We start from the raw sequence: 136,920 nt of genomic DNA, 5'->3' as shown, positions 1-136,920 counted from the left end.
CACCGCGTCCTCATGGTATAGCTATTAATTAGAACATACTGCACCCTTCTCGTTCAATGAAAAGTCAGTTTTACACCTCTACTTATAGGTTAGACAATACTTGGTCATGTTTCATGAAGATATAAGCCCAAGGCGTGGCCGAGGGCTTAAATCTTCATAAAACATGACCAAGTATTGTCTGACCAATTTAGAACATATTCACACTTTCGAGTGACCCTTTCTCATTGTAATACTAGTATTCAAATCTGAATAAGAGTTCACTTTTTATAATTAACTCAATGGATGGAATGAAATAGCTCGGACATAGTTTGCGAGGACCGGATGGATAAATTGTTTTTCTTCTGCTTAACATAAAACTTGATTATAATGCTTATATATCTTGAGATTCTCTATTTTAAAAAACCAACACAATGGTATATAAATCCCCTTTTTGGTTTATTTTTATAGATATAAAACTTTCTGTATAAATATTTAAATTCAGACCATTCAACATTAAATGCTAACTTTTTATTGATAAATTTACATGTATTTGTGTTTATCCAAGAAAAAAAATCTTGGCTTTTATATCAGCAGTCTGGCATTTTTTTTTTTTTAAAAGAAAAATATATGTGCATTGTTAGAAAATGCATGAAAATTTGCAAAATTCAAAATGTTTTGTTTTAATATTTGCTCTTTCATCTTTATTTAGTAGGCTCTTTTCCAATGGAAAATGCTCAGGGGATTGCCCACTCCGTTAGTACAGTTATTAAGAGTTTTTATAATTAACTGACAATGAAAAGTCATTCATGTATAGCATTTCATAGTGCATGGAAAACCATGTACTATACAACTTAGAGGGAGGAAATAACTTTTCATTGGACGAGAAGGGGTGAGTATGTTCTAATTTTGCTTAGTACATGGTTTTCCAGGCACTATAAAATGCTATACATGAATGACTTTTCAATGAAGTTTTAAGGCATAGCAGGAACTAGATATATAAAAGTTATATGAAGTCTACGTTTCAGAAAATTAAAAACTAACCTGGATTTTGATGTCCAGTTTTTTTTCCAGTCTGCAGAAGATAGCAAAATAAACAAACACCCGAGTTTCATGTGATACGGTCCACTCAGTTATACAGTTTAAATCACCTATTTTCTGTAGATGTCTATTGTCCAACTATTGTCCATTTAAATCAAAATTGGGATGTAAACACGCCCATAATTTTCAATTCCTTATGATGAACCTTTACACAGGATTACCAGTGTCGATTTTATGGTCTCTTATATTTCAGATGTCCCTGCCGTAACTATTTCAAAGTCAGCTTACACAGTTAAACCGGGTGGTTCTGTTACTTTAAACTGCATTGTATCATCTACTACAAATATAGAAAAAGTTTATTGGCAGAGAACAGTTGACAACCAAGTCACTGTGATACAGACCAATACCGTAAAATATACTGGGAGTACACCTTCTATTCCATCTCTGACCATAAATAATGCTAGTTTAAGAGATGCTGGAAAGTATCAGTGTTTTGCTAAAAATGAGGCTGGAACTGAACAAAGTGGATTTACAACAGTCACTGTTGGTAGTAAGTATTATAATACTAGTACATGTTAAAACCTGTACAAAATCCCAACATGTACACGACATATACATATAAGATGACAAGAATTTGACAAGTGGTAGATGTACTCAGTAATAAAGGCAAGTTATTTTAATAAATTATTTTATGCAAACGACGAAAACCATTAATTCATTCTTTATGATTATTTTCATAATCCTTTGGGGAACCCCTGCATTTCGCTCTTTTGACTGGATGCCCATTGGTTAGTTTCTTCCCTTTGTATCTTATTACACTTTCTTGCTTATCTACAGATCGATAGTTTTGTAAACAAGATTTTTATTTTGGGATTTTATAAACTTTCCCACCCTCCTTCCCCTTTCAACACCTTAAGCTTTTTATTAAGATATTGGTTAGATGTGCATATATTTTTTTGGTCGATTACAAATGTATTTTGGTAATAACACCAGTTTATCAAGTTTGTTGGCTGCCATCTTCATTTTTGTATGCTTATGTAGCATGTGTTACATTTATCATTTTATATCTTTATATGGCTTAGTTGACCCCTTCCTAGGCCAAGCTATTGTATTCTGTATTATTTTATTATCGTTTTATGTTTTGCATTCATTATTATCAGAGACATATAATACATTATATGTTTCTGTTATTATCTTGTTGGAAAATGTATATGTATATATTATATATTATTTATTTTTGTATAAGAAACATTTTTACTCTGAATAAGTAAAAATATTGCAATTCAACTTCTTGTTTCTCTTTTCATTTATGCATTGCCCAAATGGTCCAATAAATGTTAAATACATGAGATACTCGCCGATTCATTCAAGTGAAAGGTAAACCTCTTGATGTTTGTTTGGGTTGAAGGAGGATTTTTAGCATAAATGAACGTTTTGTGATAATAAGAACACATCAAGTTAATGCATGAACGTTTTGTGATAATTAGTACACATCAAGTTAATGCATGCACGTTTTGTGAATTATTAGTACACATCAAGTTAATGCATGAACGTTTTGTGATAATTAGGACACATCAAGTGATTGCATGAACGTTTTGTGATAACTAGTAAACATCAAGTTAATGCATGAACGTTTTGTTCTGGTAATCGGTTTACATTTTCTAAATGCATTGACGTTTTGTGATATATCCCACGCAATATAGACACAGTTCAAATTTCATTTATAAATGTATTGCTACAGTGCAACCAATTTTAGAAAACGATATCAAATCTTATATGCGTATACCAATCTTCAAGAAAACAATAATAAGACCAGTCTACTTTCGTTAACACTGGCCTACCAGTATACATTTGATCGTCTTTTATAATTCAGATGTCCCTGAGGTAACTATTTTGAAGTCAGCTTACACAGTTAAACCGGGAGGTTCTGTAACTTTAAACTGCATAGTATCATCCAGTTCAAACATAGAAATAGTTTATTGGAAGAGAACAGTCAACAATGAATTCAGTGTGATACAAACCAATACCGTCAAATATAGTGGAAGTACACCTTCTTTTCCATCTCTGACCATTAATAATGCTGGTTTAAGAGATGCTGGACAGTATCAGTGTTTTGCTGAAAATGTTGCTGGGACTGGACACAGTGCATATACAATCGTCACTATTGATAGTAAGTATTACAATATAAGAGTGGACTAGTAGTAGATATATGCGATCGTCTAATAACTTGGTGATTTAATCTTTGATTTGCTTTTATTGTACTTATATCTCGGTATACATTACTATAGAAGTTAATGTTATACTCAATACATTCACGTTTTGTGATAATCGGTTCACATTTTTAGTTTAAACATATTTATTTAGAGTGGATTGGGAAACAAGTTTTGCAACTTATATTAATCCCTTTCCACTTTGCGGGTGCGAGTGCTGCCTTGTAGCGGCATTAGCCTACTCTTTTTCGAAATGTACAAGGGTGTCTTTAACGTGCAAGAGATATGTCTCTCTCTTAACACGGGTCAGCCATTTATCGTCCCCTTCCGACGGACTATCATCGTTTCCTTAAGACCATACTCGCTAATGGTGTCAAGGGAGAGCCGAAAATTGAGTTCCTGAAATTTTCATCCCAAACGGGAATCAAACCAGGAACCTTTGTGATAGTAGTCCGATGCACTAACCACTACACCACGGCTCTCATTTTACTTAATGCATCTACGTTTTGTGATAATCGGTTCACATTTTTAGTTTAAACATATTTATTTAGAGTGGATTGGGAAACAAGTTTTGCAACTTATATTAATCCCTTTCCACTTTGCGGGTGCGAGTGCTGCCTTGTAGCGGCATTAGCCTACTCTTTTTCGAAATGTACAAGGGTGTCTTTAACGTGCAAGAGATATGTCTCTCTCTTAACACGGGTCAGCCATTTATCGTCCCCTTCCGACGGACTATCATCGTTTCCTTAAGACCATACTCGCTAATGGTGTCAAGGGAGAGCCGAAAATTGAGTTCCTGAAATTTTCATCCCAAACGGGAATCAAACCAGGAACCTTTGTGATAGTAGTCCGATGCACTAACCACTACACCACGGCTCTCATTTTACTTAATGCATCTACGTTTTGTGATAATTCTTTCACATTTACTGTATGCGTGTTCGTATTGTCATAGTCAGTTTATATATAGCCAGTAATAAATGTTTTATGATAATCGGTTCACATTTATTCCGTAATGAATGGATGTTTTGTAACAATCAGTACACATTTATTGAATGCACAGGTGATGTGATAATTGGAACACATTTACTAAATATATGTGCGTTTAAGTGATGATCGGTTCATATTTACTAGACATATAATGAAAATAAGTACACATCTAAATAAACTCATCATAGATACCAGGACTTAATTTTGTATATATACGCCAGACACGCGTTTCGTCTTCAAAAGACTCATCTCATCAGTGACGCTCGAATCCCACAAAGTTAAAAATGCCAAATAAAGTACGAAGTTGAAGAGCGTTGAGGACCAAAATTCCTAAAGGTTCTGCCAAATACAGCTAAGGTAATATATGTCTGAGGTAGAAAAGCCTTAGCATTTCAATAAATAAATAAGGCTTAAAGCTTTTTGTAAAAAATGGTACAAATGTACTTTATGCATAGTGTTTTGTTCTTGTGATCGGCTGACATTTTCCGCTTGCGTAATACAGGGAGTTTTTGTTAAAATCGGCACACATTTACTTTATGTATTGATATTTTACGAAAATAAGCAGCGGTAAACATAAATGATACCTAATTCGTAAGCATTTATATTTGATAATCGGTTTATATTTATTTAAGTCATGTGTGTTTAAGTAATAACCGGTTCACATTTCTAAATGCATTGACATTTTGGGATAGCCCATGCATTATGGATACGGTTTAAAAAAACAATTATGCATTGCAGTAGGGCAATCATTTTAGTACGTGATATTAAATGTTAGATACCAACCGTCAAGACCATTTTTAAAGATCAGCCATTCATGGGCATTGAGTTGCCTATGTATATTTATTTTATTGTCTCTTATAAATTAAATTTTAGGTGTACCTACAGTGACTGTTTTGAAGTCAGATTACACAGTAAAAGCAGCAAGTTCTGTAACTTTAAACTGCATTGTGTCATCCAGTACAAATATAAGTAACGTCTTTTGGAAGAGAACAAATGACAATGACGTCACTCTGATACAGACCAATACATTCAAATATAGTGGGAGTTCACCTTTGATTCCATCTCTGACCATCAATAACGCTGGTTTAAGAGATGATGGAAAGTATCAGTGTTTTGCTGAAAATGAGGCAGGGACTGGACAAAGTGCATTTACAACCCTCACTGTTGATAGTAAGTATTACAAATACAAACCGTTAAGTGATATGACCACTAAGTGTTTTAATTTGATTTCAAATTAATTTGAGTTTAACTTCCAGTATTGGAAATATGAGGATATATCACTACTTATTTGGTATTCAGGAGCATGCAGCTCCTACTTAAAATTTAGAATGGAAATGGGGCATGTGTCAAAGAGACAACAACCCGACCAAATAAAAAACCAACAGCAGAAGGTCACCAACAGGTCTTCAATGTAGCGAGAAATTCCCGCACCCGGAGGCGTCCTTCAGCTGGCCCCTAAACAAATATATACTAGTTCAGTGATAATGAACGCCATACTAATTTCCAAATAGTACACAAGAAACTAAAATTAAAATAATACAAGACTAACAAAGGCCAGAGGCTCCTGACTTGGGACAGGCGCAAAAATGCGGCGGGGTTAAACATTAAAGGTTGGTGAGTTCTCAACCCTCCACCTATACCTCTAACTAATGTTGAAAAGTAAACGCATAACAATACGCACATCAAAATTCAGTTCAGGAGAAGTCCGAGACTGATGTCAGAAGATGTAACCAAAGACTTTTTAAAACACCACCATTGTCTAAGCAGAAAGTTGATGAACAATGGATTTGTCAAAGAACCTGTTATTTTACTAGAAATGAAAGTTCATCGGAGGGTACCATGATCTTGTTGATAAATATAAAACTTCACAAATAATACACGATGGTCTTCAAGTATAGATTCTGAGTACTGACGTTGTTTATCATCTTCATAACGTGTTATACTATTCCTTTATATGTCTATATTAATATTAGTTTTACTGTTTGTATGTTTTTATTGATATTCGTTTGACGTGGCATGGTACTTGTATAACCCACACTGTGTTAGTGTTCTATGATAATTCTCGTTTTCTTGTCTTTCATTTTTTGTCTTTTCATGATACATACATGACGTGGCTTTGTACTAAAACACATCCCGTCATTGTATCATTGTATTATGGTAAATTTGAGAATTTTTGTCTCTAATTTTTGCTAATCTGCTTGATCTATATTCAGTTTTGTGCTTATTTGTTACATATTTGTTTGTTTTTATAGTGCTTCAATTAGGTTATTGTAACCTAATGTTGACTGCTGTACACTATCTTTTTTACATTTTTTCCTATTATGTCTGTTTGTTTTGTTCACACATCGTTATCAATATAATGGAATTTGATGTGACTGTCTTACAATTGAAAGGTTTAGCTAGCTTTAAAACCAGGTTTAATCCATCATTTTCTACATAAGAAAATGCCTGTACTAAGTCAGGAATATGACAGTTGTTATATATTCATTTCATATGTTTGATCCTTTGATTAAGCCAATTGATTAGGAACTTTCCTTTTGATATGTCCATTTTTTTTGGGTGATTAAACCTTCCACGTAACAACATTGTTAGTGGTAGTGTAAACATTTAATAAATGCATTGGTGTTTTGTGATAATCGGTTTACCTCCACCAAATGCATGTTTGAATTGAAGATAATCGGTTAACATTTATCAATGCCTGTGCGTTATTTGCAATTGTTGATCAAATCAGCTTTTGCATGTTCATTTTTTGAATAATCGTAGTTAACATGAATATTTTGTTTGATAATCCATAAACATTCACTTATTAATTGGCTTTTCATGATTATCATTACACATTTACTTAATGTATGAGCTTTTTGCGATAATTTTACAAGTGTACAGAATACGTTGACATTTAGTGATAATTGCTACACAGTTATTGTTGGCATGATCGATGTTTGATAATGAGTTTCGATCTACTTTTACTGGAGTTTGTCATAATCGATGTTTGATAATGAGTTTCGATCTACTTTTACTGGAGTTTGTCATAATCGATGTTTGATAATGAGTTTCGATCTACTTTTATTGGAGTTTGTCATAATCGATTCACATCTACTTAATGCATTGGTGTTCGTGATAATCGGTTCACATCTATTTAATGTATTGGTATTTGCCATAACCGATTAACATCTACTTAGTGCATTGGTGTTTGTGTTAATCGGTTCACATCTACGTAATGCATTTGGTGTTGGTGATAATCGGTTCACATCTACTCAATGCATTGGTGTTTGTGTTAATCGAATCACACCAAATCTACTTAATGCATTGGTGTTGGTGATAATCGGTTCAGATCTACTTAATTTATTGGTGTTGGTGATAATCGGTTCAGATCTACTTAATGCATTGGTGTTTGTGTTAATCTGTTCACATCTACGTAATGCATTTGGTGTTGGTGATAATCGGTTCACATCTACTTAATTTATTGGTGTTTGTCATAATCGATTCACTTCTACTCAATGCATTGGTGTTTGTGTTAATCGGTTCACGTCTACTTAATTTATAGGTGTTTGTCATAATCGATTCACTTCTACTTAATACATTGGTGTTTGTGGTAATCGGTTCACATCTACTTAATGCATTGGTGTTTGTGTTAATCGGTTCACATCTACTTAATTTATTGGCGTTTGTGTTAATCGGTTTACATCTACTTTATGCATTGGTGTTTGTGTTAATCGGTTCACATCTACTTAATTTTTTGGTGTTTGTCATAATCGATTCACTACTACTTAATGCATTGGTGTTTGTGTTAATCGGTTCACGTCTACTTAATGCATTGGACGTTTTGTTATTATCGTTACACATAAATATGTGGTCTATAGAAGTAGTTGCAAAGTGGCATAGTGTTGAACTTATAGGTAAACGTAATAAGGTCGGTTTTAGGGTGGTATGGTCAACAGGTCAATCATAATTTTAGGTGACGAGTACTTATCACGAGGTAAACTGAACTTGCCGTATGTTTTCATTGTGCATTATGCATCTGTTTTGGCGTACCTATAGAATGAATCGGTGTATGGTGCAATTTATATGATATGATTAATTCATCTTTATGCCCTTAAAATGAAACTATCGTCTTAATTGGTTACAAGATCTGATAACTTAAGAAAACAAAATGTGTAAGAAATGAAATACCTGACATATTCAGAAATCAAAATAGTAGCCCGGCATGTGTTCAATGTACAAAGTAGACGGAATTTTAAAGAATGCAATGTATTTTTTTTCTTTTATTTCAGAACCATGTGGCTTACTAAAAGATGGTTGGAAAAATTTCCATGGTCATTACTATATTTTTATAACAACTGTTAAAACATGGAAAGATGCCGAGGTATTATATATGTCAACAATTTATATAAAAAAAATCAACAACAAAAAACAACACTCACTCGCCAAAAAGGTTCACATTGTGGCTCGCGGCTGATATTTTATGATATCAATGTGTAGAAATCCCGATAATCTATACTTATCTGATTGTCCGCATATTGATATAGAAAATATCAACTGCGAGTCAGAATATGATTAACCTTTTTTGTCGAGTGAGTGCATCGATCGAGATCAAAAAGGTTAAATATTGTGTCAGGCAGCTGATATTTTACATTATTAAAATGCAGATATCTAGATAATCCATTTATCGGTTGAATTTGTGCATTTTGTATGATAAAAACAAGTGTTTTTTTGTTTCAACAGTAAACCGTAAGATGATTTGATAAGTTTAGGTCAAACTTATCAACGAATAAGTTTGGGTTAAACTTATCAACGTCGGTTAATATAATTATTAGGACGTCGATGATGTGCCCGGGTCAAAGTTATTCTGTAATAGATTACATTAGGAATAGATTACCTTAGTTGTGTTTGCCAAAACGTTTAAGAATTTTTGGCCCTTAATGTTAATTAACATCGTACTTTTTAACATGTTTTGTTTTATGCGTCACTGATGAGTCTTTTGTAGACGAAACACGCGTTTCGCGCAAATATAAAATATCAATCCTGGTATCTTTGATGAATTTATTATAAAGGCTGGGTCAATGTATTTATGTGATATGCAATTTTGCTTAATGTTCTCACCCTTCTCACCTCTGTGCGATTTAGTATTTGGTATAAAGTAAAATTGAGAATGGAAACGGGGAATGTGTCAAAGAGACAACAACCCGACCATAAAGAAAGCAACAGCAGAAAGTCACCAACAGGTCTTGAATGCAGCGAGAAATTCCCGCACCCGAAAGCGTCTTTCAGCTGGCCCCTAAACAAATTTCACTAGTTCAGTGATAATGAACGCCATACTAAACTCCAAATTGTACACAAGAAACTACTTGTTTAAGTACTGTCTTATCTTTTTGCTGAATTAGATCTTTTGTGTTGACTTTTAGATGTTGTTTTTTTTTATTTTAGGGTTGTTGGGTTACCTTCTCATGGACGTATATACTCCATATATTTTTTTCATATTTGAGGGTCTAAATGGGGTCGGCTTCATTGTGGTATTCTTTAGATTTTAGGACCATTTTCCCCTATTCTTTATTTGTTTGGACCATTATTGTCTATTCTTTATATTTCAACACCCCATTTTTCTCTATTAATCATAATTTTGTCTATCATAATTCCCCCCTTTATTCTGGACTTGTTTCCTTAATATTCTCTGTTCTGTTCCCCTCACCTAGACCCTCATATATATATATATATATATATATATTGTATGTTGATGGTCAAAGTGATTTCTAAGATCTTTAATTGATTATACTAGTAATCAGCAGAGATGAGTGGTTGACAAACAAAAGAATTTTTTTTTTTTTTTTAGTTGATGCACATGCAGTTGATATCGATAATGTTAAAAGGGCAATGACATGTAATAATGAATACACATAATAAGTATACTAACAAAATTATAAATATATACTAGTAATCAGCAAACAAAAAATGTAAAATCACAAAAATACTGAGCTTCGAGGAAAATTCAAAACGGAAGTTCCCTAACATAAGGCAAAATCAAAAGCTCCAAAGAATCAAAATGAATCTTACAAAACAATCTGCTCACCTCAACTTTAAATGCATATTGGGTTGTCACTATTCAAAAACCATCAAATATCATCCAATCTTGTATGTATCTCTTATCCTAGTTTGTATTATTCCTCGTAACAACATTAATTTCAAATATAGATACAATCGAAACATCATACGTATTCCTTTTTCTTTGTCATCACTTTATTTCTCTTCTTTACGTTTATTTAACTATTTTGTTTCCCAAACATATGTAGTTGAATTCTAATCAGGCATGTATTTATAAACTTTTAAACTCTACGTGTCCAGATAAAATGAAGTGAACGTCGCATAATTAGATATTTTAGATTATTGTCTATTCTTTATATTTCAACACCCTATTTTTCTCTATTAATCATAATTTTGTCTATCATATAATTCCCCCCTTTATTCTGGACTTGTTTCCTTAATATTCTCTGTTCTGTTAACCTCACCCAGACCCTCATATATATATATGTATGTTGATGGTCAAAGTGATTTCTAGGATCTTTAATTGATTATACTGTGGATACATTATTATTCGTTGGATACCAATTTTCGTGGATTTCGTGGGAACAGACGAACCACGAAATTAAATGTTCAACGAATGCCAAATTTTCTATAGGCTCGTATGCAGATTTCTCCAAAACCACGAAATTAAATATCCACAAATATAGGTTTTCCTCAATCCACGAAAATTGGTATCTACGAAAATAAATGAATCCTCAGTAATCAGCAAACAAAAAATGTAAAATCACAAAAATACTGAGCTTCGAGGAAAATTCAAAACGGAAATTCCCTAACAAAATGGCAAAATCAAAAGCTCCAAAGAATCAAAATGAATCTTACAAAACAATCTGCTTACCTCAACTTTCAATGCCTATTGGGTTGTCACTATTCAAAAACCATCAAATATCATCCAATCTTGTATGTATCTCTTATCCTAGTTTCTATTATTCCTCGTAACAACATAAATTACAAATATAGATACAATCGAAACTTTTTATGTATTCCTTTGTCTTTGTCATCACGCCATTTCTCTTCTTTACGTATATTTAACTATTTTGTTTGTAACTCATTTAATTTTTAATCATGCATGTATTGATAAACTTTTCAACTCTCCGTGTCCAGCCAAAATGAAGTGAACGTCGCATTATTAGATATTGATAACTCTGTAATAAACAAACTTTATATTCTACCAATGAAGGAAGATTGCAGGTATTTTGGTGCAAGATTAGCAGAGGTTCAAACACGTGAAGAAGGACAATGGTTGAAAAATCAAGCCCGTCAAAAAGGTGGAGGTATGTTAAATTCATTAGACGTAATCTATAAAGATTTCCTTTAGAAATTGATTGTGTCTTGTGATAGTCAAGAATAAGCCACAACACTTTTGTATGAAATGGATTCTGCCCCACTACACCACTAGATTGATTGATTGATTGTTGGTTGCTTAATGTCCCCACCACTAGATTAAAATTATCGTTTCTTCAATTGAACCACTCTTTAAATGCCTTAAACAAAAACCAACGTCAAGCAACATTGAATAGGGAGACGTCTCAGTTACAATTTAGGTAAAAAAAAATACTTTTATGTTAACATATGCTTATTAGTCCTTTTGTTGCCACATATTTTAGATACCCAGTATCTTTCAGGATGTCTCCAATTTTTCATTGAGATCTCTCCTTTTGACTTTCAACACTTATTCAATTCCACAAAAATACATGCTATGTGACCACGCTTCGTACAACGGGATTTATATGTCAGATTTGTCATCGAAGAAATTAAGGATTTCGCTACATAAAAATATTTGTCATTACATATTTTGTTATTTTTTTTCTTGACATCGGGTTGCAGAAAAGGAGAAATAAAAATCAATTAATCGAAAGTCTATTTTGATGATGTATATTTTTAAACAGATTGCTGGTTAGGTGCATCAGATGAGGTAAAAGAAGGACAGTGGCTTTGGACATCGGGCAACCCTTTAAAACAATACACAAACTGGGCACCAAAAAAGCCTGATAATAGGTATGGCCAGGACTGCCTCCAGATGCTAGCTTCAGAAAATTACCTTTGGGATGATGAGACGTGTAGGAATAAGATAAATTACATCTGTGAGAAAAGGTAATGTATAGTAACATCCTACTGTGCATGCTGGTGTAAACAAAATCATTGTATATAGATCAAAATAACGATAATAAATCCCTCTGGCTTGATGTGGGAGCCTAGGGCTGATACCACGGTCAATATGGAAAAAATGCTACATGTATGTGATAATCTATAGCCTAGTACTCAATCAACATAAAGTCATAGGCCGATGAAAAAATAAGTCAATCCTTATAATAAATAAAAGAATTGCCGGTGGTCTAGACGAATGTCATTTGGTTTTGTTTTTTTGTGTGTTTTCTGTCTATAAACATGTCAATTGCGATAATGCATAGACTTAACGAGAATTATGAAAACGGAAGTTTGTTTATTTCGTTTTTGAATGATGTTTTACCTTAAAATTAAGAATGAAAACTGGTAATTTGCCAAAGAGACTTCAATCCGACCAACCCCCCCCAAAAAAAAATAAATAACAACATATTAAAGCCACAGTCAAATAAGATCGACACAACCCACAATAAACAAAGTAATACACCAATAAATTATAAGCAGTTATTTATCTGCTTTAATATGGATGTTAAGACTAATACTGAAAAGCTGCACTAAATTATTCATTCACAAAAACATCATACGATTCGAGTTCTAGTGTTTTAAACAATAAAGCACAAGCACCTGTCCCAGACCTTCTTTTTTTTACTTTATACATTTACATTTGTATAAAAAGAAATTCTCATGCAAATACTTGTGCAATAAAGTATTATTCTTGCAACTCATTAGTATAAAATCTCAAAAAAAGATTGCCGTTATGACCTGGCATAATACAACACGAATATGCAGACAGCAAAAATATTTTATTTATGTTAATAAGTATATTCAGTGAGCAATTGATATAAATAATTAAGGTAAAATTAATAGATGTCGGGATAATTATACCAAATTGTTACTCCTCAGTCGTTGAAGTTACACCTCTCGTTTACCAACTAATTAATAATGATGTTTTGAGGATCTTTGTGAAAGAGTTATGTACATGTGAAATTAACAAAACAAAAAAAAAACATTTGTTGCATGTATACAAGGTGAACGGCGGTTATTTTATTTACAATACCATTCAGTTTAATGTTTTGGTTGTTTTATCTTCCAGTTCCTGTTAGTAGTGACAGAGACCTATATACAGTGATATTCGATGTCGTGTGAAATAAGATGTGATGTTTAAACATTTCTGTTTCTGGAAGTTAAAAAAAGACAATGGACTGAACTATTACTTTTTTTTTATTGTATATACTTATTAAGCTCCTTTTAAATTTTGCATAGATTTGAATAAATTTAATCAAAGATAGAGTTAAAAGATATCTTTTGCTTTTCGTTTTTGTTGAGCCTTCGACTTTTGTCGCAGGAAGCTCGACATAGGAGTAGTAATCCGGCAGCGGCGGCGGCTACGGTGGTGTTAGATAACTTCTTAAAAGGTTTATATTCTAGAAGGTGGATGCTTCATACGTTGTATATGAAAGCTTTATGTTACAAAGTTTCCGTCCGTCATTCCTCAAATTTCTACATTAGAAAATGCCTGTACATTTTTTTTGTACCTAGACAGGAATATGACGGTTGTTATCCATTCGTGTGATATGTGAACTTTTGAATTTGCCTTTTGATTTAGGACTTTTTGTTTTAAATTTCCAACGGAATTCGGTATTTTTGTTAATTAACATTTTGACTCTTTATTGACCTTTCATATGACTTTTACCAAATAGCTTCAATTGTTGAAGATAAAGGTGAGTGACTTGACTCTTTCGAACTCCTTGTTTTTTAAACCTAACAAAATTTCGTTCTAAAGTTGAATTTGTATCGCAATAAAATAATACTATTGTCATTTATTGGAAAACGATTGTATTTAACAATTTCTAAATGATGTTCACATTTGGTATGTTGGTGTCGTAGTTGTTTTAATATTATCAAAGATAGATATAGATTATATATCAAATAGCAATAATGTTCAGCGAAGTTAGATCTACAAATAAGCCAACATGACCAAAGTGGTCAATTGAACCCTTAAGGAGTAAATTTTCAACAAATTCCAAAAAAAGTTGTATGATTTTGTAAATTTTTACAAAATATTTTCCACTGTAACTTCTGGGCCAAGTTCATTATAGATAGAGATAATTGTAAGCAGCAAGATTGTTTAGTAAAGTTAGATCTACAAACACATCACCAACACCAAAACACGATTTTGTCATGAATCCATCTGTGTTCTTTGTTTAATATGCGCAACCAAGGTGAGCGACACAGGCTCCTTAGAGCCTTTAGTTTAACGATGCCCGAAATTATTTATTCATTTTCAAAGAAAAACATTTACCTTTGAAATCAACATTAACAAGTTTTAGCTTTCTGAAAAGCTATGGACTGCTTCGCTCTACATTAATTTAGGGCTATATGTGTTCATGTGGTTTTTAAATTAGTATTGGACATGTGGTGCTTTTAGATATTGAATGATGTAGAATGGATGTGCATTAAGTGTGTGCGTTATATGTGTATACCAATGCTTTTAAAATTTAAATTTATTGTTGAAATTAAAAACATTTATAAATTTAGACACGACTCTTCAGCTGTGCCTTTCTGGAGGTGTGTCTATATTGTCAGAAGTATAAAATACAGATTATGCATTTTTGTAAACATTGTATAGGAACATTGATTAGCAAAGCAAATCGTGCAAATTGCAAAGAAACAAAGCAATTAAACACATCTTGATATTTCAATATTGAATTTATCTGTGAAATGTATGCATAATAAAACGAACATGAATTAATGACACTTGATCGGAACTGCAATACACATAATTAATTTTTCCGCATTTATGTCTTATCCTGGACGAGAAAAGTCTGTAATTCTTTATCTCATTTAAACCAATAGCTGTTCATTATAATGCAACTAATCATAATCTATACGTGATAAGTAATTTATTCAAGATGGCGTGTATTTCGACTGAAACTAATAGCTCTGCACCGTGATGCGAAGCAATAAAGGCAACAGTAGTATACCGCTGTTCGAAAGATATAAATTGATTGAGAGAAAACAAATCCGAGTTACAAACTAAATAAACTCAACATAGATACCAGGATTGAAAGTTATGTTTACACCAGACGTACAGTTCGTCTATAAAAATCTCATCAGTGACGCGCGAATACAAAAATATTAAAAAGGCCAAATAAAACCGAAGGTAACACATCAACTATAAGAGGAACATAACACACTTGTGTGACATTAAGAAAACAATCATCTTATATTATCCGATACTCTTAGCCAGGAAAGTTCGAACCATATTGAACAAAAAGAATGATGTAAAGGTCATCAGTCATTCATGGTTAATTTGACCTGATAAAAGTTTAGTTTTATGAATCAATACTTCAAATTCATAGTTTATACTATTGTGAACTGTTACTGTAAATCCCAGTTATTAGTTTATAGCTCATACACCGAGCTGTTGCTAACACTCGTCGTCGTCGTAAACTTTCAATGATAGTGAATCTTTTCCTTTGCAAATACAGGGCCTAATGTAACCAACCTTTCTCCGAGTGTCCCTAAGATAATCAAATAATAAATCAAAGCTTTGATCCATCGTAACCGCTGTTACTTTGGCCTCTTACAATCACAACAAGTTGTATGACTAGCTTCTGCCTGCTGCATATGTGAAACTTGTATGTAGGAATAAAAGACTTGATAATGTGTGTTTTTTTTTACAGAATAAATACAGGTATAATACGGATTTTAAAGGCGTAATTTTTACGAAAATGAAGAAATACAACGTAATTTATTTGCTGTATATTTATCAAATTTAAAAAATAGCACAATTTATGTTTTCAAACAAAATTGGCACACATACTCTTCTTACGTAATCAAACCAAATGGTTTTGTTTAAAGATAGCGGGTCCATGAACTCGTTTTCAAGTTAGATAAGTTTGAACGATAAAACTGAGTCTTTTTCCGATAAGTCATAGGTTTGATGTCGTAAAAATAGCAATTTATGTTAGCAACGTCATAATCTCCGCCTTTTCCGGCATTTGATGTCTTATCCTGGACGAGCTAAGTCTGTAGTTCTTTATCTCATTTAAACCAATAGCTGTTCCTGTATCTCAGCCTCATTATTAAATGCAACCAACCAAAATCTATAAGTGATAAGTAATTTATTCAAGATGGCGTGTATTTCGACTGAAATTAATAGCTCCGCACCGTGATGGGAAGCAATAAAGGCAACAGTAGTATACCGCTGTTCGAAAGTTATAAATCGATTGAGAGAAAACAAATCCGGGTGACAAACTCATCATAGATACCAAGATTGAAAGTAATGTTTATGCCAGACGTACAATTCGTCTATGAAAATCTCATCAGAGACGCGCGAATTTTTTTTTATTAAAAAGGAACCCCCCCCCCCCCGAATATAACACATCACACTCGTGTGACATTAAGAAAACAATCATCTTATATTATCCAATACATGTACTTTTAAACAGGTAAAGTTCGAACCATATTGAAAATTAAAAAAAAGTTGTTGTTCACGATACAGCTCTATTTTGACGGTACCATCTTTTTTAAAATATAATCTAAAGCGCCATAAGTCTTATATTTGGACCCTAGTTAATCATCGTTTTGTCAAATATAAGTATCACAACATGTATTTTGTATTTATCTTGTTAGCGACATTCAAGCTGATACTTCATAAAACATTGACCAAATAAAGGCATTGGAAATTTTTGAATTTTACTTATGTAAAGGTCATCAGTCATTCATGGTTAATTTTACCTAATAAAAGTTTTGTTATATACATCAATACTTCAAATTCAAATATATAATATGGTGAACTATTACTGTAAATCCCAGTTATTATTTTATAGCTCATCCACCGAGCTGTTGCTAGCACTCGTCGTCGGCGTAAACTTTTAATGATAGTAAATCTTTTCCTTTGCAAATACAGGGCCTAATGTAACCAACCTTTCTCCGAGTGTCCCTAAGATAATCAAATAATAAATCAGAGCTTTGATCCATCGTAACCGCTGTTACTTTGGCCTCTTACAATCACAAGTTGTACGACTAGCTTCTGCCTGCTGCATATGTGAAACTTGTATGTAGGAATAAAAGACTTGATAATGTGCGGTATTTTTACAGTATAAATACAGGTATAATACGGATTTTAAAGGCGTAAATTTTATGAAAATGAGGAAACTACTCCCTTATATATTCTTAAAAGTCAACAAAAAAGGTCAGATCAGATGATCTAAGGTTTAAAGACATTTAGACAAAATTGTTGAAATCATTACTTTCGTACACAATTTAAATTTTAAGAACAAATCAAGTCAAAGCTTAAATCGTCTCCCTTTATTCAAATGGAAATTGCTACTGAATTCGAATGTAGAGAAAAGAAGGTAAGGAACGTTCTTTTTTTTTAATATCAATCGAAGAATCCAGGTGTGGAAGGATTAAAGGTAAATGTCAATGGCGTATATGAAAATATTCAGAGTTGAAGCGCTAGCCTAAGTTAATAATTGCATACACATAAGGCCATGTTTGAAGCTACTTGCAAGTAAGTTTATTTAACATACCCTGCCGTTTATATTGATTTAATAATTAATAGCAGATATGCGATATGAAATTCAGTGCAAATCAATGGTCTTTAAGGGCATACGATACAGTTTTGATCCCATATCTAGATTTTGCTGACAATTTGCATATAAGCTATTTTTTGCCTGTTGAAATCAAATATGTAATAAAAAATAAATCTTCCTGTACTACTTTTTGAGTAAAATGAGATCCAAATTTTATACATTTTACTCAAAATTCGGATTTGTGGAGGTATTTTTCCTTTCAACAGAAATACATAACTGTTTTGTTTTAAAAGATAAACACAAGTTGTTTTTTGTTAAATTATTTGTAAATTTTGTTTTATATGAATGATTTTTAAACTTGTGCAATTTCAAATAACTCATATTTATCAAATGTTAAAGAATGAAGAAATACAACGTAATGTATTTGCTGTATATTTATCAAATTTAAAAAATAGCACAATTTATGATTTCAAACAAAATTGGCACACATACTCTTCTTACGTTATCAAACCAAATGGTTTTTTTTAAAGATAGCGGGTCCATGAAATCGTTTTCAAGTTAGATAAGTTTGAATGATAAAAATCAATCGAAAACTGAGTCTTTTCCCGATAAGTCATAGGTTTGATGTCGCGAAAATAACAATTTATGTTAGCAACGTCATAACCTCGCTGTAACTGTATCGTGTGTCTAAGAAATTCAAATCCACAAGTTTACCCACACTTTAGTTAATAACAGTCCAGTCATTCTGCAGAACTTTACTTTTACATTGGATGTGTTGATGTATGTAGTAACTATTTATTGTTAATCAATTGGGAAACACTTTATTGTATTTTTTTAATAAAGAAAACAAAAACATGTTATGTATATATTCAAATTTGAAACAATGAATATGATATAAAGGAGCAATGACATTCCTTAAATATTTGCATGTCACACGTTGTTTGTAATCATTTTGTGTAACGAGATTTTACAAAGGATTTATTAAAATGGTAATTTAATTCAACCTTTTAATATTCAAATAATGTGTGGCGACTATAGTATATAGTATTTCTTCCTATTTAGATATTTCTTGACATATATGTGTCTGAAGGATCCACAAGCAATCCGAATTGGAAATAAAATATGTTTTATATTTTTTATGTTGCATTTTTTTATTGATAATTTGTGTAATAGGACGTATCCACTTATATGTAGCATGTTGTTTCATAAGCAGTCCTGTACCTCGATATCATGCAGTTATGCTTTACTTTTTAATAACGAATTGTAACGTTTTTATACATACATCAGTTGGTTTTATTATAACTTGAACACACCCGAGAAATGGCGGGCATTTATAGAGCGAATACAAACTGGTGTAAGATATGTTTTTGTAAAAAGATATCAAAAGTCAGGACATTTTTTTTAGCCCTCCCCTTTTTTCAAAGACTGATTTTTGTTTTGTTTTTTGTTTTCCTGTATACTATCAACATATTTATGATACTAAAATTACGAGGTCCAATTTATCAGCCGTCATCACGTAAAAACGACGAATCACAGAATTCAACTTTATATATAACTGATATAGTACAAAAGTGTAGATTAAAAATTACACCCCTCCAGGCCCTTTTGTTTTCCACGTAATTAATATTGCCAACAATTAAGAAGTTCCGGGTCGAGTCCGATACCGATGCCAATAGTATATTCACCTGTTACCTATTACCTTATCTGTACGTTCCGCATCTGACAGGCGCAACCCCAAACGATGTATTCAGGATTAATATGCTATATACACGGGTCATAATCACAGGGTTGACACTATTGAATTGTCAAATTGTTGCTTATTGTAGTATTTTAATCAGTAAATCTTTCTAAGATAACAATACGAATACTTAAAATTTCTACTAAAAATAAGGCGCACAGGTACAGTTTTCAATTTGTTAGTGGGCATGACGTAAAACAGCAAATCAAAGAATTCAACTTTATTTAAAACTAATATAGGACAAATTAATGCTGTTGATTAAAAAAATACTCCATTCCAGGACCTTTTGTTTTCCAAATAACTAATATTACCAATAATTGATAAGTTCCAATTCGACGGGTTCAAACAGAAAGATTTGAAAGCGGAGAAAAACTGTAATTGGCATGACTTTATCAGATGACTACTCAAATAAGGCTTGCGCATAGTTATATACTTCAATTCAGTCACCGACCCGTGATATCACGGGTGTGTTCTAGTAAATACTATAATTACTATACTTAGGTAGCACTGTAGTAAACATACAGTATCAAATTAAAAAAAAATCCCAAACTGAATGATGAATCAGGTGTAGAAAAATATGAAACTATTTTACATAAAAGGTGAATATGAATTTTTGAGAATTTGTTTGAAATATTGTATTCACTGTATGATCAATGTATCTGAACAGTGTGATTGGACAAAAAATATAGCATTATGAACAAAAATTTACCAAGCTAAGTGATGAATCAGGTGTAGAAAAATATGAAATAATTTTACATACAGGTGAAAATGAATTTTGGAGATTTTTTTAAAATATTGTATTCGCTGCATGATCTTAACAATGTGATTTGAAAATAAACCATCAGCAGTATCTAATGAACAAAATTTCCCAAATTGAGGGATTCATCAGGTGTAGTAAAATATGAAATAATTTAACATACAGGTGAAAATGATTTTTCGAGATTTTTTTAAAATATTGTATTCGCCTCCTGAAAAAGACCTAAACGCACTAGTGGCCGTAGATTTTTTTAAAGATATGAAATAAAGTAATTGGTCATGATACATCATTCATTTCTGAATAGTATAGTGAAAGTACTTCAAGTAGCTGTTTATGTAGATTTTTTGGCAATCTTAGAAAGTGGTGAAAATTCTAAAAAGGCTATCACTATCCCTTATGGGCCAGCAATTACTACCGTGCCCCCTAAACGGTCACTTATATATAATATGGAGACTCTCTTTATAATATAGCAGGGACTACTTGTAGTAACCTATTGCAATTGATAGTAAATAGCAAACACACTTTATTTATAGTATATGTATGATAAACGATCTAAAAGCTCTAGTTGAAGTAATTTCATGCCTAAATGCAATAAATGATCACAATTAAATACCACCTTTTTAATTTTTGATAATTTTAAAACAAAAAAAAAACAAAAAAAAGGGGGGGGGCACCATAACCAGAGAGAAAATTTATCATATCTCTCTCAATAATATTTTTCATTGAAAATTCAAACAATTGTGTCAGAAATGCACATATATACAGGCAAAAAGTTGTATTGACGGTTAACAAACATTATACAGAGAAAAAAAGACAGAATTTTACTTATCTACCAATGTTCTAATGATAAAAGAAAAAGAAAAAATCTGTGACATGATTTGAATTAAATAGCTTTTCATAAAACTGGAACATATTGATAGGGGATTACTTAAGGAATTAAAAAAGGCCAAAAGTATATAGAGGTCAATGAGCTTGTTTTCGAGATAAAAGCCATTGAAATTTTGGCGGGGAAAATGTTCTCTCTTGATTTTTCTTAGCTTTATCATTGACAAGTTTAGGTTCTTAAAAACTGTTAAAAATAAATAAGATTTTATAAGACTTTTACAAATGGCTTAAAATTATACATGCAAAAGATTCATAAAAAGAAAAATGGGGGTCAATAGGTAAAGACGTTTAATGTATTCAAATAGATAAAACCAGTAGATTCCGAAAATCTGACAAAGATTCCTAAACTATCGAATAGACCTCTGAAGTTCACTGAAGGTCATACCACCGATAAAAAAAAAAAATATATAATTATGAATAGATATGAATAGATAGTTTACTCGTGCAATTTAATTTTTCAAAGTTTATATTATAGATTAAAAACATATTTAAACATCGTTTGTATTTATGTAAGAATGATGTTTAGTGGATCTACTTTTCACATTCAATGTTGACATTCTTTTCCTTAAAATATCTCAAAACGCAATGCATGTGTTATCTATCTCTAGCTAAGGGTTTAAACTGAAGTTCACATGAATACGGATCCAATGAGGTCCAATTATTCACTTTAAAGTAAATAATACATTATCAATGTTTCTTTGCTAAATTTTACAAAATTGAACCATTCTGACTGCTTAAAGTGAATTGTTGTCTCACTATTTCACTATGTTTAGTAATTGAACAAAACAAATCATATCTTTGATTACAATTGCTCGTGGCTAGTGCCCCTTTAAAAAAATTCTTTTCGTTATTTTCGTAGTGAAAATATTCTAAAGCAAGGTCTGTCATCTTTCTTTAATTCATAATTTGTCGAATTAAATATCATTTGACAGTAAATTCCACAAAAATATAAAATATATAGTTTAATCTTACTACCACTTTTAGTCGAAAAAAGACGCCACTATTCTCATTATATCTAATATATTATTTTGTACATGCAGGTTAGAAATGGCTGACAGTAAATACTGTACGAGCTGTCAGCGTAGTGATGAAAACATAAAAGCCGTATCCTGGTGCAGTGATTGCAGTGAACATGTATGTAAGTCATGTGCCATAGTTCATGAAAAAATGTCTCCGCCTCACAAAGTAGTACCAATGGAAGAGATACAACAACTCAGTTCCTCGTTTCTTAAATTGTCCACAAACTGTAAGAATCATCCCGATCAAAAGTTTGTACTATACTGCTGTCAACATGATGAGGTTATCTGTGCTTCATGTGTACCGGTGTCACATCAAAATTGCAAGTCCATAATTTCGCTCGAAAAAGCCGCTATAGGAGTGAAAGATAGCACCGCTATTTCTGATCTACAGAGAAGAATAGACAACATTAGTCAAGTTACAGAGAACATACTGAGTCAAACTGAGATGAGACTCGAAGATTTATCAGAATGTCGAAATAAAATCAAACAAAGAGTATCAAAAATCAAACAGAAAGTTATTGCTCATTTAGATAAGTTAGAAGCAGATATACTTGAAGACATTGATAATAAGTATACAAACTGTTCCGATACGGTGTCCCGTAGTAAAGATAACATCAAGTCCTGCGCCATCTCGCTGTCAATATGGAAGAACGATTTGAAATCTTTGAAGCAGCATACATCTGAAATCCATATATTCCAGACAGTAAAATCTTTGGATTCAAAAACCCACCAAAAAGAATTAGAAATCAGAAAAATTCAAACAACTTCTGTTCCTATACTAGCATATCATCCTTCTGAGTTAGAGTCGAATATAAAAAAAATATTACAGGACTTGGGTACAATAAAGATAGACACTGTCTTAGTACCAATGCCTATGCTAGACATCTTTCAGCAAGGTCAGTTTTCTGTCAGTGACGAAAGAAAATTATCGTTGACACATTCCTTCCAGACCACAACATTAGGTAATGAAGTGAATATTTATAGAGGTTGCTTTATTCCTGGTAACAGGTTACTCCTTTGTCAGGACGGGGGTAGACAACTTTATGTTTGCCAACTTAATGGATCTGAAGTCGAAATAGTTAATTTGGATTATACACCAGAACGCATTACCTTGTATGACAACAACCATGCTGTAGTATCTTCAGGTTGGGATGGTATTCAGATCATTGACCTGAAAACATTAAAGCCTGGAGGGATAATTAGAATTGAAGGAAATTGCGATGGAATTACCACCGTAAAGGATAAGATCTTGTTACAAAATAAACCTAACACTTTAACCATAGTAGATATCAAAGGTAAAGTTCAGAATACAATAATAACAAAATTCAATCCTTGGGAAATATTTGCCGACAAAGATGGTGATGTGTATTGTACAGACTTTGATAGTGATAAAGTTTACGTTGTTACATTGGATGGACAAGAACGTGAGATATACAACAGCCCTGACTTGAAAAATCCTATTGGTGTGGCTATAGATGACCGTGGTGATGTGTATGTAGCTGGTGGTGGATCAAACACCATACATAAGATATCTAGGGACGGACAAAAACACGAAGTTGTCCTGAAAGCAGACGATGGTATCAATGGACCGACTGGTTTATGTTACAATTGTGAAACGAGAGAACTGCTAGTTATAAACAACAATTATTCATCTATCAACATTTATAAAACGTAATGAGTCAAACTACTGTCAGTCTTGATGCTTAACAAGTAGTTTAAACAATGTTTAGTATGTCAGTTCATGTAACATTTGTTGTTAAGATAAGAATTACACGGTATATGTATTTCTTTTTTAGTGTCACTATACACTGACCAATTTTAACACTGTAAATGAAATTGTGGTTGGTTGTAATTATTATAAATAAAACGTGTGATGGGAATATAGCTTAGGGACGGTAATCTTATTTCAACCAAAGTATGCAGATTGCAAAAATCTTTCCGAATAAATATTTAAAAAAAGAATATAATGGTGACCTTCTTCTGTTGTCTGTTATGTCTGTCATATGGTCGGGTTGTTGTCTCTTTGACACATTCCCTATTTCCATTTCTTAATTTTATAACATAAAACAAGAACAAGATTGAATAAAAATTAAATGAAATTTGGTTTTATTACAATGAGACAACTGTTTATCAAAAGCTTAATGACATAGATATTAGTTATATTGGACACCATATATCCTTCATTCTAAAACAATTTGTATGTAACAATTTTTTTCATTGGCTAAAAGTTGCCGTCAAATCCACAGTTGACCAGTCGTAACCAGGCCTGGGGTCATTACATTGCAATGTAATGCATTACATTACAATAACTTTGTGATTCTTCGATTACAATTACAATTACAATTACATTTTCTCACATATAATGCATTACATTACAATTACTTTGCCTGTGTAATGCATTACATTACACATTACTTTTTCAATATAAAAACAAAAAACATTTCAAAAACAGATTTTTATAAGAAATTATTACTGGGGTACATATATATATACAGTGTTATAGACAAAGACTTCAAATACTGGTTAATTTCACTATGTTTAGTAATTCGGTGGTGAAAAATAAATAAATTATCATATAATTTTGTTTTTATCATTGATCACTTAATCATTAAGACATCATTAAGGGATTTCAAAGAGATATAATAAATGTGTCATTAAAGGATTATCTTGTTAAATGCCTAAGGGCTTTGTGAAGACAAACATAAGTTGAGAAGATATGATTGCAATAAAAACATTTTGATATTAATTAGGTGAAATAACAACACAGACATGACCCAAACCCCAGTTTGCTGTAAAAATGTTGATTAACATATTCAATCTTTCATTGAAATACATGTAAGGTGTGTATAGAATACAAAAGTTTCATCTTCATATTTTGCCATCCATCTATATAGTTTTGTTTAATATTTTTTTTAGAAGATTTTTTCATAGACCATCAAACACCAAAATATTCCCAATACCTTTTTATACAAATTAATATCAGAAACCAAGATTAAGATTTGATGATTTTAACAATTTTATATTTCTTACGGTCTTAACATGTGTGTTAACGTTTGGTGCAATTTATTTAATACAGTAATTAACTGTGACAATACTATAATTCCATTCTTTCTTTTGTTTTTGTTAATATTTTATTTCTATTTTACAATATTCTTCAATTTCTTGTATTTTACAAATTTGTAATGAAAAGTAATGTACAGTAATGGAGGCATTACATTGATTTTTAACTAAAGTAATCATTACATTACATGTCATTGTAATGCAGAAAATGTTCATTACAAATTACTTTGCATTACATAAAAAAATGTAATATTACAATGCATTACAATTACAAATTACCATTACCCCAGGCCTGGTCGTAACTAAGGAGGAACAACCATTTTGAAATGATTGAATCAACAAATAGTCGATTACTACTATATAATAAAAAATAAAACAACAACTACCTCGAATTCACCGTTTTAAAGAAATTTTATCCGAATTTGAAGCGTACAGGTAACGTAATATCCTCCACTTTGTAAGTTTTCATTTGTATGACGTCACGTTTACCCATGACGTCTTTGCGCCAAAATCGTTTTATCGTATTATTTCTTTTTGAAATGCATTAAAATCGAAATAACAGTACTGTAGTTGAAGAGTTGCCATCGTCTCCGTTTTACTGTCTGCTCTACGCGTCGCCAGTTAAACTGCATTTGCGACCGTCAAATCTACAATTGACGCAGGCAACTCTTCAACTACAGTACTGTTATTCCTTAAATAATGAGCTAAACATATACCGTATAATAAGATCCGTGATAAACATAAGTTATTAAAATTTCATCAAATGTTTCACGGAAATTGCCTAATTATCTTTCTGTGTTAGTTCCAAATCAGAGACTAGATCTACACGACCACAGGACTAAGGGGTCTTCAAATTTACAAACTGTATTATGCAGAACAAGCTATTATCAAAAGTCATTTCTACTAGCCGTAGTAAACCTTTGGAACAATATTCCTGACGACATCCGTCTAAAGCCATCAGAATCGGGTTTTAAGACTTATCTCTCTCAAAATATTAATAAAATACCATTGTATTTTCACTTCGGCTGCAGAAGAGAACAGATATGCTTAGCAAGACTAAGGCTCCAGAGTAGTCTTCTAAGGGACCATCTATTTAAAAAAAATATAATCGAGAACGCACTGTGTTCCTGTGGTCGAGTAGAAGCTACCTCTCATTATTTCTTCAAATGTCCAAAATATAATGAAATTCGAAGGGATACTATCGGGACGATCTCTTGTTCTAATCTTAAGATTATCTTATATGAGGATAGTCTAAAAGCTGACGAGGACAATATGCAAATATTTCATAAAGTATCTGAATACATAATTAAAACAAAACGTTTTGAAAGTTAATCTAGTATATGTATATATATTATATTTTTATACTTTTTTTTTTTTTTTTTTTTTTTTTTATTTTTTTTTTTAAATATGATGTAAAATCGAGTGGATTGCCCTGTGTAATTGATTATGGTCGGATGTGTGTGTTGGTTCCAGTGACTGTCTAGAAAATTAAATAAGAGTTGACTGTTTCTTGTTGCTTTTTTTCCCCCTTACTTTTTTTTCCTTTAATTTATTTGTTGTATTTTTTTATTTTTTTGACGTGTGTGTGTGTGTGTGGGGGTTTATTTATTCAATGTATCATATGCTACCATAAAATGAATATACAGTTGGCACGTAATATTGTATGTTAAATAGATGGTTTTTTTTTTTAGGGAGACGGATTTATAAAAGTTTTTCCAAACTTGTTTCCGAATCCCATATTTGAACTTTATGTAACATTGTAATATTTGTCTTGACATTTTTCATTAATAAATACTGTTTAAACAAAGATCTTAATGGCACTGACAAAAAGATTTTGAATTAATTCAAACAGAAAACGACCATCCTCAACGCACTTTGCAAAACAATAAAAGAAATTCAAATATTGGAGATGAAAGAAAATTTTTTGTTCGTTACTTGGTGTCCATTGTCTGATTTATCTTTGATACTCCCTACCTTTTTAACGTACTGCTACCTTGATTGATACATCTGCAAAATTTGCAAGTAGATGATCTGCATTTAAACTTGGTCAATATTAGAAATAATTTAGTGAACCTGTGTTTTTAGAATTTTTAAAACTTTATATATGAGCCGTTGGCCAATATAACATATTATCCCATTTTGATTTGATCGGTAAAATGGAACACAATTTCCATCCAAACTTGCAAGAAAAGAATAGTTTTGGACGGTACATAAGTGAAAATATGCGTTATCGATAACTTGAAAAGCAAAAATAAAAATGAAAACAAACGAAAACATGCTTTATGAGATATTGTCAGATGGTTATTTTGAAAGTCTTTAAATATTTACCCTCTTTTTCACAGGAGATATAATTCAGGGGAGAGTCTTTTTCAGATTGCAGATGTCATGCTTATATTTAATGCGTTTCCCTCGGTTTTAGTTTGTTTCCCCGATTTTGTTTTTTGTCCATGGATTTATGAGTTTTGAACAACAGCGGTATACTACTGTTGCCTTTATTAATGCTCAACCCATATTGAATCCTTTCTCTACTCTTCAAGTATTGGTGGCCAGTTAACGATGGAAAGATGAAAATTCTTTGAAAACACATAGTTGTTCTATCATTATTGCAAATGTGACGGAATTTTATGCGACTGACATCAAAGTGAGAGGTTAAGCTAGCTATAAAACCAGGTTAAATACACCATTTTCTATAAAAGAATATTCCAGAACCAAGTAAAGAATTTGACAGTTGTTTTTCATTCGTTTGATGTGTAGCTCTAAATCCAGGTTTATCAACCATTGTCTACATAAGAAATTGCTTGTACCGAGTCAAGATTATGATAGTTGATTTTCGTTCGTTAGGTGTGTTTGAGCTTTAAATTTGCCATATGTTTAGGGACTCTCTGTTTTGAATTTTGATCGGAGTTGGGTATTTTTGTAAATTCACTTTTTGATATGAGCGCTGTTGAGGTACAATAAAGTTGAGAATGGAAATGGGGAATGTGTCAAAGAGACAACGACACGACCAAAGAGCAGATAACAGCCGAATGCCATCAATGTGTGTTCAATGCATCGAGAAAATCCCGCACAAGGAAGCGTGCTTCAGCTGGCCCCTTAACAAAAATGTATACTAGTTCAGTGATAATGAACGCCATAATTAACTCTGAAATATAAACTAGTATATAATAAAAAAATAAATAATTAAAAATCATATAAAATTAACAAAGGCCAGAGACTCCTGACTTGGGACAGGCGCAAAAATGCGGCTGGGTTAAACATAATTTTTTGTCTAAACCTCTAGCATATACATATTAAGCACAATGTTTCCCGTTAGGGAATAATATTATAATATAGTAAAATATATCAGAAGAACATAACCCGTATCATGCCAACAACTGGTTTTCGAATAAATGTGTTTCCGATGCAAAGACCCTATAAGTACTAAGAAATTTGTAATATTCCAGCATAAAATGTTTACCATAGGGTTTATCTCTCCTTATACATGTTATGTTTATTTTAAGTTATAAAATTTAAACGCATGAAACAAATATTTTGGTACTTGTTTCAACAGTTCAAATAATGCAATTTAACACTTTTTTTGTATTTTTAATAAACAGTATTTACAGAACGACACATTAATTGAAAATTTGTCTCGATATTTGCAGATTTAATTATATAAAGAAAAAGACCAATTATGTACTGATAGTTATTATCTATATTTATTTCACCTCATTGTGTAATGGTTTTAATAGTTTTTGTATTTTTGTCTTTCATTTTTTTTTAATGTGCTTTGTCGATATGATTAGGTTTTTTTGTTTCGTTGATGCATTCCATGTTATTGTTCTATGAATATATTTTGATTCTTGTTTTTTATGTCTGCTAATGTTCTTTGTATAAATGCCTTAGTGTGTTTCTTTGATACATTTAATCTGGCTCTGTGCTTAATCATCCCTTCACTATAATAGTGTACTACTATTTACCTTTGAATTCTTGTCGTTTAAATTTTCTAATTGGCTTTGTCTGTAAGCTTTGTTATGCTTCTTTTTACATGTTTGTTTGTTTTGATAATGATAAAGATTAAAACACAGTTTTGACTGATGTAACCCTATTTTTGATTCGTTTTAACCTATTTTTTCTGTTTGTATTGTTCACACATCGTTTTTAACATAAGGAAATTTGATGCGACTGTCATACAAGTGAGAGGTATAGCTAGCTATTATACCAGGTTTAATTCATCATTTTCTAGATTAGAAAAATGCCTGTTTTAAGTCAGGAATATGAAAGTTGTAATGCATTCGTTTGATGTATTGGGCTTTTGATTTGGTCTTTGATTAGATATTTCCTTTTTGATATTTCCTCGTAGTTAATTATTTTTTTAGATTTTAATTTTTATTATCCATTGTGCTTGTTTACAGTTTATCTACCTGAAATCATCAAAAATAGTTTATTGAACACACGGTAGATGATGTATATAAATTTAATAAGATAAAAAAAAAAGAAGAAAGAAAGATAGAAGATAACTTTACAATTATGACTTCTGTCACTGTTCAGTTTGAATCAATAAAGTATAATATAAGATGTGTCATTGACATAAAAGTATAGTTTTTTCCGTTACTGAAGTAATTATTTTTCAGTTCTTAACTTAATGTGTGATTCATTAACCTTGAATAGACATGTGAAATGAAGATTTATAAATTACTTAAGACGAAGTACTACAAAAGAGCAGGGCGTTTGGTAGAAATGAATCTATATACCTTTGTGTTCGTGGGAGTCATAGTACAAGGTAGGGAAAACAAAACTTTAAAACTGTAAAATTTTATTAATTGTCTAAGTTTTTATTTCATCTATATCGTTTGTTGATCTTTTCTATATGTCAACTGAATAATTTTTTTTAAGCAACAGCCAATTTGACCATTAATTAAAAGGTAATTAGGAACAATTCAGCTAATTTACAAATCATTTGAACAAAGGATAGGTTTTCATGTTAAAGCAAATATTGAAGATTTTACCAATAATGTGGTAATTTTTATAAATTTCCTATTTTCAAAACTTTAAATTTTTCAAAAACTGAGGATTTTCTTATCCCAGGCATAAATTACATTAGCCGTATTTGGCACAATATTTTGAATTTGGGATCTCAATGGTCTTCAACTTTGTAATTGTTTGGCTTAATAAATATTTTGATATGAGCGTCACTGATGAGTCGTATGTAGACGAAACGCGCGTTAGCGTACTAAATTATAATCCTGGTACCTTTGATAACTAATTACCAAAGATTTTATTCCTACAAACGATAAAAAAAAATGTCCGTTAAATCTTTGGTGTATATAAAATGTCAAGCAGCAGAAGAGAAACTCGAAACCAGACGAATTAATATATATTTCATAATATTCATGTTATTATTTCCTGAATTTATTTGGGATTTCCCGATTAAAGGATATTAAAATGCAAGAGCCAATACCATTTATAAAAATTATCGAATCATATCGGCATCTGTACCTTAACATGTCAATGAAATTTGTTATTATTTTATACAACAAAACCTTAAATATTAGTAACTTATATACTTATATACGTATATAAGTCCATTTTTACCTAAATCAACTAACATTATATTGTCCATTTTGTGATGGAACAATGATAATTTACATTTTTGATACTTTATCGATTCATAGTTTGATGTATTTAAAGAAGACAACATAAAAAAGGAACGCCTTCTTTCTAAATTGCTTTTTATTTTTTCATTTATATACTTTAAAGTTCTCTTATTTTCTTTTAAATGAACTGCAACTCAATCAAACAACCGGTTTTTTTCAATAGATGGACGTACACGTTCGGTAATCACAAACTTATATATTTAAGACAGCAAATATATAAAAGAATCCGACTATTTTACGTTACTTTCCAAATTTAACCTAAGTTTTGTTTCCGTGGATTGAGTCTCATAGTTATTAATGAATTATTTGTTATAATTTTTATTGCAAATTAATTCAATCGTGTCCAAGATTTAAAAAAAAAATATAGAAATGTTTCTACACTTGGACCTAAGTAGACAACGAAACTAAGGTAAAAGACCGGAATCTTATTTGAGTTTTTTTTATGTCATCATAATTCACTATTTTCCTATTTTAAACGTATGACATATTTTGTTCAGTATTAACTGAGTCATAATTTCATCTTTAGAAACGATATATGTAATCATTGGACATCTGTTTACCCTTTGTTAATTTAGGTTTATATGTGTAATTTTAATGTTATTGATATGTTTTCAATATTTCGGTACACAGCTAGGGAACGAATGAAAAATAGAAAGTATCATTCAAGATTTTAAAGAAATGATTAACATAAACAGTTGCATTTCGCAAACTTTTAACAAAGTGGTAAAGTCACAAGCAGACCATGATACTGGAATTTGCTTATTGACCACATATATTGTTAAAATGCTTCTCTATACGTAAAAATGTTTAACAATAGACAACCGGCATTCATATGATGTCTTTTTGCATACTTATTCCTTTATTCGCTCTAATCAGGCTTTGTTTGGGAGCATGAGGGACTCTCACGTTCTGCTATGTAGATGCTTTTTCTCTGACCAAGTACTTAAAAGTTCGTTGACTAAGTTGAACGCATCCGTCACATCAAACTTGAAACAAAGGATATCGCAGACAAAATCAACATGATTAAGTCTGCCTCATATATTAACCTACCTTCAGAAAAAAGGAACGAGTGTCGCTTGTGAAATTTACGAACCATTTCTATCGTAAAAATGCAATTTCTATGTAGCGCTAGCATATATGTATTACTATAATTCCGTGCTTGACTTACTTTGTTTATTTAAAATCGGAACTCGTCTCAAAATAAACTCATCATAGATACTTTGATTAAAATTTTCCATTTGTGCTAGACCTTTAATCTACAAAAAGACTCAGCAGTGACTCTCAAATAAAAAAAAATGTTTATAAGGCCAAATAAAGTACGAAGTTGTAGTTGAAGTAGCTTTTTGAACCAAAGTTTTCCAGTAGTTGAATTGATTTTACCCCTTTCATAAGTCTTAGACACGTCATGATGACCACGTACGTTTATGTTTCAGTCGAAACAAGTTTCTTGAAATTTTATTGTTATCCAAATTATTAAAAAAATGCATACATATACATTTACACTAAACTAAGTTGTGCATTTTTTTTTATTTGTACATGTATTTATATTCATTACACATCTATGAAGTATAATCGACAAATATGTAATTCAGTGGTTTCTGAATGCAACCTTATTAACTTTCGAGTTTGTTGCCGAAATTTATCGGATCGTGTTATTGATAAACAATAACAACAGAGCACGTGGAAAGCGCCACATATAATTGTGTGTCAGCCATCTATACATTGTGAACATGAATACTATGCGGTTTGGGATTTTCTCATTGTTGAAGGCCGTATGGGGGAACTAAAGTTGTTAACATGGTTAATGTCTGGGTCATGTTGTCTCTTGCGGAGTTCGGTGCTTTTTGTGACTTTACTCTTTCATTGTATGCATATCTTAAATTTCTTCCTTTTTTGGTTATAAAATAAGACCAAAGTGTTTATGTAAAGTATATGTGACCACAATTTGACATCACAGTGTACGTATATTTAGCGAACTGTGTGTTCATTCAGCGTAAATTGAGTAATAATTAGGTGTTTTTTCGTGAATGACACAGATAACCATTGGACATCTGTTGACATCTGTTGCACAATTTATGTTTAAAATGATTAAATGAAGAGAAAAAAGAAGCATACGTAACTGAATAAAGCTGTTGCCTTTTAAATCAGCAGGGACAGTAAATTACAAAAGAGGGGAAATAACTGATAATAAACATGTGTTGATCGATGAAATCAATAAAATGTAAAAAGTTATCTAAATAGTAATTTAAAAACATGCACGTAGTGTCATTAATAGCTATTTAGATCTGAGCGTCACTAATGAGTCTTATCAAGACGAAACAAGCGCCTGGCGTATTAAATTATAATCCTGATACATTTGATAACTATTTACAAGTAAATTGCTGTTCAATTCAGGACTCAGTAGTTAATCGATGTTCAAATCCTTTGGGGAAATTAATTTGTTGTTTCTATACTATAAACGCCTAAAATACGCGTTTTTACTCCAAGGGCTACAAAACATTACAATAGAAATAATAAGTATTCACGTGCGTACCTTCAGTATGTTCGTGTAAAATTGTTATGTACATGTTGAAACGGAAAATATACCTAGTTTGTACATTTAGGAATTCATTATAAGAAAAAAAAATACACGAGCAAATACAAGATAGGCTAGACTCAAAACAATCTTCGTGATTCTGATGATAAATGGTATGAAATAAGATAAGTTATATAATTCAAATGATAAAAGTTAAACAATAATAAGCCTGGAATATTCTGAAATTTTGAATAATCCATACTTGTAAAATATGCACTTTAAATCCGAACGTTACAATATTCTCCCCCCAAAAAACGTGTTCATTAGTGTATCATTAGTTTGTTCCTAACAAAACATTGGTGTGAATAATCAACTTTCAATGCCTTGAACATTAAAAAAAGTACTACTTGACATTGACATGAAAGCTTGTTGTTATTGTGAAAATATATATAAAAAGGTATTTGTGTAATCACGTTCTCAAGGATAAACGTTGAATGACCTTTAAATTATTTTAATATTTTTCAAACAATATAACACAATACACAATACATAAACTTAATCTACTCAGTAACAGATCATCTGAGATTGTTGATTAAATATAAGATTGTCTTTCTTTTCATTAATATTTTATATCGACAAAAGGATAATTAAGTAAAATTCATCTCATGCCTAATTTATTTAAGGCAATAATCAGTTGTTACATGAACTTTTGGTAACCTTTACTGTTACTTTTAATCAACGTATGGAGATTTATCATTCGTAATTTTTTAATCTGTTGGAGGGAAAAAAATATAAGTTATTAAATAATTAGTATTTGAATTTAACTTTAACCAATGATTGGGAAAATTGAGACTTAATAGTTCTTTCATTTTATTATTTTAGCTCTTTTAAATTATTTCATGCCTCGTTATTTTTAATCATGTACAAGTTATAAATAATGGTCTGTAAAACGTATGTATAAGTTCAGTGAGCACAACAAATGTTTCGTGATAAACTTCCAAGTGTGCTCGTGGCTAATAAATATTTCGAGGTATCAAAATATAAAGGAACTATAAAACCGACTTTAATTTTAATTTAAAGACTTTTCTCATATTTATTTATTTTTTAAAGTTTTAATTAGAATTGGAGTATAATTAAAAATAAAACATTTTTATGAAAATCAAAAAAATTATCAGGAGATTCTCACAGAACTGATAAATGATTTCCCATCGCTCAAAATGAAAGCTTGCGTGTAAAACATGCGGTGCAGTTTGAATTTACGAATTAAATCTCATATGTTTTTTAAACAATTTAAAATTGATCTATTCAATTAGATAAATTGCTCTTCCTGCGTAAACATCAATCTGATTTTGACATTATTTAATTTCAAGCCTAATTTAGCTCCTAAAACCTCTCAATGGGAGGTCACTAATCCTGTTAAAGAGAAGAAATTCGGAGCAAAAAATATTTACTATCTGATCAATGTTTTCATGTCTTAATAATAGTTGCAATATCTGTATCGATTTTTAAAAGTTTTTGCAAGTTCATTTGATACAGTTTACTGTTGAAATGCAAGATTATAAAAGTGTATCGAAGGAATGAAAGAAGTGAAAATAATTCATATAATAAGACATTTTTTTATAAAATTATTTTAATCTTTCACTTTCATTTTTTATAGGTTTATAATTTACTTATTATATGTATACCGTTATTAATGTAACATTATCAAATTACAGTTTTGACATTTCTATAAGTTTAAATTGCAGTTGATATTAAGGAACATTTTGTTTTATGATTAATCACATAATTTAAAAACAGTTAGTTCATTATTTCATATTATTTAAAATAGGTGTTAATTTTCTATGACACTTTTAGACTAGAATTTATTCAATGCAATGATGTTATAAGGTGAAATAGAAAAAATTCATACATTGACAAATGAAAGATATTAGAAATAATAAGAGGTTGAAGTACATGACGTTATAAATGTGAAGTGAAAGTATAATATCATAGTTTTTGTTCATTTTTCAAAATTATCCATTAAAAAGAAGGTTTTAGAAACTGTCTGAAGAATAAAAGCACTTGAAAAACGATTTATAATGGGTTTTAAATAGGAAAATATTATATAGGATTGATAAGACAACAATGAACTAACTAAATGAACTATTTCGATTCTAATAAGGCAAAATAAATATTATAAAAAAAATGACATGAAGATAAATGTGCCATGTTTGTTTCATCTTCTTTTTTTTAAGACCTCTATAAAAAAGGAGTGATCCTGATAATACTAAAACCAAACATTTGAAATCTGGTATTTACTTTTTATTTTTATTTATTGTCAACCCCACAGTTGACATGTCTTAACTAAGAAGTGAGCTTGAATGTTGGCCTCCTGAAATACATATATTTCAAGTTCGGTGGAATGGATACGTTCATCAAAGTCACCAATCTATAAATTGTTTGGTGAGAGAATATTGATATAGGAAGATGTGGTGTGAGTGCCAATGAGACAACTCTCCATCCAAGTAACAATTTAAAAAGTAAACCATTATAGGTTAAAATACGGCCATCAACACGGAGTCTTGGCTCACACCGAACAACAAGCTATAAAGGGCCCCAAAATTACTAGTGTAAAACCATTCAAACGGGAAAACCAACGGTCTAATCTATATAAACAAAACGAGAAACACGTATATATTACATAAACAAACGACAACTACTGTACATCAGATTCCTGACTAAGGACATGTGCAAACATTTGCAGCGGGATTAAACGTTTTAATGGATCCAAACCTTCTCCCTTTTTCTGAAACAATAGCATAGCATCACAACATAGAAAAACACACGATAAAATATCAATTGGCAGACTTAACTCAATCAAAAAACGTATGATTGTCTATATAGTTGAACGTAAAGTTAAAAGCTAATGTTAAATTTTTTCATTCGCGAATGTTTATTAAAAAACACGTATTCTATTTCAAAGGTTATCAATAAGTTGTCAACAAAGAAATTAAGGATCTTGATTATTTCAGTTTCAGAGATTTTTTTTAATAAGATTGATTGTTTTCACAAATTTGTTTTTAGCCCTTCCCGAGACATGATGAAAAATATATAGGGTTTTCCTCTGTATAACGGATTGATAAAATTATTAATAAAATATGAACTGAAGTCAAAACAAAATTGAAAACACCTTAGCACGGTAACAAACCGAAACATGATGTTGACAGCATATGATTCAGATAGGAAAACAAACCTTAAACTTGATACAGATTGGCAGGTTGAACACTGGGTCGATGACGTTGCTGGTGTAATGTTCGTCCCGTATTGAATCAACAACTCAGTGAATCACACCAATTAAATGGTAGGATGAGTCAAAACTCAATTTTTCTATCTCAGACATAAATAAAGGCAACAGTAGTATACCGCTGCACATAAGTCATAAATCGATTGTGAAAAACAAATCCAGGTTACAAACTAAAATTGTGGGAAACACATCAACTATAGAAGTGAAACACAACAGAAACACTTACGCGCAAAAAAAACCCGACAATGCAACATAGATAGGAAGGAACAATAAGATAACAACTGCCACATTCCCGACTTCATACAGGACATTTTAATAAAAACATGATGGATTGAACCTGGTTTTGTGACTAGCCAAACCTCGTGCTTTATTGCAATGTTAAATATACCACTAATAATAATATAATAGTACATTTCGACATGTTAACCAAGAATAACAACGAATACCTAAAATCAATTTAGGACATTACATAAAATCAGATTAACAGAACTAAGAACTGTGTGTCACACATGTATCAATGCCACAAAAAGTGACTTCACGTGTAAATTTCTAAAACTTGGATATGAATCAAGATTAGGTTTGTAATAATTTTGCTTGGTGTATATGGTAAAAGCGTAAGTCGTATTTGGCACAACATTTAGGATTTTTTTGTTTTCCATTTTGGATTTTTTGGTTTCCAACGCTTTTTAACTTCATAAATATTTAGTTTTTTACCTGTTTTGAGTCGACCGTCACTTGTAAGTCTAATGATGAAGTAAAACACGAACATGGCGAACTATACAGTCAACAAATATCTCTGTTGAAAGTTTCGTGAAATGCTTGTAGAAACTATGGTTTCAATTTCGTATATAAATAGATATAGGAAGATGTGGTGTGAGTGCCAATGAGACAACTCTCCATCCAAATAACAATTTAAAAATTAAACCATTATAGGTTAAAGTACGGCCTTCAACACGGAGCCTTGGCTCACACCGAACAACAAGCTTAAATAAAGTTTACTATGGAATATTTTGATTTTTTCGGGTTCCTAATTCAGATTGGACAACAAAATCAAAATATATAAATTATGCTATAGTACTAGTAACTAAAAAGTAAAATAACAAAAATACCAAACTCCGATGACACTCTCTATCCAAGTCACAGTTGGTAGAAATAAACCATACATGTGTTTACATTGTCTTATCGGGGCCTTTTATAGCTGACTATATGCGATATGGGCTTTGCTCATTGTTGAAGGCCGTACGGTGACCTATGATTGTTAATGTTTGTGTCATTTTGGTCTTTTGTGGATAGTTGTCTCATTGGCAATCATACCACATCTTTTTTTTATATGTACACCCGACCTAGGGAGTCTATAAGTCACCTTAATATTAAAGTTCATATTCGGTTAATTATTAGTATTTGCTTTGATGAGAGAAATGAGATTTAGTTAATACATGTATTTCGATTTAGATTACGAAAAAAAAGGTTTTTGCTCAATTATGTTTTTTTCAAACTTTATGGTTAGACGTGATTTGAATAATAACACGTCAAATCAACATGCCAAGAAGTAATGTAAATAATGTATAATCATTATTTCAATATTTATATGAAAAATAAACTTTAGGACACTTTTTACTTCATAGTATAATAAGAGTTTGTTATCGTATAAACTGACATGTTAGTATTTTTTTTGTTTTTGTGGAAGGCGTTCATTATAAACGTTATGGATTCCGCAAAACAAATTAGTTTCAATTTTTCGATTAATTTGTTGAATACATTCATTTTATCTCTACGTCAAACACTAAGAGTGGCTCTTTGTATAACTCCAGATAAGGATAAAGTAAGGAGGAATATTACAAATTATATTTTTAGATGCCACATTTCCTTTTCTTAATTGTGGTCTAGATGTGGGAATTTAAGACCATGCTAAGTGAATATTCCTAAGTGGAAATACGCGATCATATCCGTAAAATAACCACATAAAAGAGGATGTTTATTACTAGTAAGGCATATGCATATGGCAAAATTTTAATATCTTAAAAGTTATAAAACTGAGAAATTAAAACAAACATCATTTTGGATTATAAATTGCTTATTTAAGTTATACAAACATCAATCCCCATGGTATGTGATATTAAAAAGTGAAACTCTTCAAAAATTATAATTATGGTTTACCTAAAATTTATTAAATAAAAATAATTAAATTGAGAAATGGAAATGGGAAATGTGTCAAAGAGACAACAACCCGACCATAGAACAGACAATTGCAGAAGGTCACCAACAGTATGTACAACCAAGAATGTAAATAGCTGATGATATGAATTTTGATATTTTTGTCATTTTTAACATCTGGTCTTAGATCGCCTTACTAATATCAATTCTGTCAGTTCTTATTTTATGGCATGATGTATATTTTTTTATTATTAAATTTCATTTTATTAAAATTTAGTTTGTGATTCCCCTTTTCTCTGCATATTTACATTTCATTATTCAACACGATTTCTAAATGAATCTCTTTGAGATATTATCCCTAAGTTGCTCCAGAGACGTGTACTTACTCCGCGATCTTCAAGTTTATCATTATTAGACGTTCTTTGTCCTGAATCTTGCACCCGTAATGCAGTTAAAGATAGTTCTGGTAAATTCATCTAAATACTGCTCGAAATACTATGATAGTGTTTACAAATTATTTTCTAAAACATTGGAATGATAGCATTAACCGAAGTCAATTTCTATTTGTTAACGACCCCGGGGAGAAAATTTCAAGGACTGAATTTTCGGCACTCCCTTGACACCATTTGCGTGTATGGTCTTGAGGAAACAATGTTAGTCCGTCGGAAGCGGATTTTAAATGGCTGCACCGTGTTAAGAGAGAGCAATATCTCTTTGCACGCAAAAGACACCATTATAGATTTCGAAAAACAGCAGATTAATGTCGCTACAAGTCAGCACTCGCACAAATTTTTCTTGATGTTAGACTTTTTTTTTTTTGATTTTCATTTCAAAATTATAAACCTTTAAGCCTTAATACGGAACCAATAGAGTTAACCTCCGTTATTGTTTAAAAGATGGTTTTCTTCGAAACAACTGAATCAATTACATTAAAAATTATCTTGATTGTAATGATGTCTAGAAAATCTGACAATTTTTTTCTCGAAAATGTCAATATTCGTTTGCTCTCTATTTTTCAAGCACAGTATCAGACGACTATTTATAGTAGATACTGCCTTTGAAAGGCGAGTTTTCCTTTATTACTTTTTTGCGCTTTTTATGAACGATCACATATCTTTTTTTCAAATTCAGTTTTTGGATAATATAGCGATATTTCAACCGACTCGCATGCTTGAACATTTTGTTAAAATGCAAGTAATTGTCAAGTATCTTAAACAAATATGAGATAGAAAAAATGTCAGAAGAGCGTTTGATACATGCGCTTTATTGCCTTTTAACTGTTTGAATATTATCTTGAAAACAACAAAACATATAAATACCAAAAAATGAACATTTCATATAAAAGACGCTCAAGAATGATAAATGTATCCATAATTTACCTGTATTTGATTGGTAGTAACTGTTATACATGTATTGGAATTGAACAATTATTGGTTCATTATAATTGACAAAGACGGTACCAAATGTATTATTTTTTTCAGCCTTTTCAGTAATCAATTAAATGTTTTAGCAATTTTAATGAGACTCAATGACTTGGTCATCTATCGCTTCTTTCTCCTTCAGGATAATGACCGAAATTTGGTTCCTATTAGTTTAAAGATTTAATTGAAGAGAATATGATAATAAAAAAACTATATATAATTTATGTAAAGTGGGGGAGTGTGACATTTAGTAATTTAGCTTGGTCCTTCACAAAAACCAATACGGTGTGGGTCACATATGGTTTCTTACAGGAAAGTTAGAAATGTCGAATAATAATTAACAACAATTAGTTAGCGAGCTTACATACACTTTAAACAACTTTACACCATCAAACTAAAGATAAAGGATACTACAGATACAGTTAAGTCGGCTTCATATCTTGACTTACATCTAGAAATTGACAATGAGGGTCGGTTGAAAACAAAACTTTACGACAAAAGAGATGATTTCAGCTTTCAAATTGTGAACTTTCGATTTTTAAGTTACAACATTCCAGCAGCACATGCATACGGGGTATACATCTCCCAATTGATACGACATTTCCGTGCTTGCATTTCCTATCATGATTTTCTTGATAAAAGGTTACTGCTCACAAGGAAGCTATTAAACCAAGATTTCCAAATGGTGAAGTTGAAATCATCCCTTCGTAAATTTTACGGACGCCATCACGAGTTGGTTGACCCTTATGGAATTACCGTTTCACAAATGATATTGGATATGTTCCTTACGTCGTAACTACAATCCACTTCCCTTTCATGAATGTGACCTACCAAATTAGACTATTTACTGGATTTGTAATCACATAAGCAACACGCCGGGTGCCACATGTGGAGCAGGATCTGCTTACCTTTCCGGAGCACCTGGGATCACCCCTAGTTTTTGGTGGGGTTCGTGTTGTTTGTTCTTTAGTTTTCTATGTTGTGTCATGTATACTATTTTTTTCTGTTTGTCTTTTTCATTCTTAGCCATGGCTTTGTCAGTTTGTTTTAAATTTATGAGTTTGACTGTCCCTTTGGTATCTTTCGTCCCGCTTTTAAAGCAGGAGTGAGTAATTTGACTTTTTCAAACCCGTTCTAGAAAGTAGCGAAGATGTAGTCCGCATTCATTGTGTATGTTTAAAAAATGAGGATATATAAAGCATTTGTTAACAGCCTCAGAGTTAACAGCAAATGTTACAAATTATAATTTTAAATCATTCAGGAATGTTTAATGTTCAAACAATATTTTTCCATCTTCAAATAAAAAAGAATGTACCTAATACCGTGAACACACTTGAAAGAAATTGTATAATCAAAGTAACATATAGTTTTAAAAGTATGATACTAAACTAGCACTGAAAGACACACAATTCAAAATGTTACATCCGGGTTATTTTTAAGTGTGATTAAAGACGCTTTAACGAAGTGAGAACATAATTCATACGCGTTGAATTTACACAAGAACGCTTGACATGACCAGAGACATATAATTGTATTATATGTCTCTGACATGACTATATCTTGCAAATTATCTACCGATATCATTGATAGTTTTTGTCTTAAACAGTAATATTTTTAAATAATAATAACAAATTTTAAAATAGTTTCATATTTTGCCTGATGATAACGATACATGTTTAAATCGATCTGTGTAAAAGGAACTTTTTCTTTCTTGGACGTCTATTTTAATGTATAATAATTAGCCTTCCGTATTTTCTGATCTTCAGCGGGCAACAGTTATTTTTATGCCCCAATTTCGGTAGCAGAAGGGCATTATGTTTTCTGGTCTGTGCGTCCGTGCGTCTGTTCGTCCGTTCGTTCGTCTGTCCTGCATCAGGTTAAGAGTTTTTGGTCGAGGTAGTTTTTTTATGAAGTTGAAGTCCAATGAATCTGAAACTTAGTATACATGTTCCTTATGATAATATGATCTTTCTAATCTTAATGCTAAATTAGAGTTCTGACCCCAATTTTACGGTCCGCTGAAATAGGAAATGATAGTGCGAGTGGGGCATCTGTGTACTGGGTACACATTCTTGTTGTTGCAATTTTTAATAGCGAAAGAGACAGAGTTATCAAGTTACAACAAAAAAGAAAAACCATAAAAAAGCACAACAAAACAACAAAAAGAAACAAAGAAAAGAAATAAAAACCATCAGTAAATGTAAGAGCAAAAAGAAATTAATGAATAGGAAAATCAGGAAAATATAGTATAGTAAAATTGCACCTAAGACAAAGTCTTATAGTGTTATTATCTAAAATCACTACATTGTAAAACAAAATCAAATACTTTAAATATCAATATAATAAGTCAGGGTGTAAAAGCAATATTTTTCCAAATTATGTCTTTAAATTGCACTTAAAAACACCAATAAGATGAGCTAAAAATTTGTCTTTCGACATAAAATTTTACCCTGGTGCATTTCTTCAAAGTACACACGTAGAAATAATTAACAAAGGGCGTTCAGTCAGTTTTACAAAGGAATCTCTCTCTTTGAAATAAGTGAATTTCTTTGACATATGATATTAAGTTTAAACACATTGATATTTGAGTCTCCAAACACCAGTACTATGATATCATTCTGTTATATTTTATACCTAATAGCGAAATATTCAAATAGTATAATTTCACAAATTAAAAATCAGCGCCCTCGACGATGATTTTGAAACAAGAACATAATTTTGAGAATTACCATGCTCAAAACCAGAATTAAGGTGTGTGTTAGATTAGCGAGAAGTCTTAGGAGGGCCTTTTGGGAATCGCAGAACACCACGCCTTGGTCTAAACAGTCCCCAGATTATTAACGTAAAAGATAATTGAGACACGATTAACATCATGTCTGATTATTTATGGATGAAGTATTTTCTAAAGAATTTTTACATGTTATATTCATTCATATTACATTTTATGTAAAAACAAAAAGACTAAGGGGATGTAGTATGATTGTCAAAGAGGCAAGCCAACAATCATTAAATGGAAAATTTGAAACAATTCAATTAAGAAAACGAACGGCCTAATTTGTAACAGTACAATTCACGACGGACACTAATATGCCAGACATGAACCAACAACAACCATTGAACTATATGTTCTTGACCAGGAACAGACAAGACCAAAGTTGAAAGTTACGTTAAAGAAATAAACTCATCATATAGACACTAGGATTGAAATTATGTGTTTGCGCCAGACGCGAGTTTCGTGTACAAAAGACTCATCAGTGACGTTTGTATGTAAGCATATATCAATTTAGTATGGTCCCATTGCCTGTAGAACAAACATAGTTCTTCTGTGTTCGAATTTGAATTTGTATGCCACACCTACGATAGTAGAGGGGCATTATGTTTTGTGGTCTGTTCGTTCGTCCGTCTGTTCGTCCGTCCGTCCGTCTGTCCCGCTTCAGGTTAATGTTTTTGGTCCAGGTAGACTTTGATAAAGTCCAATCAACTTGAAACTTAGTATGCATGTATCTTTTGATATGATCTTTCTAATTTAATGCCAAATTAAAGTTTTTACCCCAAATTCACGGTCCACTAAACATAGAAAATGATAGTGCGAGTGGGGCATCTGTGTATTATACTATGGACACATTCTTGTTCACTATGAGTTATTTAAAATATCCTGAGGTTGTGAGTTGGCACACGACAATTTATTCAATTGATTAAATTTTTAATACTTTTAATTTTTCTGTCACCTGTCACTAACAGTTCTTACATATTTCAGTTCCCACTTTGACTTACTTTTAAGATACCACGGGTTATTGAACCAAAGCACCGAAAACAATACGGGTTATTTACATCGCAAACTTTAGTTTATAAGTCTCGTTCATTGCAATATCTGCATTACTCCGTATCCGTTCTCATTTGAGAAAGTTCCACGGTCATCGTGCGTTCAAAAGACCCGTTATATCCATTCGGAGGGATTCGCTAGTGAATTATTATAAAATTTAATTTAACCCGATGTGACCAGACTCAAGCTGGCAGCCACTTTTATCGGCCAATCAAGATAGCAGCCACTTTTTTCCAGCAGCCAATTTTGACAATATGTCTAAAAACCCAAAAACTGCATAAGACTCAAACGTTCCAAAAATCGCTAAATCTTAGTAAAAAATAATTCAACAGCGGAATTCGACAATTTCGCGGCTTGTACTTAATTTAAAAGCATTTCATTACGTTTAAAATATGTATGTGAAGTTAGCTGCCGGTTTGTTATTCGATATTCAATATCAGACGGTTGCTAGCAGTCGGTTCAATATTAAAATATAGTTGAAAATCATTAAAAAGTATAATTTTCAAAGTTACATGGTTAACAGGAGTGAAAAATGACGCCGCAAATAGTTTTATGACCCCTTCAAGCTGTCGTAAATTCTCGTTGTCCTCGAATATAAACCCTTATATGAATTGCATATTTGTCTTTATGTTATATAGATTTTTATCAATAAAACGACATCAAAGATTCATCAAAGATTTAATTTAATATATAATATATAAAACTAAAACTAAAGCCGGCCACTCTAAAAACATTCAGATATATGAAAAGAAATATCTATGGAAAGTCAAAAAAGAATAAATATATAGTGAAGACCTACGGGAGACCACTCAGATGACAGTGAGAACCCTGGTGTTTCAATATTTCAAATGCAAAGATATTAAAGACTCTATAGTATATAAATTGGGTGTACATTTGTACATATAAACCTGACTAAAAAGATTTTTGGTTATGGGTATTGAAAATACGTAAATGGGGAACTTTGCAGACGGGCCCGGATCCCAGAAAAATATTTAAGGGGGGAATAGCTTGGGTCAATACCTTTAAAATGAGCTAGGTCCGGTTCGGAACTTTGCCGTAGGGATATACCGAAGAGTACCGAATGTGTGATTGATATGAAAAATACGTAAATGGGCAACTTTGAACCTCTGTGGTGGCCAGACGGGCCCGGATCCCAGAAAAATATTTAAGGGGGGAATAGCTTGGGTCAATACCTTTAAAATGAGCTAGGTCCGGTTCGGAACTTTGCCGTAGGGATATACCGAAGAGTACCGAATGTGTGATTGATATGAAAAATACATAAATGGGCAACTTTGAACCTCTGTGGTGGCCAGACGGGCCCGGATCCCAGAAAAATATTTAAGGGGGGAATAGCTTGGGTCAATACCTTTGAAATGAGCTAGGTCCGGTTCGGAACTTTGCCGTAGGGATATACCGAAGAGTACCGAATGTGTGATTGATATGAAAAATACGTAAATGGGCAACTTTGAACCTCTGTGGTGGCCAGACGGGCCCGGATCCCAGAAAAATATTTAAGTGGGGAATAGCTTGGGTCAATACCTTTAAAATGAGCTAGGTCCGGTTCGGAACTTTGCCGTAGGGATATACCGAAGAGTACCGAATGTGTGATTGATATGAAAAATACGTAAATGGGCAACTTTGAACCTCTGTGGTGGCCAGACGGGCCCGGATCCCAGAAAAATATTTAAGGGGGGAATAGCTTGGGTCAATACCTTTAAAATGAGCTAGGTCCGGTTCGGAACTTTGCCGTAGGGATATACCGAAGAGTACCGAATGTGTGATTGATATGAAAAATACGTAAATGGGCAACTTTGAACCTCTGTGGTGGCCAGACGGGCCCGGATCCCAGAAAAATATTTAAGGGGGGAATAGCTTGGGTCAATACCTTTAAAATGAGCTAGGTCCGGTTCGGAACTTTGCCGTAGGGATATACCGAAGAGTACCGAATGTGTGATTGATATGAAAAATACGTAAATGGGCAACTTTGAACCTCTGTGGTGGCCAGACGGGCCCGGATCCCAGAAAAATATTTAAGGGGGGAATAGCTTGGGTCAATACCTTTAAAATGAGCTAGGTCCGGTTCGGAACTTTGCCGTAGGGATATACCGAAGAGTACCGAATGTGTGATTGATATGAAAAATACATAAATGGGCAACTTTGAACCTCTGTGGTGGCCAGACGGGCCCGGATCCCAGAAAAATATTTAAGGGGGGAATAGCTTGGGTCAATACCTTTGAAATGAGCTAGGTCCGGTTCGGAACTTTGCCGTAGGGATATACCGAAGAGTACCGAATGTGTGATTGATATGAAAAATACGTAAATGGGCAACTTTGAACCTCTGTGGTGGCCAGACGGGCCCGGATCCCAGAAAAATATTTAAGTGGGGAATAGCTTGGGTCAATACCTTTAAAATGAGCTAGGTCCGGTTCGGAACTTTGCCGTAGGGATATACCGAAGAGTACCGAATGTGTGATTGATATGAAAAATACGTAAATGGGCAACTTTGAACCTCTGTGGTGGCCAGACGGGCCCGGATCCCAGAAAAATATTTAAGGGGGGAATAGCTTGGGTCAATACCTTTAAAATGAGCTAGGTCCGGTTCGGAACTTTGCCGTAGGGATATACCGAAGAGTACCGAATGTGTGATTGATATGAAAAATACGTAAATGGGCAACTTTGAACCTCTGTGGTGGCCAGACGGGCCCGGATCCCAGAAAAATATTTAAGGGGGGAATAGCTTGGGTCAATACCTTTAAAATGAGCTAGGTCCGGTTCGGAACTTTGCCGTAGGGATATACCGAAGAGTACCGAATGTGTGATTGATATGAAAAATACGTAAATGGGCAACTTTGAACCTCTGTGGTGGCCAGACGGGCCCGGATCCCAGAAAAATATTTAAGGGGGGAATAGCTTGGGTCAATACCTTTAAAATGAGCTAGGTCCGGTTCGGAACTTTGCCGTAGGGATATACCGAAGAGTACCGAATGTGTGATTGATATGAAAAATACATAAATGGGCAACTTTGAACCTCTGTGGTGGCCAGACGGGCCCGGATCCCAGAAAAATATTTAAGGGGGGAATAGCTTGGGTCAATACCTTTGAAATGAGCTAGGTCCGGTTCGGAACTTTGCCGTAGGGATATACCGAAGAGTACCGAATGTGTGATTGATATGAAAAATACGTAAATGGGCAACTTTGAACCTCTGTGGTGGCCAGACGGGCCCGGATCCCAGAAAAATATTTAAGTGGGGAATAGCTTGGGTCAATACCTTTAAAATGAGCTAGGTCCGGTTCGGAACTTTGCCGTAGGGATATACCGAAGAGTACCGAATGTGTGATTGATATGAAAAATACGTAAATGGGCAACTTTGAACCTCTGTGGTGGCCAGACGGGCCCGGATCCCAGAAAAATATTTAAGGGGGGAATAGCTTGGGTCAATACCTTTAAAATGAGCTAGGTCCGGTTCGGAACTTTGCCGTAGGGATATACCGAAGAGTACCGAATGTGTGATTGATATGAAAAATACGTAAATGGGCAACTTTGAACCTCTGTGGTGGCCAGACGGGCCCGGATCCCAGAAAAATATTTAAGGGGGGAATAGCTTGGGTCAATACCTTTAAAATGAGCTAGGTCCGGTTCGGAACTTTGCCGTAGGGATATACCGAAGAGTACCGAATGTGTGATTGATATGAAAAATACGTAAATGGGCAACTTTGAACCTCTGTGGTGGCCAGACGGGCCCGGATCCCAGAAAAATATTTAAGGGGGGAATAGCTTGGGTCAATACCTTTAAAATGAGCTAGGTCCGGTTCGGAACTTTGCCGTAGGGATATACCGAAGAGTACCGAATGTGTGATTGATATGAAAAATACGTAAATGGGCAACTTTGAACCTCTGTGGTGGCCAGACGGGCCCGGATCCCAGAAAAATATTTAAGGGGGGAATAGCTTGGGTCAATACCTTTAAAATGAGCTAGGTCCGGTTCGGAACTTTGCCGTAGGGATATACCGAAGAGTACCGAATGTGTGATTGATATGAAAAATACGTAAATGGGCAACTTTGAACCTCTGTGGTGGCCAGACGGGCCCGGATCCCAGAAAAATATTTAAGGGGGGAATAGCTTGGGTCAATACCTTTAAAATGAGCTAGGTCCGGTTCGGAACTTTGCCGTAGGGATATACCGAAGAGTACCGAATGTGTGATTGATATGAAAAATACATAAATGGGCAACTTTGAACCTCTGTGGTGGCCAGACGGGCCCGGATCCCAGAAAAATATTTAAGGGGGGAATAGCTTGGGTCAATACCTTTGAAATGAGCTAGGTCCGGTTCGGAACTTTGCCGTAGGGATATACCGAAGAGTACCGAATGTGTGATTGATATGAAAAATACGTAAATGGGCAACTTTGAACCTCTGTGGTGGCCAGACGGGCCCGGATCCCAGAAAAATATTTAAGTGGGGAATAGCTTGGGTCAATACCTTTAAAATGAGCTAGGTCCGGTTCGGAACTTTGCCGTAGGGATATACCGAAGAGTACCGAATGTGTGATTGATATGAAAAATACGTAAATGGGCAACTTTGAACCTCTGTGGTGGCCAGACGGGCCCGGATCCCAGAAAAATATTTAAGGGGGGAATAGCTTGGGTCAATACCTTTAAAATGAGCTAGGTCCGGTTCGGAACTTTGCCGTAGGGATATACCGAAGAGTACCGAATGTGTGATTGATATGAAAAATACGTAAATGGGCAACTTTGAACCTCTGTGGTGGCCAGACGGGCCCGGATCCCAGAAAAAATATTTAAGTGGGGAATAGCTTGGGTCAATACCTTTAAAATGAGCTAGGTCCGGTTCGGAACTTTGCCGTAGGGATATACCGAAGAGTACCGAATGTGTGATTGATATGAAAAATACGTAAATGGGCAACTTTGAACCTCTGTGGTGGCCAGACGGGCCCGGATCCCAGAAAAATATTTAAGGGGGGAATAGCTTGGGTCAATACCTTTAAAATGAGCTAGGTCCGGTTCGGAACTTTGCCGTAGGGATATACCGAAGAGTACCGAATGTGTGATTGATATGAAAAATACGTAAATGGGCAACTTTGAACCTCTGTGGTGGCCAGACGGGCCCGGATCCCAGAAAAATATTTAAGGGGGGAATAGCTTGGGTCAATACCTTTAAAATGAGCTAGGTCCGGTTCGGAACTTTGCCGTAGGGATATACCGAAGAGTACCGAATGTGTGATTGATATGAAAAATACGTAAATGGGCAACTTTGAACCTCTGTGGTGGCCAGACGGGCCCGGATCCCAGAAAAATATTTAAGGGGGGAATAGCTTGGGTCAATACCTTTGAAATGAGCTAGGTCCGGTTCGGAACTTTGCCGTAGGGATATACCGAAGAGTACCGAATGTGTGATTGATATGAAAAATACGTAAATGGGCAACTTTGAACCTCTGTGGTGGCCAGACGGGCCCGGATCCCAGAAAAATATTTAAGTGGGGAATAGCTTGGGTCAATACCTTTAAAATGAGCTAGGTCCGGTTCGGAACTTTGCCGTAGGGATATACCGAAGAGTACCGAATGTGTGATTGATATGAAAAATACGTAAATGGGCAACTTTGAACCTCTGTGGTGGCCAGACGGGCCCGGATCCCAGAAAAATATTTAAGTGGGGAATAGCTTGGGTCAATACCTTTAAAATGAGCTAGGTCCGGTTCGGAACTTTGCTGTAGGGATATACCGAAGAGTACCGAATGTGTGATTGATATGAAAAATACGTAAATGGGCAACTTTGAACCTCTGTGGTGGCCAGACGGGCCCGGATCCCAGAAAAATATTTAAGGGGGGAATAGCTTGGGTCAATACCTTTAAAATGAGCTAGGTCCGGTTCGGAACTTTGCCGTAGGGATATACCGAAGAGTACCGAATGTGTGATTGATATGAAAAATACGTAAATGGGCAACTTTGAACCTCTGTGGTGGCCAGACGGGCACGGATCCCAGAAAAATATTTAAGTGGGGAATAGCTTGGGTCAATACCTTTAAAATGAGCTAGGTCCGGTTCGGAACTTTGCCGTAGGGATATACCGAAGAGTACCGAATGTGTGATTGATATGAAAAATACGTAAATGGGCAACTTTGAACCTCTGTGGTGGCCAGACGGGCCCGGATCCCAGAAAAATATTTAAGGGGGGAATAGCTTGGGTCAATACCTTTAAAATGAGCTAGGTCCGGTTCGGAACTTTGCCGTAGGGATATACCGAAGAGTACCGAATGTGTGATTGATATGAAAAATACGTAAATGGGCAACTTTGAACCTCTGTGGTGGCCAGACGGGCCCGGATCCCAGAAAAAATATTTAAGTGGGGAATAGCTTGGGTCAATACCTTTAAAATGAGCTAGGTCCGGTTCGGAACTTTGCCGTAGGGATATACCGAAGAGTACCGAATGTGTGATTGATATGAAAAATACGTAAATGGGCAACTTTGAACCTCTGTGGTGGCCAGACGGGCCCGGATCCCAGAAAAATATTTAAGTGGGGAATAGCTTGGGTCAATACCTTGAAAATGAGCTAGGTCCGGTTCGGAACTTTGCCGTAGGGATATACCGAAGAGTACCGAATGTGTGATTGATATGAAAAATACGTAAATGGGCAACTTTGAACCTCTGTGGTGGCCAGACGGGCCCGGATCCCAGAAAAAATATTTAAGTGGGGAATAGCTTGGGTCAATACCTTTAAAATGAGCTAGGTCCGGTTCGGAACTTTGCCGTAGGGATATACCGAAGAGTACCGAATGTGTGATTGATATGAAAAATACGTAAATGGGCAACTTTGAACCTCTGTGGTGGCCAGACGGGCCCGGGTCCCAGAAAAATATTTAAGTGGGGAATAGCTTGGGTCAATACCTTTAAAATGAGCTAGGTCCGGTTCGGAACTTTGCCGTAGGGATATACCGAAGAGTACCGAATGTGTGATTGATATGAAAAATACGTAAATGGGCAACTTTGAACCTCTGTGGTGGCCAGACGGGCCCGGATCCCAGAAAAATATTTAAGTGGGGAATAGCTTGGGTCAATACCTTTAAAATGAGCTAAGTCCGGTAGGGAACTTTGCCGTAGGGATATAGCGAAGAGTACCAAATGTGTGATTGATATGAAAAATACGTAAATGGGCAACTTTGAACCTCTGTGGTGGCCAGACGGCGTATTTTTATTCGGAGATTTAATGTTAGTGATGCGATTGTCGTCCATGTTTAACTTTTCAAGCAATTGACTCATATTTATTTCGCCATTTCCATAAAATCCAAATTTGTCTGTCATGGAAAAGCAACTTTATCATGTTCATTAGACAATAATTGTGACATATACAAACAAAAGTGTCAACAGACCATTGGTGCTCTTATCTGAAGTTCATCGGTGATGTAGCAGATCTTAAGTGTCAAGTAATTTACCATAACGTAAGAGGTGTGTGGAAGTCCGTAAGAATCAACATGACTTTGCTGGTTGTCGTCTTAAACTAACACGTCCAATGGGTTCCAGATCCCATAATGGAAGGGTTTAAAGTTTTTTTGAAAAAGGATAACCTGCATTAATACACCTCGAAAATAGAATATCTGAAGAGTTTAAACTGTTTTCTCCCACTTTCCGTTTGATAGGGACTTGTTGGAAAGTAGAATGTTGTGTACACGCATCATTTATTTTACTCTCCGTTTGAAAGGAGCTTGTTGGGAAGTATACTGTTGTGTACACGTATCACTTATTTTAAGTTTTCGGGCATCCAAACGGGCGCTAAGTTGCAATCGCCTTTTAATAATATCCATATTCGAGAAATATTGTCGTTCTTCATATAATGTTGTTTTAGAGGTTTAATGACTCTAGACATTGTTTCTTCTATTACCATACGTCCTTATAGAATTTTGGTTCAATTTTGTAATGACTATGTACCAAGGCACTGAATCCATATTTTACAATGTAACGTTTGTCATATTGTATAAATTTCTCCAGACACCACGTTGTGAAGGTTATTGCGAATGACGTTTATTTTTCTATGATATCTTTATTGGATCATCAAACACGTCTTGTAATCGTTAAATGTTATTTTCTGTCAATTGACTTGTTTCTTCATTCCTTTAGCTTTCCTGGTGTGTTGACCATCACCCATTCAATACTATCACATCTTGTAAGAAGCCCCACAAACTTAGCCATCAGTTGACCACCACATGCATACAAATCATTTTTTGTTGTTGACGTTGGTCGGAATTCCAAAACGTGTTGTCCATACAACAGGTTGGTGTGTCAAACTTGTTTTGAATGTGAGACATGTCTTTGTGAAAGTCGTCGGTTTGAATTTGATAGGCTTAACTATCAGTGTCGGTAAACAGAAGTCGAACTTTGTTCCCGTTGCTTTTACGCACACAGTCCAAATGAATGTCGTACATTTAACATCTTTGAAAATGTCTAAGATGCATGCTCCAAAGTACACAGGCTTGTCAAACTTGAGTTTGGTTTTCTGTATGTTTACTACTACCATGGACTCGTTATACACCACGAATCGGTCACAGATGGTTTTCGCTATTAGTTTCAACGGTTGTCTATCAGTAATCATTCATATTATATTCACTCGTTAACGTATGTTTTTCGTGGCATTTCCAAACATGGAGTTGTTCATCAGTTTAAATGAATTCTTTTCAGACACGATGCTGGCTAGGATTCTAATGTAAGTGTTCAGGTAAATGAAAATTTTAAGCCATATTGATTGCTATAGTTTTGACACACGATTCACTTTGGTTTATACCGACCTGTGGGAACAACACTGTTTCAAATTTCTATGATGAAGAACATACTTTACACGTTTGTTTTAATCTAAATGCGGCACCAACTTATGAACCTTGTTCATTTTTATGTTTTCATTTAAAATGATTAGTCGTTATGGCTATTGTATTGTCTCCTGAGTAATCCAAATCACTTTCAGTTATGTTCCCAACCTCGTTCTCATATTTCCACATGTCAATGTCTTCAAGGTTGTCCACGCGTTCAAAACCCCTGTAGGTTACGGACATGACCAACACATACAAATTGTTAGTACCTAAGTATTCCAAGAAAATCGTTGGTTGTGATGGGTCGTAGCCACTCACGTATTTGGCGTTGGCCAACCATGGCGATGGCTTATTTTAGCACACACCCCTTTTCGTGTTGCATATTACCAGCAGAATTAACATGTCTAATCTTACTTTGCTTATTTTTAACTCTACATCGTAAGCTAGCCCTGTTGACGTATAATAATGAAATGCGTCAAGCCCTTGGTATTTTAAACAAAAGGCACTTTAGTTTGTAAAGATATCTTCCAATTGCACAATGTCGTGGTAGTCTTGACCATTTGTAATGTTTGACAGTTAAATGTAGTAAACACATATTGTACATGAGAATAGTCAGCCACACTAACGTGTTCATTGTAAAGTCGGTCAGCAGATACTGAGAAAGTACTTTTATTCATGGGGAACCAATTTACGTGGTTTTCCTGGATGACTTTATCCAAGAATTTAAGTGTCCAACGAAATAAAACAACCGTGGTCCAAATCAAGACATGGAAAGATCCCTATGTAGCTATAGGTTTTACTACTGATATGATATAGAGAATATATTGAATATCGCCAAATCTGAGAATACTATAAAAGTTGCACTATGAACTCCAACTGCAGGCATGATTATACCTATTTAATCTTTAAAAACCTAAGATGTACAACTTTTGATCTTTTATTTCTCATAGAAAAAATACTTTATCAATGAAAGTCAGATTTCTGGTATTAAAAATATGCTATGATAAAGTGTTCATTTTATGTCCTCGTAATTCTCGTATGCATGGGAAATAATAATGTCATGAAAATCAAGATAGTTTTTTTGTATTTGTTTATGTACCTGTTTTCTTTAGGTGACATGTTAATGGCTTAATTAACACATTTGAAGGTCTTGCATCTGTTGATCACTCGATCTCTGGTCAATTAGTGTGATAACTACAATTAACACAGGTCAATGTTTTCTTTGCAATTTCCTTCAATCCAGACAATTTGTAACCTACGCTTCGAATCGCATACTAAAGTAAATGTTTCAATTTTGATTTTAGAAAACTAAAATCCACGAATTTAAAAACCCACGAACATGTTAATATTTCTCAATCCACGAAAATACCCACAAATTAAAGTAATTTCACAGTAGTAGTTGTGTTTTCGTCATGTTGTAATGATCCTTGATGAAATCAGAAGATATACACTTTTTTATTATTAATTCATAATGCTACCCAAATCACGACTTTCATACCTTTAATTTGTTCAACTTTAAATTCTTAGCTAAATATATAAGGTATAGAACGAAGTTAACATAAACCTACACAAATCAATGAAAAGCATTTCTTATCCATACACTTTATTAGAAAAAAATATGTTCTTTTCATCAGTGTTGGAAATTCAATTTACTTCACCATCGGTTAACCCCAAACGCATTTACGAACAAGTGGGAGTCATACCCTGTTAAGTTATGAAACACAATTGGAACAAAGGTAGATAGTTGGCAGTTTAAGTTACATTGTTTTATGTGCTGCTACACGATACTTTCCTGTCAAGTGGCCGTGCTCACGCACTTTGCTTCCCCTAATTTATCATCGCACGTACGACAATTTAACTCGCTGTAAAACATTTGGGATCTTCATCAGTCACCACCAGGTCTTTTAATCTATGTATATGTCTGTCATGTCTGTAATCTCCTTCATTACCTCTTCCATACAAGCCACAAATTTATTAACAATGTCTTCACTAGAGTACACTTTTGTGTCTTTGTATTCCCCATGAACATACTTGATACAGAAGTAAAACCAGAAGGTGTATTGTTTTGGTATACATCTGTGTAAGCTTTTAATTTCTCAGTTTGGCAAGTGTCTATCTGTTTTAAGTTACATAGAAAGTCAGCATAAATAACATAAGGTTATCGCAATTTACGTTTGTACTAAGTTGTAAGATATTGTAAAGGTATCTTCTTCTGGAATCTCGATTTTCACTCCATTCCTCTTAAATGTATCACAATACACTAAATGTTCGTCTAAAAAGTCATCACTTCAACCGTGGTTCATACATCTTCGACAAAAACACAATAACATTGTGGGATGACCATTGGGGACCAAATGTGATAAAGTTTTATCCAACAGTAATGTTGTTTAGTAGCATTCAATTTAGTTAAATATAACATGTTTGTGTGAGTTCTATCCTTTCTGATGTTCTTTGAATTTTTAACGGATACCCTGCAAATTCTCTTAAGAGTTGTTGTTTATTTCAACACCGTACCCAAACACATAAAGTATACAAGGTAGTATTTAGCCTTTCATATTTGGTCAATATGTTTCAACGACAATAACTAGCCCCTTCCCCTTTTTTTGGTCAACTCGTTTACCTATTTTTTGTATTGAATCACTCGGTGTGTACTTTCCTGATCCATCTCCTCATTATGTGATTTTGAGAACACAGCTCACGTAAATAAAAGTCTTCTTCTAGTTTTACTGAAAGGCGTAGGTAAGACTTACACTTCAGGGATACAATTTATCCATATGAAGGTGTACTTCTACAATATGACTAACGTTCACTCACTTCCATCACGCATGCAAGTTGCTATCCTGTCTTTTGCCTTTTCTAGCATTACTGTGCAGTGTCTTAGTTGGTTGATTCATGAGTAATACTAACTTGAGTTGTCCTAAAAAGTGAAATCACTGTCACCTGTTGCAGGGTTTGTTTTTACCAACTGTACTAGAAGCAAATATTGTACCTTCGATGCCTACTTTAATTGTTGTGCGTCTGTTTTTATTAATCAAATGTATGTAAAGCACTTCGACTTGCCTTAACAATGAATTAACAAATGGTTCAATGATTACGTACTTCTTTCTACCATCTTTCACCTTAATAACAGGTTTCTTAGCTATGTCTTGTTGGAGTCGTTTTTCTTTTACCTAGATCTATAAGATATACAACGTTTCTTTTCTTTTAGTATAAAATTCATTTTTAGTGAACAATTATGAACGGGATAAGACTTGATGCGTTTTGTCTTCAATAAGCTTTACCAACACGTCTTTTGGATTTATACTATATCCTTTTAACCCAAGACCCTTTGCCATTCGATGTAAGTGGTTTACCGTTATTTGTAAATGACCCGTTGGTATTGTCTTTATAAACCTAGCACCACCACTTCATTAAGTATAGTACGTATATTAAATGACAATCTAGACGCACCCGGTATGTTTTTGTTTGTTAATGCCATTGTTTATTTAATACCTTACACCCACATGTCTTTTATGATGATTTGTTTCAATTTCACACCCCTCACCACCACTTTTATTTTCATAAATCTAATGTTTACTAGATGTGAAAAGGAAAACAAGGACATTCACTACCACGCGGTTTACTGGATTATTAGGGTGCAGGCAATCGTACTTCTGATAAACGGCCCTTCTCGTTTCGTAATACAACCCACTTCAAGCCACACCTTACTTTTAACCCACTTTCTTGACTTCAAGATTAGTAGGTAACTATCACAAAATATTCCATCCACACTTGTAATCTATATAATTTGGTTCATCTCACTTGTTTGCAGGTCCCTTCATTTTTGTTTTTTCTTTTGTGTCAAAGGTATTCAGATCAATGAAATGATATTGGTTATAAGATGCCATCGTAATCTCAATACTTTTAAAAATATTTCTATATTTTGGATTTTTTTTTTCGATTTAAAAAAACACCACCACGTACTTCTATTCACATTCTAACCCTAACTTTCCTTACCCTTACACACCTTACTCCTATTCAACAGTTTTAAATCACACTACTGTAACTTTTACACCATGACACTATTTTACCTATATAATGTTACGTCATTACTTTTACTTACTAAAATGACGTCACTTTCTTTTTCACTGTCACCTTCCTTCTTTCACGTTCACTGTTAGTTACTAAATTTGAAAGTGTGGCAGCACTCTCTATTCTACACCACTGGTATTAACCTAGACTATTCACCACTCTTTTCTATATAATCCTGAGCCATCTGGCCATTACAGTGGTTCCGAAATATATAACGTATTTTACTTACAAACCACATATTCGGTACTTCTTAGTATGTCCTTACCGCAAAGTTCCGAGCTTTAATATTTTTCTGGGATCATGGCAATTCTGACCTCTATTGGGGATTAAAGTTGTGCCTTAACATACTCTCCATAAAAATCATGTCGGAAAATACGCGAAATACAACCATTACTCTATAGTAACGTTGTAACCTTAACGCGACGAAGCTTTGGATCAAATCTGAGGAGCTAAAGGAAAGTCCTGTGTTTTGGACGTATCGATATAAGTAAACACAAAAGCGTCTTCAATGTTCGTAAGCTTTACTAGTCTATGATATACAAGAGAGACGTCGGCAAGTCACGACGTTGTGGGCCTATTGTTACGTAAATGGCGGTAAAACGTTAAACAAATCAAAGAGTATGAAGAAACAATAACTAATTCACAACATTCTGGGGGCCGCAAAATGCAATTACTGTTCATATTTTGTTCATAAAAAGGGGTATTGAAAAAACACTTTTAACAATTGTAATTCATATTTCCAATGGCACCACTTTCACAATTGGTCTCGTGGTAATCAGTCCATTTGATGTCCGAAGTTTGACTCCTCTTACGACTTCATCTTTTCCGGTGATCAAATCTTCTATAACTGCTAGTTTCCACATCATTCTCGGTGAATTGTCCATGATTTGTACGACGGAACCGATTTTCACATGTGCGCTTTTGTCTCCCGCGACGCTACTTTATGATTAAAACGTTTGTTTGCCTCTGTGAAATCTAAATTAAAATTATTGTCCTCTGAATCAGAATTGTTCTCTTGTGATAATGTTCTTCCCTGTAGCAGATGTGACGGCGTAAGCGGCTCTGGATCTCGGATGTCGGACGATACATACGTAATCGGACGATCGTTGATTACACGTTCAATTTCTATCAAAATTGTTCGTAATACGTCAGAATTTACCGAGCACTTTTTTCGATGTTGTTTTCGTAATTCCAACTAGTCTCTTCAACCATCCACCGTACCACGGTGCTGCTTTTGGTATAAATATCCAATTAATTTGATTGTTCATTTCCTTCAGAATGTCATGTGAGGCGGAACCAAAGGTTGGTGGATTATCGGAATACACAGTACTCGGAATTCCTCTCCTACTAACGAATCGTCTAAACGCTAATTTGAATGATTCGATTGTAATATCTGTAACAAGTTCTAGGTGTACGACACGAATGCAAGCACATGTGAATAGGCAAATATACGAATTTGTAACAAGTCCATTGTCTTTAACGAATAGCGGTTCAGCGAAATCAACACCAGTTGTCGTAAACGGTATCATATCGGTGACTCTATCCTTGGGTAGCGGAGGCGAAATTTGCTGTGGAAATGCTTTTCCGGTCACTTTTCGGCACTTTACACATTTCTGTACAAAGTGGTTAACGCATTGTCTAATGGAAGGTATTCAATACGATTGGCGGATTTGCGTAATTGTCTGTCCAGCACCAGAATGTAACATCTGAAGGTGCGCGTTCAATATAACTAAGTCCGTAAATTCATTTTTCTTCGGTAGTAACACTGGAATCTTCGCGGAGTCGTCTAACTGTGAATTGTGTATGCGCCCGGCGCATCGAATGACACCTTCTGTATATATGAACAAGCGCAGTTGTCTTACTAACGGTAGATTCTTGTCATGTGACGGGTTTGCGAGTTGCTGCTTTTCATTACTGATTTTTTCATTTTGAATATCTGTAATCCATGTACTAGTTGCGCGGTCAATTTCATCTTTCGTAATATCTTTTCCGTGTCTAGCATATTTCCTCAAGTTATACGGTCGCTTACTTTTACATATACTCACAAATTTAAGCACGTAGCATGTAACTCGTAGTAACTTGTTCAATGACGAGAATCTTGATAGGTCGATTATTTTCGAAATTCCATTTAATACACACGGTTTCATGTTTTTGCTGTCATCTGTTGTCGTTAACAAAATAGTCTCTTGTTAAACTTGTGGGGTCCATGTAGGCCAACTGTTCTCATCTGATATCCATGACGGTCCTTGCATCCACAAAGTCGATTCTTTGAATTGCATTGATGATATTACTCGAGTTTGAAGGTCGGCTGGATTTGATTCTGTTGGTACGTATTTCCAGTCGTAATTTTGTGTCGTTTCTTTAATTTCTAGCACACGATTCTGAACAAATCTTCCAAATGATTTTAAAGACGAAATCCAGTGCAGAACGATCTGACTGTCACTCCATAGTACTGTGCGTTGTGGCTTAAGGGTTTTTTGTGAGGTTTTTAGCCATTCGAGCTCCTATTACTGCAGCCATCAATTCTAGCTTTGGTAATGTCATTTTGGCGAGCGGAGCGATCCGGTTTTTTGCAATTACGAGAAAAGAAGTGTTTCCTTTACACAAGTAGGCACTGGCTCCATAAGCGCGTTGGCTGGCATCAACAAAGACATGTAATGTGATTTTCTCGTTGCTTTCGTTCTCATTTTGATCGTTGAAATAATGTCGTGCGATTTTCGTATTAGCTGTTACATCTCGGATGTCATCTAAAATTTCATACCATGATTTAACTATGTTGCTAGGCAACACCTGGTCCCAATCGTATCCTTCTTTCCATAATGTTTGTACCAGTAGCTTAGCTCTTACGGTCACTGGTCCAAGAATTCCGAGTGGGTCGTAAATTGACGATGATTTCTCAATATTTCTCTCTTTGTCGCTTATGAATCATCAATATCTATACGATCTTCATTTAATTTCGCAAATGTCAGTATGTTCGACTTCGCATCCCAACGCATCCCAAGAATTTCGTCTCGATATCCGTATCAAGTACGTTTGCCTTTGTAGCTTCGTTGCTAAGTTGATTGCTATTTGACTTCCATGTTCTCAAATTAAATCCTGCATTTGTCATGAGTTCTCTAGATTTTTCAAAGAAATTTAAGGCGGCTTCTTCCGTATTAACACTTGTAAGTACGTTGTCTACATACAAATCTCGCTTGAGTATCTCAACTGTAGCACTTGTAACCGTTGATAAATGTTTCAATAATGACGCGTTAAGAATAAATGGCGAACATGTCGCTCCGAATAAAAATACCTTGAATCTGTAAGTCTCATGTTCACTCTTGGGGTTGCTTAGATCTCTAAGCCAGAAAAATCGGGTGGAATCGCGGTCTTCTTCGTGTAGTCCAATCTGGAGGAATGCTTTCTCAATATCAGTTGTTAAGGCGTACTTCCCGTAGCGGAATCTTGTAAGTATGTCTGTTAGCTTATTAAGCTGCGGCGGTGTAGAAGAAAGGCAATCATTTAAGCTGGGTGATTCTGAATCTTGACGACAACTGCAATCACATACTATACGTATTGGTGTAGTCGATGAATCTTTTTTCACTTGGTGGTGCGGAATATAATGTATTCGATTAGTAGTCTCATCCGGGGTCTCCACCTTCTCTATAAAACCTCGATTTTGTTGGTCGTTGATTATGTTACCGTATATCTTAAGCATCTCTGGTTCTTTAGCAAGTCGGTTTATTACGTTGTATGCTCTCTTTCTGGCGATCATCTCGTTGCTCGGCAACTCCGGATGTTCCTGTTTCCATGGGAACTTGGGCGATGTACCTATTGTCTTTTAAATGAATGTTATTCTCTTGGTAAGTGGTCATTTCTTGTAAGTCTGTTTTCGCTTTCACTCCGCTGTCTGTTTCTGTTCCTATGGATTCCCAAAATTTATGTATTTCACATTCTTCTAGTCTGTGTGGGGTCAAAATGTTCATAATCGATGACTTTGATTGATTATTACTGTTAGTGTTCAATTTCCTGGTCACGGCACCAATGTTTTGGACGTATCGATATAAGTAAACACAAAAGCGTCTTCAATGTTCGAAAGCTTTACTAGTCTATGATATACAAGAGAGACGTCGGCAAGTGACGACGTTGCGGGCCTATTGTTACGTAAATGGCGGTAAAACGTAAACAAATAAAAGAGTATAAAGACACTATAACTATTTCACAACATCCTGAAAACGTTAAAATGGAGGAATTCAAGGAATTCAAAGTATGCCGTAACCACGAAAAAGAAGATTATTCATTATTTAAACGAGAAGATGAAAGAAGTCCAACACGAGGATCACATTGAACAATAAATTACAGACTCGGATGAGTATATGTTTAATTTAGAGAGTAGACTAAGGCAAATACGAAAACTTAAGCAAACAATCAAATCCTCCAACAATACTTCTAATTTAAAAGAAAAGTCAACAATGAACGCTAATGCTGAATGCTATATACCTACATCAAACACTATTAATACTAACACATCAGCCGTTTACACGCTAAACACTAGAGAACGAATTCCATTAGAGGAAAATCCTACCGGAAATCAATCACGCAACTTTACTGGTCCGCCGCCGCCTAACCATAGCAGGATTTGCGCTTACGCATGCCAATTATAAGACAGCCGTTTGTTTGCTAAGAGAGAGATTATGGAACCCACACAAAATTTTTAATGCTTACATGAAATTACTCATGAGCTTACCCGCACCGACAAATGATGCATTTAGCATGAGGTCTAACGGAGACAAACTTGAATCATATGTGCGAGGATTAAAGTCACTTTGTCAAACACCTGAAATGTATGGTTCGCTTTTGGTACCTGTAGTTTTGGACAAGTTACCAATTGATATAAGAAAATCTAATGCCAGAGAACACGGGAGATATAATTTGATATTGAAAAAGCTACGAAAATCAATAACTAAAGAGATTGAAATACTTGAAGCTGGCGAAGGAGTCATGGATTCAGACATATTGTACGCCACTGCATTTTTTTATGGATACGCAATCACATTCATACAAGAGAAAATTCACAGACACACGTAAGAATGTAAATACACATACATGTTTTTTTTGTTAAGGTGGGCACTATCTGACGGAGTGCCCTGAAATAACAGACGTACATGTAAACATAAGAAATCAAATTGTAAAACAGAAACAGTTATTCTTTAACTGACAAGGGTCACACCAAGTGGCCGCATGCCAGTCTACTAAACGGTGGTGCAAAAAATGTAACGGAATGCATCATACTAGCATATGTAAAGGAAAAGAGGTAATTTCAGGAATGACACCGCAGTCTACAATACAACAGCCAGCAATTAACGTAGTTGAAACACCAAACGAGACTAGAGTAAGACATTCTCCTGAAAGCAGCAACTGCACCAGAAAAAGTCCATATCGACACACTCAATGTTCCAGAGATTGCCGTTCCGATTCAAAACAAGATTTCACAGACTACAAGGAACTTGCCACATTTGAGAGGACTTAAACTTAAGTACAGAACGTTTCGAAATTGATTTACTCATAGGAGCCGACTACTACTGGTAAATTATCGAGGACAGAGTTATCACAGGAAAAGGATCCACCGCTGTACAGTCAAAGATCGGATATTTGATATCAAGACCAATCAATAGAAACACCAACCATCCGCCAACATCTACAGCTCCGGTAAACGTCATTGAAGACCAGACACAGCTATTGACAGCGAAAAAAGAAAGTACACGGCAAAGTTGCTATGGAAACATGACCATCCAGATGAAATACCTTGAGGTACGACCGTTGCCAAAAGAAGACAAGAAGACCAATCGCAATGGCTTGTACAAAGTAGATCGCACATGAACCCATTTGAGGAAAGTTTCCAAGGAATTAACTTGCTACCTAGACCGTCTAAACAAACACACCATCAACTGGTAGAAGCCAAATAAATACAGAAAAGGAACTACCAACGCATAAAGAAAATTACCGCTTAGTGAAACTACCGTATGTAGCAGAAGAAATATCTATGAATGGACTATGAGATAAACTTTTGATCAGTTAAGGTTAAGGAATTAGATTATTTAAATTGAGATGGACATTATTTTTTTTTTTATCTATACTAGTCAACAAAAGAAACGATACACGACTTTGAAATAAAATTTATCAAAAAGTATTAAATATAAAAAAAATGAGATGCACTATTAAAAGCTTTCATTTGCAATGTATTCACATGTGATAATGAAAATCAAAAATCAAAACTTGTCGGAAAGCATCGAAATTCAGTGTGAACGATCGTAGGGTGCAAATTAGTTTTGCGGAAAGTTGAATAAAAAATCGACACATAATTTTCTAAGTTTTAAATAAAATTTCAGGTTTGTTTAAAAATATTCAATATGCTAATCAAGTAATCACTACAAAAGTCAAAAAGTCTGAAAAGACCAGTTTTTGTCTAAATTTGCATGAATTTTTACTCGACATTCTTAATTTGTATGAATAATTTTTAAAAATTCTTGACATAGTATTGATTTGTCTTATAAGGTTCTTGCTTTTTCTTGACAATTGTCTGGACAATATGAACATTGTCTTAAAATTTCTCGACACTTCCTGTATCATCTGATAAAGAGTCTGGATTAGTCTCGACCAATTCTTGACTGTCTTGAATTTGTCTCGATCTGTCTTGACATATTCTTGACATTCTTAATAATGTCTGAATGTGTCTTGACATATTCTTGACATTCTAAATAATGTCTGAATGTGTCTTGACATATTCCTGATATTCTTAATATTGTCTGAATATGTCTGGATACGTTCTTGACAGTCTGAAATATGTCTTGACACTATCTCAACAGTGTAAATTTCGCCTGAAATGTGTCCGGAGTTATTCTGCACTGTTTATGACATTCTATAACTGCTATATACTTCTTTTATGATTGCTAAACGAAACTTTGCAGAATCAAGGATCAATTTGGTATAGTAAGATACCCTTTTTATGCACCTTTGTTTTCACTTGGAAGTAACTGACAAACAGCATTTATATTTTTTTGATAGGTCCCATTATGAATACTTTTTTTTATCATTCCTGGAGAAGATAATAATTTTCTTTTAATCTTTGAATGGTCGATAACTGATAAGTTGTATGGCCGATTACAGGTAAATCAGTAATTTCTATTTAACAGTGGCGTGTATTCTGGGGTGTGGAACATCCTGTCCTTGTGTAATACTTTATATATTTTCCAACAGATGACATTACACAAATGTTTCTTCTGTTTAATAAATGATTTGTATAATAAATATTTACCCTATTAACCTTGAATATTATGAATTTAGAATGAAATATGTCTAAAATATCATTGGTGTTAATCATTTAATTAATAGCAGTTTTAGGAATTTAAATTTGTATTTTTTTTAAAACCCACATTTAAATTGTTTTAAATCAACATACCCACTTTTAATTTATGTTATACATGTTATACATTATATTTCATACGATATATGCATTTGTAAAAATATTTAGATACCAAATTTCACATAGCTAACTATCATATTTGTTGTAAGAAGTGTAACTTTAAACAACAGTATATTATGTAAAGAGAAATAACAATTAAAGTTATATGATGAATATTGGTCATGATTTGTAAAACTCAGAACTGTCAAGTAAATTTAAGACACAATTCAAAATGTTCAGAATATGTCAAGCCATACTGAGAAAAAATAAGAATGTCGAGAATATGTCGAGAAATTTCAAGACAATATTCAAATGTCAAGAATATGTCAAGAAATTTTCAGACCATATTCAGAATGTCAAGAATATGTCAAGTAAATTTCATACAAATTTGATATAAATGAGAATTTGTCATGAAAAATTAAGACAAAAATCATACTTTTAGAGAATGTCGAGTAAAATTTCATGCAAATCAAGACAAAAACTGGTCTTTTCAGACTTTTTGACTTTTGTAGTGAATGTTCATGTTGTAAGTAATGGGTAGAAATATTGTTTTATCAAATTTTTGGGAAAAAAAGTGTTTTTTGAAATCTCGAAAAATGCAAAAGGAAATTTTTATTTTCGTCTCAAATCAATGCTTTAGATATGAAAACAACACACAATAAATTTGGAACCTTTCGGATAAGTTTTAAGATTGTTACCGCTTTTTAAATATCACTTTACACATACTGTCTATGGTAAATCAGTTGATAATGTATACATTTTAACGATTTCTCGTGGGGACAAACTTTGCTTAACAAATAAACGAAGAAACTGTATGATTTTTAAAAACAACTTGATGGCAAACACTGTCTTTACCTTTAAATAAGAGGTTGGCATCATTATTTAGAACTTCTTTTTTTTAAATTGTCGTGTTATGTAAATTTTGTAAAAAACAAAAAATCGCAAAAAAAAAACGTTACGAAAGGAAAAACAAATTTTTTTTAACGGATTTATATTTCCATAATGATTAAGTATTACTACCTTCAATATTGGTCCATTGAATGGAAAACTTTATCTTTAATTTGAAAAAAAGTCTTGTATCGTTTCTTTTGTTGACCAGTATATATAATTGTGAATTTACATTTTCTTATAATTTTTCGTTACATATTGCAGTTTTCTCGGCCCCCAGAATGTCGGAAAACACGAAGTACAAACATTATGCTATGATAAATTGTAACTGTATTGCTATAGATAGTGTGGCTATTGTATAATGCAATACCTTTCACGACAATCAAACGTAAATAGAAAACACAACGCAATTTTTGAGATTCTTCAACAATAAAAAATTCGGAACTCCAAAGAACATCTTTACGGCAAAGTTCAGAACCGGACCTAGCGCATTTTAAAGGTATTGACCCAGGCTATTCCCCACTTAAATATTTTTCTGGGATCCGGGCCCGTCAAGCCACCACAGAGGTTCAAAGTTGCCCTTATGGCCAATTTTCATACCAAACACACATTCGGTACTTTTCGGCATATACCTACGGCAAAGTTCCGAACCGGACCTAGCTCATTTTAAAGGTATTGACCCAGGCTATTCCCCACTTAAATATTTTTCTGGGATCCGGGCCCGTCTAGCCACCACAGAGGTTCAAAGTCGCTCATTTACGTATTTTCATACCAAACACACATTCGGTACTTTTCGGCATATACCTACGGCAAAGTTTCGAACCGGACCTAGCTTATTTTAAAGGTATTGACCCAGGCTATTCCCCACTTAAATATTTTTCTGGGATCCGGGCCCGTCTAGCCACCACAGAGGTTCAAAGTCGCTCATTTACGTATTTTCATACCAAACACACATTCGGTACTTTTCGGCATATACCTACGGCAAAGTTTCGAACTGGACCTAGCTCATTTTAAAGGTATTGACACAGGCTATTCCCCACTTAAATATTTTTCTGGGATCCGGGCCCGTCAAGCCACCACAGAGGTTCAAAGTTGCCCTTATGGCCAATTTTCATACCAAACACACATTCGGTACTTTTCGGCATATACCTACGGCAAAGTTCCGAACCGGACCTAGCTCATTTTAAAGGTATTGACCCAGGCTATTCCCCACTTAAATATTTTTCTGGGATCCGGGCCCGTCTAGCCACCACAGAGGTTCAAAGTCGCTCATTTACGTATTTTCATACCAAACACACATTCGGTACTTTTCGGCATATACCTACGGCAAAGTTTCGAACCGGACCTAGCTTATTTTAAAGGTATTGACCCAGGCTATTCCCCACTTAAATATTTTTCTGGGATCCGGGCCCGTCTAGCCACCACAGAGGTTCAAAGTCGCTCATTTACGTATTTTCATACCAAACACACATTCGGTACTTTTCGGCATATACCTACGGCAAAGTTTCGAACTGGACCTAGCTCATTTTAAAGGTATTGACACAGGCTATTCCCCACTTAAATATTTTTCTGGGATCCGGGCCCGTCTAGCCATCACAGAGGTTCAAAGTTGCCCTTATGGCCAATTTTCATTATTAATCACACACTCGGTACATTTCGGCATATCCCCACGGCAAAGTTCCGAACCGGACCTAGCTCATTTTAAAGGTATTGACCCAGGCTATTCCCCACTTAAATATTTTTCTGGGATCCGGGCCCGTCTAGCCACCACAGAGGTTCAAAGTCGCTCATTTACGTATTTTCATACCAAACACACATTCGGTACTTTTCGGCATATACCTACGGCAAAGTTTCGAACCGGACCTAGCTCATTTTAAAGGTATTGACCCAGGCTATTCCCCACTTAAATATTTTTCTGGGATCCGGGCCCGTCTAGCCATCACAGAGGTTCAAAGTTGCCCTTATGGCCAATTTTCTTTATTAATCACACACTCGGTACATTTCGGCATATCCCTACGGCAAAGTTCCGAACCGGACCTAGCTCATTTTAAAGGTATTGACCCAGGCTATTCCCCACTTAAATATTATTCTGGGATCCGGGCCCGTCTAGCCACCACAGAGGTTCAAAGTCGCTCATTTACGTATTTTCATACCAAACACACATTCGGTACTTTTCGGCATATACCTACGGCAAAGTTTCGAACCGGACCTAGCTCATTTTAAAGGTATTGATCCAGGCTATTCCCCACTTAAATATTTTTCTGGGATCCGGGCCCGTCTAGCCATCACAGAGGTTCAAAGTTGCCCTTATGGCCAATTTTCATTATTAATCACACACTCGGTACATTTCGGCATATCCCTACGGCAAAGTTCCGAACCGGACCTAGCTCATTTTAAAGGTATTGACCCAGGCTATTCCCCACTTAAATATTTTTCTGGGATCCGGGCCCGTCTAGCCACCACAGTGGTTCAAAGTCGCTCATTTACGTATTTTCATACCAAACACACAATCGGTACTTTTCGGCATATACCTACGGCAAAGTTTCGAACCGGACCTAGCTCATTTTAAAGGTATTGACCCAGGCTATTCCCCACTTAAATATTTTTCTGGGATCCGGGCCCGTCTAGCCATCACAGAGGTTCAAAGTTGCCCTTATGGCCAATTTTCATTATTAATCACACACTCGGTACATTTCGGCATATCCCTACGGCAAAGTTCCGAACCGGACCTAGCTCATTTTAAAGGTATTGACCCAGGCTATTCCCCACTTAAATATTTTTCTGGGATCCGGGCCCGTCTAGCCACCACAGAGGTTCAAAGTCGCTCATTTACGTATTTTCATACCAAACACACATTCGGTACTTTTCGGCATATACCTACGGCAAAGTTTCGAACCGGACCTAGCTCATTTTAAAGGTATTGATCCAGGCTATTCCCCACTTAAATATTTTTCTGGGATCCGGGCCCGTCTAGCCATCACAGAGGTTCAAAGTTGCCCTTATGGCCAATTTTCATTATTAATCATACACTCGGTACATTTCGGCATATCCCTACGGCAAAGTTCCGAACCGGACCTAGCTCATTTTAAAGGTATTGACCCAGGCTATTCCCCACTTAAATATTTTTCTGGGATCCGGGCCCGTCTAGCCACCACAGAGGTTCAAAGTCGCTCATTTACGTATTTTCATACCAAACACACATTCGGTACTTTTCGGCATATACCTACGGCAAAGTTTCGAACCGGACCTAGCTCATTTTAAAGGTATTGACCCAGGCTATTCCCCACTTAAATATTTTTCTGGGATCCGGGCCCGTCTAGCCATCACAGAGGTTCAAAGTTGCCCTTATGGCCAATTTTCTTTATTAATCACACACTCGGTACATTTCGGCATATCCCTACGGCAAAGTTCCGAACCGGACCTAGCTCATTTTAAAGGTATTGACCCAGGCTATTCCCCACTTAAATATTATTCTGGGATCCGGGCCCGTCTAGCCACCACAGAGGTTCAAAGTCGCTCATTTACGTATTTTCATACCAAACACACATTCGGTACTTTTCGGCATATACCTACGGCAAAGTTTCGAACCGGACCTAGCTCATTTTAAAGGTATTGATCCAGGCTATTCCCCACTTAAATATTTTTCTGGGATCCGGGCCCGTCTAGCCATCACAGAGGTTCAAAGTTGCCCTTATGGCCAATTTTCATTATTAATCACACACTCGGTACATTTCGGCATATCCCTACGGCAAAGTTCCGAACCGGACCTAGCTCATTTTAAAGGTATTGACCCAGGCTATTCCCCACTTAAATATTTTTCTGGGATCCGGGCCCGTCTAGCCACCACAGTGGTTCAAAGTCGCTCATTTACGTATTTTCATACCAAACACACAATCGGTACTTTTCGGCATATACCTACGGCAAAGTTTCGAACCGGACCTAGCTCATTTTAAAGGTATTGACCCAGGCTATTCCCCACTTAAATATTTTTCTGGGATCCGGGCCCGTCTAGCCATCACAGAGGTTCAAAGTTGCCCTTATGGCCAATTTTCATTATTAATCACACACTCGGTACATTTCGGCATATCCCTACGGCAAAGTTCCGAACCGGACCTAGCTCATTTTAAAGGTATTGACCCAGGCTATTCCCCACTTAAATATTTTTCTGGGATCCGGGCCCGTCTAGCCACCACAGAGGTTCAAAGTCGCTCATTTACGTATTTTCATACCAAACACACATTCGGTACTTTTCGGCATATACCTACGGCAAAGTTTCGAACCGGACCTAGCTCATTTTAAAGGTATTGATCCAGGCTATTCCCCACTTAAATATTTTTCTGGGATCCGGGCCCGTCTAGCCATCACAGAGGTTCAAAGTTGCCCTTATGGCCAATTTTCATTATTAATCATACACTCGGTACATTTCGGCATATCCCTACGGCAAAGTTCCGAACCGGACCTAGCTCATTTTAAAGGTATTGACCCAGGCTATTCCCCACTTAAATATTTTTCTGGGATCCGGGCCCGTCTAGCCACCACAGAGGTTCAAAGTCGCTCATTTACGTATTTTCATACCAAACACACATTCGGTACTTTTCGGCATATACCTACGGCAAAGTTTCGAACCGGACCTAGCTCATTTTAAAGGTATTGACCCAGGCTATTCCCCACTTAAATATTTTTCTGGGATCCGGGCCTGTCTAGCCATCACAGAGGTTCAAAGTTGCCCTTATGGCCAATTTTCATTATTAATCACACACTCGGTACATTTCGGCATATCCCTACGGCAAAGTTCCGAACCGGACCTAGCTCATTTTAAAGGTATTGACCCAGGCTATTCCCCACTTAAATATTTTTCTGGGATCCGGGCCCGTCTAGCCACCACAGAGGTTCAAAGTCGCTCATTTACGTATTTTCATACCAAACACACATTCGGTACTTTTCGGCATATACCTACGGCAAAGTTTCGAACCGGACCTAGCTCATTTTAAAGGTATTGACCCAGGCTATTCCCCACTTAAATATTTTTCTGGGATCCGGGCCCGTCTATACATCACAGAGGTTCAAAGTTGCCCTTATGGCCAATTTTCATTATTAATCACACACTCGGTACATTTCGGCATATCCCTACGGCAAAGTTCCGAACCGGACCTAGCTCATTTTAAAGGTATTGACCCAGGCTATTCCCCACTTAAATATTTTTCTGGGATCCGGGCCCGTCTAGCCACCACAGAGGTTCAAAGTCGCTCATTTACGTATTTTCATACCAAACACACATTCGGTACTTTTCGGCATATACCTACGGCAAAGTTTCGAACCGGACCTAGCTCATTTTAAAGGTATTGACCCAGGCTATTCCCCACTTAAATATTTTTCTGGGATCCGGGCCCGTCTAGCCATCACAGAGGTTCAAAGTTGCCCTTATGGCCAATTTTCATTATTAATCAAACACTCGGTACATTTCGGCATATCCCTACGGCAAAGTTCCGAACCAGACCTAGCTCATTTTAAAGGTATTGACCCAGGCTATTCCCCACTTAAATATTTTTCTGGGATCCGGGCCCGTCTAGCCACCACAGAGGTTCAAAGTCGCTCATTTACGTATTTTCATACCAAACACACATTCGGTACTTTTCGGCATATACCTACGGCAAAGTTTCGAACCGGACCTAGCTCATTTTAAAGGTATTGATCCAGGCTATTCCCCACTTAAATATTTTTCTGGGATCCGGGCCCGTCTAGCCATCACAGAGGTTCAAAGTTGCCCTTATGGCCAATTTTCATTATTAATCACACACTCGGTACATTTCGGCATATCCCTACGGCAAAGTTCCGAACCGGACCTAGCTCATTTTAAAGGTATTGACCCAGGCTATTCCCCACTTAAATATTTTTCTGGGATCCGGGCCCGTCTAGCCACCACAGAGGTTCAAAGTCGCTCATTTACGTATTTTCATACCAAACACACATTCGGTACTTTTCGGCATATACCTACGGCAAAGTTTCGAACCGGACCTAGCTCATTTTAAAGGTATTGACCCAGGCTATTCCCCACTTAAATATTTTTCTGGGATCCGGGCCCGTCTAGCCACCACAGAGGTTCAAAGTCGCTCATTTACGTATTTTCATACCAAACACACATTCGGTACTTTTCGGCATATACCTACGGCAAAGTTTCGAACCGGACCTAGCTCATTTTAAAGGTATTGACCCAGGCTATTCCCCACTTAAATATTTTTCTGGGATCCGGGCCTGTCTAGCCATCACAGAGGTTCAAAGTTGCCCTTATGGCCAATTTTCATTATTAATCACACACTCGGTACATTTCGGCATATCCCTACGGCAAAGTTCCGAACCGGACCTAGCTCATTTTAAAGGTATTGACCCAGGCTATTCCCCACTTAAATATTTTTCTGGGATCCGGGCCCGTCTAGCCACCACAGAGGTTCAAAGTCGCTCATTTACGTATTTTCATACCAAACACACATTCGGTACTTTTCGGCATATACCTACGGCAAAGTTTCGAACCGGACCTAGCTCATTTTAAAGGTATTGACCCAGGCTATTCCCCACTTAAATATTTTTCTGGGATCCGGGCCCGTCTAGCCATCACAGAGGTTCAAAGTTGCCCTTATGGCCAATTTTCATTATTAATCACACACTCGGTACATTTCGGCATATCCCTACGGCAAAGTTCCGAACCGGACCTAGCTCATTTTAAAGGTATTGACCCAGGCTATTCCCCACTTAAATATTTTTCTGGGATCCGGGCCCGTCTAGCCACCACAGAGGTTCAAAGTCGCTCATTTACGTATTTTCATACCAAACACACATTCGGTACTTTTCGGCATATACCTACGGCAAAGTTTCGAACCGGACCTAGCTCATTTTAAAGGTATTGATCCAGGCTATTCCCCACTTAAATATTTTTCTGGGATCCGGGCCCGTCTAGCCATCACAGAGGTTCAAAGTTGCCCTTATGGCCAATTTTCATTATTAATCACACACTCGGTACATTTCGGCATATCCCTACGGCAAAGTTCCGAACCGGACCTAGCTCATTTTAAAGGTATTGACCCAGGCTATTCCCCACTTAAATATTTTTCTGGGATCCGGGCCCGTCTAGCCACCACAGTGGTTCAAAGTCGCTCATTTACGTATTTTCATACCAAACACACAATCGGTACTTTTCGGCATATACCTACGGCAAAGTTTCGAACCGGACCTAGCTCATTTTAAAGGTATTGACCCAGGCTATTCCCCACTTAAATATTTTTTTGGGATCCGGGCCCGTCTAGCCATCACAGAGGTTCAAAGTTGCCCTTATGGCCAATTTTCATTATTAATCACACACTCGGTACATTTCGGCATATCCCTACGGCAAAGTTCCGAACCGGACCTAGCTCATTTTAAAGGTATTGACCCAGGCTATTCCCCACTTAAATATTTTTCTGGGATCCGGGCCCGTCTAGCCACCACAGAGGTTCAAAGTCGCTCATTTACGTATTTTCATACCAAACACACATTCGGTACTTTTCGGCATATACCTACGGCAAAGTTTCGAACCGGACCTAGCTCATTTTAAAGGTATTGATCCAGGCTATTCCCCACTTAAATATTTTTCTGGGATCCGGGCCCGTCTAGCCATCACAGAGGTTCAAAGTTGCCCTTATGGCCAATTTTCATTATTAATCAAACACTCGGTACATTTCGGCATATCCCCACGGCAAAGTTCCGAACCGGACCTAGCTCATTTTAAAGGTATTGACCCAGGCTATTCCCCACTTAAATATTTTTCTGGGATCCGGGCCCGTCTAGCCACCACAGAGGTTCAAAGTCGCTCATTTACGTATTTTCATACCAAACACACATTCGGTACTTTTCGGCATATACCTACGGCAAAGTTTCGAACCGGACCTAGCTCATTTTAAAGGTATTGATCCAGGCTATTCCCCACTTAAATATTTTTCTGGGATCCGGGCCCGTCTAGCCATCACAGAGGTTCAAAGTTGCCCTTATGGCCAATTTTCATTATTAATCACACACTCGGTACATTTCGGCATATCCCTACGGCAAAGTTCCGAACCGGACCTAGCTCATTTTAAAGGTATTGACCCAGGCTATTCCCCACTTAAATATTTTTCTGGGATCCGGGCCCGTCTAGCCACCACAGAGGTTCAAAGTCGCTCATTTACGTATTTTCATACCAAACACACATTCGGTACTTTTCGGCATATACCTACGGCAAAGTTTCGAACCGGACCTAGCTCATTTTAAAGGTATTGACCCAGGCTATTCCCCACTTAAATATTTTTCTGGGATCCGGGCCCGTCTAGCCATCACAGAGGTTCAAAGTTGCCCTTATGGCCAATTTTCATTATTAATCAAACACTCGGTACATTTCGGCATATCCCTACGGCAAAGTTCCGAACCAGACCTAGCTCATTTTAAAGGTATTGACCCAGGCTATTCCCCACTTAAATATTTTTCTGGGATCCGGGCCCGTCTAGCCACCACAGAGGTTCAAAGTCGCTCATTTACGTATTTTCATACCAAACACACATTCGGTACTTTTCGGCATATACCTACGGCAAAGTTTCGAACCGGACCTAGCTCATTTTAAAGGTATTGATCCAGGCTATTCCCCACTTAAATATTTTTCTGGGATCCGGGCCCGTCTAGCCATCACAGAGGTTCAAAGTTGCCCTTATGGCCAATTTTCATTATTAATCACACACTCGGTACATTTCGGCATATCCCTACGGCAAAGTTCCGAACCGGACCTAGCTCATTTTAAAGGTATTGACCCAGGCTATTCCCCACTTAAATATTTTTCTGGGATCCGGGCCCGTCTAGCCACCACAGAGGTTCAAAGTCGCTCATTTACGTATTTTCATACCAAACACACATTCGGTACTTTTCGGCATATACCTACGGCAAAGTTTCGAACCGGACCTAGCTCATTTTAAAGGTATTGACCCAGGCTATTCCCCACTTAAATATTTTTCTGGGATCCGGGCCCGTCTAGCCACCACAGAGGTTCAAAGTCGCTCATTTACGTATTTTCATACCAAACACACATTCGGTACTTTTCGGCATATACCTACGGCAAAGTTTCGAACCGGACCTAGCTCATTTTAAAGGTATTGACCCAGGCTATTCCCCACTTAAATATTTTTCTGGGATCCGGGCCTGTCTAGCCATCACAGAGGTTCAAAGTTGCCCTTATGGCCAATTTTCATTATTAATCACACACTCGGTACATTTCGGCATATCCCTACGGCAAAGTTCCGAACCGGACCTAGCTCATTTTAAAGGTATTGACCCAGGCTATTCCCCACTTAAATATTTTTCTGGGATCCGGGCCCGTCTAGCCACCACAGAGGTTCAAAGTCGCTCATTTACGTATTTTCATACCAAACACACATTCGGTACTTTTCGGCATATACCTACGGCAAAGTTTCGAACCGGACCTAGCTCATTTTAAAGGTATTGACCCAGGCTATTCCCCACTTAAATATTTTTCTGGGATCCGGGCCCGTCTAGCCATCACAGAGGTTCAAAGTTGCCCTTATGGCCAATTTTCATTATTAATCACACACTCGGTACATTTCGGCATATCCCTACGGCAAAGTTCCGAACCGGACCTAGCTCATTTTAAAGGTATTGACCCAGGCTATTCCCCACTTAAATATTTTTCTGGGATCCGGGCCCGTCTAGCCACCACAGAGGTTCAAAGTCGCTCATTTACGTATTTTCATACCAAACACACATTCGGTACTTTTCGGCATATACCTACGGCAAAGTTTCGAACCGGACCTAGCTCATTTTAAAGGTATTGATCCAGGCTATTCCCCACTTAAATATTTTTCTGGGATCCGGGCCCGTCTAGCCATCACAGAGGTTCAAAGTTGCCCTTATGGCCAATTTTCATTATTAATCACACACTCGGTACATTTCGGCATATCCCTACGGCAAAGTTCCGAACCGGACCTAGCTCATTTTAAAGGTATTGACCCAGGCTATTCCCCACTTAAATATTTTTCTGGGATCCGGGCCCGTCTAGCCACCACAGTGGTTCAAAGTCGCTCATTTACGTATTTTCATACCAAACACACAATCGGTACTTTTCGGCATATACCTACGGCAAAGTTTCGAACCGGACCTAGCTCATTTTAAAGGTATTGACCCAGGCTATTCCCCACTTAAATATTTTTTTGGGATCCGGGCCCGTCTAGCCATCACAGAGGTTCAAAGTTGCCCTTATGGCCAATTTTCATTATTAATCACACACTCGGTACATTTCGGCATATCCCTACGGCAAAGTTCCGAACCGGACCTAGCTCATTTTAAAGGTATTGACCCAGGCTATTCCCCACTTAAATATTTTTCTGGGATCCGGGCCCGTCTAGCCACCACAGAGGTTCAAAGTCGCTCATTTACGTATTTTCATACCAAACACACATTCGGTACTTTTCGGCATATACCTACGGCAAAGTTTCGAACCGGACCTAGCTCATTTTAAAGGTATTGATCCAGGCTATTCCCCACTTAAATATTTTTCTGGGATCCGGGCCCGTCTAGCCATCACAGAGGTTCAAAGTTGCCCTTATGGCCAATTTTCATTATTAATCAAACACTCGGTACATTTCGGCATATCCCTACGGCAAAGTTCCGAACCGGACCTAGCTCATTTTAAAGGTATTGACCCAGGCTATTCCCCACTTAAATATTTTTCTGGGATCCGGGCCCGTCTAGCCACCACAGAGGTTCAAAGTCGCTCATTTACGTATTTTCATACCAAACACACATTCGGTACTTTTCGGCATATACCTACGGCAAAGTTTCGAACCGGACCTAGCTCATTTTAAAGGTATTGATCCAGGCTATTCCCCACTTAAATATTTTTCTGGGATCCGGGCCCGTCTAGCCATCACAGAGGTTCAAAGTTGCCCTTATGGCCAATTTTCATTATTAATCACACACTCGGTACATTTCGGCATATCCCTACGGCAAAGTTCCGAACCGGACCTAGCTCATTTTAAAGGTATTGACCCAGGCTATTCCCCACTTAAATATTTTTCTGGGATCCGGGCCCGTCTAGCCACCACAGAGGTTCAAAGTCGCTCATTTACGTATTTTCATACCAAACACACATTCGGTACTTTTCGGCATATACCTACGGCAAAGTTTCGAACCGGACCTAGCTCATTTTAAAGGTATTGACCCAGGCTATTCCCCACTTAAATATTTTTCTGGGATCCGGGCCCGTCTAGCCATCACAGAGGTTCAAAGTTGCCCTTATGGCCAATTTTCATTATTAATCAAACACTCGGTACATTTCGGCATATCCCTACGGCAAAGTTCCGAACCAGACCTAGCTCATTTTAAAGGTATTGACCCAGGCTATTCCCCACTTAAATATTTTTCTGGGATCCGGGCCCGTCTAGCCACCACAGAGGTTCAAAGTCGCTCATTTACGTATTTTCATACCAAACACACATTCGGTACTTTTCGGCATATACCTACGGCAAAGTTTCGAACCGGACCTAGCTCATTTTAAAGGTATTGATCCAGGCTATTCCCCACTTAAATATTTTTCTGGGATCCGGGCCCGTCTAGCCATCACAGAGGTTCAAAGTTGCCCTTATGGCCAATTTTCATTATTAATCACACACTCGGTACATTTCGGCATATCCCTACGGCAAAGTTCCGAACCGGACCTAGCTCATTTTAAAGGTATTGACCCAGGCTATTCCCCACTTAAATATTTTTCTGGGATCCGGGCCCGTCTAGCCACCACAGAGGTTCAAAGTCGCTCATTTACGTATTTTCATACCAAACACACATTCGGTACTTTTCGGCATATACCTACGGCAAAGTTTCGAACCGGACCTAGCTCATTTTAAAGGTATTGACCCAGGCTATTCCCCACTTAAATATTTTTCTGGGATCCGGGCCCGTCTAGCCACCACAGAGGTTCAAAGTCGCTCATTTACGTATTTTCATACCAAACACACATTCGGTACTTTTCGGCATATACCTACGGCAAAGTTTCGAACCGGACCTAGCTCATTTTAAAGGTATTGACCCAGGCTATTCCCCACTTAAATATTTTTCTGGGATCCGGGCCTGTCTAGCCATCACAGAGGTTCAAAGTTGCCCTTATGGCCAATTTTCATTATTAATCACACACTCGGTACATTTCGGCATATCCCTACGGCAAAGTTCCGAACCGGACCTAGCTCATTTTAAAGGTATTGACCCAGGCTATTCCCCACTTAAATATTTTTCTGGGATCCGGGCCCGTCTAGCCACCACAGAGGTTCAAAGTCGCTCATTTACGTATTTTCATACCAAACACACATTCGGTACTTTTCGGCATATACCTACGGCAAAGTTTCGAACCGGACCTAGCTCATTTTAAAGGTATTGACCCAGGCTATTCCCCACTTAAATATTTTTCTGGGATCCGGGCCCGTCTAGCCATCACAGAGGTTCAAAGTTGCCCTTATGGCCAATTTTCATTATTAATCACACACTCGGTACATTTCGGCATATCCCTACGGCAAAGTTCCGAACCGGACCTAGCTCATTTTAAAGGTATTGACCCAGGCTATTCCCCACTTAAATATTTTTCTGGGATCCGGGCCCGTCTAGCCACCACAGAGGTTCAAAGTCGCTCATTTACGTATTTTCATACCAAACACACATTCGGTACTTTTCGGCATATACCTACGGCAAAGTTTCGAACCGGACCTAGCTCATTTTAAAGGTATTGATCCAGGCTATTCCCCACTTAAATATTTTTCTGGGATCCGGGCCCGTCTAGCCATCACAGAGGTTCAAAGTTGCCCTTATGGCCAATTTTCATTATTAATCACACACTCGGTACATTTCGGCATATCCCTACGGCAAAGTTCCGAACCGGACCTAGCTCATTTTAAAGGTATTGACCCAGGCTATTCCCCACTTAAATATTTTTCTGGGATCCGGGCCCGTCTAGCCACCACAGTGGTTCAAAGTCGCTCATTTACGTATTTTCATACCAAACACACAATCGGTACTTTTCGGCATATACCTACGGCAAAGTTTCGAACCGGACCTAGCTCATTTTAAAGGTATTGACCCAGGCTATTCCCCACTTAAATATTTTTTTGGGATCCGGGCCCGTCTAGCCATCACAGAGGTTCAAAGTTGCCCTTATGGCCAATTTTCATTATTAATCACACACTCGGTACATTTCGGCATATCCCTACGGCAAAGTTCCGAACCGGACCTAGCTCATTTTAAAGGTATTGACCCAGGCTATTCCCCACTTAAATATTTTTCTGGGATCCGGGCCCGTCTAGCCACCACAGAGGTTCAAAGTCGCTCATTTACGTATTTTCATACCAAACACACATTCGGTACTTTTCGGCATATACCTACGGCAAAGTTTCGAACCGGACCTAGCTCATTTTAAAGGTATTGATCCAGGCTATTCCCCACTTAAATATTTTTCTGGGATCCGGGCCCGTCTAGCCATCACAGAGGTTCAAAGTTGCCCTTATGGCCAATTTTCATTATTAATCAAACACTCGGTACATTTCGGCATATCCCTACGGCAAAGTTCCGAACCGGACCTAGCTCATTTTAAAGGTATTGACCCAGGCTATTCCCCACTTAAATATTTTTCTGGGATCCGGGCCCGTCTAGCCACCACAGAGGTTCAAAGTCGCTCATTTACGTATTTTCATACCAAACACACATTCGGTACTTTTCGGCATATACCTACGGCAAAGTTTCGAACCGGACCTAGCTCATTTTAAAGGTATTGATCCAGGCTATTCCCCACTTAAATATTTTTCTGGGATCCGGGCCCGTCTAGCCATCACAGAGGTTCAAAGTTGCCCTTATGGCCAATTTTCATTATTAATCACACACTCGGTACATTTCGGCATATCCCTACGGCAAAGTTCCGAACCGGACCTAGCTCATTTTAAAGGTATTGACCCAGGCTATTCCCCACTTAAATATTTTTCTGGGATCCGGGCCCGTCTAGCCACCACAGAGGTTCAAAGTCGCTCATTTACGTATTTTCATACCAAACACACATTCGGTACTTTTCGGCATATACCTACGGCAAAGTTTCGAACCGGACCTAGCTCATTTTAAAGGTATTGACCCAGGCTATTCCCCACTTAAATATTTTTCTGGGATCCGGGCCCGTCTAGCCATCACAGAGGTTCAAAGTTGCCCTTATGGCCAATTTTCATTATTAATCAAACACTCGGTACATTTCGGCATATCCCTACGGCAAAGTTCCGAACCGGACCTAGCTCATTTTAAAGGTATTGACCCAGGCTATTCCCCACTTAAATATTTTTCTGGGATCCGGGCCCGTCTAGCCACCACAGAGGTTCAAAGTCGCTCATTTACGTATTTTCATACCAAACACACATTCGGTACTTTTCGGCATATACCTACGGCAAAGTTTCGAACCGGACCTAGCTCATTTTAAAGGTATTGACCCAGGCTATTCCCCACTTAAATATTTTTCTGGGATCCGGGCCCGTCTAGCCACCACAGAGGTTCAAAGTCGCTCATTTACGTATTTTCATACCAAACACACATTCGGTACTTTTCGGCATATACCTACGGCAAAGTTTCGAACCGGACCTAGCTCATTTTAAAGGTATTGACCCAGGCTATTCCCCACTTAAATATTTTTCTGGGATCCGGGCCTGTCTAGCCATCACAGAGGTTCAAAGTTGCCCTTATGGCCAATTTTCATTATTAATCACACACTCGGTACATTTCGGCATATCCCTACGGCAAAGTTCCGAACCGGACCTAGCTCATTTTAAAGGTATTGACCCAGGCTATTCCCCACTTAAATATTTTTCTGGGATCCGGGCCCGTCTAGCCACCACAGAGGTTCAAAGTCGCTCATTTACGTATTTTCATACCAAACACACATTCGGTACTTTTCGGCATATACCTACGGCAAAGTTTCGAACCGGACCTAGCTCATTTTAAAGGTATTGACCCAGGCTATTCCCCACTTAAATATTTTTCTGGGATCCGGGCCCGTCTAGCCATCACAGAGGTTCAAAGTTGCCCTTATGGCCAATTTTCATTATTAATCACACACTCGGTACATTTCGGCATATCCCTACGGCAAAGTTCCGAACCGGACCTAGCTCATTTTAAAGGTATTGACCCAGGCTATTCCCCACTTAAATATTTTTCTGGGATCCGGGCCCGTCTAGCCACCACAGAGGTTCAAAGTCGCTCATTTACGTATTTTCATACCAAACACACATTCGGTACTTTTCGGCATATACCTACGGCAAAGTTTCGAACCGGACCTAGCTCATTTTAAAGGTATTGATCCAGGCTATTCCCCACTTAAATATTTTTCTGGGATCCGGGCCCGTCTAGCCATCACAGAGGTTCAAAGTTGCCCTTATGGCCAATTTTCATTATTAATCACACACTCGGTACATTTCGGCATATCCCTACGGCAAAGTTCCGAACCGGACCTAGCTCATTTTAAAGGTATTGACCCAGGCTATTCCCCACTTAAATATTTTTCTGGGATCCGGGCCCGTCTAGCCACCACAGTGGTTCAAAGTCGCTCATTTACGTATTTTCATACCAAACACACAATCGGTACTTTTCGGCATATACCTACGGCAAAGTTTCGAACCGGACCTAGCTCATTTTAAAGGTATTGACCCAGGCTATTCCCCACTTAAATATTTTTTTGGGATCCGGGCCCGTCTAGCCATCACAGAGGTTCAAAGTTGCCCTTATGGCCAATTTTCATTATTAATCACACACTCGGTACATTTCGGCATATCCCTACGGCAAAGTTCCGAACCGGACCTAGCTCATTTTAAAGGTATTGACCCAGGCTATTCCCCACTTAAATATTTTTCTGGGATCCGGGCCCGTCTAGCCACCACAGAGGTTCAAAGTCGCTCATTTACGTATTTTCATACCAAACACACATTCGGTACTTTTCGGCATATACCTACGGCAAAGTTTCGAACCGGACCTAGCTCATTTTAAAGGTATTGATCCAGGCTATTCCCCACTTAAATATTTTTCTGGGATCCGGGCCCGTCTAGCCATCACAGAGGTTCAAAGTTGCCCTTATGGCCAATTTTCATTATTAATCAAACACTCGGTACATTTCGGCATATCCCTACGGCAAAGTTCCGAACCGGACCTAGCTCATTTTAAAGGTATTGACCCAGGCTATTCCCCACTTAAATATTTTTCTGGGATCCGGGCCCGTCTAGCCACCACAGAGGTTCAAAGTCGCTCATTTACGTATTTTCATACCAAACACACATTCGGTACTTTTCGGCATATACCTACGGCAAAGTTTCGAACCGGACCTAGCTCATTTTAAAGGTATTGATCCAGGCTATTCCCCACTTAAATATTTTTCTGGGATCCGGGCCCGTCTAGCCATCACAGATGTTCAAAGTTGCCCTTATGGCCAATTTTCATTATTAATCACACACTCGGTACATTTCGGCATATCCCTACGGCAAAGTTCCGAACCGGACCTAGCTCATTTTAAAGGTATTGACCCAGGCTATTCCCCACTTAAATATTTTTCTGGGATCCGGGCCCGTCTAGCCACCACAGAGGTTCAAAGTCGCTCATTTACGTATTTTCATACCAAACACACATTCGGTACTTTTCGGCATATACCTACGGCAAAGTTTCGAACCGGACCTAGCTCATTTTAAAGGTATTGACCCAGGCTATTCCCCACTTAAATATTTTTCTGGGATCCGGGCCCGTCTAGCCACCACAGAGGTTCAAAGTCGCTCATTTACGTATTTTCATACCAAACACACATTCGGTACTTTTCGGCATATACCTACGGCAAAGTTTCGAACCGGACCTAGCTCATTTTAAAGGTATTGACCCAGGCTATTCCCCACTTAAATATTTTTCTGGGATCCGGGCCCGTCTAGCCACCACAGAGGTTCAAAGTCGCTCATTTACGTATTTTCATACCAAACACACATTCGGTACTTTTCGGCATATACCTACGGCAAAGTTTCGAACCGGACCTAGCTCATTTTAAAGGTATTGATCCAGGCTATTCCCCACTTAAATATTTTTCTGGGATCCGGGCCCGTCTAGCCATCACAGAGGTTCAAAGTTGCCCTTATGGCCAATTTTCATTATTAATCACACACTCGGTACATTTCGGCATATCCCTACGGCAAAGTTCCGAACCGGACCTAGCTCATTTTAAAGGTATTGACCCAGGCTATTCCCCACTTAAATATTTTTCTGGGATCCGGGCCCGTCTAGCCACCACAGAGGTTCAAAGTCGCTCATTTACGTATTTTCATACCAAACACACATTCGGTACTTTTCGGCATATACCTACGGCAAAGTTTCGAACCGGACCTAGCTCATTTTAAAGGTATTGACCCAGGCTATTCCCCACTTAAATATTTTTCTGGGATCCGGGCCCGTCTAGCCATCACAGAGGTTCAAAGTTGCCCTTATGGCCAATTTTCATTATTAATCAAACACTCGGTACATTTCGGCATATCCCTACGGCAAAGTTCCGAACCAGACCTAGCTCATTTTAAAGGTATTGACCCAGGCTATTCCCCACTTAAATATTTTTCTGGGATCCGGGCCCGTCTAGCCACCACAGAGGTTCAAAGTCGCTCATTTACGTATTTTCATACCAAACACACATTCGGTACTTTTCGGCATATACCTACGGCAAAGTTTCGAACCGGACCTAGCTCATTTTAAAGGTATTGATCCAGGCTATTCCCCACTTAAATATTTTTCTGGGATCCGGGCCCGTCTAGCCATCACAGAGGTTCAAAGTTGCCCTTATGGCCAATTTTCATTATTAATCACACACTCGGTACATTTCGGCATATCCCTACGGCAAAGTTCCGAACCGGACCTAGCTCATTTTAAAGGTATTGACCCAGGCTATTCCCCACTTAAATATTTTTCTGGGATCCGGGCCCGTCTAGCCACCACAGAGGTTCAAAGTCGCTCATTTACGTATTTTCATACCAAACACACATTCGGTACTTTTCGGCATATACCTACGGCAAAGTTTCGAACCGGACCTAGCTCATTTTAAAGGTATTGACCCAGGCTATTCCCCACTTAAATATTTTTCTGGGATCCGGGCCCGTCTAGCCATCACAGAGGTTCAAAGTTGCCCTTATGGCCAATTTTCATTATTAATCAAACACTCGGTACATTTCGGCATATCCCTACGGCAAAGTTCCGAACCAGACCTAGCTCATTTTAAAGGTATTGACCCAGGCTATTCCCCACTTAAATATTTTTCTGGGATCCGGGCCCGTCTAGCCACCACAGAGGTTCAAAGTCGCTCATTTACGTATTTTCATACCAAACACACATTCGGTACTTTTCGGCATATACCTACGGCAAAGTTTCGAACCGGACCTAGCTCATTTTAAAGGTATTGATCCAGGCTATTCCCCACTTAAATATTTTTCTGGGATCCGGGCCCGTCTAGCCATCACAGAGGTTCAAAGTTGCCCTTATGGCCAATTTTCATTATTAATCACACACTCGGTACATTTCGGCATATCCCTACGGCAAAGTTCCGAACCGGACCTAGCTCATTTTAAAGGTATTGACCCAGGCTATTCCCCACTTAAATATTTTTCTGGGATCCGGGCCCGTCTAGCCACCACAGAGGTTCAAAGTCGCTCATTTACGTATTTTCATACCAAACACACATTCGGTACTTTTCGGCATATACCTACGGCAAAGTTTCGAACCGGACCTAGCTCATTTTAAAGGTATTGACCCAGGCTATTCCCCACTTAAATATTTTTCTGGGATCCGGGCCCGTCTAGCCACCACAGAGGTTCAAAGTCGCTCATTTACGTATTTTCATACCAAACACACATTCGGTACTTTTCGGCATATACCTACGGCAAAGTTTCGAACCGGACCTAGCTCATTTTAAAGGTATTGACCCAGGCTATTCCCCACTTAAATATTTTTCTGGGATCCGGGCTCGTCTAGCCACCACAGAGGTTCAAAGTCGCCCGGGTTTAACCTTATTTAAGCAGTCCTTGGTAGGTTTTCACTATACTTTTATGTTTTTGTATTTTTGGCTTTCCATACATACTTATTATTTTTATTTTATAATGTTTCTGAAGTGATGGTTTTTGTTTTTGTTTGTTATATAATATATTAAATTACATCTGTGGTGTCGATTTGTTGATAAAAACCCATGTGAAATAAAGACAAATATGCAACTTATATAATGGTTTATATTCGAGGACAACGAAAATTTACGACAGCTCGAAGGGGTCATAAAACTATTTCCGGCGTAGCCTTCCTTCATGCTTTTTAATGATTTACAACTAAATTTGAATATTTTACCGACTGCTATCAGCCGGAATGATATTGAATATCAATTTTCGAATAACAAATAACGAACAGACCGCTAGCTTCACATACATATTTTAAACGGAATGAAATGCCTTTAGAACCAGTACAAGCCGTGAAATTGTCGATTTCCGGTGTTAGATTGCATTTAACTAATATTTAGGGATTTTTGGAACGTTTGAGTCTTATTCAGTTTTTTGGTTTTTAGACATATCACGAAAATTGGCTGCTGGAAAAAAGTGGCTGCTATCTTGATTGGCCGATAAAAGTGGCTGCCAGCTTGAGTCTAGTCCCGATGTGATATTGTTTAAATTATTCACTTGTTTTTCCCGTACACTACTACTTCAAGTCATACTTATTTATATGTAATATATTGACATGTTTTAGTCAAATATTCAAATAATATTTACAATGTTAAGCACCACACGATAAGGCATTCTCTGCTGTTTTTAATCATAGTTTGTTCTCAGCTTTTGTTTTCATTCCGATGCTCATATCTACTTTTAATTAAAAATAGCTAGTTTTGTTAGTATTAGAAGTCAAAATAAAAGAGGATGTAGTGCTTTAGTGTAAGATGGGTTCATTTCATTAAAATTACAAATATTTGCGGATTAAAGTTATAGATTTATTGGCCAGTGCCCTCGTGTATTGTCAGAGGAGAATAGCACCTGATGACTGATGTCGTAATGAAGTCTGATTACCGGGTGTTAGAGAACATCTATTCATTACCTTACAGTCACCAGGTGTGCATTTATTGATCAAATATAGGAAGTAAACCTGACTTCCAGAATAAAAGAATACAATTACGATTGAAAAGAAACGCAAAAAACACATCAATGAGACAACAATCCAACAACACCGATATAGAATTTAGAAGGTAAACAGGAAATGTGCCAAAGAGACAACAAACCGACCAAAGAGCAGAAATAGAGGACATTTAAGATATGAAATGCCACGAAATAAACGTTTTGTTTATATCATAAAAATATGTTAAGCATTCAAATACACACCTATTTTTAATTAGATAATGTTTTTATTCATTTATATAATTATTTGGTTTTGTGAATCGATATTTTCTGTGAAGTTTCCCTCCAATGATAAGTATTTATTTAGCAAATTATAGATATCTCTATTTTTTCACTAATTTTTATATGTATATGTTTATTCGATAAAAAAAAATACTCTGCAGAAAAAACCATCAGAATAAAATATTTATCTTGTCCTCTTACTCGAACAGTTTGGTTAACAGCACTATTCATAAGTATTTTGATTACAATGATCATAATCAGTCTCACAAACTCTTGATTTGGTATTTCGAGAACAACTTTAATACTCCATGTCCCCAATCTTTTTTTCTCTCAAAATTTCCGTTTCCCATACATCTTATTTTTTTGTTCTCAAAATATACTAAAATATCATAACTTCGTAAAATATGACCTTCAATTTATTTTATCATATCACTGATCTAATGTTTAATTTCATCATTTAACAGGACAATGGAAAACAAATTTCAAGAGGATATTTGAAACTTCTATTTATATTCATTTTGTTTATCGCTGATTTTTAAGATGGGAAAAATCTGATAAAAACTCGCCAACAAACTAGGGTTACAGAATGTATTAAATGAGAATTTATGTATAACATATGATAAACAGCTAGAAAATATCTCTGCTTTTCATATTAAAGTCAATTAATTTCAGTATTATTGATACTGTATACTGAATTACAAGCAAGCAGATGAATCTTGTATCTGATATTGTAAAAAATAAATTTCTGATACAGTTCGAGGCCATGAAAGTATAGCCACTCGAGCGTTGAACTATTGTATACATTGTGCAAGATGAATTTCATACATATTACTATATAGAAAATTTAGTGTTTCGTGTTGCATTGTCGGAAACGAGAGGGCGTGACCGTATAGGTTTTGAAATCAGTGATATATAAAGATAAACAGCTAATGAACAAAATCAAACATACACGATATATCAATCAGGATGTTTAGACAACTGGTCATTCTTTATTTTGCCATTATTTCTGAAATTCTGGTAAACGGTGAGTTTTCTGTTGTATATTTCTTATTTCAATTTATCTATTTTCAAGTTACTTTTGTTGTTCTTATTATTAAATAAATGCTTCGATGAAAAAAGTTATTTCATGTTAGAATTTCTTTTTTTAACGTGGAATGTAATAATGTACAAAATCATTGCCCTAAAAAGTCCGTGTGCTTTTATCCTCACGATAGACAGTATTCCATAAAACCAGGATTCTTTTCTGGATAGTTAATAACAGTTAAGAGAATAGTTTTTCATGAGACAAAAATATTCAGGATGAATTATGTCTGTCCAGTGGAAGGTGTCTCACTATACGTTATAATGTTTTTGTCCACCTAGTAGTCATTATTAAAACAAAGGAGACTTTTTCTGTATGTTTTTGTCCGTGAGTCCGTTCAGTTGACATGGTTTTTTAAGACGAGTGTTATATCAAGATGTTTTATGTCAGTCTAGCTAAAACATTTCATAAAACATTGTCTTTTTATATGATGTTCGTCCAGTAGACAATGTTTCAGAAGTCAAGGATGTTTAGTGATTTCTGATGATCGTGAAGCTGACGGAATGTCAGAAAAGAAGTTATTTCTTTATACTTGACTGTCCAGCGCACAGTAGTGCACACGAAACGATTTTTTTTTGTCCGTCCAGAGAACAGAATTTCATATAATATTACTTTTAAGAAATTTTAAAGCAGTTGGATTTGATTTAGTTGTTGATTGAGTTGATCGTCCCACAAAATAAAAGTCGATTTGCTTTAATCATTGCAGACATTGAATTTTCAGTATTTTTCCTTATTTTGGACGCTGATTTTCCGTTGGCTTCATCTTACTGTGTTTTAACTTCCCAACTCGGTTGCTATGCCCGTGTGTTTAGTGACGATTTGGATTTCAATGGACATTATTTATGCATATCCGGTAGACACATAAGTCAAGGTTTTTGTGACCACAGTTTTCCATAAATACAAAGATTAAGTTAGGAAGTTTGGCTGTACATTCAGAAAACTTATCACGAATGGGACAACACAACATTATTTTACGGTGATGTTGCTTAACGAGCCCTTAAATTCAGATATGTTCCAGATAACTTATCAATTCTTCAAATAATAGATTTATTCTAAAATGATACCAAATCATTTTTTAATATTGTTTATGAGTTGAAACCCAACTAACATCCTTTTTTATTAGTATTATTGTAAACCACTTGTATGTATTTAGGGTCCTACAATCTTTCGATACCTATATATAGATATAAGAAGATGTGGTATGAGTCAAAGTGTCAATGAGACAAATTTCCATCCAAGTCACAATTCGTAAAAGAAAAAAAAACCACTATAGGTAAAAATATGGTCTGTAACACGGAGACTTGCATGGAACAAACTGGACAGCAAGCTATAAAGGGCCCCAAAATATGACTACATGTATTGGCAAACCATTCAAACGGGAAAACCAACGATCTAATCTATGTTAAACACGAGAAACGATAAACACTGTTGTGACCACTAGGTGGACAAACACATTATAACGTATAGTGAGACAGCTTCCAATGGACAGATAAAATTAATCCTGAATATTTTTGTCTCACGAAAAACTATTCTCTTAATTCTATATGTTGGCATTTCTCAAAGTAATTTTTCTCTCTAATATCAATAGCGTCAGTATTTATATATTTGTTTCTCTAAGCAACAACAAAAAACAATCAAAATAGCCTCATTTTGTGATATTGATATAATAATCCAAGAAACTGTTCAGATTATATTAACCTGTTCATTTATCAATACAATTAACATGATTTTGAAAGATTTGAATTATTTTCAAGGTTAACAATTTCAGAAGTCAATTAATGGCTGTTATCATAGCTTCTTTTTCAGTAAAAACTAAAAGTTGTATGATACTAATAACCTATAACTTATATATACAAAAAGATGGAAAAGTATTTCTACACTGATGATCGGTACTGTAGTTTAGGTTTTGCCAAATTTTGGCATTCCCTGATGAATGACCCATGAATTAATTGTCATTTCAAGGCTGAAAATCGTTGAAATCTAACTAAACATTTAAAACCAAAACTCTTAAAAATCTATCTCAGTACAAGGATTAAATTTTTGATTCTGAAAACCTAGTACAAATGGAGTTAATTTTGCTTTTATGGTCGATTTAGCTTCAAATCTTTATTTCATGTATAATTAGCAAAATATTAATAAGTCTTTCTAGCAATGAAAAGGCACTAGTATCTTCATCAATAATTTGTTTTACTAAAAATTAGTCAACTACAAAATGTGTCGGGACTAATGCAGTTTGGGAGTTTGGGAGTGTCTTAATGAATTTCGATTTTTGAAATATGAGTACGATAATTAAAAATAAAATCTGCATTGTATGTCTGGTACATCAATGTTAAATAACATTAACTGCGTACTGAATACCCCATCATTTACCTTCTGTTACAATCTTTCATTAAAGTAAAAGTACTTGCATTATATTTATGAAGTTAAAGTCAATTGATATTTTTAATAGAAAACCTTCACAGAAGGATAACTTAATCTATCCAATAGAAATTTTAAATCATTTTCTGTCATGGTCCTGTGATTACCCATAATCCTCACAGAGGGCATATAATGTCAATAGTTCAAAATTATCATCCTCAATTTATTTTCTAATTGCAGCAATTTATTTCGAGTCTGAGTGATGTCTGACTGTAATATTATTATCATTTAGGTTTAATACATAAACAAACCACAAAAAAGGAGTAAGGGAATAAGGGAGCACCAATTTAACTTTATTTAACTTTATTGAAGTTTTATCGACTCTATCACTATATATTTTTTTGCTTGACCACACTTTTTTGTCTTCTTCAACAAATTGAGGATAAGAATAATTTTTTTTGGGGAAAAAAAACAAAGTATTACCCTCAATTTTTAAAGGTTAAATGGTCGATCCCTGACATTTTTGTCATATTGAAACATACTCCAATTTTCTATATTCATGCAGTATATCTATATTTTATTCTCATTACAAGATCTTTTCAGTGTAATGTTATTTTGTGGTCAAATTCTGTAAATCCATTCAAATCCCCTTTTCGTTCAAATGCAATAACCCATCTCTGTATATTCACATTTTTAACGACATGATTAAAAGAAATGATCATTGCTCATGATTCCTTGATTTGAATCGAATTTTTTTAAAACTTTTTTCATAATAGTATTGCTGAGATTAATCAAAGTTTATTTCATCTCAAGAGTGAAAAAAAGGGAAAAAGGACACAAAAATTTCATTTATATTGAAAATTTACATAATCTCAGATTTGTAATACATATAAGGCCGTTTTAATGTAGAAATGTAAATTGTTCAATGCTCCGACTGAACTTCAAACTTTTAAGTACTATTTCATCAATTTAAAGTCAGATATTCTAAAAATGATGTAAATCGTTTGGTCTAAGTATGTGAATATGTGTCATTGAAACAGCTACCCAAAGACAAACAAAAAATTGCAAAAGATAGCTCGCGTCAACAAGTTGTCGGGCTTTAAACAAATGCAGGTGTCTAAAACAATGTTAAGTTCCAAATTATTCAGATTTTAGGGTCCTGATCCTGAAATCCCGGGCTTAAAAACACGAGACCCCGAAATCCCGGACTTAAAAACACGAAATCCCGAAGTCCCGAAAGTCGAAAAAAAATCCCCTGATCCCGAAAGGGTCAATCCCGAAATCTCAAGCTTAAAAACACCCGATCCCGGAGTCCCGATAAAGGTCCTACCCCCTCAGTAAAGCGACTCTTCGTTCCATCTTAAATAATCTTCGCATTAACTTTACAAGACATTTCGTTGAAACTTGAAAGGAAATGACTATTCAATCAATTGAAATAGTCTACTTGTACACGGATATAACTTTCACGCATAAAATTCAAACTATTTGTCAGTATTAGATAATAAAAACCGGAAATCAAGATAAATTACATATCCCGAAAAGACCAACGCCTACAAAATAGTTCAGAGCCTTTTTATTTCATACTAATATCTATTGGACTGCCTGTAATTAAATTAAACAAAATATTGTCTAATAAAACATGGCTTACATGGGTTGTTGTGGAAATGTCCTGTATCTGGAATTTGATCTAAAATTACATATACAATGTATTATGAATAATTCAATTAAGAACACAACCAAATGGAAGAAAAACGTATAAAAAATGAGATGGTGGTGGTTTTACCTTATTATCTCAAATTACTCCACTGAAGAAGACCCTCATTTCATGCTTTTGTAACCTTCAAATCGATAGATGAAATTAGTTTCTTGCATCAGACATAACGGAACACAAAGAATTTTGCCCCTGGAGTTAGTTATTGTCAATATTTAGGTCCGAAATCTAGAAGTGTGGCCTTTCTTGTCAGGAAATCTAATTTACGAAACAAATTGACAATGCCATGGCAAAAATAGGGTTTTCTTTTTTTTTTTAAATTCCTTATTGTCTAAATATTCATATTGATGAAAATGTCTGCATTATATTTATAGCTAGATGTTATATAGATTTACTACATACGTTCTTCTACCCAGATCGTATTGTGTATAGACCAAATTTTGCATAGTAAAACACTATTGAAATCGATGCCGTAAGAGCGTCACAGGTGCAAAATTAAAATAAATTATTGTTCAAAAATTATAAAGCATATTCAGGGAGTAGTCCAAGATTGTTCTCGTGTCTTATTTTTATTTTGTGACTTGCTGGGGTCGTCAGAAGAGCCCTGACGTCTGATTGTCGTTTTAGAGGGTCGCTGGGGAGTAACTCGGTCGTAGCAAGTCCCCATAAAAACGCAACCTGTCCTATATCAATCTCCGAAGTTTTAGTAAATGTTGACATTGCTTATCTAAGTGTGTCTCTAAATGTGATGCAAAAAAAGTTACATTTGACTTAGATTAATTTCAAAGTATCTTCTTTTTCTGCCCTTGTTTGTTTTTGTGAATTTATTTCCTGAACTGCACAAAAATTACTTTTCCCCCTTTTTATTGAATATTACAATTATATATCCGTACACTGTTTTGAAAATTAAAAAAAAACACAAAAAATAAAAATGGCAGAAGTGTAGTGATCGCCAGTGAGACACATATCTACCAAAGACCAAAGGACAAGCCTTATGAAACAACGTTAACAGTACTACAGGTCCTCATCTTTTTTTTTAGTTTTACGATCGATGTGCTTCTGTCTCATTGACGTGTACTCCTTATCTTCTTTAATTCAGACATTCCATTTTTTTTCAAATTTAACAAGTAATAGTCATATAAATTAAAATGTCAACGAACTTAATACTTTATCCCACAACTATGTGATAGAATTGTAACAAGGAAAAGAAAATTACTTCAAAATTCAATTTCTCACAGAATACAACGAAGTGTGACACAAAATATATTACAGCGTTAAATTAGTTTCAAATCTTAAATGAATATGCATTTTCTTGTTACATATTTCAATTAAAATATTTTTTTCAAAACATGTGAGAATTGGTTTGTAATCTTTTTGGCACTTGAAATATTTTTTTTCGTCTTTATGTTTTCGCTATTTGAAATAGCCCAAGGTACGAGTCTTAACTGAGCCTTCTTGTTCTAGCATGAGGTAATCAATTCATTTTTCAAATGTCGATACATTGAAGACGAGACGCCCCTTTTTAATTAAATCCGATTTATTTATTAAGATTTCTTCATCTTAACTGATACATGTATCTTTGGGTCGTGATTCGTAATTAAACAAAATGGATTACATAAGCGACACTGTATTACATTAGCGTAACATGTATTACATAATTATTTGATAAATCTTAATTCCATTTACAAGACGAAATATTGATGGCGATGACGACTTCGTTGTGTTACATAATTATTTGATAAATCTTTATTCCAATACAAGACGAAATATTGATGGCGATGACGACTTCGTTGTGTTACATAATTATTTGATAAATCTTTATTCCAATACAGGACGAAGTGTTGATGGCGATGACGACTTGATTGTATTACATAATTATTTGATAAATCTTTATTCCAATACAGGACGAAGTGTTGATGGCGATGACGACTTGATTGTATTACATAATTATTTGATAAATCTTTATTCCAATACAAGACGAAATATTGATGGCGATGACGACTTCGTTGTGTTACATAATTATTTGATAAATCTTTATTCCAATACAAGACGAAATATTGATGGCGATGACGACTTCGTTGTGTTACATAATTATTTGATAAATCTTTATTCCAATACAGGACGAAGTGTTGATGGCGATGACGACTTGATTGTATTACATAATTATTTGATAAATCTTTATTCCAATACAGGACGAAGTGTTGATGGCGATGACGACTTGATTGTATTACATAATTATTTGATAAATCTTAATTCCATTTACAAGACGAAATATTGATGGCGATGACGACTTCGTTGTGTTACATAATTATTTGATAAATCTTTATTCCAATACAAGACGAAATATTGATGGCGATGACGACTTCGTTGTGTTACATAATTATTTGATAAATCTTTATTCCATTTGCAGGACGAAGTGTTGATGGCGATGACGACTTGGTTGAAGATTTACATACTAGACATAAACGATCCGTAAGTTATGGGTGAATGATATAAATTGGATGTACATAAAAGGACGATATCGTATAAAATAGTCGAAAATATAAATAATAAAATGGACAGTGTAAGAGTAATCAATATTCTATTATGTAATTAAATACATTTTATACAATATGAATTCACTCCCAAAAATAGGATCCAGAAACAGGCAACACGTGCTTATGTAAATCCATCTTATTATTAAAATGGATATAGTACACAAAAATAAACTAATACTTCATTCTCTAATAATTTTCCTTTACTCTTATATGATTAAGAAAATAAAAAAAAAACACTCTACACCTGAGATCAAATGACGTCCTAACGACAACCACTGCATATCATGCTCTTGACTTGGGACATGCACATACAGAAAGATGGAGCTAAAATTTTCCCTAACATGGTACAGCGGAGTAACAGTACAACTAAACGAATTGTTCATTTTAATATCTCCAGTGACGACCTTATATATATAAGACCATGTTTTATAATATTATTGTGTATGTCTATGTATTTCTGTATACCATTGTATCAACATAGGTTCTTCAGAATAAAATATATATATTTCCCCCCCCGAAAAACTATGCTGTGCTGAGACTATGTGTTGGAATCTGGTGTATTTTTTTGTTATTTTGCTGTCTCGTTCACATATCCCGCATATATTCTTTACCATTCACAATTTTAGTATATATAAGTTACCATAAAACAGTATCATACAGGACACACGAAAACGACACATGATCATTTTTGCGGAATCTAAACCGAATTTTCGGTCTTTAGATAATACCAGTTTTCTGACTTTTTGTCTTTTTTCCCAAAATTAAATTACAGGCAAATGAAATACAAACACACAGGCCAACTTTGCATACACGAATTTCACACCAATCTTACATGTAACGAGCTTATACATGAAACTCACGTGAAATTGTTCATGTGAATTGAGATTCATGTCATTGTGAATCTAACATGAACATTTTTCACATGAGTTTTACGTGAACGTTTAAAAAAATTGGTATTTCTCATAATTTTAATTAAATTTGATTTAGATGTTAATTTGATTTAAGTAATTTAGAAAATTAATATGTGAGTTTCGCGTGAAATTAGCATAAAACTCAAATGAACTGATTTCACGTGAGGTTCACGTATAAGCTCGTTTCATGAATTTTAACGTGAAAAATCTCATGAATTTAAATTCACGTGAAATTGATGTGGGTGAATTTGTCTGTGTATATCAACATAAAATTGCTATGTGTGGCTGTATTAAAAAACAACAGTCTGATATATAATAACTGTGTATGGTCAAATTTGCACTAGATCGCGGCTAGGGTTGAACGACACCTCTTAAAAAATTGTCAAAATAATATTATTTTTTCGGGTGACAGGTAAAACGATATGAAATTTCTATATTAAGTAGTTTTGACGTTTTGACAAGCGATTTTTTTCTGACATTTGACAAATATGATTTGTACTTCTTTCATTTTCATCAATTATTCTAATTAATAATTTGAATGTTAAGTTTTAATAACCCCTATTATTATGAATTGATATGTCACTAAAACTATATTTTCAAAAATCAAAATGTTTGGACATTCATACCTGATTTTAAAAATACTTTAATTTGTGAAACGTCATATATAAGACATAAGTGAGGGGTCATAAGTGATCGACATAGCATCGTTGGTACCATTTAATAAGTTATGTTGATTCAAATGACAAAACAATGTAAAAACTAGATCCAAGCATGATAAAACGAATTTCATATCAATTGAATGTATTTTTTTTTTATATAATTATACAACATCAAAATGTTATGAGCTTTCGCAATTAACTTTATGAAGATGTAAACTTAAATAAAAGTTGAGAAGAAAAAAAGGGAAACAGAACAAGGCCAATGGTCGAAACGTCATTATGTTACATTTATCATTTCGAGGCCTTTTGTAGCTGACTATGCGGTATGGGTTTATTTTTCTCATGATAGAGGATCTTACGGTATTCAATAGTTGTAACTTCTATGTCATTTGGTCTTTGGTGGAAAAAAAAAAAATTGACAACCATACTCCATCTTGTTATCTTTATATACATATCGAAGTAATCACATATTTATTAACTGTGTAAAACTGTATCGTTTACAGGCAAGCTGCAGTACCACGCCATCACTGAAGAAATATAAAGTATTCGTTGATCACACTGCATGTATAGCTCCTTCGTCTAAAGCAAACATGACCACTGCAGGTAAATGCTGCTGACACCAATGAGCCTCCTAGTGGGGTTTTTGATCATGTGATTACTTGGCCGTCTTTTAGTGATTATTTGATAACCTGGCCAAATATTTCATGATTGATAATAAATGATTCTGTGATTATATCGGCAAAAAAATTGTGGGCCTTACCAATGAATGCAATGAATTGGAAAAACTCAAAATTAAAGCATTATTGTAAATAAATAACAGGAAACTGGCAGTTTAAGTAGTGTTCAGAAATCCCAGAGAGATAAATACCAAACATTGAACTCTTTTCCATTACAGCATGCACTCATTACATATTAAACTAGCTACAAATTATATCCAAAATCAAAGATGTAGAACATATTCTATCATAATAATTTGGTAACTAATGTAATTACTGTCTCCTCCATGCCCGTCTTGAATTTTTTTTTTATTAAATTAATAACACTCCTAATGCTTAGTTCTGTTGTCACCGTGCAAGACAGTTACATGTAATAACACCATATAGGAAAAACATAGAACTCCTTTTGTCATATTTTAAAAAGACACTGTCAAACATCCAAACATACTATCCACACTCATCTGTGTCCACACTTGTTACATATTAAAAAAATAATAATTGTAGACACAGTTTAGTGAATAACAAAATTATCAAATTGTCAATGATACAACGATTGAGGCAAATTATCACTCAACTGAATACAGTTCGTATTTAAAATCTCGTTTATGTTCTTCAAGCTTAGTGATCGTGAAAATGTTATTTATTTTACTAAATATCCGATAATGCATTAAAACGATCACACAACAAGATTTATAAATACTGAAATGTCAATGACGAGACAAACTTTAAAATAAAAACAAAAGTAAAAAGTAGCATTAAAAATTCAAACAAACTAGCTGACTATATGCGGTATGGGCTTTGCTCATTGTTGAAGGCCGTAAGATGACCTATAATTGTTAATGTTTGTGTCATTTTGTTCTTTTGTGGATAGTTGTCTCATTGGCAATCATACCACATCTTCTTTTTTATTTACTCCACTAAATAGTTTAAAGAGGCGAATAAAAACAGACACCACCATTGCCGAAAAGAGAAACGAACATATGTCGAACACCTGTCCATAAAACATTACAAATATATACATAAGAAGCACCAAACGAACCCCAACAAAACACCGGGAATCAGTAATTTCTGCTTCACTTATAGCACCCGTTGTGTCAAAGCTCCAAATAGTTTAGACTTTTATCAGTAGATTAGTGTGATGAAAAGAAGCAAAGTTCGCTTAAAGAAGATGATTTATTAGTTACAAATTATTCGCATTGTTTTAATCTTGTACAGGAGTGTCAGATGCTGAAATATTAGAGATAGTAAATGCCCACAACACATATAGATCTGGTACACAGGCTACCAACATGATGAAAATGGTAAATAGTAAAAGATGATTATTTGACGATGTAACTTTTTTTAGGTTATAAAATTAATGCATAACATATGAAAAACTATTGGATACTATCTTCAAAAATCTAAAATATCCACCAAACAACAAATTCAAGTCATAGCAGACGTGAATATGGGTACCATCTAGTATTTTAAAAATAGGGACGATTGAAAACAAAGTCAAGCAAGATACCTCACATGGTATCTACTGTAACATATAAAAACATAACCTGGTCCAAACGACTATAGCCACTAGATTCTTTGAAATAACACAATAATTATCTTAAACGGAACTACATCTATTTAAGTTAGAGCACGCGCTTGTCGCTCATGTGTAAATGTTTCCTATCAGTATATCGAACAAAAAGTTTAAAAAATAAAAGCGCACAAAAAATTCGACGGATAGAAACACGCACTGTATTTATTTTAAAACTCTATCAAATTTCTATAATCACTTCATGCATAAGGTCGGAACGATCTGACGTTGATAAATGTATAGATTTATATTACAAACTGCAGTATCGTGCAACACATCATATACAGAGAACAACACAATTTCTAATTTAGCATGTGAAATAATTCAGTGCGATATGATACGTGTTGCAGTTTCTCTTACTATCTATCAATTTTGACGTTTTTGCTTTTAATTTCATGAATCTAAAAATATGAACATGTAATATTTCCTATGAAACAAATATATATTATCAAACCACAAATGGAGATACTATAGATGTATAAAATAAAAACACAAAAATACTGAACTCCGAGGAAAATTCAAAAAAGGAAAGTCCCAAATCAAATGGCGAAATCAATAGTTCAAACACATCAAACGAATGGATAACAACTGTCACATTCCTGACTTGGTACAGATATTTTCTTATGTAGAAAATGGAAGCTGTATGATATTGATTTTTCGTATCACTCGATGAAGATTATATAGAAGATTTAGCGTAAAGAAATACAAGTCAACTCACGAGACGTGGCATAGACTGATAGTGTTAAAAAATATGAAAAAATATATCTACAAACATCGTTTTAGATTGATTGATTGGTTGTTGTCTGGTTTTGCGTCCAGTGGCAATCATGTCGTTCAAATTTAGGGCGAGAAAAAATAAGGTTTTATACAATGAGGTAGACTGTCTGGGATACCGGGGTGTTCATGCAGCCTGTCATTGGAATTGAAAGCAAGTCCGACAGAGCAAACCAAAAATGAAACAAGTAACCCACGGACTCCAAAATAAGTTGTTGTAAGGGTTAACCAACGCGCAAAGAGCGTGACAGCGTGATATTCTATCTACACGAAGGTTTGCTTTTACGTCCACTTTTGACCGTTCATTACTGCGAGTGTAAAAATCTCTTACGACATCCTGGAAAGGCATTTTTAAAAATGAATAACGTACTAACATAACGTATTTTAGAGTTGGGATGCCGAAATAGCATACATAGCTCAGAAATGGGCAGAAAATTGCGAAACTGTGCATGACGGAGGTATGAAGAGAAGAATCCCAGGTAATTTTACAAACTACTAGAACACACCCGCGATATCGCGACTGAAGTAAAGAATATAGCCATGTGTAAGCCCTTTTTGCCTGGATTTGTAGTATTGGTATTGTCATCTGATAAAGTCATGCTAATTATAAGAGGGTCATAAGAGTCACAGTTTTCTATGCTTTCAAATTCTTTCTGTTTGAACCAGTCGAGCTGGAACTTATCCATTATTGGTTATATTAATCATTTAGAAAACAAAATTGGTCTGGAATAATTTGTAATCACTAGCATTGTCCTATATGATTAGTTATAATTAAAGTTGAATTATTTGATTCGCCGTTTTTACATCATGCTGGCTAATAAATCCTTAAATGTCTAGATCTTCCCTGTGATATTTTTAATTTTGCATGTTGAGAGATATACTGATCGATTTTGATTTTAAAGTGTATGGGCTGGAATAGGGAAAAAAAATCTAAATGCTTTGTTATATCATTTTATTAAATTTTTCTTAATGAAAAGTTATGTATATTATGTTTAATGAAAATGGAAGCTGTTCTATGTTCATGAAAGGTAACTCTTCAAAGAATTAAACAACATAGTTATTCACAGCAACACGTCATCGAATCCACGAATAGTAAATTAATGAATCTATATGTATATCTGTGTTGTAGTTTGCGGTTACCAGGTTAAATGAAATAACTAGATGTTTATAAACGTTTCTGAATTTATCAATAAGCTTTTACAAAAATCTATTTTTAAAATCCTGATTTCATAATCTTAATTCCAAATTTCACTAGTACCTATAGTTATTTGCAAGAATAAACAATCATAGATAATGAACGCATAGCAAAAGCTGTATAAACTGTCTCATTGACTTATATCCCACATCTCATTTTATTTCGTTGAATTTAGAAAATACAAAACATATAACCAAATGTAATTCTTTAGAAATTTTCATAAATATATATTGCCATTTTAAAATCAGTTACATTTCTGTACCTTATCGCACAATTGATACAAAAAAAAAATATCACAGAATTGTAACTAGAGTCGTTCAAAGTGCAGATTGATTGGCACTTTCTTTAATAGGTTTTTAGTAAAGTATTTGAATAATCAAAAAACTTATTTATATCTTTTAGGAAGATTCAGAATGGGTCAAAATCTGTTCTGGGGATCACATGGTACATGGAGTGACGCTGTGAAGTGGTGGTATGACGAGATTAATCATTTCACATACGATGGTGGTGATGCAAACGATTTCCAGAAAGTTGGTCATTATACACAGGTTTGGAACATAAATTATTCATTAAGAATCAAAGCTTGTAGTTAAATGTTTTCAGATGAAAAAAAAAGGTATTGCTGTCAGAATGGATAGCTCAAGGGATGACAGTACATTAGCAATGGTTCTACTGTCAGACTGGATAAGTCAAAGAATGACAATTCACTTTAGCAATGGTTTTACTGTCAGACTGAATAAGTCAAGGGATGACAATTTACATTAGCAATGGTTTTACTGTCGGTCTGGATAAGTCAAGGAATGACAATTTACATTAGCAAATAATTTACTGTCGGTTGGATAAGATAAGGCATGACAATTAGCATAAGCAATTGTTTAACTGTGGGTCTGGATAAGTCAATGGATAACAATTTATATATTAGTAATGGTTTTACTGTCAGACTGGATAAGTCAAGGGATAACAATTTATATATTTGTAATGGTTTTAATGTCAGACTGGATAAGTCAAGGGATAACAATTTATATATTAGTAATGGTTTTACTGTCAGACTGGATAAGTCAAGGGATAACAATTTATATATTAGTAATGGTTTTACTGTCAGACTGGATAAGTCAAGGGATAACAATTTACATTAGTAATGGTTTTAATGTCAGACTGGATAAGTCAAGGGATAACAATTTATATATTAGTAATGGTTTTACTGTCAGACTGGATAAGTCAAGGGATAACAATTTATATATTTGTAATGGTTTTAATGTCAGACTGGATAAGTCAAGGGATAACAATTTATATATTAGTAATGGTTTTACTGTCAGACTGGATAAGTCAAGGGATAACAATTTATATATTAGTAATGGTTTTACTGTCAGACTGGATAAGTCAAGGGATAACAATTTATATATTAGTAATGGTTTTACTGTCAGACTGGATAAGTCAATGGATAACAATTTATATATTAGTAATGGTTTTACTGTCAGACTGGATAAGTCAAGGGATAACAATTTATATATTTGTAATGGTTTTAATGTCAGACTGGATAAGTCAAGGGATAACAATTTATATATTAGTAATGGTTTTACTGTCAGACTGGATAAGTCAAGGGATAACAATTTACATTAGTAATGGTTTTAATGTCAGACTGGATTATGTCAAGGAATGACAATTCACTTTAGCAATAGTTTTACTGTCAGATAAGTCAAGGGATGAAAATCTGCCTAAGCATTGATTTTACCTTCGGACGGGATAGTTCAAGGGAAGACAACTTACATTAGCAATGGTTTTACTGTCGGACTGGTTAAGTCGTTTAAAATAGCAATGGTTTTACTATCGGACAAGTTAAGTCAAGGCATGACAATTTATTTAAGATTTTTTTTAACTGTCGAACGGGATAATTTAAGGGATGACAAATATATATACAAATCCACCTCGGAAAAATACTAAACGTTTGCATAATTAAAGAAAAAATCGAAAAAGGATAGATTTCAACTATTGGATTAACAGCCCCTCCCACACACACCCCTGGATCTGCCAATGCATCTTTTGAATACGCAGGCTGACTTTATGAGTCTGTATTTCTTCTTTTTTCTTTTCGATTCAACCTTCAATGTTTTTCTTTTCTGTGCGTAGTAAAACTGCTGTTAACCAAAAATGGAATTTTTCATGAATCACTTTCTCCCCGTCAATCAGTTTTTCTCTAGCTGTTAATATTAAACAGCCCAGTAGCTAGTACTTCTGTACTGGCATGAAAATACGGATTTTTTTGTGTTATAAAAATTTGCTGTTACAAAATGTTAGAAATTATTATAAATTAGGGAATGTATCTCCCTCATGCAAAGCTCTGATTCCTCTTACTGATTTGGCTATACTTCTTGGACCTTTTGGATTATAACTCTTCATCTTTTATATAAGCTTTGGATTTCAAATATTTTGGCCACGAGCATCAATGAAGAGACATATATTTTCTAAATGCGCATCTGGTACAGGAAAATTGTTACCGTTAATGTTATAACACATATACTTGTCGACAACATTCCCAACTCGTAGTTGTTATTTCTCAAATGTGAATTATTGACCTTTTTTCGATTTGTTATTGTCAAATGCTCTCCTGTGGTTTAATTGACATCTCAATGTCAAGTATATCTAAGTGGTATATTTGTGTTTGTACATCTTATCAGGAATATATTTGTGATTTGTCAAAAATCATTGTTTCTGTGCCCTTGAATATGTTCAACAAAATAGTCTATTGTTGTAACTTATCAATGCATTCGTGGTAATTTAACATCTATTTTTATCCTAATTCCATATGTTAAACGTATCCGTCATTTTTAATTCTATGCAGTCGTTCTGTTATGAAAACCTTTAAAGAAATCGTTGTGCTTTCAGTCAATTAAAGAAGTTATTAACATAAATACAAAATATTTACATAGAAATCATTAAACAAAAAATATATGTGTTGAAAATGCACATAATGAATAATTTCCATCGTTAAAGAATTTGACACAAAATAAATACAAATGTATGATTTTTGATTTTGGTTTCTTGTGTATAATTTGGAGTTTAGTAGGACGTTCATTATCACTGAACTAGTATATATATTTGTTTAGAGGCCAGTTAAAGGACGTCTCTGGATGCGAGAGTTTCTCGCTGCATTGAAGACCCATTGGTGGCCTTCTGCTGTTGTCTGTTCTATGGTCGAGTTGTTGTCTCTTTGACACATACCCTATTTCCATTCTCAATTTTAAATGTTTTTACAATTGTAGGTTGTGTGGGCAAAATCAATCAAAATAGGCTGTGGATATGTATATTGCCAGAGTGACAAGCGACATTTATTTGTGTGTAATTATGGTCCACCGTAAGTATTACGTTTTGGAGCAATCATCCTCTTTTACATGTAAAAAATTCAACTGGAGGGACAATATAAGTCTGAAATTGGTAAAACAATCACCCCCTGTTAAACCAGTGGTTGTTTGAATGTTCGAGCCCTGCTCGTGACAAGATGTTTTGACTCCAATCTTAATTAAAAATGACAACCTTTTTTCACGCAGAAGGTCGGGGGTTCTCTCCAGGTACTTCGGTGCTAAATTTTGTTTAATGTTGCTTTTTCCTTGTCACTTGTATTATTCTTACGAAACGTATAAATAAACTCATCAAAGGTACCAAGATTAAAAATATATATTTACGCCAGACGCGCGTTTTGTCTACAAAAGACTCACCAGTGACGCTCGAACAAAAGATGTTAAGGCCAAATAAAGTACGAAATTGAAAAGCATTGAGGACCAAAATTCCTTAAAGTTTTGCCAAATACAGCTGAGCTAACCTATTCCTGAGGTAAAAAAGTCTTAGTATTTCTAAAATTCTAAATTTTGTTTACAGCTAATTTTATAATTATGAACATATAAATGATAACTCAAGTCAATACATAAGTGCTGACTACTGGGTTTGTAATACCCTTCGGGGAAATGAATATCAAACAGCAGTGGCATCGACCCAGTGGTTGTCAATACACTCATCATAGATACCAAGATTGAAAATATGTATTTACGCCAAACGCGCGTTTCGTCTACAAAAGACTCATCAGTGATGCTCGAATCAAAAACTGTTAAGGCCAAATAAAGTCCGAAGTTGAAGAGCATTGAGGACCAAAATTCCTTAAAGTTTTGCCAAATACAGCTATGGTAACCTATTCCTAAGAATTTCTGAAATTCCAAATTTTGTTTACAGTAAATTTATAATTATGAACATATCAATGATAACTCAGGTCAACACGGAAGTGCTGACTACTGTGATTGTGATACTTTCGTGGAAATGAATCCCCACCAGCAGTGGCATCGACCCAGTGGTTGTAAATAAACACACCATAGATACCAAGATTAAAAATATGTATTTACGCCAGACGTGCGTTTCTTCTACAAAAATCTCATCAGTGATGGTCGAATCAAAAAATGTTAAAGCCAAATAAAGTACGAAGCTAAAGAGCATTGAGGACCAAAATTCCTTAAAATTTTGCCAAATACAACTAAGATAATCTATCCCTGAGGTGAGAAAGACTTAGTATTTCTAAAATTCCAAACTTTGTTTAAAGTAAATTAATTTATAATTATGAACATATCAATGATAACTCAAGTCAAAACAGAAGTGCTGTCTACTGGGTTTGTGATACCCTCGGGGAACTGAATCTCCAATAAATGTGTCCATGCATGTGGATTGAAATCAAGCTTGGTGACTTACTTTGTTATATTTTTGAATATTGAAAAAGATATAAACTACTTTTTGGCAAAATAGGCAATAGTTATCAAAGGTACCAGGATTATAAAATTCCTTAAAGTTTCAAAATATATTAAAGGGACATTCAAAGTTGATACGACCACGTCATGGCAATAAAACCGAAGACTACAAAAAATCATAAAACATAAATACTGTGCATTATCAAAAACCATCTGAACTAGGGTTAATCGATCTGAGGTACTCTTGAAGGGAAAGCAAATCGGGCTCCTTTAGCGACACGCTTCTAGTTGATCATAGTAAGTACGTTTTAAAGACGAGTTGCATTCAGTGTAATTTCGACAACATATGAAAAAAAAATAATATTGCTACTCTCTCATGCTATCTTATATTGATTATTTATATAACAGAAAAAATACCAGTACCAAGGTATGAATGGCAGTTGTTATCCATTTAATTGGTGCGTGAGCTTTCGACCTACGCCGTTTGATTGAGGACTTTCCATTTTGAATTTTGAGGGTTTTTTTGTTATTTGAATTTTTGCCGTATTATACTTTTGTTTTAATTATCTGAATATTTTCATTCAACACCTGTCTTAACATGTCAGGAATATATTAGCTTAGTCGCATTTGACACTTTTTGGAATTTTGAGTCTGCAATGCTCTTCAACTTTGTACTTGTTTGGCTTTATAACTATTTTGATCTGAGCGTCACTGATGAGTCCTATGTAGACGAAACGCGCGTTTGGCGTATTTAATTATAATCTTGGTACCTTTAATAACTATAAACTTGGTTTTATGTAAGAGTTCTGTACTTTTGTAATCACTTTATTTATTCTTAACAGCGGCAACGGAGCTGAAACATACAAACCATACAAACAAGGGACATCATGTCAAGATTGTCAACAAGGACGTTGTGTTAACAATTTATGTGGTAGGTACCTGAATTTATTATATACTTTCCATGTGGGCGATGATAAGAAAAGAATTTATGGCGAATATCAACATTTTTGTTTTTTTTTCTCCTCACAATCAAGCGTACATTCAACCTGAGGTCATTCAATAAAACAAACTGTGTATGATGCATTCTGGGTAATATTTTTCAAAATGAGATTAGATACTGAAATATGCGAATCAGACACTACCAATAAAGAACAATAAACATAAACACAATGATGTGAACGATGTTGTATAATTTTGTTTATCAAAGCTTTTAACATAGTACGCTGTCCCAAATCGTTATTTTGTAAATATCTTGCATTATACAGCTGTTATTTTCTGTTTTTAAGATTGCGATAAGATTTGTTTGAATGGTGGAAACCTTAACATATCAACTTGTACATGTAATTGTAAACAAGGTTATGATTCTCCTGATTGTTCATGTGAGTATTAACAATGAATTTCTTGATATGACTACTTGTATATGTGTGTCATAAAAAATATACAAGTAAAAAAAAAGGAAAAATTTCTATGGGTACAGAACACCTTATGGAATTAACTCTTGAAAATCAGCTGAGCGTTTTAATCACAGAGTATAAGTAACAAGAAATCAAGCTTTCAACGATCAAAATTAATGTTTGTCAAACTGTTTTATACCAACCAAATTATTCGTATAAGTAAATATTTTGCCAAACTTTATCATAAAGATTAAATGAACCAAATGTGGAAATGCTGTACTAACTAGAATTGTTCCCTGTCCTTTATATGTTTGGTTATAACTGATAAGGATGTCTATCCTACCCGTTTGTTGCAAGGGAGATAAAAAGCCTAAGTATTTTACATGATTTACAAAAAATGTGAAAATATCGATTTGATGAACAATAATTTACCCTATTTGACGAAAAAAAACCCGGAATTGATGAATGACGATAGTAGTTAAAAGAAGAATTTTCTACGTTTTACGATTCAAACATTTCTAACCCCACAAGTAATAGTATTCAATCTAACTGTTGAGAGTACAGAACTATCGCAATACACGAGTTGTAGGAGTGTAGTTTGTTTCTTAAATGATTTTTATCCTCCTCTTTTCAAAAAATTACGGAAAGAGTAGGGTTCTTTATATATGACGTCATCAGGTATGGTAGATTTTTCATGACGTCACAATAGCAAAATTTAGAAGAAATCAAGAAAATGTAACGTCATAATAAAATTTCGGCCAATCATTGCCGAGAACAAATTTTAACTAGTGAGTAGAAATGTCCTTCTCAAACCTATCAAAAATGGGAAATTAGTTCAAAATTAGGGAATATGTATTCGTAAATCGGTGCAAATCTGGTACGAAAGATGTTTCAAAATCTCATCGGACAGAAATAATGTTTTTTTATTTATATTTGTTTTGGGTGTTTTAAAGCCAATTTGAAGCACCGCATTAAGGCTATTTCGTGACGGCTAGTTTTTATATATAAATGAGTATTGCGAACTTTTTACAGGTTTACATGAGTATTGAGAACTCTTAACAGGTTTACATGAGTATTGAGACCTCTTTACAGGTTTACATGAGTATTGAGACCTCTTTACAGGTTTACATGAGTATTGAGAACTCTTAACAGGTTTACATGAGTATTGAGAACTCTTTACAGGTTTACATGAGTATTGAGACCTCTTAACAGGTTTACATGAGTATTGAGAACTCTTTACAGGTTTACATGAGTATTGATAACTCTTTACAGGTTTACACGAGTATTGAGAACTCTTTACAGGTTTACATGAGTATTGAGAACTCTTAACAGCTTTACATGAGTATTGAGAACTCTTTACAGGTTTACATGAGTATTGAGAACTCTTAACAGGTTTACATGAGTATTGAGAACTCTCAACAGGTTTACATGAGTATTGAGAACTCTTTACAGGTTTACAAGAGTATTGAGAACTCTTAACAGGTTTACATGAGTATTGAGAACTCTCACCAGGTTTACATGAGTATTTAGAACTCTTTACAGGTTTACATGAGTATTGAGAACTCTTAACAGGTTTACATGAGTATTGAGAACTCTTTACAGGTTTACATGAGTATTGAGAACTCTTTACAGGTTTACATGAGTATTGAGAACTCTTTACATGTTTACATGAGTATTGAGAACTCTTTACAGGTTTATATGAGTATTGAGAACTCTTTACAGGTTTACATGAGTATTGAGAACTCTTTACAGGTTTATATGAGTATTGAGAACTCTTTACAGGTTTACATGAGTATTGAGAACTCTTTATAGGTTAACATGAGTATTGAGAACTCTTAACAGGTTTACATGAGTATTGAGAACTCTTAACAGGTTTACTTGAGTATTGAGAACTCTTTACAGGTTTACATGAGTATTGAGAACTCTTAACAGGTTTATATGAGTATTGAGAACTCTTTACAGGTTTACATGAGTATTGAGAACTCTTAACAGGTTTACATGAGTATTGAGAACTCTTTACAGGTTTATATGAGTATTGAGAACTCTTTACAGGTTTACATGAGTATTGAGAACTCTTTATAGGTTAACATGAGTATTGAGAACTCTTAACAGGTTTACATGAGTATTGAGAACTCCTAACAGGTTTACTTGAGTATTGAGAACTCTTTACAGGTTTATATGAGTATTGAGAACTCTTTACAGGTTTACATGAGTATTGAGAACTCTTAACAGGTTTTATGTTTACAGCACAGTGAGGTAAAATGTTATATCTCTGTCAAAGTTTAAAAAGGTACGGTTTGAGGGAGGATTGGTGCCGTCAAACAAGTTTAACTCCGCGTATAATCCTGCCGTAAGTCAGGAGTCTGAAATTCAGAGAATGTCGTTTGTAATTTTGTACATTTATAAGGCCGCTAGATTTCTAGTCTGGGTTGGTTTACAGTTTTAATTTCAAGGCCTTGTATAGCTGACTGTGGTATAAGCATTGCTCATTGTTGAAGAAAGTATGTCGACCTATGTCATGTGGTCTCTAGTAAAGAGATATATCTTAGGCAATTTAACAACATCTTCTTATTTTGCATTAAAAAATTGATAGAAATAATGAGTTTCTTGATGTACTTCAATTTGTTATACGAATGGCATGTATTAAATCACATCATAAACAAACTCATGTGTTCTTAAATGGTGTATATTTATAGTGAACTGTACAAAGAAAGCCGACTACAATGTTTGTAAGTCCTGGGGCGCCGGTCATTGTAACTTGTACGGAAATGTACCTACAGACTGCCCACACATGTGCAATTTATGCCCAAGTAAGTATCGTAATGTTGATTGTTATTGCTTAAGTATGCTGTCTTATATGATCACACTTTTATTTGTTACATTTATATATAACCAATGTTTTTTCTCTGTCTTGTTCGACTTGAACATGTGTTCCTAAATTGAAAAAAATAAACAAATTAAGTTGCTTGAAGTTAACTTAGGAAGTGACAAATCAAATCAAAAGATAATGCAAACATGAGTAAATCACGTCGACAATGGTAAGCGTCACCTGCAATGTATGAATCACCGAATCCGCGAATTCAAACAAATACTGTTATAAGTCAAATCACAAAAAAACTGAACTTAGAGGAAAATCAATTCGGAAAGCCCATTATCACATGGCAAAATCAAATAACAAAACGCATAAAAAACGAATGGACAAGAACTGTCATATTTCTGACTTGCTACAGGCATTTTTGAATGTAGAAAATGGTGGATTAAATCTGGTTTTATAGCGCTAACCCTCTCACTTTGATGACAGTCTTATCAAATTCTGTTATATTTACATTGATACGTTAACTAAACAGACACAATAAATAAAATAGTCAAAATATGGGTAGTTATCAAAGGTACCAGGATTATAATTTAGTACGCCAGACGCGCGTTTCGTCTACATAAGACTCATCAGTGACGCTCATATCAAAATATTTATAAAGCTAACATGAACAAAGTTGATGAGCATTGAGGATCCAAAATTCCAAAAAGTTGTGCCAAATACGGCTAAGGAAATCTATGCCTGGGATAAGAAATTCCTTAGATTTTCGAAAAATTCAAAGTTTTATTAGCAGGACATTTATAAAAATGACCACATTATTGATATTCATGTCAACACCGAAGTGGTACATCAATCATCATCGTATGACAATTTTAAAAGGAACAATTTAATAGAACACAAAAACATCTATCTACAAACACATTCATTGATTTGTGTTTCTAACGTCAGAACATTTTATACGTAACATAGATTTGTCGTTCAATGTGCATACAAACAATTTTAAAAATTACGTAGGCAATGTTAGCATACAGCGTTAAAAAATCAAGAGTATGTAAGAATAAATTTCAGAAATTGACATGTTAAATTTAAACTAGTCCATAATGTTCTTAGCTGTTTATGTATATATTCTGTAACAGGCATCATTTCATCCCAGAAGTTGTTCTCTATTTAAAAACATTTGGTCATTTTAAATACTACAAATACAGCTACAAATGCATATAGTTTTAAGGCATTGACAAACATAATCCGATTTGTTCTCAATACTTGTTCACCTACTGGCAGAGCAGGTTTTTTTTATCTGCATCTTGAAGTTAAAATGGATCATCATCCAAAACCTATTTAGATAGTGCCCTTCCTATACACTGCTAACGTCGTTAAAGTTGTATAACAATTGAACATGGATAGACGAAAGATTTAATTGTAAATAAAATATCATGTATAGGTTTCAGTAGAATGTTACATTTTAGTAAACAGTTATATATAAATATCGTGTATTTAAAATACTGCTATAACAAACTATTTACTGTAGATAGTGGTGTTGATGTCGTTGGAGTATCGGATGGTAAAGGAGTGTTCAATTTCGATCTTTCACAAACAACTGATGGAGGTGGATCAGGTGCAGGCGGATCGGGTAGTGCCAGCCGAGTTATAAACCACACACAGATTATATGTCTTATAATAACACTTTCATCAAGAATGTTTCTCATATTATGATTTTTTTTTCTGTCTATAAGTTCATGCTATAAATGTATGCCTCTGTACCATATTTGTCTCTTTTTATATCTCTATCATAAAAAAAACACCGATTCAGATTACTGAATCCAAGCAGTACTTTACCTGAATAACGACACGCGATCTCCTTCTTGTTATATATTTTCTCCTGTTTCTAGCACTGATTTATAGTAACACATGCAGTGAGCGTTGTTAATTATTGTTTTGTTTTTGTATATTTTTCTTATACTTATTAAAATATTTTGTACTATTCTACACGTTGATCTTTTGTTACTGAAACAGGTCATAATGTATTTTTTAAAAGGACAGGAATACTTACATTCTACTACACATTTTTATAATTACCATAATTTTTGTAGTTAACATTTCGCTATGTATATTAATGTACCCTCTAAATGGTGCGAAGGTTGTTGCCAATGTTGAACGCATGTGTTCCTATTGAAGTTAAGAAAAAAGATACAGTCGATCAACTAGTTGAAACTGCTTATGGTGTTTATATTGCTTTGATTAATGCCAAAGATAACTATATACAGTGGACAAAAGACGTTAATTCTAAAAAAAAAAGAAAGAAAAAAAGTGTGGTTTACAGAAAAATGAAATGTTCCAATATTTTGATGTGCATTGGTTGCACTCATGTAATAATCTGTAGTTGATCTGTTTGCAACACTAACACCAATAATGAAATTATGCTCCAGGTAGCATTTTATCTGGAAATGGTGACCTTATTAATTTCCCAATTTTAATTCTTTTCAACTTGAACAACCTGCACTTCATATTGACTAAAGTTAGGTTGTCCGTTTCTTTTTTTTTTGGTAGAAGACATTTCACACGTTTTGGTTTGAATTTCAACAAACACATGCATTAAGGGTTACAAAAGCAATCTCTAAAGTTTGATAAAGTATTGAACGAGTGGTTAAAATATTTAACGCAATCGCTCACTATTGTTGGCTTCAAACCAAGTTGAACAATATAAAAAAAGAAGATGTGGTATAATTGCCAATGAGACAACTATCCACAAAAGACCAAAATAACACAGGCATTAACAACTATAAGTCACCGTAAGGCCTTCAACAACGAGCAAAGCCCATACCGCATAGTCCGCTATAAAAGGCCCAGATAAGACAATGAAAAACAATTTAAACGAGAAAACTAACGGTCTATTTATGTAAAAATATTATCGAAAAACAAATATGACACACATAAACAAACGACAACCATCATTTTTACTATGTGTTTAGTAACGACACTTTAAATCTAACGTAAATGACAAGTTGAGCAACTGACCATAGTATAATTATCTCAAATTCAACTATGAATTAGAAGTTATACTAACTACAAAGGGACAATGATAAATGATTAAGCCAAATCGACGCAAAAAAGAATTGTCGAACATCCATCTGCTAATTATGTAAATTCCAACAAACAACAAATCTGGGTGCTTCTGCATAATCGAAATATTTGCGCGTTCAGTAAAACATCACTTGATGTGCATCAATATAACGAACATTGCCAACTTCCAACTTCTCCTCTTAATCGATAAAGACCCTGGAGTGGAATATCATATCCACCATTTGGAGATTCTGATGCCTATGAATTAATACTGCTTTGTATAGTGATAGCAGATATGGCATAAACCTGATACTGTTCATGTTAAATTAAACGTAAAATTGCTAACACTTTTTCCTTGTGGACAGTTTATTACGTTTCAAAGATGAAAAAAACAACCGTTTACATCAAGGAAATTTCGTCAGACCCAGCAACACAACCTACAATAAAACAAAGATCGCCAAAAAAATTTAAAGATTAATTCCAATAAATTTAAGTCCTCGATATTACCGGAATTTTGATACACTCTCTTTTGTTTTGATCACCATTTCATTCTTTTACCACATACAACAGCTAGTAGCCAACCTCTAATATAATGAGTCAAACTATGACAGATCAAAGATAAGCGAGAAAAACTTTCTTGTATGTATATGTTAGATTATGGACAAAACGACACAGAAGTTCCTATACCGTAAGACCACTCTATTACTCTGTATTTATTATAGCTTGATGTCCATCATCTTAAAAACCTTGATAATTTCAGAAGTGTTTTTATTTCATACGACGTCTCACTAAACTGTGTCCTGTTAACCAGCTCAGACAGGAATTGGAATAAATCATACTTTTGGAAACAGTGGGTTTATATCCTATATCAGAATTGGTACCAAAAACCTGAGCAAGATGACAATGATACAAACATAAACTACAAGCAGTTACCAGTCATTCCGATAGTGACATTTATGATATTTTTATCAGATTAAACTGTTAATAAGGAATGTAATACTGTGAACGTTTTGACATTTATCTATAAGTTCAATAAGTATTAAGCTAAAGGTTTCGTCTTATTCTACTAATTTCACCTGTGAACTAAAGATAAGTTAGCACGTCAATTGTGTGTGTATGAATGTGTCCATCTTCAAAATGTATCAGGACATATTGTCATGAAATGCTTTTTAAAAAAAATAATTTATAGATATCAACTGAAACAATACGTTTGTTATTGAAGTGCACGACAAGAAAATGGAGTTTCTTTTTCAATTTAAATGATAATTCAAATGAGGTGAATATCAATCAAACAACGATTGGTTGAACGATAACTTGATGTTGCAATGATCATGGACATATTTTTTTCTTTTCTTTTGTTCTTTGTTTTTTTGTTTTTGTTTTTGTGTGTCGCTGCTTTTTTTTTTTTTTTTATTGTTTTTGGTCTTACATTAGAAATTATTAAAATGCGTTGTTGACAGTACTCAAACAAGCTCCAACAAGGAATGGCTGCAATAGCTATCACAGGTTCATACCATAGTATAAAACAATTTAATCATGAGATGCCATATACAATTTATTTTCTAGAGTCTTCTTAACAGAAATCGGTTTCATATAAAACACCATTTTATACAAATGATATCTTCGGTCCTTAACTAAATGACTTTTTATTTCAATGTTTCCGAATTTCGGTCAAAAATCCAAAACAGAAAGATTTCCTCTTGGCACATGTACATTTTCCTCATTTTGAATAAAATTGAATGGCGGATCATCTGAAAATATAAAAATTAACATGCTTTTATAAAAGATAAAAAAAATATTGATTATAATAATAATTCTGCTTTGGTAATGTCATTATTCAAAATTATATCAATAGCGATAATTAAGTAATGTAAGAGATAATCATAATAATAGTGAATGACTGTTATAAAATGTTTATTTTGGTAATTTTAAAGAAAGTGGATGGATGCAACTAATGGCAGTTTTGATTCCGAGGATTTCACCAGGCTTGTAGTCTCTTAAAATTGTCTGACGTCAGACACACGAATCAATGAATGTGTTTGTAGATAGATGTTTTTTGTGTTCTGTTTAATTGTTCCTTTTAAAAATTTTACATGATAATGACTGCTTTACCCATATTTTGACTATTTTATTTACGTCTGGTTAGGTCACGTTAGCGCTTTAGAACCAGGTTTAATCCACTATTTTTTACCTTTGAAAATGCCTGTACCAAGTCAGGAATATGAAAATTTTTGTTCATTCGTTTTTGATGTGTTTTGTCATTTGATTTCGCCATGTGATTATAGACTTTCCGATTTGATTCTCCTCTTAGTTCAGTATTTTTGTGATTTTACTTTTTCCTTTGATTTTGACCCGAAATGTCATTTATCAGTTCACTTTCTTGCTGTAAATTTACTACTGGCAACCTGGAAATGTAATCTATTTATTCTTATCGTTTTGTTCTCAACCGACATTCATTGTCAATTTGTAAATGTTTGTAAAGTATAAAAAAAGAAGATGTGGTATGATTGCCAATGAGACAACTATCCACAAAAGACCAAAATGACACAAACATTAACAACTATAGATCACCGTACAGCCTTCAACAATGAGCAAAGCCCATACCGCATAGTCTAGGTATTGATGCAGTTATAACGTTTTATGTTTTAAATAAGATAATGTCAGTACCAAGTCAAGGATATGACAGTTGTTTTGCATTCGTTTGATGTGTTTGAACTTTAAGTTCGCAATTTGATGAGGTTCTTTCCGATTTTAATTTTCCTAGAGTTTCGTTATATTCGTTTCCTTCTGTCTATATCTATATATCATGTTTATATCGAAAAATGTTTATTTCAGAGGTAATGCTGTATTCGTTTGATCATTTTCAATAGTAAAATTGTGTCTCCATTATTTATAAATTAATTTGCATACTTGTTGTTTGCATGGAATCATATCATACGGGTATTTTTCTATGTCGAATTATAAGTTTATATTTATATTTTGCTTACGATACGACTGTAAATATTATTTGTTGTGTGGTAATTGTTGTGAAAGTCAGTCTTTCGATTGACTTCGTAGTCCGCATATATTATTCATACATAATGTTTTATTACCAGATGATGTATAAGCATGAAAAGTTGGAATCTTACATTCATATGGTCATATTTATAAATAAGCTGTTTACAGTTCTTGAAATACTAAGGTTTTTCTACCTCAGGAATAGATTGCCAAAGCTGTACTTGCAAAATGTTCATGAATTTTGGTCATGAATGCTCTTCAACCTCGTACTTTATTTGGCCTTTTAAAACTTTTTGGAGTCGAGCGTCACTGATGAGTCTGTTGTAGACAATAATTAAGCCCGGCGTAAATACAAAATTTAATCCTGGTATCTATGATGAATTCAACACTAAACTAAGAATTATAAAATCAATGTTGCTGACATCCTATTGTAATCAGAAGAAAGTTATGAAATATTCTTATTTGATACTTGTTAATTTCCTCTGTTCTGGTACTTTGTATTTCAGAACCTCACCTTTTGAAATAATGTAAATATAGTTCATTTTGACTGTGAGAATAATTAAAGTAAGGATTCATATGACATCTTAAATGGAGGTAAACATATCCAAATATATAATCAACATTGAAATATAATATGTACTCGATAAGAAACAACATCGAAAAGGGAGAGAATAACTGATTTAAACAATAGCGTTTGATTTGTAACATCTAGTCTGCGACAAACGCCGTTCAATGCAGCAAGCTAGCTAAATTAAATTTTAACTTAAAAGAAATTAGTTGGATATACAGTTTGTTCCCACTGTAATTTCAAGTTATTACACTTTAATCTAACTCTTGGACATCACTGAAATTCGTAAATCATTGGTCATTTAAGGGGGCTCGCGGGTCTAAATCATTTTTTTCCTAATACAGGATTTCTCTTATAATTTTTCATAAATGAACTTTATCATATACTTAATAGAAAAATGAAATAAAAAATGGGGTCACCGTTCATTTAAGCTCACAATCTGCCTCTGAAAGAAGCATACATTTTTGTTAATGTCCTTTTTTTCTGTTGAACTAATAGGATAAAAGGTAACATCGAAATAAAAAAGAACTAAATTACAGAAATCGATAAAATTTTACAATTATTTAGTTTATGTAAACCTTTTTGAAAACAATAATTAAAAAAAATATAGGTCACCGATGAGATACAGAAGATATTTCAATTTCAATGCCAAAAAAATGGCATTTTAACACCAGAGGAAGATAATTTGGAGTTTTTCCAATGATAAAAATATTTTAAAAGTTATCTGGGGCCAAACCAAATCGATTTGGTTGGATAATTTTTTTACCTTATCATAAAGTTATAACTAATAGTGTAATAAATAAAAATTGTTTATTTTTTTGCCGCAATATTTGTACCTGCGAGCCTCCTTAAAAAGTAAAATAACCAAAATGATATCAAATGCATGGATACCAATTGCCATATTCCCAAATGTGAAATACCGATGTTGAATTAAAACTCTAATGTCAAAGAATAGACAGGGCGTGTAACAGTTTTAACCGACATCAAGAATTTCAAAGCAAATAATAAGCATTCAAAACAAAAGCAAAAGCAATACGAAACCGTTGTAAGCAAATATACTTAACATTAAATACCAGAAGCAAAATTTGATAGGCCAGACGCGTGACGTCTATAAAAGACTCTTTGATAAATGATTTTGTCTTTTTTAATTTCTAATTTTTGTTTCCCGTTTTGGTTCCACTTTTGAAAAATATATATTCTTTTCTTGTTTCTAGTATTGACGTATTAGATATGAATGGAATACCGTTTTCCAAGCACTAATTATGAATAAATGATCTAACTATACATAAATGTCTTAATGCCTGTAGCGATGTAATTTTCGAGGTAATTTTTAAGAGGCACATTTCTGTATATTTGAGTTGATATGTGTTTCATGTCTTTAATAACATACCCACTCCTTTGTTCTAACAGGGGTGGTCTGAGCCGGATCACCCTCACTAGATCACCATAGTTTGAGTTTCTTTGTTGTTCATGCTTTCCTTTGTTCTATAACTTTTTGGCGGGAATGTCTAAACTTTGAATTTTTCGAAAACTAAGGATTTTCTTACCCCAGGAGTAGATTACCTTAGCCGTATTTGGCACAACTTTTTGGAATTTTGGATCCTCAATGCTCTTCAACTTTGTATTTATTTGGCTTTTTAACTTTTTTGATCTGAGCGTCACTGATGAGTCTGATGTAGACGAAACGCGCGTCTGGCGTATAAAATTATAATCCTGGTAATTGATAACTATTTACAATCAAATCCACTATTAAACTTATAATTAATTATACGAAAAAGACTATCTATCAAAATTCACGTAGAAAAAAATCCAGTGTATATGCTGGGATTCAAACTCAAGACCTTTCGCATACCAGGCCACGACAAATACCACTACACCAGTACGACCGGACACGAACTAACAGTAAAACATACTAAATGGAAGCAAGACCTTATTTTTATAAGTGGGGCGGGTTGACATTGTTTGATATCTTCTCATCGTGTTCAGGGTCATAAAGGGTATACATCATATATTATTTTATAAAGTATATTATAATGGTTGTGTGGCGTTCTAAACTAGATTTTAATAATTGAAAATGTTTTTTCGTCTTATCTGAAACAGCTGGGATGTAAAATAGTTTTCCCACTCGGACTTGGTGGGTCAGTGTCAGATCACCCTCTGGCCTCGGGTCATTGGGGTGATCTTACACTGACACACCGCGTCCTTGTGGGATAACTATTAATTACAAATTGTAAGGATCAACTATTTTTTATTGAGTTACACATAAATTAATGTAAGCTACGTATCACAACGCATTGTGAAATAATATCAATTTGAAGTGGAAAATTTTATTGATGTAACATAACCAATATTGTAATCAACCCAATTTTGAGAATGTTATAATGTTTCCAGTTAATGTTTTAATAACTAATGGTAAACCTACTGTCATTAAAATTTAAGAAGGGCGAAATATACCAGAGTGCCATTATCAAAAAGACCTACCTCGTTGCTTGAAGCAGCTTGTTTTGCTTTCTATCCTGTTTAACCTTGTAGCTATGGAGTAATGATGTTTTTCTTCAGCATACATGACAGCTGTCCACCCATATACATCTGGTTTAGAAATGTCGCATCCATTTTGAATTACAGTAAAACACACTTCATATACAAGTGTGTCCTGTTATTTTGTTACTTCAGAAACGCAGTATCCGACTTTTACAAAATGTCTTATCTGAATAGCTGAGTCGATATAGGCCAATGTGTTTAACATTTCGCTTTGTGCTAAAAAAAAAATCTCCTTGAACAATATGTAAAAGGTCAGAAATGTCGTATGAAGATGTAAATAAGATCCGAAACATTATTCGGTCTTGAGCGTTCGACAATACCATTTGAATTTGAAAAGGTGACTGCCTACACCATTGCCCCCCCCCCCAAAAAAACAAACAATTAAAGAAAACCAATCGACCATTGTGGCAGGTTGTATCATTTATAATCATTCTAAGAATTCCCTTTTGAAGGTAATAATTTATCATCAAGAAACCTTTAAAAAAATACAGCGTATTTAGGAGCACTTAAAGGCTTGGTAGTTCCTGTTTTTGTTTTGTTTTGGGTAAGGACAAGGATAAAACATGTGATCCCTCGATAGGGAATCATAAAACAGCGAGACTCAGTTTGTCTTCGAAATAGCAAAAACTGTTGTCGTATGGGACAAATAAATTTGTCACAGAATCATTAGCAGACAAGAAACAGACTTGAAACTAAAAGAAAAGAAACGTTTACAAACAACAATCTAAAAAGCATTACACAGATAGATAAAGAGTGAGTAACATAAACCTACGCTAACAAAGTGGGACCTTATGTTGTCAAAATTTTAAGCATAAACTGATTTACATGTACAAAATCAGTAGTCCGTTACAGTCGATAATATCATAGAATAGGAAAGCTAATTGTATTGATATATCAGAGTAAAAAAATCATGATGGCCCTTTTAAAACTTTCAATATATAGTTATATTTTGACTATTAACATTAACCGATTCAATAGCAAATTTTAAACATCAACACAACTCGAAGGCAATCTATACCATTAAACGATAAGACCTCATTTTGTGTGTCGCTTCTCTTCTTCCCACAATAAATTGATCATCATGCCTCTCTGTCCTATAGGTACCATGCATAGTCGCATTTGTAATCCATTCTTATGAATATTTAGTTTGGGTTATTTTGGGAATAAACAAAATAAGGGCGTCCGGATATTCATTCCGTCATCAGACCGACTTTTATGTCAGACATGACTACCGGTTCTAACATTGAGAACCAATCGTATGATAGATAACAAAAATAAAAAATAAATAAGCCAATCAGAGTGTTGTCCTTATCGTTTTTTTTTAGATCGTGAGAACCACTACTATTTTACCTCGGTTTTAACTTCCACTTGCACATAATTTTCAGAAGTACTCGGACTGGGACAGGACAATTATTTTTGCGTTATCTGCATGTACTGTATACTATGATTAAAATCTACTATAATTATAATATATTAAGGCACTCTATTATATAGCAGTGATCGCCAAGGAGAAGAAACTTAGAATTAAGAGTTAATAAAAAAATAAATACACTTTAATATTAATAATATGGATACGTATGTTCATTGCAGAGACAAATAATGTATTATATGTCCCTGTTCATAGCATGCCGAACATAAAAATAATAGAATGTAACAGAACACAAAATGATAACGGACTTTGAAAAAAAGAGAGAGGGCCGCTAAAAATATTTTCCTGTCTCCAAGTACCTATATGACTATTGATATCATTTCTAAAATCTCCAGACATAAAATCTTTTACAAAAATTCTTTCTAAAAGAGATAACATACTTTCAACCAAGTTTAAAATGCCTGCAATTTCGCTTTTAAGTCAAACAGGACTTCCGGTTTTTAACTTGCACATATATTTCATAAGAGTACTCGGGGACAGCACAATAATAATCGAGTTGATAGAGACTCTATCTATAATATAGCAGTGATCGCTTATGAGAAGAAACTTGAAATTGATAGTTATTAGCAAATACACTTTATTTATAGGATACGTATGTTAATAGTATACAGAAACGCGAAAATGATGAAATTTAACAGAAAAAAATAAAAAAAATAACGGACTTTAGAAACAAGTGAGATGGCTGAAAATGTTTCCAAGTACCATGAATTTTGATACCTTTTCTGAAATTCTCCAGGCATGAATTCTTTTACTGAAAGTATCCAGACAAAAAATCTTTTACAAACTTTTTCTCCCTTTAACAGTATACATACTTTCTACCAAGCTCTCAATTCCCGCGATTTCGCGGGTGTGTTCTAGTACCAATAAAAATAGAACGCTTTGAATATCGTATTATCGAGGAGGTCTATACCATTAACAATCTGTTGTACAAAGATTTCTGCTTTTTAATAGGAAATAAAATTGAAAAATGAAAAAGACGGCCTCTTTATTCTTATATCTTTGGATAACGGAATTCAAATCAAATAAATCTAATAAAGTTAAATTCCGTCACTAAATTTGTGTCACAAATATCAATAGAAATGATTTATTTTTTTCGTTTTTCGTGAAATATTTGAATGCCTTCAACAATTTGGAAGACACAAAGGAAATTTCCGAAATAAACTAATAAACTGGTGAAAGTGGAAAATAATAGGTTAAGCCTGCTTTTAGTAACGACAATTCGGGCATTGATTTGATCATTTATGACACAGATATCTTATAACAGTCCACTTAGTCTGTCCAATTTTCGAAGAGTGACTTTATGTTAACCACTTTAATTCCTTTGTTACATAGCTTTCTTTTAGCTCTGAATCAAGGAAATCAATATGAGAAGCGCAACCTCTATAATATAATAGTATATATAGGCGATGCTGGAATGTTGCAATATAGAAATGGAATGTTCGTCTTTTTACTCAGTAAGTTTTGTAGCCGACTTTAAACGACTGCACATTTGCAATTCTTTTGAGAAGCACCCTTTTGAGGCTCCCTTTAAAACAAATCTCAATTTAATTCTTAACAAGTTGAAAAGATTGAATTATCTAGATTATTTTTCTATTTCTTTTCAATTTTTTCATCGTTAGCCTACTGCCGCGTTTATATTGTTTGAGCCCCACATTCACATCTACTGTTCTAAATCTAAATTCTTATTTCAGAAGTTTATTTGCGATTTCTTGTATGACATTAAGAAACTTGAGTGATAACTATAGATGCCAGAAATGGAAACGTAATTTAAGTAGCATTATAATTTACATTGTTTTTAATGTCAGTTTATTTTAATTGGCAATAGTCAAATACTAATATCCATGTATCAGACGAAAAATATGCTAGATACAATTCGCTTAGTTATGAGCTAATTTTAAAACCATGGTTCTTCAGTTTAGAAGAAAATGAGTAATATACAATGTTGTGGAACACTATAAACAGTTTTAATTAAACTTTTTAGTATATAAGACAATGTAAAGCGTGCATAATGTTGTGTCGTGTGTTTCCTTTATCAAAAACTCCAAACATCTATTAGAACCATAATCATAAAAAAGTTACGAGTTCCATTGTGGACTATGCTAGAGCATTGGCTAAACGAGAAGGGGATGAACAGGACACCTTTCAAGAGTGGACAAATGCTATCACCGAATCCAAGAGTTTAGAAAAAAAAATGTAACTGATCAACCTAAGTCCGTATTTATAGACAAGGAGCCATGAAATGTCTTTCATCCCTTCCCGATAATATGTTGATATTCCCGCGTTTAAAGCTTCAAATAATATTGTTTTTGTATATGCATCGTTCTTCTATAAAAGAGGGACAAAAGATACCAGAGGGACAGTCAAAGTCATAAGTCGAAAATAAACTGACAACGCCTGGCTAAAAATGAAAGAAAAAACAGACAAACAATATACATGACACAACATAGAAAACTAAAGAATAAGCAACATGACTTCTAAAATAATGAGGAATAATTGAGGACTCAGGTAAATACCACATACAAAACATATCATTTGACAATGATGATAATCAGACTATCAATGGCGTTCATCTCAAAGTATTGACCATTTTGAGTTCAAAGGAAAAAAAACCAACAAAAATGTTAGTAAAAAACATGCTAACCTCTCTCGAAGATTCATTGATTTTTTAGAAATCAACAAGTTTCTATTTTAACAAGTATAAATGAAACCGCCGGGGGAACTGAATTCCGTACATATTACAGGCTAGTGGCTTTCTCTTTTGAACGTTTTTATATTTCAACATGCCGTAGCCTTATAAAGCTCATTGAAGGTAAAAATATTCCACGATGTGTTTTATTTAAATTGTTCATGTGACCCAAAATTGTTCACATCTTAGTCAGTCAGTGTCTTGTTTGGTGTATAGTTGTGTTATTGTTAAACATACCACAGCACCTTGTTTTTAAATTTCTTGATATTTGCCTCCACGTGTTTTTTTCAATAGTGCATCTAAAAATACTTACGTTTTAATCTCTCGTTTAATCACCTGCTGATAAAAACCTGTCATAAAAGCCCTTTACATCGTTTTTCAATTAATCTTCAATTATATAAATGTAGACTGTCTGGTCTTTTAACAAACCTTCTTGGGAGGATAGGCGACCCAGTGTAACCATACTCGCCAACAGTCGACATGGTGCTACGTTAATGTGTTTGTTAGAACGTTTGTGCGTTCAACAAGTAGGAAAGTTAAAGCGTATTATGAATATATTTATCTATTTGTTTTTTTGTTGTTTTTGTTTATCTTTGAAGCCATCATTTTAGAATAAAGTGAATTGTGTATGTTTAATATTGTACAATTTCATTATCTATTGGTCTTTTTTTTTTTAAATTTGGGAAGGCTGAATTAAAAAACACACATCTATAAATCTATACATTTTTATATGTCGAAAGAAGCTATTTAGGATGATGATGTGTCATGAATCATGTTTCGTCGAAATGACTGATATGTACATACTTTAAATTGGATCAAGACTGTCTTTCAGAACTTACATCGACCCCAGCTCCTTTGATTTAACAGGGGTGATCTGAGCGGGTTTTTTTTTTTTTTTTATAAATTGGCGATATAGTGTGGGCCGATTGGCAAGTGAGGCGAGTTGACATTGTTTGATATCTACTCATCGTGTTTGGGGGTCATGAAGGGTATACATCATACAGAAAGTGTATTGTAATGGTTGTGTGGCGTTCTAAACTAGATTTTATGAATTTTAAAAGATTTTTCGTCTTATATAAAACAGCTGGGATGTAAAATAGTTATCCCACTCAAACTTGGTGCGTCAGTGTTATATCACACTCTGGCCTCCGGCCATTAGGGGGATATTACACTGATCCACTGCGTCCTTGTGAGATAACTATTAATTACAATTTTATAAATTTTACTTTGTTTATAGGAATAATTCATATTAGCTTGCTCAAATTTTTTCGTTTTTTGCTAAGTATTGCACATTGATTAAGTATCTTTCATAATGTATATGCCTGCATGAAAGAGGTGCGAACAGTAAAACTCATAGATCTGAAAAAAAACTTACAATGCAATGGTGAGCTAAAAATTAAAAAGACAAACAGACAAATAACAGTAAACATGACACAACATCGGAAACATGACATATCATCGAAAACATGACACAACATCGAAACCTAAAGACTAAGCAACACGGAACCCACCAGAAACTGGGGGTAATCTCAGGTGCTCCTGAAGGGTAAGAAGATCCTGCTTTTAAATAGCATTATCCGAGTTTTAATATGTGCAAATTGCTTAGTCAATGGAAAGGTATAAACTATGTAATAAAGAGCTCAATGCACAGCACTCGTAATGAATTCCATGGTTAAAAGTTTTCAATGACTAACCGTTACATAAAAAAGTGATGAAATTTGATTTACAGTTTATGACATGCGTGAACCTGAAATGCCATGTGTCCAAACCTAGCACGCCAAAAAGGAAACTGTTTGTAGAACAACATGAGATGTAATAAACACCAACAACAAGGAAAAGTAAACAAAACAAGATAAGAATCAAACAGTTTAAAGTTGTTTTGCCGAACACAAATACAGATGTTTTGTCACTGGTTACAAAGTAAAAAGAAATGTTGTATTTGTTTTGTTACATATACGTATGAACATTTATCTCATAACATACAATAACATTAACGGTACCAATTTTTCTGCACCAGATGCTCATTTCGACCATACATGTCTCTTCAGTGATGCTCGTGCCCTATCGTGAGTTTGGGTTTGGGTTTCGGTTTAGCCTTCGGTATCGGCTTGTTGTGCAAATGTTCCTCAGATGTATTTATCTTTGGATTAAAAAAAAAGTAGAGTAAATCTATAATTTCCTGTAGAACAAATGTTCATATATAAAGTAAAACTGGTAACCTTTGGTTTGATGAGACTGTTCAAGTGGGAGAGCGACTTAAACGATATGGTTGCGACCAGTTTCGATACAATAAAGGCAACAGTAGTATACCGCTGTTTGAAAGTTATAAATCAATTGAGAAAAAAAAATCCGGGTTACATACTACAACTGAGGGAAACGCATCATATATAAGAGACACAACAGAAACACACCATTAAAATGTAACACACACAGAAACGAACTATAATGTAATAATGGCCATGTTCCTGACCTTGGTACAGGACGTTTTAAGAAGAAAAATGGTGGATTGAACCTGGTCTTATGGCATGCCAAACGTCAAAAAAGCGAAAACGATGAATACATTTTTTTTTAACTATGAATATAATAATGATTAAAACGCTTTGTGGTACACTTTATTTCTAAAACAAGTATTTACTAACTTAGAGATAAAATAATACTTTATCTATCTTTTTCTTCTGTCATCTCAGTGTATTTTCATAAGCTTGTATAGATAAAAATTTAGAAAAAAACCAAACAGAAATCTTTATCTTTATCGAATTATATATAGAATAATGACATTTTTGTTTTTGATACTGACTTTATCAGCAGGAATAACTCGCGATCCAGATAGAGCGAGCTGATATTCGATCTGAAACAGTCAGTATCAAAGCATTAAATGCAATTTTTCTCTTTATGGGTAATTTCTCTTAACAACATGATTTTTTTTGGTTGAAAATATGAAATAGAATCAATACGTTAGTCAAACTACTCTAAGCTCTAACGCGTTCAAAACGTTGTGAAAATTGGCCCAACTTCGGTTTTAGAGTGTTACGAAAGACTTTAAACCCAAAAAAGCAATTAGTAAAATCCTGTCACATGGTATAAAGTGACTATCGCGATGGCAAATTCCTCAATCATAATTACATTCCTAGGTTTTGACAAAGCTTCAACAGAACATCATTTGGTATATTTTTGACAAACCTGCAAATACTTAGACAATATTTTTTTGGTAAATCTTCCGGAATAATATTTTAATGTGAATACAAACAATAGTGGTGTCAATACATTATATCCTGTTTCAATTAACATAACAGTTGTGAATTATTTTTCAGAAAATATCTAAATTCTGATATCAAGACCTATACATACTGTGTGCATACTAGCAATCAGTACAGGAAAATCACTCAACTCATCTCAGTAAGTAACAAAAATTGTTTATTCAAATCAACAATAAACTAGATCGTATGAAAACTATCAATGTTATATGATGCAAGCGCAGCTGATATAAATCGTTTATTGAGACTCTCTAATGTCATTCATTGTTCTTCGTGTTATACGACGACGTTCAGAAACTTAAGATCTAGATTCCTGTCGCCTATCACTCTCAATTCAGTTTTGCCAATACACAAGATCGGGTATTCCTGAATTGTTACAACGTTGTTACTCAGTATCTTCTCTGTTATAAACAGCAGTTTACGACTATAGGACAGCATGATTTCAATTGTTTTCATATGCAATACGTGTTGGTTAGATTTTGTAGCTTCATACCTTACAAAAGGCTGTTATTACTATTGTCCGTTTGGTAATGTTTTACAAATTGAGGTCAACGAATTAACACTGACACAGATTCTTCTTCAATGATTTCATCATCTTCATTCTGAACAAAGTTGAATGGTGGATCAGCTGCAAAATACAAAACAAGGTTTTAATCGATCGTTAATAAAATAATAACTTATATTTTTTTTACACCGACTATTCAAGTGAGGCAGATACCAAACAATCAATTAGGTATAGCAAAGTAGAAATTACTCGCGTTTAAATATAAACAATATGTTGAAAAGTATGTTTTATAACTTTGAAATGACACGAAAACACAATCAAATGAATAGTTTTGCTTAACTATTGTTTTCCGTTTTTCTGTGCCCTTTTAACCTCAAAGATGTCTTTTATCACTCTTTTTACCTGGCTATACATGTTGACAATGATTTGAATAATTTAAAGCGCAAAAAAACAATTATTTTATTTTCAATATGATTTGTTTTAAATTAATCATTGTCATACAGGTAAAACAAGATACCTGTGAGATATGAAAATGACCAACAACAACAACATGTAAAACAATTTGAATTAATACAATCAAAACTAACCAAAATAAACCTATCCTTAGCTGCATTAATGCCAGCATTATGTACAAGTGTATGATCAATAGTAAATATGTTTTTTTCCAGAACCTCTTCTTATTTGACTTTTCAAGTTCGCTTGTTTATAGTTTGATTTCGATTCCTTTTTTTTCTTGCCAGTGTTGAATCTTTATTGATACAAATTCAATCACGAAATAAAATAATAATGTCTTATTTAGGAATCCCCTTTCAAAGAGTTATTGTTAACATCATTCATTGAAACTTACCTCGTTTTTTGTAGCAACTTATTTTGCCTTCAATGCTATTCAATTTCCTAGCTATGGAGTAATGATTATTTTCGTCAGCATACATTGCAGCTGTCCATCCGTATACATCTGGTTTGGAAATGTTGCTTCCATTCTGTAGGAGAAAGTTGACAAATTGTTCTCTTTCCTTTTCAGATTCGGAGTGTCTGTCACCACGGCAGGCTTCAATAAGTGGTGTATGCCCTTCAAAGTCAATACAATTAATAATGTTACCTTTCGAAAACAAATCCGTAGCTCTTTTAAACTTCTTGGTTCTTATAGCCAGAAAAACCGAAGCTACTTGTACGTTTTCATTATATTTTGTAGCTGCTGATCCCATTGTGTTTGTTTTGATCCACTGTCTGCTGATAGTACCCGAACGTCTTATATTCAATCTGTATCCTTGTCTTGTTTAAAAAAAGTCAAACAATCTTAAAAACTCAAAATGTGTTCAATTTGAATATGTATAAACAAATAAAACTATGCGGTCTAGTTAGTTGATTTAGATTCTAATGCTACGACTCTCACTATGTCAATATTAATGCGATATTACTTAGTTTACATTGGATAATATACGGTCCTTCTCAACGTAAGGTGATTGTAATGATAGGTGTTGTTTACGTCAGAGAGCATTGATTTGTATAAAACATGTGAAGATGACGTGCCTTAACTTAGAACTAGCATCTGACCTACTTATGGCACCCATGGTGTTCCTCGTATCAAGTCGTATGCATTGATGTCTGAGAAAGCATTTTTCATTCATAAGTTATATTAGACGTTGATAATAAATTCATCATAGATACCAGGATAAAAACAAATATAAATACGCCAGACGCGCTTTTCGTATACAAAAGACGCTTGAACAACAAAATTTTCAAAAGGCAAAATAAAGTACGAAGTTGAAGAGCACTGAGGACAAAAATTAAGTTTTTTCTTAACTCCGAGTACATTTATATATGTGCTTCATGTCTATTGCTTTTTATGATACTGGGTTGACTTCATACTGATTGAAGAGTTGTTTGGCCGTTATGGAATAACCGTTCCACAAATGATATCAGATATGTTTCTTACGTCGTAAATCCAAACCCCTTCCCTTATCATAAATGTGATCTACCGAATTAAACTATTAGACTTTAGGATTTGTTAACTCATAAGCAACACGACGGGTGCCACATGTGAAGCAGGATCTGCTTACCCTTCCGGAGCACCTGAGATCACCCTTAGTTTGTGGTGGTGTTCGTGTTGTTTATTCTTTTGTTTTTCTATGGTGTTTCATGTGTACTATTGTTTGTCTGTTTGTCCTTTTCATTTTTAGCCATGGTGTCGTCAGTTTATTTTTCGACTTATGAGTTTGACTGTCCCCCTGGTATCTTACGTTCCTCTTTTAATGGCTCAAATACATATTTATCTACGCTATATTTTTTTATGTGCATGGCTAAAGTTAGGAGCCAGCAGTTCAGTGGTTGTTGATGGCTCATGTTGTCATATTTGTTTTTCGTTAAAAAAAAATAGTATCGTATGAATTATGCCATTATTTTCTTGTTTTCATTATTTCATATTTTCATGTCAAGGCCTTTTATAGCTAACAATATCGTGTAGTTTTTCTCCTTGTTAGAGGTTGTGCAAAGATCAAAACTTGCATAGATCGTCAGTTTGAACTCTGATGGATAGTTGTAACATTTGCTATCATACCACTTCGTCTTTATAGTAAAAGTGGACGGGATGCGGTTTCCTACTTGATACAAAATCTATTAAGATCGAGTCATGTTTCACAATGAACTATATTACCAACTACAAGTATGCATTCGTCTTTAATCTGAAAGGTCACGTATAAAAGTTACTTAAGAATCTTAACCCACAAAGATGTTTCATTTTACATAGTTTCTTAATGTGTTTTTTTTATTCAAGGAGTTAAATTTAAGAAAAAATAGTTGAGGTATTTTCTTTACCAAAACAAACACGTCAGTAGTTAACCGATGATAAAATCTCTTAAGTCGGAAAGTAAAAACTAATTAAAGTACAAAAAAGAAAGAAATTGCTAAAATTCCGGAGCACCTGATTTCACTCCCGGTTTAAAGTGGGGTTCGTGTTGTTTCTTAATTATCATTTATAACTATTGATGTAAATGTCCTTTAGTTTTGTGAGTCTTTGTTTACTCCTTGGTTTTGATTGTTATTGTCTTATTATTTTGTACTATAAAAGTGGCAATGAATGAACATGCAACATGTAATATTTTGCATCTGATTTGACATTTTCAGTGCTTTATTCCAACTGTCGAATGGCATTCATATAATTTGGAAAATATGTTTTAATTTTGATAAATATCGCGTTAAGGAATAGTTTTATTATTTATGCAGTTGTTCTATTATAATATATCCTTTCTTGACATACATTGTGGATTGTTCTATGTGTGTGCTGGCCTTTAAAAAAAATGATTGTGTTTTAGCATCGCTTCAAATAATGGAATAATGTTAACAAACTATTTGTATAATTGTCAATTTGATTTTTTTTTTATTATCTGGCATATCTTGGACACCAAGAAAAACAATTCTATAACATTTATGAATCCTTCCAGACAATATTCTTAAATAGTATTTTTACACACTATAGAATTTTATTTAATATATATATATATATATACAACTCGTCTAAACATCAACCTAACAATGTTAGATCTGTAAATTTGCTTTCGCAAATATTTGGTTCTTCCCTCGCCGGGATTCGAACCCATGCTACTGTGATATCGTGACACCAAATCGCCTGCACTGCAGCCGTCCCGCTAGACCACACGACCACCTGGGCTCTCAAAAAAAGAGCTTTCGGTGGCCATATGTTACCTTTCCACGTCAGTTTTAATCTAGCGGCGTACTACAGTACATGATATATAAGGCATGAAGATGTTATTGTTACAGATCAGCTAAATTATCTAAAGTAAAGGATCCTACAAATTAATGTAAGATACAGTCACAGAAAATAATTATATTCATAAGTACGTCTGAGTCAGTGACAACCCTACAACAGATGTATCCATCGGATCGCCATCAATGATGGTGATACATGGCTGTGTACATAATGTATATACAACTCGTCTAAACATCAACCCAACAATGTTAGATCTGTAAATTTGCTTTCGCAAATTTTTGGTTCTTCCCTCGCCGGGATTCGAACCCATGCTACTGTGATATCGTGACACCAAATCGCCTGCACTGCAGCCGTCCCGCTAGACCACACGACCACCTGGGCTCTCAAAAAAAGAGCTTTCGGTGGCCATATGTTACCTTTCCACGTCAGTTTTAATCTAGCGGCGTACTACAGTACATGATATATAAGGCATGAAGATGTTATTGTTACAGATCAGCTAAATTATCTATAGTAAAGGATCCTACAAATTAATGTAAGATACAGTCACAGAAAATAATTATATTCATAAGTACGTCTGAGTCAGTGACAACCCTACAACAGATGTATCCATCGGATCGCCATCAATGATGGTGATACATGGCTGTGTACATAATGTATATACAACTCGTCTAAACATCAACCCAACAATGTTAGATCTGTAAATTTGCTTTCGCAAATTTTGGGTTCTTCCCTCGCCGGGATTCGAACCCATGCTACTGTGATATCGTGACACCAAATCGCCTGCACTGCAGCCGTCCCGCTAGACCACACGACCACCTGGGCTCTCAAAAAAAGAGCTTTCGGTGGCCATATGTTACCTTTCCACGTCAGTTTTAATCTAGCGGCGTACTACAGTACATGATATATAAGGCATGAAGATGTTATTGTTACAGATCAGCTAAATTATCTATAGTAAAGGATCCTACAAATTAATGTAAGATACAGTCACAGAAAATAATTATATTCATAAGTACGTCTGAGTCAGTGACAACCCTACAACAGATGTATCCATCGGATCGCCATCAATGATGGTGATACATGGCTGTGTACATAATGTATATACAACTCGTCTAAACATCAACCCAACAATGTTAGATCTGTAAATTTGCTTTCGCAAATTTTGGGTTCTTCCCTCGCCGGGATTCGAACCCATGCTACTGTGATATCGTGACACCAAATCGCCTGCACTGCAGCCGTCCCGCTAGACCACACGACCACCTGGGCTCTCAAAAAAAGAGCTTTCGGTGGCCATATGTTACCTTTCCACGTCAGTTTTAATCTAGCGGCGTACTACAGTACATGATATATAAGGCATGAAGATGTTATTGTTACAGATCAGCTAAATTATCTAAAGTAAAGGATCCTACAAATTAATGTAAGATACAGTCACAGAAAATAATTATATTCATAAGTACGTCTGAGTCAGTGACAACCCTACAACAGATGTATCCATCGGATCGCCATCAATGATGGTGATACATGGCTGTGTACATAATGTATATACAACTCGTCTAAACATCAACCCAACAATGTTAGATCTGTAAATTTGCTTTCGCAAATTTTTGGTTCTTCCCTCGCCGGGATTCGAACCCATGCTACTGTGATATCGTGACACCAAATCGCCTGCACTGCAGCCGTCCCGCTAGACCACACGACCACCTGGGCTCTCAAAAAAAGAGCTTTCGGTGGCCATATGTTACCTTTCCACGTCAGTTTTAATCTAGCGGCGTACTACAGTACATGATATATAAGGCATGAAGATGTTATTGTTACAGATCAGCTAAATTATCTATAGTAAAGGATCCTACAAATTAATGTAAGATACAGTCACAGAAAATAATTATATTCATAAGTACGTCTGAGTCAGTGACAACCCTACAACAGATGTATCCATCGGATCGCCATCAATGATGGTGATACATGGCTGTGTACATAATGTATATACAACTCGTCTAAACATCAACCCAACAATGTTAGATCTGTAAATTTGCTTTCGCAAATTTTGGGTTCTTCCCTCGCCGGGATTCGAACCCATGCTACTGTGATATCGTGACACCAAATCGCCTGCACTGCAGCCGTCCCGCTAGACCACACGACCACCTGGGCTCTCAAAAAAAGAGCTTTCGGTGGCCATATGTTACCTTTCCACGTCAGTTTTAATCTAGCGGCGTACTACAGTACATGATATATAAGGCATGAAGATGTTATTGTTACAGATCAGCTAAATTATCTATAGTAAAGGATCCTACAAATTAATGTAAGATACAGTCACAGAAAATAATTATATTCATAAGTACGTCTGAGTCAGTGACAACCCTACAACAGATGTATCCATCGGATCGCCATCAATGATGGTGATACATGGCTGTGTACATAATGTATATACAACTCGTCTAAACATCAACCCAACAATGTTAGATCTGTAAATTTGCTTTCGCAAATTTTGGGTTCTTCCCTCGCCGGGATTCGAACCCATGCTACTGTGATATCGTGACACCAAATCGCCTGCACTGCAGCCGTCCCGCTAGACCACACGACCATCTGGGCTCTCAAAAAAAGAGCTTTCGATGGCCATATGTTACCTTTCCACGTCAGTTTTAATCTAGCGGCGTACTACAGTACATGATATATAAGGCATGAAGATGTTATTGTTACAAATCAGCTAAATTATCTATAGTAAAGGATCCTACAAATTAATGTAAGATACAGTCACAGAAAATAATTATATTCATAAGTACGTCTGAGTCAGTGACAACCCTACAACAGATGTATCCATCGGATCGCCATCAATGATGGTGATACATGACTGTGTACATAATGTATATACAACTCGTCTCAACATCAACCCAACAATGTTAGATCTGTAAATTTGCTTTCGCAAATTTTGGGTTCTTCCCTCGCCGGGATTCGAACCCATGCTACTGTGATATCGTGACACCAAATCGCCTGCACTGCAGCCGTCCCGCTAGACCACACGACCACCTGGGCTCTCAAAAAAAGAGCTTTCGGTGGCCATATGTTACCTTTCCACGTCAGTTTTAATCTAGCGGCGTACTACAGTACATGATATATAAGGCATGGAGATGTTATTGTTACAGATCAGCTAAATTATAGTAAAGGATCCTACAAATTAATGTAAGATACAGTCACAGAAAATAATTATATATATATATATATAAGATGTGGTATTAGTGCCAACGAGACAACTTTCCATCAAAGTCAACTTTTATAGGTTAAAGTACAGGCTTCAACACGGAGCATTGGCTCACACTGAACAGATAATAAACCATGGCTCCGTTTTGAAGACCGTACTTTGACTTATACTGGTTTACTTTTACAAATAAAACATACCCATTTAAAGAAAGTATAATATGGTGCACGTGAATCCGCGTTTGCTCATGTTACTGGAAGTCTACACTAGTGTTTTGTTTGTTTGGTTTTTTTTTAATTTCTTACTGTTTTTTTTAGGAAAGAAAACATATGAAAGCGTCAGTTATAAACATTATGAAAAAGGTTATGAAAATTATTGATTATGGAAAAAGAGAAAATATTATTGGTCACATATTACATGAAAATTAACAAACAGGTTATTCATTGATGAAATCAACACTATGAATTCATCATCGATACCAGGATTAATATTTTTTACGACTGACGCGCGTTTTGTCTATAAAAGACTTATCTGTGACACTCGAATGATACAGTTACAAAAGCCAAGTATAAATACGAAGTTGAAGAGCTTTGAGGACTCTAAATGTCGAAATGCTTTCCAAATTACAACTAAACTAATGAAGGGAAATCGAGTATTTCGAACTTAATTCAAAGTTATTTAAACAGTTTATAATTATGATCATATCAATGATAAATCATGAAAACACAGAAATGCACCCAGAAGGTAAAGATACACATAAAACAACAGGCGAAGGAGAATATAAATCTGACATGAAAGAAAAAAAATAATGCAACCGTTTCTGACTAGAACTAAAACTCATTTCAAATGTTGAATAAAGTTGCCACAATTTACTTTTGATTGTATCTAAAGTGTTTGTAATAAGTAGTTCATCATTAATTCTATATTGCATCTGATTTGACATTTACAGTGCTTTTTTCCAACTGTCGAATGGCATTCATATAATTTGAAAAATATGTTTTAATTTTGATAAATATCGCGTTATGAAAAACAAATGTTATTTATGCAGTTGTTATTCATAATATATCTTTCTTGGCATACATTTAGGATTAATCTCTGTGTGCGCTGACATTAAAAAAGTTTCTTAATTGGTTTTTAGAATCGCTTCAAAAAATGGAATGATGAAAAAAAAAATATTGTTTCGTGGTTCATTTGATTTTTTTTTATCTGACATATCTTGGTTACCAAGAAAAGAAATTCTCTATCACTTTTGAATCCTTCTAGAACATATTCTTGAATACAACTTTCGAGACTGTTGGTTATGGCAATCAACAGATGTTTCTTAATGTAAATTGTTTAAAGAGTGTGTGTGAACATAATATACACAAAAGAAAGGAAATATGATTGTATAATAACGCCACGAAAATGCAGATCTACGTAAAACTGAACATAAGTTTTTCTTTCTTTCTTTTTGATGCAGTCCTGTGGTTATACACTTGCCATTTTTGGGGCCCTTTATAGTCTACTGTTCAGTGGGCCAAGGCTCTGTGTTGAAGAACATATTTGACCAATAATGGTTATTATTTTAAAAATTGTGAATTGGATGGAGAGTTGCAATTTCCTCCTTATCTTCTTTTCTTATTTAATGTATTCCTCATTGATAGGGCCATTGTGATGAAACGACAGTCTTGCGATCACAATATATGCCTCGTACCACTGACACATTTTTAAATTTATTTACACCAGCTCCGGTAAATTTGAAAATTAAAAAAATGATAAATTTGTAAAATTATCACATCATTTGCTAGTATTGGTTCCTAAATTAATCTCATTTTCTGTTAAGAACCGACAGTTTGTTTTGTGAATTAAGATATATAATAATAATTATATAGCCATGTGTTTTCATTGTGCGAGAATTACATATGCCTATCATATGTGCACTTAATTTCCTTTAGATTGACCATGTTGACTAAGAGTGTTTATTATCTTTGTGGAGGTCGTAGACAGTCTCTTTCTAGGTGTAAATTCTCAATTATTCACAGTTTATACAATTTGTATTATCGAGACACAATATAATTACAATTAGTTTTTCACACTTGCTCCTCATTTCCTATCAGGTGTTTATATGTTAAACCTGGACACTACATATAAACAACCGGACGAAAACGAGGAATAAGAGCGAAAAACTAAGTTCAATAAGATTGATTCTTGTGACAATCTGTTGACATTTGTTGATATTATCACGTCTTTCAATACACAATGTGTATCTGTATTGATGTGTGTGTAGAGTGTTGAGTCATGAATTAATACGCGATATCATTTCTATTCCTTACAAAAGAACAAAAAATTTGCAACAATGAGTAACTCATCATTGTCAATTATAAAAAAGATGTAGATAATTCAATAAACAAATAAATCATACCCTGTTGCTTCCTTCGCCGTATTTAATCAAATTTAAGCGTAAATGATAACAATATATTTTGATTTTCAGTAATTTGTGTATTTGTGTGTTTGTTTTTGCAGTTTTGACTGCTTTATTTAGTTAATCCCAATTATTTTCACATTAACCTATTCTGTCTGTCTGAGTTGCTCACCTAAGTCTATATGAAGGAGCTATAAGCAATCGTCACACAAATGGGAGGTTTTTGATCCTCAATGCTCATCTTCTTTGTACCTTATTTGGTATTTTTAACATTTCTTAATTCGAGCGTCACTGATGAGTCTTTTGTAGACGAAACGCGCGTCTGGCGTAAATATAAAATATCGTTCCTGGTATCTTCGATGCATTCATTAACTACCACTGGGTGGATGCCACTGGTTTAGGAGTCTTAATTCCCCGAGGGTATCATCAGCCCAAGAAGTTAGCAGAGATTACCTTAGCCGTATTTGGCACAACTTTTTGGAATTTTGGATCCTCAATGCTCTTCAACTTTGTGCTTGTTTTGGCTTTATAAATATTTTGATATGAGCGTCACTGATGAGTGTTATGTAGACGAAACGCACGTCTGGCGTACTAAATTATAATCCTGGTACCTTTGATAACTATCTAAGGACTTCCTCCTTTTCAAATTGTGTTTGCATTTGGTAGATTTAAAAAAACAAAAAAGAGAGGTCAATTCATCATTTTATGCATAAAAAATGCCTGTACCAAGTCAGGATTATGACAGTTATTATTCATTCGTTTGATGTATTTGAGGTTTTGATTGCGTAATTTGATTAGGAACTTTTCGCTTTACATTTTTGCGATTTTACTTTATACAGAGAGCAGTTCACATACACTCGGTTCGTAGCCAAAACCATCTGTTGGAAACGTGTATTATACTTTGAAGTGGTTGCAGTGTTTATTACTAAATGAACTCATCATAGATACCAGGATTAAAATTTCATATATACGCCAGACGCGCGTTTCGTCTGCAAAATACTCATCTGTGACACCAGAATTAAAAACTATTGAAAAGGCAAAATAAAGTATGAAGTTGAAGAGTATTGAGGACCAAAAGTTGCTCATTTGCACCTAATATATTTTAGATTTTTACTTGGAAAAATAGTGATCAAAACATTTTTTCCTCTTTGCCTAGTGCTAACCAGTTATTGTGAGACCCAGATGTCTGATGTATCTTTGACTCGCTAAACTGTTTTTTCCTTGTCTAAGAGTGTAAATCATCATTTATAAATAAATGCACAAATACTAGTAAAAAAATGGAAAGAAATATTCAAACTGAAAAAAAACAAAATTGAAAGAAATAATCAAACATCTTTTTTATTGATTTTATTTATCAAATTTGGGGGAAAAAAAAGGTTTTTTCTTCGTCATATTATACCAAACTTGATTCAAAACTGCAGATCTGTACATATTCCAAACGAATCCTGGAAGAGAAAAAGATCATCAGATTTACGTTTTGTTAAAATTTATGTCGATGTAAGTCACTTAAAAAGTTTTTCTACATAACTTATACATTTAATATATATCCAACAATTGATTTTTACTAAACAAAACGTTTGAAATCTAGAACATTCCAGCACAAAATAGAAGAGTAAAATATCATATTCATGTAAGTATAATCATAATATCAATATCAAGCTGATTTCATTAAAAGTGTGAAATTTATACAATTTTATAACGTTGTTGTTGTTCTTGTAAATTGAATTCAGTCCGTTTGGTACTGGTGTACTGATTTATATGATATAAATGAACTTTTGTGTCTCCCTGCCTCAGTACTTGATATCTTATTTTCAAGAGACAAACTTCCTACACAAGCTTCTGCAGATAAATTAAAAGAATTAGCCTTATCATTCAAAACCTAACTTCTTTTAAATTTGTCTATGATGCCTGCATCTATCTTAATGAACTTGAGCTAAAGGGTAATTCAAGTTAAGTCAGTATAATATCCTAACTAATATTTAGAAACTGACTTTGAGTGTCGATTTTAAACTCGGGTTTACGACTAAAGAGGTGATTTCAATTTCACTTTGTGAACTCGCAAATTTCTTGGAATTACATTTCATCAGCGGTATGACGGTATTTCATGACTTGCGTTTCCTATAACTTCACTAATATAGGGTTACTTGCTTAAAAGTGAGCTGTTGCACCAAAGAAGTAAAGATAAGAGATTATGGCACGGATAAT

General features: G+C 34.6%; 2 protein-coding genes across 3 annotated transcripts; one reads left to right on the top strand and one right to left on the bottom strand.

The window, feature by feature from the left end:
- The first annotated feature begins 30,072 nt into the window (after positions 1 to 30,072).
- LOC134705504 (cysteine-rich venom protein pseudechetoxin-like) lies at positions 30,073 to 110,269 on the top strand. Of its 2 annotated transcripts, none has more exons than XM_063564223.1 (11): positions 30,073 to 30,174; positions 93,473 to 93,534; positions 95,673 to 95,772; positions 97,101 to 97,186; positions 98,618 to 98,708; positions 99,827 to 99,972; positions 102,685 to 102,776; positions 104,991 to 105,079; positions 105,435 to 105,527; positions 108,239 to 108,352; positions 109,886 to 110,269. In XM_063564223.1, the coding sequence occupies exons 1-11, from the start codon at positions 30,132 to 30,134 to the stop codon at positions 110,068 to 110,070; spliced, it is 1,101 nt and encodes a 366-aa protein (XP_063420293.1). In that variant the 5' UTR covers positions 30,073 to 30,131; the 3' UTR covers positions 110,071 to 110,269. The 2 variants fall into 2 exon arrangements, with proteins under 2 accessions (XP_063420293.1, XP_063420292.1); XM_063564222.1 differs by lacking the exon at positions 30,073 to 30,174 and adding an exon at positions 86,808 to 86,936.
- A 14,841-nt stretch (positions 110,270 to 125,110) lies between these two features.
- LOC134705503 (uncharacterized) lies at positions 125,111 to 126,790 on the bottom strand. Its single transcript, XM_063564221.1, has 2 exons — positions 126,245 to 126,790; positions 125,111 to 125,520 (listed from the first exon to the last, which is right to left on the bottom strand). Exons 1-2 carry the CDS (start codon positions 126,600 to 126,602, stop codon positions 125,441 to 125,443), a joined length of 438 nt encoding a protein of 145 aa, XP_063420291.1. The 5' UTR covers positions 126,603 to 126,790; the 3' UTR covers positions 125,111 to 125,440.
- Positions 126,791 to 136,920: the final 10,130 nt, after the last annotated feature.

The sequence above is a fragment of the Mytilus trossulus genome, chromosome 2 (assembly GCF_036588685.1).
Source record: "Mytilus trossulus isolate FHL-02 chromosome 2, PNRI_Mtr1.1.1.hap1, whole genome shotgun sequence".
Taxonomy (NCBI): Eukaryota; Metazoa; Mollusca; class Bivalvia; order Mytilida; family Mytilidae; genus Mytilus; species Mytilus trossulus.
The sequence above is the reverse complement of the archived record's forward strand: the minus strand, read 5'-3'. Positions and strand labels throughout refer to the sequence as shown.

Coding starts and splice junctions, on each gene's coding strand:
- LOC134705504 (XM_063564222.1), top strand. CDS start 86,879: ATGTTTAGACAACTGGTCATTCTTTATTTTGCCATTATTTCTGAAATT. Junction 95,773..97,100: donor AGCAAACATGACCACTGCAG/GTAAATGCTGCT, acceptor AATCTTGTACAG/GAGTGTCAGATGCTGAAATA. Junction 105,080..105,434: donor TTGTGTTAACAATTTATGTG/GTAGGTACCTGA, acceptor TCTGTTTTTAAG/ATTGCGATAAGATTTGTTTG.
- LOC134705503 (XM_063564221.1), bottom strand. CDS start 126,602: ATGGGATCAGCAGCTACAAAATATAATGAAAACGTACAAGTAGCTTCG. Junction 125,521..126,244: donor AAGTTGCTACAAAAAACGAG/GTAAGTTTCAAT, acceptor TGTATTTTGCAG/CTGATCCACCATTCAACTTT.